Raw genomic sequence first — 121,896 nt, 5'->3', positions numbered from 1 at the left:
TCTAATATTTTGAGGGTATTAAGTAAAGCAGCAATTAATGTTCAAGACTTTCTATGTTCTATTTTCTAAGATGGAAAAAACCAAATTAAATCTTGCTTGCTGGTATTAATCGTAATCTCAACTCATTCCTGGAATTGTGAACTAATTTCTTTGTGTCCTATGTACATCTTAATTTAAGACTCTAGAAGTATCAAGTGTCAGAAATCAAGTGTCAAGTACAAAAAAAAAAAAATTTATTAAATGTGAAAGCAAAACAGGTACAGCTATTTAAATATTTTTTACATAATTATAGATACAACAAAGACAAATAACTTAGCAAAAATTACAAGTTTAAAGAATAGTACTATTTTGAAACAGCCAGCATAGTATCTGAAAATACTCCATTTCAATCATAATTAGTGAATATTATTTCCAGAAAAAGTAATTTGCATTTTCTTGTGAAAAATATGGTTTTTTTAGATGTCTGCCAAGATTGATCAGAAAAGTCCATCTTTCTATAACTAAAAAAGTATAGCCTTATTGAGAACTTTTTTTACCCAATGGCTTTAAAAAACACCAGTGTCTTCCTTTGGGCTTAGGTGAACTCTAAATCTTTACTTCATTTTCAAACTACAGGGCATCAACATATACAAAAACAAATCAGATTGAGAGTTTTGGTTTGATTTTTCTTCATACTGAGCGAAGAACCTTCTCCCTGGCTGGGTGAAAGACCATGGTGTACTGTGATGTCCAATCTACCACACAGGGCTTCACCAAGCCAAAGCAGCTGCACTGAAAGAAATCTGCCAGGTTCTGTGTGAATCCAAGGCTGCCAAGAAAAAAAAAAGAGAACATGTCTTACTATAGTTCCTGTGTAGCTTGACCAACATTCATTCAAACCATAAACACTCACAGAGAATCTATAAGATACAATGTCCTTTGAACATTTTGCACAAATCCAGGGGTAAATCAGATAGTTCCTGGACTTCTGGGACCTTAAAACTGAAGCCTATTTCTGGACCTGAATCTGTATTTTGAGATTTCCTGGCTTCTGCTCGCATCTTAATTGGGTTTTTCATCACCAGTTCATTTTGGATTCCCCACTTAATGGACTGGCCACTGACATTAATAAGTTTCTTTCTTTCTATTCCTACTTCCCTAATTCAGATTTTGATTACCTCAAAGGCCATATAGGCCAGAACAACCACAATCAACAAGATGGGATTTTCCCTAAACCATATAAGTAACTCTCGAAATGACGTCAGTGTCTCAATTCCTTTTAATTCATCTTACACAGTGGAGACTGTTGTCCTCCAAAAACCCTGATATAGTCATAGCCCCTCACCTCCCAATCAAAACTCTTTATAGATACGCCTCTGCCTAGAGGCTCAAATAAATAGTCCTCGTCTTTGTATTCAAGGCCCTATACAATGCATCCCTCAAGTTCTAGCTCCCCTGTTCTAGCTCTTTATAAATCTCCTGCTCCAAGTACTCTGGCTCTATTTTTCCCATGATCATAGCTGTGTGGGCCTGGAACGTACACTGCTGTACACTTAGCTCAGAAACCCCTTTATCCTTTTATGTTCCACCTGTTCTCAAGGCTCAGGCCAATGCTCACATTTCCACTGGAGCTTTCCAGACTATAACGGTCTGAGGCATCATTTCTTCTCTATTAAATTTTGGAAGTACTACTATCTATTCCAGTTACAAGAAATGTTCATTTTTACACATATGCCCTATCTTTTAAGTGCCTTACCCAATCCCTTACACACATCAAAACACACCTGTACATGAGGATGACTGCATTGCTGTTTAAAAGACTGTTTTGCATGAGGATGATGGAGTTGCTGCCTATTAAGGACCAGCACTACTCAGAAGACAACTTCCTGGGAAGAGGGCTGACTATGTGGAACTGATGGGGTGGGAGTGGGGACACATGCTAGAATTTATAGGACCTGGCTCAAAAACTAGTTAGAGTAGTGTCCCCTTACCCTTGGTTTCAGTTACCTGTGGTCAACGGCAGCCCAAAAATATTAAAATGAAAAATTCCAGAAAAAAAACAATTAATAAGCTTTAAATTACATGCCGTTCTGAGGAGCATGATGAAATCTCATGCCATCCAGCTCTGTCTGCCTGGGACATGAATCATCCTTTTGTCTGGTGTTTCCACCCTGTCTACACTACCTGCCTGCTGGGTTATCAGACTGAAATAACATGGTATATATAGAGTTCCGTACTAACTGCAGTTTCGCGCATCCATTGGGGGTCTTAGAACATACCCCTCATGGAGGAAGGGTGACTACTGTAGTGAGTAAAAGTAACTTAGGGGAGGAAAACAAGGAAAATCTTTGGTTTGAGTGAGATTTTGGAAGGTGGACTCAAAGCAGCTCTGAGGTTTTACCTTTAGTTCCTCTAGGTGATGTTGCCATTACTCAGCCAACATGTTCTAATGCTCTCTGTGCCCCTCTATTCATTCAGACACTTCTCTAGGGCTTGGAATGTCCTTCCTCCCTCCCAACGCCACTGTGCCCTGCCCCACATCTCTCAAGGCTCAGCTTCAAATTCCAACTCTATCACAGGCTTCTGTAGTTTAGTGCAGTAAATATTTATTCCTCTGGTTAAGCCACAAAGAAAGGGACTTTATTATCACTGTCAATGTGAAACAGTCATCACAAATTTACACTACTCTCCACTCCCCACTGCTTTAGCCATCTCTTCCCAATGAAGGCAATTTCTCTCCTCTCAAAATACATATTGTAGTCATATCCCAGTCTCTGATCCCCTTTTCTAACAGCCTAACAGTTACGTCTTATACCAAGAGTGTGCTTTAAAATAGACTGCTCATGAGATATGCAGCAAGTGTTCAAATCCTCAGAGAGCTCTGGGTCACCTCTGCAGCACTCCCAGTTTCCAAGACCCTGCCATAAGTGGCAGGGAGATAAGCTTCAAAGCCCGATCTTTCATAAGATGAAGGTCTTCCCATACATACTCTCGTTTTCAACGGAAAACGTCTTTTATACAACCAAATGCTCCAGGGGAAACAAATCGAAACCTGAAAAATTGGCTTCTCCCTGGGACAAGTGGTCACATTCAAAGTAGGGCTAGAAAAATTAATGGTGATAGAAAGCCAGGGTGAAAATTCTGGCAAAGCACACAAGCAAACACTTTCTACAGAGCACCTTGTGGCTGGCTCTCTCAGCCATACACCTAATTATCTCACATTGACTCCATGCCAGCAACAAACAACCCTGTGACCATGTGGCATGACTGGAGAGATTCCCCATCTTGGCAAAACTTCAAAGTCACTTACTATTTGTGCTGTGTCCGGTAAACTAAATCTCAAATTCTTACCACTTTGGGGCTCATGACCTTACCACTCACTCCATTACTAAGGCTTCTCTAAGAAAGGAGGGGGTCAACTGTACTAGATAACAGGTTAGAGAACAGTAGCATGGCCATGGGCAGTGGCACCAGCTTAGGAAACCAGTGACTAGGGATCTTCTACAGGACTCAATGTCCAGAACAGCTCTCACTTACTTGTATGGTGTCTTCCTGAGGGACAACGTCTGTTTCATATGCCTGCTCTGCTTCAGCAGGCTGATTCTCTCATGGGAGGTCAGGCCCAGAAAGGCAATCTGAAAAAGAAGGGTGGAAGGTACATGAAAAATACCATGTTGTAGCTCCATCACTCTCAGCAGTACATCACAGGACATTGGCAAAGATTTAGTAGTCCCCCACAGACAATATCCCCCAGCTTTCTAACCAAGGAACATGGTGATGCAGAGATTCAGCAGCCTTAAACTATACTCTCCTATATAAATCTAGTAACTGGCATTTTGTGTGTGTTTTTTAATTGTCTAAGTTTTTACTAACCTTCAAGAAAGTACTGTACATTGACTTAGAGCTGTGAAATAACTGCTTTATTAATTCAAGCTATGGTGTATGGTCATTTTTAATGTTCAGCACATTCAGTGTGTAACTTTCAGATAAATAAAAATATAAGATCACTATCAGTGCAATTATCTCAACTTGTGTGTTCTTTTTAGTATCTCTTTGAAAAAGGCCAAAGAAAAAGTTAATCAGAAGTAAAGAATGTTTAATTCTATAAATTTGGGGAAGACTGAAAATTAAGGTAACTTAAAAATTCTTAAATCATTAAAAACCATAATTATTCATAGAGTTATCTCATTTAAACCTCAAGTTCCATATCTCTAAAACAGCTCATCATACCATCCTCATGATATCGTTTTAAGGATTTCAGATAATCTGTTTAAAATACCTAACCCAGAGGCTTAGAGAGATGAAGTAACTGATTCAAGGCCACACAGCTTAGAGTGGCAGAGCTGGGACTGACTCCTTTGTCAGTGGGAGAATAAAGCCCATGCTCCTAACCAACAGCCTAGACTCTCAGCTTGACGTGCTATAATCAAAGCCATGACTACCCAGAGCACTCAGGAAATGAACGTTTTCAAAGAACTGGATTGTTTTGTTCATTAAGAATATAGCTTTGCTCTGAATTCTTGCTTTTGAAAATTATCTGAAACTTTTTTACCTTATTGATTTTTTTAAAAAAATAAAGGTTATTATCATTTCACATACTTGTACTTGTTCTAAGATTCCAGAAAAGAAGAAAGGGAATTAGAAATTATATCTTAAAGCATTATAAATACTATATTATAAATGATAACATTAATAATTACAGATGCTAGTATCTATTCTTGCTGCCAGAGTCTATTGATGTGAGTGATAGGAGATTAAGATGAATCCTCAGAAACCTCAGTTTAGTCAATATTATTAACTCAATTTCATGCTTAAATATTTTTTTCTTTTTCTTTTTTCTCTTTTATTTCTTTTTCCCTTCCTTCCTCTTTCTCTTCTTGTTATTATTAGCACTATTATTATTTTGAGATTGGTTACTTCCCCATAAAAGTAGAATACACTTTGCTTCAGTTGAGTAATGCTCTAATTATCTGAGGTTTTACAGTAATTGATTCAGACTGATGACCACCCGATGCCCATTCCACGTGGGTAGGACACAGCAATAATGAGAATTAGGTTAGGCTCATAGTGGATGAAGGCAGGAGGGAAGGGACTAAAGCTTTGGAGAAAGCTGCAGGTGACAACTGCCCTGGAGCTTGAACTTTCAATTGGCCATGGCCTTCTCCAATAATGTAATTACTATGCCCAGTGGTTAGTGATGCATTTTTCATTTCTTTCTACTCTCATCCACTTAAGAACTGCATAGTAATAAGGGTAACAAACAGGGTTGGGAAAACAATCATCTCACGTTTGCATGATACTTTAGTTTATACTATGGTCACATACAACATATAATTTAACAGTACAATGGAAAAAGCCCTTGAATGGGACTGTCAGAAGACCTAAGTTTACAGTTCTGATTTTGCCACATACTGGGTGACCTCGAGCATTTCAATTTACCTTTCTGTACTTCTGTTTATAAAATAAAGAGGTCAGATTAGGTAACTCCAAGGTCCAACTCTAATAATTTATTATGCTAACCTTTAAACCATCTTGTGATTTAATGTAGTAGACAGGCATTATCCTCATTTTACAGACAAAAAACCTGAAATTCAAGTGTGGTTAAATGACATGGCTAGATTCACACAACAAGTGACAGAGGTAAAAACAGACTGTACATCTTCTGATTTTAAATTCAAGTCTATCTCACTACAAGTTTTGGAAATTTTCCTCAAAGCCATTGTAAGAAGAGAAATAAATACCTGAAAGAGTTGATTTAATAATAAAAATGTTGACCATGAGAAATGGAAAGTTGCTAGCATTAAGATGTATAAAACCCAAGGGGAACAGGCCACAATCTGATTGAGGTAAGTCCATAATCCTTCTTCTTTGAATGTTGTGGCACAATGATTAGACCAATCTGTGAATTCACCAAAAAAAAAAAAAAAAAAAAAAATCCCATTATTTAAAAAGGCAATAAACTAGCTATCAGTCTTCAAGAAGATAAAATCACTGCAGTTCTATTTAGGGAGAAGAGAAAGCAAGGCACAGATCATGATTCAACTTTAGGAATTAATCTTCCACATGACAGCTCAAAAACCAAAGATGACAAAATGGTAGCTCGATGTTAAATGAGGTTATGATAACACTGTATAAGAAGTCGACAGTGAAGGAATAAAGCAAAAAAAAAGGTCCATAAAATCTTTACTAAAATCAGCATGCAGCATGAGATGTACCAGCCTGAAGCTAATTATTTGTTTAGAACATTCCCTACCATATTCATGTTTATAGCAACTAAGGGTCTATTACAGGACTGAATATAAACTCTTATTAAGGGTTCAGATGAACAGGCCATTGCTATGGGTGCAAGACATCCAATAAGTACCTAGATGCCATCAGAATACAATCTAATAGCATACAGGGAGCTGGGCAGGGGCATACTTCTGTACTGACACTGTAACTAAACCTGCAAAGGAAGAAAGGCCAGATGAAGGGACTCACAAGACAGATACTCCCGGGAAAAGAATATAGAGCAAGATTCAGATAGTCACAGCTCAGTTTCTCCTCAGGTGTGCCAATTAAAAGAAAGGACTTTACTATGGCCTTTCATATTAACCTCCTAACCCATGTAGCTAGGAGCAGCAGTAAGGAAAAATACACACAGGACACAGTAGAAACAAAGGAACAGATCTTCAGGGTTATATAAAATCCAATGACTTTTACAGGCACCCTGGCCATGCATAAAGTGTGAATTATTTTTAAATGAGAATTCTGTAGATTTGCACCTTGAGGTTTCATAAATGCCTCTGACAATTTGACAAGCAGTTTTAGACATTTTCTTAATATTGCTCTGAAGAACTCCAGCAACAGGAAGAAAATGAGTCCATGACTTTCCTGTCAACTGTCCATTTGAACCCTAAAAATCTACTTTTTTTTTCTTTTGAAGTCTCTGATTTCCAATCTTCTTTCATGAAGATATGCCAGAAGCATTCTAAGAGCAATCATCATAGAGTAGCAATCAAGGTACAAGTTAAAGAAAATTACACTCTCTCTAGAGTTTCTCATTAGGACAGCAAAGAAAGATGCATCCCATGCACCTGATATCAAAAAAAGAATATAATTTCCAACAGTAGGTGGAGAAAACAGCTGTTGAGTGGGAAAGAATGTCTATTTTCTTTCAGCTTACGGATTTCTACTGCTCCCTTCTGGGAATTCTTTTGATAGCACAGCATGATCTCACACTGAAGTTTTCAGAATACTGGTTTTCAGATTTAATATCAAAGATACAATAGCAAGTTGTCATTTACATTATCTTATGCAATGTTACACTTTAATTTGTGCTAATACATTCTTATGAGGTAGCCAATGGCTAACGGTAGGGAACTCATATCATTCCAAGTTAATCGTTTTCATCTTTAGATAGCTCTAACAGTTACATAGTTCTTCCTGACAGTAATCTACAATCTTTCTTTCTGTAACTTATAGGATGCCAACACTTTCGGAGTCACTTACCATCCACCTTGTAACAGACCTTACAAAAGATGAAATAGATGGAGGCTGTACAGAAGTAGCAGCTATTGGGTCACATGAGAAGGAGAGTATAGAGCAGGGCTCTAGGAATACAGTACTCATGGTAAACAAGGGAGGTGGGATGACAGTGAAGCCTCATTACAGAAATGGAGCACAAGTTCATGTTTTTGTCTGTGAAATAATAATAAATGACACAATGCCCTCATTCAGTGAAAATAAATATTGCTGGAATATAAATGGAAAAAAGGTAACAAAATACAGTCAGCTAGTTTATACATTTGTAAGCGAATATAAGGTGGGAATGCTCTTATGAAACAAAATGCAATATGAAAATTGGTTCAGAGCCAGAGAAAAAAGACAAAGAGGAGGGAAGAATCACATGTGTAATAAAAAACTAACTTGGAAAGACTGAATGTGATGGAAAATCGCTTCTGTCCTTATCAATACAGTCTTATGCTGGTCATAGATGCCAAACAAAGGTGACTATTTTTAGTGAAGAGAAAGAAGAGAGGAGAGGCAAGAGTGGTGTAAGCTCTGGCTCCTCTCCCACAGGATCTAGTCCAAGAGACAAGTTGGTCCATGTGCCAACTTACAAAGGTTTTCCAGGAATATGCTTTATTGTCAGGCCTTGAAAGGCAGCTTTCTCAACAAAAACAAGCACTGTCAAAAAAATCTTTTATTTTTTACACCGTAAGACATAATTTAAGAGGTTTTACAAATCTAATGCTGGCCAGGTGCAGTACTTCATGTTTGTAATCCCAGCACTTTGGGAAGCTGAGGCAGGAGAATCACTTGAGGCCTGGAGCTGGCGACCAGCCTGGGCAACACGATGAAGACACCATCTCTACTAAAAATTTAAAAATTAACTGGGTATGGTGACACGCACCTGTAGTCCCAGCTATTTGGGAGGACAAGGCAGGAGGATCACTTGAGCCCAAAAGGTTAAGGCTGCAGTGAGCCATGATCATGCCACTGCATTCCAGTCTGGGCGACAAGGTGAGACTCTGTCCCAAAAACTACATAAATAAAAAAACAACAAAAAAAAACCAAACAAATAAAATTAAATTAACTAAAATAAAAACAGAATGCTCAGGGTTATTGGTGGCTTTTGACAAAAACTGAGCTCATAGATTACAACCTTCTGACTATTAGACCTATTTAAAATGGCAACAGTTCCATTTAGCTACAAAAGCATTGCCTAGTGACCAAAGACACCCAAGGCATCAGGTAGGAAAGGGTCTGACAAGGTAACTGACACCCTTCATGCCTATGGCAGGGCAAAAAATAACTCATTATACATAGATACTAGTTAATAATCTCTAAAAATGAAACCCCAAACAAAACAAAATTTGTAATACTTGTTATTTCTAGGGAGGGAAACTGGGAGGCTGGGGCACAAGTGTACAAAAAATTGTCTTTCAAAAACTAACAAAAATTTTAAACTAAAGAGAGAGAGAGAAAGAAGAAAGAGGAAAAAAGTATACATGTACTGCGGCTTAGGATGCTATGGGGAAAGAAACGTTCTTAACGTCTTTCAGAATTACTCCAGACTTCAGCTCAAGCAACAAACTAGTACTCCACTGGTAAAGTTAAGATTTGACCTAGAACATAACAGGAGGGTGGACAGAAACAGATTAGAAGTGAAGCCTCTGTGTTTAGAGCCCAATTCCCCCAAAGCCTTCAAAATAAATAAACAACAAACAGTTAAAGTCCAAATAAATAAACTACAAGCACTATAGGTTTTTCCAGTAAGGTAAGCTATTTCTAAGGTCTGAAAAACATAATCATGAAATTCTTAAGAGATAGCCAAAATCTTTCTTGTTCAATTGAAATCCTGTCCTTCTTAGTCAACCACCTCAGAACAGCTGGCTGTCACTCCCTATGTGAGACCCTAGATACTCTTTTAAACGGCTACTTAAAGCTTTTTTCTTTCATCAGGGCCGCAGAATAAGTGATCTAATGTTTTCTTCCAAGTTACTATTTCCAACCTTTTAACTGTTAGCATTCCCACCAGTTCTCAGTTTCAACTTGATACTTACCAAATGGCATGTGCTTTCAGAGGTCTGTCCCTTAATTACTGGACAACTAACCCCCAACCTCTCTACCACTGACCTTATTTTTTCTGTTTTATTTACTTATCATCTCCAGCTTTGTACTTGAGCAGCTGACTTTCCCTCTCCACTGGGGAACAAATCTGCACTTGCCTTAAATTAATTTCTATTTTTGACCAATTCTCAAATTTATCATGGTTTTTTTTCTAAAGTACTGAGAACTAACCTGATTTTGCATTTCTTGCAGCTTTCCAATGCTGAAGGAGTCTTACAGGCAGTCACTTTGTTGTTATTAGGGGTATGGTTTATAGTCATCCAGCCAGAATGTGATATAAAAGGATTTATAAGGAAAAGTAGAAATGGGTGTGGGTGTATGTGCTTGTTATACGAAAAATTTACACTTACAGATGAAAGATCCATATATAATCCAGCCACATACTATGGAAAGGAAAAACAAGAAGAATATATAATAGTGATGGTTGCCAAAACCTAAAGAAAGAAAAAAAATTATACTTAATATTTTCATTCTTCTGATTTTCAACATAAGACCTCCTTAACCACTTTCCTGTCAAAAGTCCTCACCAAAGTAAAACAGAAATAAAGCTGTTGCTTTGCTTTTAAGTACCATTAAATCAAACCACACATTTCTGATATGTCACAGTCAACTGTCCATATTAACTGAACTAATATTTATTCATTGCTTACTTAAAAGAAGATACTTTTTTTGGAATAGAATAAAGTTAACTAAGCAAACACTCCTCTAGGCTGGTCTCTCCTGTGATGGAAGGAAGGGAAGTAGGCAGGATTCTGGAAAAATTATACCCTGTTTCTTTCTTCCTTCCATGTAGCATGTTTGTGAAAGTACAACTTTTAGAATAAAGTTAACTAAGCAAACACTGCTCTAGGCTGTCCTATCCTGTGATGGAAGGAAGGAGGTAGGCATGATTCTGGACAAATCATACCCTGTATCTTTCCTCCATTTAATGTGTTTGTAAAAGCACAACCTCTAAATATCAAGGATTGACTTAATCAGGGGAACACAGAAAATGAACCTGAGGAGCAGCAATAAATTTACATGTTGCTACATTTACATGCAAAGAGTAGGACCCACAGTCTGAGATAGTTCTACAAAAGGGAAGAAAGCAGGAAAAGCCTGGCAATTAAGTCTCCTCTTGCACATGCTGCCTTCTCAGTGCTGGAGATAGGAGTGTTACAATGCTAATGACACAAATGCTCCTCAGCTTTCACATCATGGTCTGACATTCTCCTGAAGCAGCAAAACCCGGCAGAAGGAATAACACTCATTGGAATCCGGAGACCTAGGTTTACATATTACTAGTTGTGTCACTGTAAGTTAAGTGTTTTAACTTCTCTGATCTAGCATTTTTACAAGTGATATGGAGATAATACCTTTTCTGTCTACTTCACAGGTCTGTGGCTACCAAACAGGATAATGCATGTGAAAACACTGTATTACTTGCATTGTAATAATGACATATGGGCTCACTGCTATTGGAATATTGGAATACTGAAAATGGAGCCCTTGGATGCCCTTCCACTTTTTCTATGAGTCATAACTAAACATATGCTTAACTTCATACTGGTAACTGAAAAATTAAGTCTTCTCACCTATGCACCGTCCAGTCCACAGGCAGTGTTGATCATATCGAGCCACACAGGAGTTGCACACATGGCAGTGGAGTGACCTTAATGGCTTTCTTATCTAAGTGAGCAATTAAGAGAGACCTAAGCAAAAACAAGCATCTCAAAAGTGGTAACAAATCACAAGCAAAATTTTAACTTTAGGTCACAAAGGCATTGGCAGAAATCCTAAACAGACCATCAATTCACAGAGAGGCTATGGAATGCCTTATTAATATTTACTTCCATATGTCTACTTTGATTAGGACATCACTAAGTGGGATCTGAATTCCAGAGCCTGTTCACACTGGCTAAGCAGAAATGAGGCAGTACCACAGAGCAAAATAAGAACAGAACCAAGGGAAGGAAACCCAAGTTCCATTTTTAGCGCCACTAATAATTTGGGAGAATTTACTTCCTCCCTTGATTCCTCAATTGCAAAATGAGAGGTTTCACTAAGTGGTTTCTAAGGTCATTATGAGCCTCTGACTTGAAGTTAGTTCTAATATATGCTTCATGACAGAGAAAAGCAAATAAAACATATGCTGGATAATTCACAGAGAGATGTAATCGGAGACAACTTCAACAGATTACAAACATCATTCTTCCATATGTTCAGGACAGAAAACTGTTCAGACAGTAATGTAAAATTAGAAATGAGTAAAACAACAGTGTATAAATATACCATGAAGATCTGACAAATGCTTACATGAGCAATGTTATCAAGAATTTGCTTTTGCTATGGAAAAAAATTATATAGAAAAGACTCACAAGACATGACGTACAAAATGTTCTGAAATCCAGACAGCCAGTTTCTGCAAGGGTGATGATATTCTGAAAGACATGAAGTTTGACCTTATTATCACATTTTGTTGGAAAATGTATTATGCACGGTTATGTACCATTCTCACAGCTCTCACTCCAAACTAAGTAGTCAGAAAAGCAATTGGAATACTTGCCATCAAATCATTCTGTGCTTGAAATGATGTGACTCTTCAAGGTTGCATTTTCAACCAACAGCCAATAAATTAGGTTGCATGAAAATTACACCACCCCACTACTCCCACCTATCACCTCATCTCTGTGAATGGCAATCATCTCCCACTTACGATCTGCTAGAGAAAAATAAATATGCACTTATACACACCCATTAAAAAAGAAAAACCCACCAGTATACATCAAAACTAAAAGTTATAAGCACCAAGGGCTGGGTCTTTCAGGAACACTAGCTTTAGGTAACAAAGACAACACTCTCCAACTTCTAAACATTCATGAGCAACAGAAAACATGCCATGTCATCTGACAACTTCACATTTGAAGAAGAGAAGGAGCATCTCCTCAGCCAATAAGCAGAAGGACTCTCCCTGGTCACTGACTAGTTTATTAAGTGGGGAAAAGTAAGCTAAATGACCACTATCAAAATTATAAGGAAGTAGGAGATCATATTCCTAACAGGAATCACATCTGAAAAAGTCTTGGTAGGGTATTACTTTAACAGAAAATAAAAATACACGTTAAAACTTTCATATACATAAATGAAAAAAGTATAACAGTGGAAATCTCATTTTTGCTATATCACCCCACCTGTCATGCAGCCATAACAAAAACTAACACATCTGTATCTGCGACTTTCTAAAGTTTACAAACCCTCCTACTAAAAACATCTGTAATAAAGAAATCTCACCACTTTTTTTTCTTCTTCAGATGCCTTAGTGAAGCCTGGATCAGTTGCCCAAGTCTTATAGAAAAAGTAGAGAAAGGCTATAATGCTGAAAAAGAAACTGAAATAGAAAGGAGGTCCTGCTAAATGTTAAAGCCAAGTTAAGGAATATAACAAACTCGCTTTAAAAAGAATACAATTATGATGTAAGCAAATTTCGTAACTGGCACCTAAGAACCTCACCTTCCCTATGTACACATGACTCCACCCCTAAACCTGTTCCCATTCTATGTTCTAATACTACTGGAATTTGTTCCTACTTGGCTAATAATTAATGCTTCCTTATTAGTTGAAGCTCATACTAAATATTGATAGGAATAGTTACAACATATGAGGAACACCCTGAAAAGTGACAAACACTCAAGACCAAATAAATTTCTCTCTCATGGTGTAATTGTGGCTCTCCTGTGAGTATCTATAAAAAATTCTTCGATCATTTTAACAAAATCATTCAAAGAAACAAACCCTTGATTCAGATATTTCAAATAAAAATATTTCCCCTATATATTAGATACATGTTTGCAGAAATTTCCCACTGTAAGTTTAGTAACCAATCCTTTTATTAGGCTGAGTTAATTTAGAGACAAACTGTTCTCCTTGTGAAATGATTATGTATCACATACTATTGGGGAATTAGGGAAAGTCACATATTATAGATAAATTAAGATAAAAGTGTTTTCACAGATGAATGTTACCTGCTTTGAAATGTTTTTAAGGTGATACAGATTCTCTGTATGAGAAGTAAAATTTTGCTCCAGGGAATGACAAATGAACATGCAGCAGTGAATCAATAAGACCAGAAATAAACCAACTGTCCTTACCCAATTGAAATTAATTACTGACAAAGTAACTGTCTCCACTTTTCAAGATTCTGCCATGCTCTCCTGTGCCAAACTTCAGTGTGGAAAAAGTGACCACAAAATACTCTAAACCCTTTCTATTCAAAGTGTGGTCAAAGGACCTGCAGACACAACTTCACCTGGGAGTTTGTTAGAAAAGCAGAACTTCAGGCCCCACCCTAGACCAACAGAGCCAGACTCTGGGTTTTAACAAGATCCCCAGGGACTTTAACATGCACATTAAAATGTTAAGAAGCCCTGCTCTAACCCACAAAGACAGCAAAACCACATCTGGTTAAGGCAGGCAGGAATACATCTTGTTGGCTTAATTTACCACAGTTCATCTGCAGGTGAGCCTAGCTTTAAGAAAGGGTTGTGTCCAGGGAAGTTGCATAAAATTCAATTTTAACAACATTTACTTAGAATGAATTAAAAGGGACACTATTAAAGGTACATAGGACAAGACCCTTTGTTAAAGAATCACATTATATTTTTTTAGGAAATCCTGATCAACACATGACTCAAAAATACATACGTTCAGTTCTCAAAAATGTTCAGTTTAATAATGCAATGATCCTGCATGCTGAGCTAACCGAAATTTTCAGCTCCTGTTTTGATGAAGTTACAAAACAAATGGCAGGGGAATCACTGGATCCCCATTCTTCAAGTAAAGTGAATTGCACTCTATCACCTGACATAAAAGCTGAACACATTCCTTGCTTCGGTGCCCTTGGCTGTGCGGTTTGCTGACCTAAAATGTCCCCCACTTCCTCTAATTTTCTTCTGAAACTACGCTTTTAGGATGTCCAAGTCCTAAATGCCATCAAAACCTAACTTATATTTTCCCTCCTTCCTTGGAACCTTTTCTGATTCCTTACAGAGAATGATTCTCTCCCTTCCCTGAATTTAGGAATGTTTTCTCTATGGTACTTAGACACTGGACTACAGTTTATAGACACATCAGCCTTCCCAGTAAGATGGTAACTTTTTTTGCAGTTAAGCCTCTCAATTTGGAGCTAAAATTTGCCTTTCTATGATTCCAACCAACTGGTTTTCATTCATTTTATCCTTTAGATCTGCATTATAGCTGTCTTTTAGATCTAACCTACATAAGCTTATCCCTGCATTTGTTTAATACATTTTTACTGAGTGCCCATTCTACGTAGTACATTGGCTTCCAAACGACAGTGAAATTGGAAGACAGTGATCATATTTCCAAGATAAATGGCAACACTGTCCTTGTATATAACAGTTTCCTGGTCATGTTCTTCTGTTCATGCTCCCTTCTGTCATTCTCTCCTTTAAAAGGCTATAATTCAAACCAGAGCAAACACCAGTGCAAAGGACAGAGAGAAGCTGCTTTGCCTTTTGCTTGGACACTCAAATCCTTGTAATACTATGTGAGAATATACTCACTTCCCTGACAGCTGCATCACTAGCCACACTGAACATACAGTCAAGGCTCCTGGTTCCTTTGTACTTGACCAGAAGCTATGCCATAGCTCACCATAACATGCACTTGTACAGCTGATTTTCTGAAACTCAGTATGGGACTAAATGGGTATTTATCCCTCTTAAACTTAACTCAGTTAGTTACAGCCAATATCAGAAACGTAATATTCAGTGATTTGCCATTTCTCTCTTGAGTTTGAATTTTACCCTCAAACTCATCAATAAGGTCCTAGTTTTCTTATACTCAATCCCCCCTCATAAAAGCCAAAGACATTACTTGCTAAACTTACAAAATGTACCAAAAGAATGTGATCATCTGAGAAGCCAACCTAGAATTGCCTTTAAAATTAGTTTCAACGTGTAGCCTTCTGCACAGATTTTATTCATAAGAATAATTAATAATGAAATATTAGGTATATTTATAGAACGCTGATTTTGCAATGGGGACTATGGTGAGCACTTTATAGTAATCCTTGCAGCCACATCATGAGCTTGTTTCTGTTATCTCCAATTTATAGGAAAACTAAGGCTTGGTGAAATTATGTACCTTGCCCCAATGGTACATAGTCTGAAAAAGAGCTAATACTCAAAATCATTTTGTCTTATTCCGTAGTGCCCCACAATGTTTTCCCCTAATAGACCAGTATCTGTGGTAGCAGATGCCCTTATTCAAAGCAGACAGCAGCCTGAGGCAAAGCTAGCCTAAACACAGGGCAGCACCTCAGTTCATTCACAAGGCAGTTCCAACAACATTTAAAATTTGGCTTGAAGAACATTGTTCTGATGGTGAAGTATGCCACCTACTGACTTATTTGCTCTCACAAACAGCAAGTTCATATGGTTGCCTAGAACAAATGGCTTAAGGTTGTACAAGCAAATAAAATATTCCATCTTGTTGATTTCAACATTTTAAGATTCTGTCTAGCTATGGATATCAGTTCTTCTGATGTAACAGCATCTTCACAAATATTGAACAGTTTCTAGTTAAATTCAGCTGAATATTAACTTCTATAAACGAGGTTTTCAAACCACAGTGGAGTTACACTTTTGTTAATTTTGATTCCACAAATTTGAAATAATTCAATATAAAAGCTTTTGTGCAAAAATTGACATGTTTCTCAAATTTAAAAAATTTATCAAAAAACACATTTTCAAAACTGTTTTTTTCCACTGCCATATGGATTGGTAAACAAAAATATCAGCTATCTCTCCTTAGTATCATGTCAATTATCCTAGAATTTATGAGCTGTGGGTCTCCTGCAAGTGATTTTGTTGTATCTTGTACTGTTATTTGATGCACTCATGATTGCTTATAAAATAATGTATTTTTCTATCATGCAATAATATCATTCAAGCCTTCATTAAGTGGTGGTAATAAGGCTACTGCTTAAAAAATTGCCTCCAAATCAGTAATTATGAGACAAAGAAGAGATTAAAAAAATCTTCCAGAAAAAGCCAAATGGCCCCCATAGTATGCTGTGCCATTCATTTAAAGAAATCTGAAAAATATTAGAGAGAATGCTCAAAAATAAAAAGGAACATTAAAGCAAAAACATGCTATAATGGATGTAGACATACATATTTTGAGAAATCATATGCCCATCTCACTTCACATTTCTTCCTATGGAAAAAATATTCTTGAAGTCAGCTTATGCATGTCTCCCATAAACACTCTGTTCTTTCTTTTCAGAAATGCTATTACCAGAAATAGAATGTGGAATTTTAAAGGAATATATTAAAAGGTATATTTCCATCTACAACATTCCTTCTTCTCCTACTCCATAAGCAAAGCAAGGCTATCAGGGCTTCCCAGGGTCCTTGGAAGGGGAAAAGGGAGTCCAGCAAGAGGTGGGAAGATTGAAAATGCCTTCCACCTACCTGGAGTCATAAATGATTAGAGCCCAAGTAACCTCTCTCCCCATTTCTAGGTGACAGGACCTGGCCAACACTAAGAGAACAACATACTCCTACGCTGGACTTGGGCCTAGGCCCTGATCCTCAAGTAATAAACCTATTCCTTGGATGAGTTTGGTTCGTTTCTTTGTTTTTAACTTCAGGCTGCTATTCATTAGTGGGTCATGAAACAAAGGAAATGGAATGAAATAACACCATAGGGCAAAGGATACATTAGGAGTACAGTCTTTGTTTTCCATACACGTTGAGTGGCAAAGTAACTATATTTTCACTGTAGATTGAAAATCATTGCCTTGGATCAGGCGTCTCCAAATTTTTTACACAGGGGGCCAGTTCACTGTCCCTCAGACCATTGGAGGGCCACCACATACTGTGCTCCTCTCACTGACCACCAATGTAAGAGGTGCCACTTCCTGAAGTGCGGCGGGGGGCCAGATAAATGGCCTCAGGGGCCCGCGGGCCATAGTTTGGGGATACCTGCCTTAGATAATACCACTAACACTTACCATTCCTGAGGAAGCCACATTTTCCTCAATATCCCTTTCATACAGTTTGTGCTGGTACTCAGAAAATTTATCAATCAACTGTAACTGCTAACCAAGTTAAAAGAACCATCTGACCTTGAAGGAATCTCAAGACAATCCAACAAATTATGGTATAAGTAAAACAATAAAACATTCTACTGTACCCCTCCTATGAGTAATACATACTAGATATCTACTGTTTCCTTAATGTACTCTGAGATTACTTCTAGAATCAAGTAGATTTTCAACATTAAACATCTCCATCCAGAACCATTAAATAAATGCAAATGTAATTTGCATTCCCTGGACCTTTTCCAATACCTAAATTCCTAGCAATGACATTATTCTTTTTTAAAGGCAAAGTGAGATATGCATCAAAATTGACGCTTAAAGGATATCAGGAAAAAATAAGATGAACCATGTCATAAATATCCAAAAAATGGAACTTAGCAGAAAGGCTGTTGGTAAGTATACAAGGTTCTTATACCCAACCAAGAACCTAAAAGAAAAAGGACAAACATAAGGTATTAGTGAAATAAGGTGTTCGTATGATTTGTATTAATTTTAGTTCTTAATTTCTCTAAATAGTGATAGTAATAATAATAACTGACACAACAGTAATAGCTGCCATGTACTGAGTACTTACTATGTGTCACTTTCCATGTGGTAATAGAGTTATGCAACATCATCCCCCCGTTTTACACGAGAACGCTGAAGCACAACAATGCTCAAGACGTGTATGTTCTAGTTCTTCTAACCAACGTATACAATATTTCATTCACAACAATTTAATATATATTTTCAACGAATATTTTGTAATTCTACTAAGATATATCGTATTTTTAGTTTTCTGGCATAAATTTTAAAATACACTAAAATGCAAAAATTGATAGAGATTCACCTTTACATTTAACAAGCTTTCTTCCAGAGACTAGAATGGTATTTATTAAGTATACAGATGCACACAACCTTAAGCACATTCATCCTATAAGTAGCTTGAGAAATAGACACTTCATGTAAAGATACATAAAGGCTAAAAATGATACTAGTATTCAGAATGCTAACAATCTCACTTGGGTCACAGGCAATTTGAGGATCACATATAACTTATCGAAAATATTGCAGTTTCAAAGAAAAAATCTTTTATACTAAATACTCACTATAGTCATCTTATGAATGAATATAGTTTACCTGAATATATTTTAAAATTTATACCAGGAAAAAATAATGGTTAATAGTAGGTATGAAGGGTTAAAAAAAATTAGCTACCAGGATTATAACCATAATTATGATAGCTCATATATAAGAAGAACTAAACAGTCTAAACCTTAGATGCTCAACATGATGCCAAAATAGGCCCAATGAAGCCCTTGCAACCTCCAGGGTATGATCTGTTGGAGATCTTGCAGCAAAAAATGCATTTGACCTAATTAGGTAATACAATGAACTACTAATTTACAAGCATCTGCTACCACTAAGTGTCTACTCCTGACAGGTGTCAGGTTAACAGCCTGGATCAATAAGCAACTGCCCCTGTAATAAATAATAGAACTTTACAGTTGCTTTCCTCCATGAAATTGGTACCCTACAGAGGAATATGAGAAATAAAGGCAGTTTGAATAAAGTTGCCATAAACATTTGATGCACATTTGAATTGTGTCCATTTTTATAATGTAGGCTTCAACTACAATAAACGAATAACCAAACAAAATCTCAAATGTTCCTATCCTAGGCAGTAAATATTACCAGCCCTTCATTCCTCTCTGAAAAAGGAGTGATGCCTCTGATCCCTGGTGATTTGGCTTAAAATTTATTTAGAGCTCCAGTTAATCCAATTTGTGGAAAATGAATAAATATCTCTAAGTTACAAGTTTTCCAAATAGCAGACTATTTTAGGCATTTTGCTATTTTTCAGAAATTTACGCTTTCACATTACATTTAAATTCTAATTCATTTCCAGCCAACTGTCCTGCTCTGGGGTGATACAGTAGTAAGTTTCCTCTAATACTTCATTTGCTCCTATGACAAAAGCACTGCAGGCTTATGCCAGAGAATGTTGGCAAGCAACAGAAAGACAGAGGAATACTCATGATCATAACCTGCAAAGAGCAACCCTATATTTCCTTTTAGATCCTTTTCTATGGATCATCATCATTACATTTTTCTTTGCATTCAGTGAATGCAAATATTTAACAGCGGAGACAAGTTTCCTGCTTTTATGGGTTTTACATTGCAGGAAAGTGATTAAGTGCTAGAATAAAATAAAACAGGGATGCAGCACAGTCAGTCAGGGATGGCCTCACTAAGTAGGTGACAGCTGAACTGAGGCCTGAATGACATATCCAGCTATGAAAAAATATGATGTCAGAACACTTCAGACAAAGACCCAAGCAAGGGCCAAGGCCCCAGGTGGGAATGAGCCTGATGTGTGAGAAAGAAGGTACAGTGCACTGAGGAGAGGGGGAAGAGAGGAAGTCACTGGGGAGGGAATGAATCACATAATATCCCATAGGCAAGGAGTCTGGATTTTGTTCTGAGTACAAGAAAAAGTTACTAGAGGGCTTTAAGCAGGGAAAAGAAATAACTGATCTGCTTTTTAAAAAGACTCCCTTGATTGCTAAGTGGAGGTGATATCTATGGGGATAAGAGCTGAAGTCAGGAGACCAGTGAGGAGACTTGGTCTTAGGGTGGGAGTTGTGGAGCTGGAAAGAAGCAGGGCAGGGAACACTTGGTAATGGGCTGGATGTGGGAGGTGAGGAGAGGATGACAGCAATCCAAGCATGACACCCATATTCATTTGAGGAACTGGATGTCATTTTCTTGAGAAAGAAAAGAGAAAAGAAGAGATGGGGTATGATATGATTACTGAGTACTATGTGTCAGCTATAGTTGTATGCATTTACATGTGTTAACCGAGAGGCAGGCATTATCACAACAGTTAATCCTCATTTTATAGATGAAGAAATTTAGGCACAGAGAAGTAAAGCAACTTGTTCAAGGTCAGACTATCATGTGGTAAAGCTTAACTTGAATTCAAGCAGTCTGACTCTTAACCATTAAAATATATAGAGAGAGATATATATATATAGATATATGTATATCTATATATATATATAAAATTATGTATAAATATTGTTCTAAAAATGAAACCATACTATATTTACTATTTTATAACCTCCCACAATTTAATTAGGTTGCTTCAACTAAAAATCAGTGACAGCAAAAATGACTGGATCAAAATACATTTAGATTTAGAAAACATTTTTCAAAAATGAGCAAAAATGCTTCAAGATAATTACAAAATCTTGAATAATTATCAAATGGTTATAAAATTCTCCCCATTATTCAAGAAAAATAACAATTAAAACATGACCCAAGATATTTATTTTCCATCAATTGTTTCCACCAAGTTATTAGGTTGAGCAATTTGCTTTCAGCCAAATCATATACTACCAAAGCCCTTTCCTCCCATCCATCCCCAGGATGCTGTTATATGGTGAGTAATATTTGTAGCTTGAAATAATCTGTGACTCCAGCTAACCAACAACAGAAATAAGAAGTAAAATTGAAAACACAATAACCAGCCTTGCAAAGATTAACATACATACCTTGGAAACAAAGATGTCAGAAAAAACAATGTTACTAGAAGACATCCTTTTAAAAGCCAAGAATCTGAATTGAAGTCCAATATGTATCCAACAGCCCACATGGTAATCACAGAAAGCATCAGCAGCAGGAAGAGCTATTAAGAGATTCAGAATTTTAGAACTTTGTGGATTTTACCTCTTAAGTATCTAATAATAGTACAATACAAGAACTACTTCATAAGCATACAATAACAATACAACAGCAGAACTACAGTTTTCCTCCGAAATTGCTGATTGATAAACTTGAGGTTTGAGAGACTGTACATCTTAGAAACAATTTTTAAAAAGCCCTATATTTTATAAAATGTTGCTTAAACATATTTTGTTTTGCTTTTCTTCTTTACAAGAAATAGCGGTCTTTTAGAAAACTGTTAATGAAAACTAAGATTTTCAAAATAACTTCTTGCAAACAAAATTCTATCCTGGAAAGCATAAAGCAAGCTCAGGGGACTGCACAGAAATCAATATACAAGACTCAATAAGGAAACTATAAAGAACTCCAACATGGGCAATGCATCATACCGTCCCTAATACAGAAGGTTAGATGCAATAGGTCTGCAGAAAAGATGAGCTATGTTTGGAGAACGTAGAATTTTAAATGTCTATGGACATCTAGGAGACATACGGCAGGCAGTCAAAAGCAGGTCTAGCATTCCAGAAGACTTGAAATGTATCAGTATGTAGGTGGTAAAGCCATGAGTGAAAAGCATCCCAAAGACTGTGCCAGTAGAAAGGGGGCAGAATCTTAGCCAAAACAAACACTTAAGGGGAAAAAAGCAAAGTCACCAAAAGTAACCAAGAACAACTGACCAGAAAGGCAGGATGAGAACTGGCAGAAACAAAGGCTTCAGGAAATCCAGGGAAGAGAGTTTCAAGAAGAGGGGTGGGTGTTCTTAGCATCAAATGTCACATGGAAATCAAAGATTGAAATATGTCCTCAGGATGCTAATAATTCAGGTTTATTTTGGCAAAGTTAAAAGAATGAAACGTCTATGAAACAACAGTCTGGCTGAATTGAAGCTGGGCCCCATGTCTGTGCAATGCAGTCTTTAATGACAAAATATGAGACCTTGAAAGCAAGCAGGGCTTCTTTTTTTCTTCTTCCATTTTTACTTCTCTAAGCCATATCTAGGAGTGAATAATTTCAAATGGTATTAAATCTTTAAAATGTTTCCAATTCCAGTTGGCATGATGACACAAAATGAGCTAGTTTACATTTTTTAAAATGTAAATTTAGAATATCCTAGCAACATAATCTCATAACAGAGATAAGAATTAAATTTGGATCTTAAAATTCTAAATCCTAGATATAACACTCTTACAGAAAAGCTGCACTATTCATTCAACAAATACTTGAGGGCATATTATATGCAAGGTACTATTCTAGGGACTTGGGGCACATCAATGAATTTAAGATCTTTTTCTCACTTAAATTCTAGGTGGGGAAGATAGACAAATAAATATACTAAGTGAATTTTATAGTATATAAAAACCCGGATCACAAAGGGCTTTATAGGTCATCATGAAGACTTTGCTCTTACTCTGGAAGAAATAAGGAGACATCACAGAAATGTGAACCGATGAGTGACATGACCTGACTTACATTTTAGAAGATTCATCTGCTGAACCAACATGGCATTGGTAGAGTGGTAAGAAGGGGTCAGATTCTGGATATAAACTGAAGGGTGAACTAGTCCACATGTTGTTCTAATGGACTGCATATGTGGTATGACCAAAAAAAAAAAAAAACGGCAAACACCAGAGGAATGCTGGAGTTACCAGCCACTGAGGTGGGGAAGGCTTAGTCAGGGGAAGGGTTGGGATGGTATCAGGAGAAGTTTATTGGACAACAAAGTGGATGAATCAAGTAGGTAATTGGATATATGAGTATGGAAAGGTCTAGATTACAGAGACAAATATGGGAGTTATCAACATATAGATGGCATTTAGCGAATGAATAGACCGCAAAGTTCAAGAACAAAATCCTGGGGTATCCTACCAATAAGAGATGCAGAAGAAGTAGAGCTGGCAAAGGAGAAAGAAACCACTATTTCTTTCACTCCCCACTCCACATGCCTAATGCAAAAGAAGTGTAGCATTCATGATGATCCTCTACATAGAAATATGGTGTCTGTTAATGTAGAATCACTCTGAAAGTATAATGCTAATTATTATTAGTAAGATGATGGTATCATATCTGAAAACACTAGAAACAGTGGAATCAATCCACCATTCCATTTTAATAATTTAAATAGTATTCACTTCAATGACTTAGATTTTGTTAGCCATTCATGAGAACAAGCTGAAGTTTCTATCATTTTCCCTATTCAGTTCATTTTAAAGTTTAGAGGAACAGCACTCAGAATTGCTAAGCTAAAAAAATGAAAAAAATTTGGGTTTCATCTCTCAAAATTCCAGTGTTTTATTTTATGAAGTGACATCATATACCTAAAGTTTGCAACACTGTCATTTTTAAAGTCCTCATGATTCTAACGAAACACTGTAAATGTTACTATTTTCCTTTCAAGAAAAATTTAGTAAAGAAGATCTTTCTAAAAGCTTCTATAAGACTCCTTGCAACAAGGTGTTTTTCCCATTGTATCTCTAAAAATCAAAACCTTTTGCATTTCAATATATTCATTAAATAAGTGTAGAAGTATATAGTAATATTTATTCATAAGGTACCAAGCAATTTTAGAGCATCAAGCTGAGGACCAACAATAAATAGCCAATGAAAATGCCGAATTTCCAAATCTGAGTTAAAGGATGCATAGGAAAGATACACTCAGCAGATATAATGCAGCAAAAAGTCAACTCTTTGGTTTCCTCTGATGCCTTAATAAACGAAACGAAATGAACAAAAAAGTCATTCAATCCCATATGAAAATACCTCGCATTTCTGCAGCCACCTCCAAAGTCTGAACTTTTGGTTGGCTCTCATTTTGGCTTCTGTTTTTAGCATATGAATAATGAGCTGATTTTTGTTTTGTAGAGCCATATCAAGAGGTGTTTCTCCCTTAAAAAAGAGTGGGGTAGAAAGTTTAATAACTTTTTAAATATATTATGAGTGCTAAACGTTTTTTAAACTCACCAGAATCATAGACTCAACACATTATTCCAAGAATAGCCAGCTATTATCATTTATATCTATCTTGGAGTAACTAAAAACAAATATATAGCTTATCTTTAGATTAATTTATCAATCTTCTAACTCAAGACATAATAAACTAAGGGAGATAAATACCTGGCCATACCTTAGCATTCTGGATATCCAGGCTAGAACCAGCTTCCAAAATCTTATCAACTGCATTAACATTTCCTGCTGCAACTGCCCAGTGAAGTGGAGTGTTTTGGTATATTTTATCAACCACATTGAGAGAAGGATTAAACTTTAAAAGAAATCCAGTTGGTTCTGGCCTGTCTCAAAATAATAAAATATCAAGGGGCATTAACACAGATGATGACTTAAGGAGTAAGTGCAAAATATAAATTTTTAAGACAATGGCATCAATTAATCATTCAGTTAAATATTCAGAACTAAGAAACCTCTTTGTACTGAGTTCTATTCTAGGTACTAATAGGAGATTTAAAAAAAGACATCTATTAAATGATGACCTGCTATATAGAAAATTTTAACAATACAGCAGAATAACTGATTTTGTTTTTCAAACTTTTCCTTTCATATTGTTGTTCTATTAGCTAACACTTTTCTTTGAATATAGATTTAACTTTAGCCAATATTAAATCCCATGCTATTTATTCAATTAAAGACTAAACGTATGTTTTAGTTGAGTAGCTAACTTCATACTCTCCATTAAATCAACTATTAAATAAAGCAGGTGTAAATTATATCCTAAAATATTTGTATATCTTAGAAAGTTACAGATTAGAAGACAGAATTCAGTAAAATATTTTCACTTTATCAATACCTTTCCTTCCTTCATGACTACTGAAGAGATTCTTTTAATAAAACAACATTCTACTTTATTTATTCCATCGAGATCTTTATAGAGATTAATACCTGACTTTAGATTTATCAGCAAAGAAGAGAAAATGCTATTTAATAAAATTCTACCTCCAGCCCTACCATTCCATGAACAAAAAGGAAATAGCATTAGAACACAGTTCTTGGAAGAGAAGTCCTAAGCACAAGCAAAATCAGAAATTCAGTACAACATAGATACAAACTGATAAAGCGAAAACTACAGCATGTATTTAGATAAATACCAGAAGTTGAACTATACAGTGGTAATTATGTGTTTATAAAAATACACAGAAAAACTTAAATATGCAAGTACCTGATCTGAACATATAGACTATTTTCAGTTATAATTAATATTTTCAAAGCAGTCAAGAATGATGTCAGAGAATATCAAAATTTAGTATTTTCCAGAAAGCAGATGTATCACTTACATTTCAAATTATGAGAACATTTAAAATTATAGCCATTTTATTAAAGGCAAAGGAAGAAATAAGAAATACAAGTCATGTTAACAAGTATATGTCAAGGTTATCTCACTGTTCCGTAAGAAAATATTTTTCTAATTAGTAGCTTTCAAACTTTTTGCCAAAGCTATCAGAAAAGAGAAAATATATTTCAATGGTGCTTTTGCAATTATAACCTACCTTAAAAGTCCATTATCACAGTCTCAGTGTGGAAAATCTTATCTTCTTCAGAATGTACTATCATTACACATAGACTGATATACTTAAAATCACATACGTAGAAAAGAAATTGTTGGAACCAAGAATCAGATTGAGGCAATTAAATTAAACTCACCCAATTACTTTGTGAGCTGATAACATGAGAGGTGTCTGCCCATTTACATCTGTCATATTCACACTCTATTCAAAAATAAGACAATTCACATAACTGTAAATACACTCAAAAGTCTATTTCTTCTCTTAATAGAAATATGTCTTTAATACATTCAGTACTACCATTGTTTCTATATGAAGGGCTCAAATATCATTTGATAAAAAGAATGTTCTACTCCACTTCCACAGGGTAAAAATGCACAGATTTCTACAAAAGATTTTTAAAGAGAAAATCTGAATATATAAAGTGTTACATGATGTGAACACAAACAGCTAAGGGAAAGAGTAAAATGTTGATAGCTACCATCAAATACAAGAGATGGTAGAGACTTTAAAAGCAATCTAGTTGAGACCTTAGTTGACACATTAATTCATGTTATCATTTCTTTTTTTTTGTTTGTTTGTTTGGTTTTTTTTTGAGACGGAGTTTCGCTCTTGTTACCCAGGCTGGAGTGCAATGGCGCGATCTCGGCTCACCGCAACCTCCGCCTCCTGGGTTCAAGCAATTCTCCTGCCTCAGCCTCCTGAGTAGCTGGGATTACAGGCACACGCCACCATGCCCAGCTAATTTTTTGTATTTTTAGTAGAGACGGGGTTTCACCATGTTGACCAGAATGGTCTCGATCTCTCGACCTCATGATCCACCCGCCTCGGCCTCCCAAAGTGCTGGGATTACAGGCTTGAGCCACCGCGCCCGGCCCACGTTATCATTTCTTACACAAAGCATTCAGTATCTACTCAAAAACTTCCAGGCAATAGTGAACTCCCTATCTTCTGAGGCAACTTGTCTTTCTGGACTTATTAAGTTTTAAGTAGTAAAACATAAAAATTTCTTTTCTATTTTCTGGAATACAGGGGAAAAAAAGGATATCATATCTCCACGAGGATATATTCCTTTTAATGAGACAGGTCTAGGTTTAACATATACAATAATGGTTTCAGCTAAGCCAGTTTCAGCTACTGAAGATTCTTATGGGCCTTGGAGGAACAGAACTTGGGGAGGGGCCCAAAGAGAAGCAGATAGAACTCCTCCTCATATGTTTATATTTTTCCAACAATGAAACATAGGAGATTATAATTCTAATTCAATCAGCTAAGTCTGAGAGAAGGAGCAAAATCATTCCAACAGCATTTGTGCAAGCACATTTTCATGCCATTTACAGGCAAGTCTGCTAATATATAAACTATTTTGCTACCAGAAAACATATTCCAAGCAAGTATAATTGACAATGAAACTGATAATAACCTATAATTTAACCTATGCCACTCAAGGCAAGTCATTTTTCATGAAATTACTTGAGAGAACAATAAGAAACATATAATCAAATTGGCCTCCCATTTGGGCTCAAATAATGAAAGCAAATGACGGGTTAGTGATTTGACTACCATTTTTAGATTCAACTAGGAGAAAAATACAGGCTTTGAAGTCATGTTTTTTAAAAACTCTGCAAATTACTGGCTTTGTAAGAAAAACTATTAACAGCTTACAAGTTTCAGAAACATCTATTACATGTTACTGAGCTAAATGACCTTTCCTTGTCCCTCCAATGAAGCTGAAGAGCAGTATTCAATAGCTAAGTGTACTGAGGCTAATATCTGAATATCTTGATATCCATTAACCTCCACTTTAACAGTAAGGAAAGACTACTACTACTAATTTTCCCAACCTCTTCAGATTATAAAAGCTGGAGTATAAGACACATTTCAGAACATACCTGTCCCTTTGAGATGAGATATGCAATAATAGGCATGTGTTGAAACAATACTGCCAGGTGGATGCTGCTGAATCCCTCTCCATCAATGAGAGTGGGGTCTGCACCATGCTGGAGTAATAATATGACCATAGGTAAATGTCCTTGTCTGCAAACAGAAGACAAAAGGCCATTCTGTAGCATGCAGAAAAAGCATAAAATTGGGGAGAAACTGATATTCCTAAGACATGAGGGATTTTGGTTACATATAAAAAATATTTCCTAATAGTAAGATTTTTGAAACAATGGCAATGGTCCAAATGTTTTTTGCTTAGATGCCCCAAACTTCCAGCTATATGGATAATCATTCTTGAGTGCAAATGATAAGCTTCATAACTTCCCAATCTACCTTAAACCTTACATTACCATGTATAAATAATATTTTTTTATGACATGCTAACAATGGAGACTCTAAGACCACTTAGACGTCACTGCTGTTATTTTAAAATAAAAAAATAAAAAATAGAAATAAAATAAATCATAAGTCAGATATACAGAAATATAATATTCATAAACTATGGGTATACTGTGATTATATTAAGAATTATATATTCACATCTTTTCTTATGCTTGAATATGGTTGATTTTTCATGTAAAGTACTATACCTTAGTAGCCTAAAGGGCATGAGTTAACCCTAGAGCTTCAAAACTCTTGGCTATGGAGAAAAGATTCAACCCCCTGCCTCACATGAGCAATTATTCACTTCAGTTTCAGATTCCTGTCAACCCTACCAACCACTGAAAATGGAGTTTAAATTAAAAAAACAAACTGGTAAGTATTCAAGACTTATTAACTTAGTTTCAATGGCCAATATACATCAGAGAAGAGAGGAGAGTGACCACACAACATAAATGTTCTAAGTTGACCCAAAATTTCTTGTTAATTCTGCAACAACTTTTAAAAGAGTTGACTCATTTTACCCTAAGATGGAGAGATATACTTTACACTTACTCGGAGAGGAAACTCACCTATTTGAAATAAAATTGTAAGTTTCTGAATAGATATCTGTCATAAGCCTGAACTGAGTTTGCAGTTCACTGAACGACTACTTTTCTTTATGTTACTAAGTATGAAAATTATTTATTTTAATTAGAAAAAAGAAATACACATATTTGAGTTTGATAATCATAGTTAAGCCCTAAATTAAATATCAAACACATTCTTTCTGCAAACTCTTTAAAGCTGTAACCTTTTTAAATAAAGGGGAAGAAAAAGAAAAGATAGCCATTCAAATGGTCTATAACTGATTTTCAATATGGCGACCACTAGCCACATGTGGCTATTTAATTTCAGAGTTCAAAGAAACCTTACCGGATGGCCCAGTGAAGAGGAGTTGAATTTAAATCTCCACCCAACTGATCTACAACAGCACCTTTTGAAATATAAAACCTGTTAAAAGCAGACACAAATGAAAATAAGATTTGAAACTTAAGCTTCATATTGAGAAAGAAAATAGTAATTTTTTCTTAGTAATAAATGTGTTGGAAAACAAATTACGATAGTAATACTCCCTAAAACACCCAGAGCTATAGAAATCTGAAAGATTCACATGGCAGAATCCGACAAATCTCTGATGAAACATTCTTAGGATGTAAGTAATTACTCCTGCTGTAATTAGTATTCCATTATAACTTACATATCAAACACATCAGAACTACCCTCTGCATAGTCTAACTACCACAGCACTCTTGAAATGGTTTACATTCAAAAGGTTTAGGATCAGACAGATACTCTTACTTGACTGCAAGGAGAAAGGTAAAATTATGTCACTTGCAACAGTTTAAAATTAGAATTACTATACGGGAATGAATTATAAAAGTAAGTAGTAAAGAATTAACTTAAAATCCTTTTGGCAAAGTTAGACATTTGAGCGTTTTGCTCTGTATTTGGGGGACAGAGATGAGAGGCACTCTATAAGGTGGACAAGACTGATTTTCTTCTATCGTTTATAGGAATTAGTCTCATTACTTCAAAGTTGTACTTCATACATCATATTATCTAAATATAATGCTAGTTTATTTCCACAGAAAAGGAGTTTGCCTGTGAGTATTAATGTGTATTAGAATATTTTAAACTTTGATAAGTTTCTTAAACTTTGAGAATTTTAAATATCTAATCCTATAACCCAAAATATAAACATATTCACATACACATGTACATTTTACATGTTAAGATGTTTTTAAAAAACAATGAGTAGGCAGTAGTGCTTTATGAAGGGGAAATATTTTATACATGGTTCAATACTTGTACTTAAATAAAAAGATAAATGAAGGCAAGGTCTAAAATTATAAACACACTATTAACACACATATATCCCAGCTTACTTTACAAGATCCAGTCTGTTGTTAATAGCAGCCCAATGAAGAAGCGACACATTTTCTTTATCTGGTTGTCTGACATCATATCCTGCTTCTACCAACTCTTTACATCGTTCAAAAATCCCATATCTCAAATAAGAAAAAAAAAGCATAATTGATATCATTAAAATCATTTCATATGTCAAAATTTCTTCATTTTGCTGTATCTTTCATCATTCAAACTGCCTTTCAGTCAACACAGAAATATAATAATTAACAAAGACATGCACAGAGAGGACACAGTATAAAGCCAAACAACAAAGAGGAAACCTGGTTTACTTATTGATCAGATTAATCTCTCTGGAGTTTAACTTTTCTTAAGTAAACCTTAAATTTACATGCCCTCCTTCAATAAGTTTCATTTGATCTCCACTATGGGCCAGAAACACCTGGTGCCGATTCCCGGCAATAATCTTATCCCTGAATCAAACCAAGCCCACGCAAAAATCTCACAATAAGGGATAAAGAATAAGCAAACTTGGAATGGGATAAGTTCAACAACAAAATATGGAAAGGTTATAGGTATAGCAGAGGAACATATGATTAGCCCTTCCTGAAGGAGCTGAAACTCAGCTATATTTTATAAACTGACAAAAGGCATTTCAGGCAGAGGAAGCAGACTTTACAAAAATCAGAAATGTGAAACTACATGGATGTTCAGAGATATAAAAGCAATCGAACATTGCTAAAGCATAAAGCATGAGAGGGAATGATGAGATATGAGGTTAGAAGCAATAGGCAAAGACCACATGGGCCTTCTGTGCTACACTATGAAGTTTAGACTTTATCTATAGTTCAAGGGGAAACCAATAAAGGGTTTTAAAGAGGAAAGCACTTAGACTTTTGAGTTTTAAGAAAGATCACATTGGAGGCAGTAAGGAAGCTGCTTAGAGCAGGGTGAGGACAGAGACTGAAATACCAGTTTAGAGATTATTGCAATAAACACAGGTAAGACACAATGAGAGCCTAAAGTAAGAGAGAAGTAATAAGAATGGAAAAGGATGGGATTGGGAGAAATTTAGCTATTAATCAGTTAAATAGTATAGTGTTAAAAAGGCATTTCATAGAAAAATTATTATAGCGTTAAAAAGAGTTATTTCATAGAGAATAAAGGGGTAAATCATTAGTGATATTCCTTTTTTGTTTTGTTTTGTTTTGTTTTTGAGATGGAGTTTCACTCTGTCACCCAGGCTGGAGTGCAGTGGCGCAATCTCGGCTCACCGCAACCTCTGTCTCCCGGGTTGAAGTGATTCTCCTGCCTCAACCTCCTGAATAGCTGGGATTACAGGCATGTGCCACTACATCTGGCTAATTATTGTATTTTTAGTAGAAATGGGGTTTCGACATTTTGGCCAGGCTGGTCTCAAACTCCTGACCTCAGGTAAACCTGCCTGCCTCAGCCTCCCAAAGTGCTAGGATTACAGATGTGAGCCACCGCACCCAGCCTATTAGCAATATTTCTATGAAGTTTCAACCTACCCTTCAGCACTTTCTTTAAAACTTACTTCCATTTAGAAGTACCTGAAAGTTTCAACAAGCCCTCAAGGATCAAGAGGTTTAATTTGGTTTAATTAATTTTGGTTTAATTCTTATTAAACCAAATAGCAGAATGGTCTGTTTCTCACACTGTAAATTAGAATAACTTCTGCCTTACCAAAATATGCATATGCGAGAGACAGAGACAGAGAGAGAGAGAGAGAGAGAGAGAGAGAGAGAGAGAGAGAGTGTTTTTGGCATTTTTAAAAGAGTAAATTTTTGAAAATGACACACATATATTTATACTTTTCATCTTTTAAATGTCAACTTTAACATTTTACTGGAAAAGAAATATTCCCTTTATTTGAGAAACAATATACATTAAGATTTTGCTGGTTTAGAAAACACACACACACACACACACACACACACACACACACACACACCCTAGTTCTCTTTTGCCCTTCCCAAATACTACCTATAGATCTCCCCACAACCACTTGAGAAGGTCTAGGATCTAAAGAAAACTTTGGGAAAGACATAAAATGCGAATTTTTACTGAGATTCCCTCTAAAAATAGCCTAATTTCTGACATTTATCATAAGGGTTTTATGGGCAACAGGGAAAGATTTAAATGTTTCCATCCTAATTAAAGCAAGTATTTACCTTAAGAATACTATCATTTTTGTATAAATAAAATATAAATAATATCAAATAATATTCACCTAAAATACTGGTTCCCAAGGCCTCTAGAGTTCATATAAATTGCTAATTAGAATACTCAAATAATCATCAATATATTTTTTAATTAAATAGATAATACATTAGCCTACATTAAGGCCAAATAGGCTAATTAATCTCCAAACATCATTGCTTCTAATAGAAATTATATCAGGTTAGTTTGGTAATATTAGTTCCCCTCAGGTTGATTAGATAGGCATGATTTATATTTGATGGGCAATCTGTAGGAAGATTTGTGTTTGATTACTACAAAAATGGATTACTACTTGATGTAGTCTGATGGACAAAATACTCAAAATATGCTCAGTGGCAAGAGGTGTGATAGATGTTAATAATCAACAAGATCCATGAAGGTGAAAATGTCGGAAATAATTGACTTAATGCAAATATCCACATATGGAGATCTTAAGGGGGAACTTTCAAAATGCACTTCACATCCAGTGCAAGCAAAACAACATACTATGTGTTTCAAGTGGTCAGAGAACATATTTCCACCTTACCTTACTGTTTGTCTTCTAGTTAATCCAGCACAACAAGCACATGGACAGTACTCAAGAAATAAATGTTTAAAATATCTATAAATGTGTAAGTCGGTACTTTTCATTCCATCTAACTACTCAGGTTGTAGCATACTTTAAAAGACTTAGGTTTGTGTTGCAAATAAAGAGTTTGGCTTAGTGTCATTTAAAATCATCCATTCATTCAAAGAACATTTACTGGGTACCTCATATAAGAAGGAACTGTGCAAAAGCACTGGAGCTACAAAGATGAAGACATGCTTTTGCCAAGAAGCTGCCTACAATCTAATGGGACAGCCTGGTACGTAAACAGCTCAGGTTCATTGTACTAAGCACGCTGGTGTTGGTATGACAAATATACTTGGTGCTGGTGCGAACTACCATTACAAAGTAAGAGAGGTAAACATATGAAGCGCCATGAACTGCACATACATTACTATTAATTCAAGAGAACATAAGAATAAACCAAAGCATCTGGAAGACTTACTGAGTAGCTTTTACAATGTCACAGTTACTAGAGTCCTCTATAAGAGGAAGAGCTTCTCTTGCATTGGCAAGTTCTTTGTTTTCATGTGCACAGATGCCATATCGACCAAATCCTGGAGGGTGGGGGCCATGGCTGTGATTCCTGCACTGAAAAGTAAGAGTCATTTGACAAAGCATGAGAGAATTAATGTCACATTCAATTACAAAGTGAAGCATTTGCTACTATCAACAATACCTACATTAATAACTTAGATTTTTTTGAGTCTTAGAAGTGTATCCTGAAAATCACTTGAACCCAGGAGGCGGAGGTTGCAGTGAACTGAGATCGCACCACTGCATTCCAGCCTAGGTGACAGTGAGACTCTGTCTCAAAAAAAAAAAAAAGTGTATCCTAAGGAAGATTTTCTTTATGTTAATTCTGTTCACTAGAAAAGATACTATTACAAAAATCCAAATTACATATTTTGTTCATAAAACAAAGGTCATTTAAAAAGGCACAGATGGACCTTTTTACTTGTAGTGGGTAAAGAACCATTTCTACTGACTTGGTAGGAAGTTTGCCAGGCCTCTATGTGGTGGACATACCCTAAGAATATCCCCCAACCCACCAATTAATCAAGTTCTCTTCCTCTTGAACACAGGCAGAACTTGTGACTTGTTTCTAGGCAATGGAATATGGCAAAGGTGATAAGACAATTACTCCCATGATTATGTTAAATAAGACTCAGTCTTAGCCAACTGAAGCAAGAGATTCTTCTGCTGGCCTTGAAAAAAGTAAGCTGCCATGATATGAGAGGGCCTGTGAGAGAGCCACATGGCAAGGAACTACGGGCAGTCTTCAGGAATAAAAGCAGTCCCCACTGACAACCAGTAAGAAAATGAGACTTTGATCATACAACTGCAAGAAACTGAATTCTGCTAATAACCACATGATCTTGAAAGAGGACCCCAAGCTCAGCCTTGATGAGATCCTGAGCAGACAATCCAACTAAGCCATGCCTAGACTCCTGACAAACAAACTACAGGATAATAAATAAGTGTCATGTTGGTGGCCTGGTAGCTCAGTTGGTTAAAGCACAGTGCTAATAATAAGTATGCGTTGTTTTAACCTACTACGTGTGTGGTAATTTGTTATGCAGTAATAGGTAACTAATACAGAAGTGAATGCAGAATTTGGTGAGAGTAAAAAGTATGATTGCCAATGGACTATTCCCATTAGCTGAATCATCAAATGTTACATTCAGATCACCCATCAGAAGCAGCAGCAATTGGCAAGGTAAAAAATTTTTCTTCAAACAATTATCTTAGATTTGTCATTCAAACTAGTTGAGTATTTCTAATCTCAAGCACTGAGCTTAGACCTTAGCAGAGAACCAGCACAGGATTCACTAATATTTTTTAAAAAACAACCACCAAAAAAAAAGCCCACAAAAATCTGAGATCAGTTACCCATTCTGCAGATTATGAATGCATTTTATTTCTCCTTTCCATTACTATGGCCTTTTGGATTCATTATCACCTCTAGGGCAGATGGGCAGGTGATCAACTTAGATTAGTAATTTTGACACTGGTTGACAACTTTGGCAAAATATTTGGTGGACAATCAGGCAGGTAGAGGGGGTTAAAATCTTTAGCACAAATGAGGCTCACTGGATCAATTTAATATTCCCCAAATACTTAGTTTTATTTGAGAAAAGGACTGCTTCAGCTAAAGATGTGGGATGCTCAAAGTTTGTTTCCTAAAAGCACAAATATATCAAATGTACATATTATTTGCATATATTCCAAATACATTTTAAAAAGACTCTACAGTGTGACCCTTATCACTGATATCTTTGACTACACACTTACATAAAAACCAATCTTCTAATCTCATAGACTATTCAGATTTCCAAGTAGAAACAGATTCATATTAAAGTACTCAACTTTAATAAAACATACTACATTGCATTCTCTAAAGAAATGATACCTTAAAGAGAAACCTCCCTGAATCAGTACATCTTTTAAAAATGTATTTATTTATTGGGAGGTGCGTCTTGCTCGGGCTGGAGTGCAGCAGTGTGAGCATAGCTCACTGCAGCCTCCAATTCCTGGGCTCAAGCAATCCTCCTGCCTCAGCCTCCTGAGTAGCTGGTACTAGAGGCACATGCCACCATACTCAGCTAATTTTTTTTTTTTTTTTTTGAGATGGAATCTAGCTCTACCACCCAGGCTGGAACTCAGTGGCATGATCTTGGCTCACTGCAATCCCTGCCTTCTGGGTTCAAGCAATTCTCCTGCCTCAGCCTCTCGAGTAGCTGGGATTACAGGTGCCCACAACCATGCCCAGCTAAGTTTTGTATTTTTAGTAGAGATGGGGTTTCACTATGTTGGCCAGGCTGGTCTCGAACTCCTGACTTCGTGATCCGCCTGCCTTGGCCTCCCAAAGTGCTGGGATTACAAGTGTGAGTCACTGTGCCCAACCTTTAATTTTTTTAACTATACTTTAAGTTCTGGGATACATGTGCAGAATGTGCAGGTTACATAGGTATACATGTGCCACGGTGGTTTGCTGCACCCATCAACCCATCGTCTACATTACGTATTTCTCTTAAGCTATTTCTCCCCTTGCCCCCACCCCCAACAAGCCCCGGTATGTGAGGTTCCCCTCCCTGTGTTCATATGTTCTCATTGTTCAACTCCCAATTATGAGTGAGAACATGTGGTATTTGGTTTTCTGTTCCTGTGTTAGTTTGCTGAAAGTGATAGTTTCCAGCTTCATCCATATCCCTGCAAAGGACATGAACTCATTCTTTTTTATGGCTGCACAGTATTCTGTGTTGCATATGTGCCACATTTTCTTTATCCAGTCTATCATTGATAAGCATGTGAGTTGGTTCCAAGTCTTTGCTATTGTGAATAGTGCTGCAATAAACATATGTGTGTATGTGCCTTTATAATAGAATGATTTATAATTCTTTGGCATACCCAGCTAATTTTTTAGTTTTTATTTTTGTAGAGACAGGGTCTCACTATGTTGCCCAGACTGTCTTGAACTCCTGGCCCCAAGCAATACTCTTGCTTCTGCTTCCCAAAGTGCTAGGATTACAGGTGTAAGCCACCACATCTGACCTGAATTAATGCTTAATAAGCAAATTTAGTTACCTATTTACAATTTTTAAAAAGCTGATTTTTAAATAAATGCATCAGAAATTACATCCTCAAAATAGTCTCCTGGAGAGACTATTAGTTATTCCAATAGCATTACCTTGAATGTTTTCAGAATTTCCTTTCTGAAACTGTCCTCAGAGCCATGTAAAAGAGACTCGTATTTTTAAACTCTGAAAATATTATCATTTATTATATAAAGTATGTAAAACATGTATGTATATATAGGGACTTCTTCTTTTGTAAATAGTAAAGAATAAATACAAAATGAACCTCCATGAAACCATCACTTAAGTCAAGATATAGACTGACCCAGCACCTTAAAAGACTGCCTGAACACGTGCTATTCTCCATCACATCCCCACACTAAAGAAACAGTTTCCTGACTTCAGTTATGTTTTGCTTTCCTTTATAGTTTTATCTCTAATGTATGCAACCCTAAAAAGTACAGTTTGACTTTACATTTTTTAATCTTTATAAAAATGGAACCTATCATATGTATTCATTATCATTTGTTTTGGTTAACATTAGACTTAGAAGCTTCATCCATGTTGTTGTGAAAGCTACAACAGGTTCATTTTCATTGCTGTGTAAACATTCCAACACAGTAACATACAATGATTAATTTCTCTATTTTACTATGGCTGGATATATGAATTGTTCCCAGTTTGGGGCTATTATAAAAAATATATTGCTCTGGGCATTCTCGTACATGTCTCTAGGCGTATATATGTAAACAATTCTCAAAAGCATATATCTAGAAGTGGAACAATTGGCTTTGAAGATATGTTTAACTCATCTTCAAAATGGTTGTAGCAGTTAAACTTCCCCCTGCAGGGAATGAGTGTTTCTGTTGCTCTAATCCTTACCAACACTTGGTATCATCAGACTCAACTTTTGCCAGTCTGATGAATATGTAAACATATCCTGTAGTGATAATAATTTCTATTTCCCTAGAATTGTCAAGTTAGATATTTCTTCATGTTTATTGGCCATTTTGAGTTCTTCTTTTATAAAGTACATGTTTAAGCAATTTGTCCATTTTTGTCCTTATACTGGGTTTCTGTCTTCTTCTTGAATGGTAGCCCTTATACATTCTGGATAGTCTTTGTTGGCCATATGTTAGTTAAAAATGAAGTAGAGCCTTCTACTTCTGTGCATGATGAGATAACAAGGATTGGGCTTAACCTCTGGCTTTCTCGCTATAATAAAGAAATCTAGAAAAGTGAACAAAATATATGAAGTAAACTGTATTCAGACTTTAGACAACGGGAACAGTAAGACTGTGAATGCCAAGATATGAGGAGAAAAAAAAACCAAGGTTAGCCTGACTATCATCCCAGAAATTTTGCAATCATGGGCACCAAGAGGAAAACACTTTTAGAGCCCAGCAGCCTTGCTAAATTGAGGAGATAGAAATTTGAGATCAGAGAGGCTGAGATGGCTGGCAGTTATAGGGACATTTCAAAAAAGAAGTGAGCCAACTAGAAAAAAAAGGGGCTCCAAAAAATCTGCATAGGAGACCCATTGAGTCTTTGCAGAATACTAGCACAAGCAATGTATAGAGTGAAACTTGACAAGGAGAGGCAAAAATGACTGGGAATTTGTAAGCTGAACAATTACTGGAGTTTATACACAGTAGGAAGATGTTCAAACTCTGATCAGCCAAAGCGAAGAGTCTTTGATGATCCCTTGGGTTACTCAGTGGAAATATCAGAGGACCACACCTTAGAAGTGTGGGGTCAAATTGTATCTGGAATAAAGGCTACCCCAAAACCACTCTAGAGAAGCCTAAAATCAGACTTCAAAGGACTCAAACTGAGCAATATTAACTTTACTGCCTGCCAAAACAATATCCAATACTCTTTGAAGAGAGGCAACAAATACCAGATACTCATCAATATGCATTCACAAAGTCCACTATCAAATAAAAACTCACTAAGCATGTCAAGAAGCAAGAAAAATGTGACCCATAGCCAGAATAAAAGAACCAGACCTTGAAACTATAAAGATGACAAAATTAGCTGAAAAAAGACATTAAAACAGTTAAGACAAGTATGTATTAGTATTTAAAATAAAGTATTAACATGAGCAAAGAAATTGAAGATGTGACAAAAGATCTGTTTAGAATATCTGCAGATAAAAATCAATCTCCCTGTAATCCCAGCACTTTGGAAGGCTGAGGCAGGCAGATCGCCTAAGGTAAGGAGTTCAAGACCAGCCTGACCAATATGGTGAAACCCCATCTCTACTAAAAATACAAAAATTAGCTGGGTATGGTGGCGCATACCTGCAATCCCAGCTACTTGGGAGACTGAGGCAGGAGAATCGCTTGAACCCTGGAGGCAGAGGTTTCAGTGAGCCAAGATCATGCCACTGCACTTCAGCCTGGGTGACAGAGTGAGACTGTCACACACACAAAAACTGTAAACTACAAATTACAACAGATGAGACTGACAGCAGATTAAACAGTATAGAAGAAAAGACTATTTACTTTGAAGAAACCACAGTGGAAAGTATACAAGATGCAGCACAGACAGAAAATGGCTGAAGATGTATAACTGGAGTTCCAGAAGAAAAAATTTTTTTAATATTTGAAGAGATAATAGTCAAAAATCTTCCAAATTTGGTAAAAATTATAAACTCACAATAACTAGAAGTTCAACTGATCCCAAGTAGGATAAGCCCCCAAATCCTACACCAAGACATATCATAATCAAATCACTGAAAACCAATAATAAAGAAATAATCTTAACATCGGTCTCAACAAAACAGACTCATATGTTCAAAGAAGCAAAGATAAGAATGCACTAAGACTTCTCATCAGACACAATGCAAGCCAGAAGACAATAGCAAAGTTTTAAAGAGCTTAGCAATGGGATTGCTGGGTCAAATGACACAAGAACAGAAAATCAAACACATGTTCTCACTCATAAGTGGGTGTGGAACAATGAGAACACGTGGACACAGGGAGCGGAACATCACACACCAGGGTCTGTCAGAGGTGGGGGGCTAGAAGAGGGACAGCATAGTGGGGCAGGGGGGTTTGGGGAGGGATAGCATTAGGAGAAATATCTAATAATGTATACGATGGGGTGATGGATGCAGCAAACCACTATGGCACGTGTATACCTATGTAACAAACTTGCATGTACTGCACATGTACCCCAGAACTTAAAGTATAAGAAATAAATTTTTTCAAAAAAGAATTTTTTAAAAAAGAGCTTAGTATGTAGCCTAAGCAGTGTTTACAGGGAATTTTAGATTTAAATGCTTATATTAGGAAAAAAAGAGCCCAGAGTAAATTATCTAAGCTTTCACCTTAATAATCTAGAGAAAGAAAATTACACTTGAAGTAGATACATGGGAAGAATACAAAAATAGAAGGAATTCATGAAGTATAAAACAGAAACAATATAGAAAATCACTGAAGCCAAAATCTGGTTCTCTGGAAAGAATAAATCAATAAAAGTGATAAAACTGTGATCAAATGGATCAAGAAAAATGAAAAGGTATCCATGACAAATATCAGATTTTAAAAAGAGACATCACTACAAAAGCCTACAAATTTTGAAAGGATAATAAAGGAATATTTTGAATAACTCTGTGCCAATAAATGGGCAACTTAAGTGAAATACACAAATGCCTCAAAAGACACACATTATGGATGTTAAAAGTAATAAATAACATAATATCTATTAAATAAATTTGATTCACAATGAAAACCTTTCTCATAAAAAATTCTAGGCCCATATAACTTAACTAGTTAACCCTATCAAATATCTAAGGAAGAAATAATATCAACCTCTTCAGAAAACAGAAGAGAGAATGCTTCCCAGCTCATTTTATGAGGCAGCATCACTCCATACACAAGTAAAGAAAACTACAGGCCCCGTATTCCTCATGAACAGAGATACAAAAATCCTAAACAAAATGTTAGGTAAGATGAATCCAGTAATACATAAAAAAGAGACTATACATCACAACCCAGCTTAAATATTTCAAAATAAATCAATGCAATCTGCCGTAAGATGAATATTCATATTAACAGAATAAAGTGAAAAATAGATATTCATCACAGAATAAAGCATTTGTCAAAATTCTTCATATGAAAATTCTTTGTGTAAAGCGTATGATAAAATTTGATAAAATCTTTCATCACAAGGGAAAGAAGGGAACCTCCTCAATCTGATAAAGAACATTTACAAGAAATCTACAGCTACCATCACACTGAATGGTACAAGACCATTTTTACACCAAGACTGGAAGCAAAGCAAGGATGCCCATTATCACCACTTCTAATTAACACTGTACTAAAGTACCAGACAGCATAATAGAGTAGAAAAAAGAATAAAAATGCATACAGATTAGAAACGAAGTAAATCCATTTTTACTTGCCAAAACATGACCATATGCATAGAAAATCCGAAGGAATCTTTTAAAAATTTTTACCCTAGCATCAAAAATGTAAAATACTTTAAATGCTTTATACTGTACCCTGCAGTTTTTGATGTGTTCAGTGGGAGGGTCACATCAAATATAGCCATGCTTTCATTAACAATGAGGATACATTCTGAGAAACATATCATTAGGCTATTTCATTGTTGTGCAAACATCACAATGTGTACTTACACAAACCTAGACAATATAGCCTATTACAGACTTGGGCTATATGGTGTAAACCATTGCTCTGACCAACATCGTATGTGTGGTCTGACACTGATCAAAACATTATGGGATGCTATGACTGTACCTAGAAAATTGCTATAAATGAACGCTGGATTATTTTATAATCTCATCTTGCTTTTTACCTTAAATAAAGTTACCTACCTTTCACCTACCTTATCATCAAACCTATTTCTGTGAACTTTTCAGTTTAAAAAAGAAAATCACTCTCTAAGGCTAAATACACAATTAAGAATTTAAAAATTGAAGACATTTGATATAATGTGTCAAAGTCAATTCTCTTAAGAGTTCCAAGGAGTTAAAGAATGAAAGTTTCTTAAATTTCATTTTTATAAGACAGTTTTTAAAATTATTTTAGGAATTTTTAATTTTGAAGAAAGTTTTTATAAGACAAGGATCCCTGCTCTCACCACTTCTATTCTATACAGTATTGGCAGTCCTGTCCAGAGCAATCGGGCAAGAGAAATAAAGGGCATCCAAATGGGAAGAAGAGAGGAAGTCAAACTATCCCTGTTCGCAGATGACACGATTCTATATCTAGAAAACCCCATAGTCTTGACCTAAAAGCTCCTTCAGCTGATAAACAACTTCAGCAAAGTTTCAGGATACAAAATCAATGTATAAAAATCACTAGCATTCCTATACAACAACTATCAAGCCGAGAACCAAATCAGGAAGGCAATCCCATTCACAGCTGCCACAGAAAGAATAAAATACCTAGGACTACGGCTAACCAGGGAGGTGAAAGACTTCTAAAATGAGAATTACAAAACACTGCTCAGAAGAAATCAGAGAAGACACAAGCAAAAATGAAAAGACATCCCATGCTCACAGGTAGAAAGACTCAGTATCATGAAAATGGCCAGACTGCCCAAAGCAAATTACAGATTCAATGCTATCCCTATCAAATAACCAAAGACATTCTTCACAGAACTAGGAAAAAGCTATTTTAAAATTTATATGGAACCAAATAAGAGCCTGAAGAGTCAAGGCAATCCTAAGCAAAAAGAACAAAGCTGTAAGAATCACATTACCTGACTTCAAATGATGCTACAGTGCTATAGTAACCAAAACAGCATGATACTAGTACAAAAACAGGCACATAGACTGATGGAATAGAATAGGAAGCCCAGAAACAAGGCCACACACCTATGACTATCAGATCTTTGACAAAGCCAATAAAAACAAGCAATGGGGAAAAGACTCCTTATTCAATAAATGGTGCTGGGATTATTGGCTAGCCATATGCAGAAAATCAAAGCTGGACCCCTTCCTTACACCATACACAAAAATCGACTCAAGATGGGTCAAAGACTTAAATATAAAACCCAAAACTATAAAAACCCTAGGAGAAAACCTAGGACATACCACCCTGAACACAGGAATGGGCAAAAATTTCATAACAAAAACACCAAAAGCAATCATAACAAAACCAAAAATTGGTAAGTGGGATCTAATTAAACTAAAGAACTTCTGCACAGCAAAAGAAACTATCAACAGAGTAAACAGACATCCTACAAAATGGGAGACAATGTTTGCAAACTATGCATCCAACAAAGGTCTAATATCCAGTATCTGCAAAGAACTTAAATTTACAAGAGAAAAACAAACCCCATTAAAAAGTAGGTAAAGAACATGAACAGACGCTTTTCAAAAGAAGACATAAATGCAGCCACCAAGCACATGAAAAAAAAGCTTAACATCACCGATCATTAGAGAAATGCTAATCAAAACCACAATGAGATACCATTTCACACTAGTCAGAATGCTATTACTAAAAAGTCAAAATATAAGAGATGCTGGCAAGGTTACAGAGACAAAGGAATGCTTATACACTGTTGGTGGGAGTGTAAATTAGTTCAACCATTGCGGAAAGCAGTATGACAATTCCTCAAAGAGCTAAAAGCAAGAACTACCAGCAATTCAACCCAGCAATCCCATTACTGGGTATATACCCAGAGGACTATGAATCATTTTACCATAAAGACACATGTATGTGAATGTTCACTGTAGCATTATTCACAATAGCAAAGACATGGAATCAACCTAAATGTCCATCACTGACAAACTGGGTAAAGAAAATGTAGTACATATACACCATGCATTACTATATGGCCACAAAAAAGTATGAGATTGTGTCTTTTGCAGAAACACGAATGGAGCTGGAGGCTATTATCCTTAGGAAACTAATGCAGAAACAGAAAACCAAATACGGCATGTTCTCACTTGTAAGTGGGAGCTAAACGATGACAACTCATGAACATAAAGAAGGGAACAACAGGCTGGGTGTGGTGGCTCATGCCTACAATCCCAGCACTTTGGTAAGCCAAGACAGGTGGATCACTTGATGTCAGGAGTTCAAAAACAGCCTGGTCAATACAGTGATACCCCATCACAAAAAAAAAAAAAAAAAAAAAAAAAATTAGCCAGTGATGGTTTGTGTCTGCAGTCCCAGTTACTTGGAAGGCTGAGGCAGAAGAATTGCTTGAATCTGGGAGGCAGAGGTTGCAGTGAGCCAAGATCACACCACTGCACTCCAGCCAGGGTGACAGAGCAAGACTCCGTATCAAAAAAAAAAAGGGAAAAACAGACACTGGAGTATACTTGAGAGTGGAGGGGGGAGGAGGAAGAGGAGCAGAAAAAATAACTTGCGGGTACTAGGTTTAATACCTGGGTAATGAAATAATCTATATAACAAACCTCCATGACATAAGTTTGCCTATATAACAAACCCTCACATGTACCCCCAAACCTAAAAAAAAGTTTTTAAAAGAAAGTTTTAAAATTTTCAGTTTTACTTAAATGAGTCTATAACCCCTCAAGGGGTTATACTGAAGGGGTACTGTTTTAAAAAGTTAATTTACAGTAAAATTAACTTTGGTATATAGCTCTATGAATTTTAACACATGTATGGAATCATGTAACCATCACCATCATCCTTTTAGTCACACCCTCCTGTAACCCCAACCAACTCCTGGCAACCACCGATCTATTCTTTGTCATTAATTCTGTCTTTCCCAGAATGTCATACAACGGAATCATACAGTACACAACCTTTTAGGAGGGGCTTCTTTCACTCAGCACAATGGTGTTGCATGTTATCAATAATTCCTTTTTACTGTTGTATAGTATCCTACTATATGGGTGCATCCCAGTTAATCTATCCAAACAATCTGCGTGAGTTGTTTTCCAGCTTTTGACGATTATAAATAGAGCTGCTAAAAATATTCATGGACAAACTTGTGTGAATTTGCTTTCATTTCTCCAAGAGTAAGACTGCTTGGCCATATGTTAGCTATATTTAAATTTATGAGAAACTGCTAAACTGTTTTCCAGATTGGTTATACTACCTTGCATTGCCACTAACAACTATGAGAGTTACAATTGTTCTGCACTCTCACTGGCATGGGGATTGTGAGTCTAATAGATGTATAAGGGCATCTTAGCGCAGTCTTAATTTACATATCCTTAACTGCTAATGAAGTTGATCATCTTTTCATGTGCTTTTTTGCCATCTGTATATCTTCTCTGGCGAAGTGTCCAAGTCTTTTGTCCATTTTTATTTGAGCTGTTTGTTTCCTGTTAAGTTTTGAGAGTTCTTTATATTACACATTCTAGATACAAGTCTTTTGTCAAATACGTGATTTGCAGATATTTTCTCCTGGTCTGTAGCTTATCCTCCCATCTCTTAAAAGTCTGTTTCATAGAGCAGAAGTTTGTAATTTTAAAAAAATCCAATTTACCAATTTGTTATTTTATGGATTGTACTTTTGGTGTCACATCTAAAAACTACTGTCTTGGGGTCACAATTCCTCTGTTCGGAGAAGAAAGTTCTCCCTCAGCGTTTCTGGTGTCCGTGCTGCCAGGAAATCCCTTTGTGGCTCCTTGAGCCTTAACTAGATAGCTTCTCATGAAGCACTTGCTGTCTGCACTGATGCTTATTTCCAGGGATCAAGACAAGCTGGGGGCAAACCAGAGAGAGAAAAGGTAAATCAGCTACTGATTTGGTGGTTTTTAAATTGCAATCTTTTTCTTCTTCAGTCCACCTGCTTTTCTGAGTAGGTAAATTCTGATTTATCTGGTACAAAAATCAATTACCCCCCAACACACAGAACCACACACAGCTAAAAATAAACATGTAATAGTTAGATTAAAATGTAAATAAAAACAGTAGGATTCTTTTCATGAAGAAGGCAAAGGGTCCAGGAGAAGAGCTGAAATATACTCAAAATTTCTAGAATGACAATAAGTAAGAGATGTAATAAAAAGTACAGCTAAGATTGACCAAAAAAATCAGTGTATTTTTATCTAAAATAAATTTTTACGAGAATTTTAAAACTATAGAATGACACATCTTAATTTTAAAGATCTAGCAATACAGAAGTGAATACGGGATTAACAATCTGGACTCTTTCCAATACCGTACCACCAGAGAAAACCATTATAACAGTTGGGTGCATCCTCCCTCATTATGTATACATATTTTAAGTATATAATATTGTGCTGTATACATACATATACACATATTTTTAATCATTTTCTTATACTTACTGAACAAAGAATAGGATCACATTATATACATTATTCCTCAACTTGCTTTTCTCACCTAACAATATAGTATGTGCAGTCCTACAGTTCAGTAATATTTGACTATTATTCCATTGTATACAGATCTAGCATAATTCATTCAACAATTCCCCTTCAGTTAGAGACACAGGTTGATTTCAGCCTTTCATGTCTATAAACAATCCAATCAACACATTGTGCATTCTAATTCTATTATAAGATTGATTCCCCAAAGTAGGACTATTGAGTCAAAAAATGTGCATTTAAATGACCAAATACTCTCCCCAATTCACAGTCCCAACAGCAAAGTATATATGTGTTCTTTCTCCCTACAAACTTTCCCAGAACTGGATATTATCAATCTTTTTACAACCTTGACAATCTGATTGCTAAAAAATGGCATCCTGTTTTTCATTTGTACTCCCCTAGCTGCTGATGAGTCTGAGTGTTTTGCATTGTTGTTGTTAGGTATATTGGCTCTCCATATTTTCTCTTTTGTGGATTGCTTTTCATAGTCTACTTGTATTTCTAGTGAATTGCACATACCTGTTTCTCTTCATAGGTTAGAAAGATCAACACTTTATTGTTTGTTGTTTTGTTTTTGAGATGGAGTATTACTCTGTCGCCCAGGCTGGAGTGCAGTGGCACCATCAAAGCTCACTAAAGTCCAATTTCCTGGGCTTAAGTGCTCCTCCCACCTGACCCATCCTAGAAGCTAGGACTACAGGCAAATGCCACCACACACCCTGCTGATTTTTTTATTTTTCTATAGACAGATCTCGTTATGCTGCCCAGACTGGTCTTCCTGACCTCAAGTTATCCTTTCACCTTGGCCTCCCAAAGCACTGGAGTTACAGGCTTGAGCCACCACACCCGGCCCTGACTCTTGGTTTATGTACAGATTTTTCATCACAGAAAACTGACTCATTCAATAGATACAGATTTGTGGCTTCTTATACTGTGTTAAGGCATTAAGGACATCAGCTTTATTTGTCATGTATAAAGTTGAAGAGGTTTACATATTTCAATATGAAGAATATCATAATTAAGAGCATTAGTTTAGTCAACAATTACTGTATATTTATGATGTACAATTATGCTAACGGCATAGAAGACATGGGTGTCTATTCTCCAGGAATTTAAGTCTAATAAGGGAGATATGTCAGAGACAAAGAAAAATAATAATAGAAGGCAATATGTGATTATATATGATTAAATGGTAAGAAGAAACTAGAAAACAGGAGATATTTTCTGTTCATGTCATGATTGTTTACCCAAATCCAGATCAAAGTAAAACCTAAAAATGACTATTTGTCTTCACAGCCTCTGTTTGAAGTCAATCATCTACAAAGTAAGGAAAGTGCACTCAAGGCCATACATGTAGTAACCCACTACATAATATGAGAAAATGTTAAAGTTTCTATTATAATAACTTTTCATCTTTTTACTTAAAAACGAAAAATAAAATTTACAAATTCGAGTTTTTAAAGCTTTACCAATTTTATCTTTTCTTGTTAGCATACCCCTGCTGGCAGGAAAGTTTTACTAACTTTTAACCACAGCAGTCTCATTTATCGGTATGTTATCAGGTCACTCCTTATACTCTCTTTACAAGGTAACCTGGGGGTAAAGAAAGCTTCCACAGCCAGAGAGTTGACAGTAGTACCTTCAACATATTACAATATTCATTAGATTTATTTTCAAATTATATTGCCAAATTTTAATTAAATTACCTCTCCCAAAATGAGCAAGTAACTTATGCTGATTTTCTGCAAAGAACCTATGAATTGAGGTAATAATAATAAGCACAAGCAAATAAGAAAAAAGCAGTTTAGGAATTCCAGCAAACACATGAAGTATAAACAAAGATGATCTAATCCAATCTGACATGTCAGTACCCTCTCTGAAAAAATTCAAAATTGTCAAAAGGCTAAATTGAAGCAGACTTATAACCTCTATCTTTAATTCATATCTTGCCATGAGCACATACTGAGCTATGAGTTAATGAATATAATTTAGAAATATGTTGTCAAATCTTACAATAACATGACCCATGACAATTATGAAATTGGAGACCAGCTCCTATCCCCATGTTCAAACAGAAGAGTGATGAAATATTTATTTTCAGTGTGAAGTTTTCTGTAAAGCAAGGTCAGGAAAAGAGGGCAAGGACATGGCAGAGAAGACAGGTAACCCTCAGTCTCAAAAGATAGGGAAGAAGACACATTGAGTCCCTGCTTCCACAGTATTCTCTCAGTCTAATCTCTCCTGCTTGCATTGATGACACGGGCCAAACCACCAGATTCCTAGTACTGCCACATTGGCTGTATGTTAGTGGTGAATCATCTACTCTATTTTTGGCTCATTTCTACATTTGTAAAATGAAAGGGACAGATCAATATACCCATAAAGCTCCTTCTAGGTCTCATGTTGCATGGTCCTAAGCGGAGCTGTTACAATAGTCACTACTGACTTGTGCACTGGTAAAGACTTTACTGTATGTACACACATGCTATATGGATAAAGATGCTTAACTGCTACATGGTTGCCTATAGTATTAAGGTAACAGAAGAGAAGCAAATTCTCATGATGCCAGCCAACTCGCAAGAGTTTTCATTAATCATTCATTCAGGAAAATAAAAGGAACACCTATACAAATCACAGAAGTAGATAATCAGGGATAAAAGATGAATAAGACACAATTCCTTCCAGAATTTATTCATTCTAGAAATTTACTGAATGCCTACTATGTGCTGGGCACTATAATAGACACGGCAATATGGCAACGAACAACAGACAAGGTCCCTGGTTTTCAAGGAATTTATATTCTGGTTAGGGACATAGTCCCTTCCTCATTTCCTGAACAGAATAAAATACAGACAACTCCTCAGACCTTGAACTAAAGAATGGGTGAACTCCAAGAGGCAGCAAACAGTCAAACAAGATCATATCAAGACTGGATCACCTGAGAAGCAATGAAAATGCACTCATCAGGAGCCCTGACACCTGGGCTCTGCTAACGTGCTATAAATCTTTGGAAAATAAGTTATTATTTTTTAGTCTTGAATTCATGGAAAATGTTAAAGGGTTACACTAGATAAATGGTTCTCGAAACTTCCTAATGTTGTGGCCCTTTTTTGAAAATTTTACCAAAACTAAGTCCTCTCTACTTAAGAGAATGCACAACTGCACATACAAACTAACTTTTCAAGATGTTCACTAATTTCAAGGTGTTCACTATTGCCCTGAAGCTTATCCCATATGCCAGTTTAAGAATCTCTGAACTAGGTAATTCACTGAAAAGCCTTCCAGCTCCAAGTTTTCTATGATTCTATTCCATTTTACTTCCTCTAGTCTTCCTAGGATTCCAGTCTACAACTGCCTCAAGGTAACATGTTTTGTTGTTGCTGTTGTTGCTGAAGATACACAAGGAAAAAAAATTTTTAAGGGGGAAACCAAGAAAAAGACATACAGCTAGCTGACTGTCCTCCACAGAAGAGCAAAGCGTAACAAGATATGAAAATTATCTAATAGACATAGGGATAAATTATCTAACAGACATAGGGATATATTTTTACAACATAGCCTCAAAATTATTTGCTACTTCTCCATCAAGAGGTAAAGTTCTGTGTCCCTTCCGCTTGACTCTGAGCTCTGTGACTACCCCACTAATATATTTCAGAAGTGATGCTGTGTCAGTTTGCAGGCCCAGGCTTAAGAAACTAGCAGCTACTTCTTCTTGGCTCTTCCATTAGATGTTCACTAATGGAACTCAGCCTCCATACTGTCCAATGCCCAGGTCACATGTAAGTATCTCTACTGAAAGTCAACTGCCAGATATAAGTGAAGATACTCGTAGATACTGGCCCCAGCTATCAAGTCACCTCCAGTTTATGAGTCTTTGCAGCTGAGGCTCTAGACATGGTGGAACAGAAACAAACAAACCCTGCTGCAGTCTGTCCAAGTCCCTGACACACAGAGTCCACAAGCATGACAAAGGCTGTTTTATACCACTATGTTTTGGGGTGGTTTCTTACACCACAATAGGTAACTAGGGCATCTTTAAGCTCTGAGGGACCATGTAATACTTCTCACACAGAGATGTCATGAATGAGATTATTTTTCTAAATTGTATATTGTTAAAGTTACAGTGGGCATTAATTTAAGCCAAAACCAAGATCTAGAAAACCACACTCAAACTCCGATCTCACTATCCTGTCAGATTATCAAATAAAAAGAGAGTGAAGAGAAACAGCAAGTGAGAGATAGAAAGATGTGACAGTCATTAAAAGTTCTCATGTCATTAAAGTTCCCATTAACAGAAGTACCAGAGTTTAGTTTCCAAGTTCATTCATTGGACAAGTATTTACAGAGCACTCACCAGTGCTAGGCATTGTTCTAGATGCCAGGCACACAGCAGTGAACGTAACAGATAAAAATCACTGCCCTTATAGCAGTAACATTCAGTGGAGGGGAAAGAAACAATAAACAAGACATTTAACGAACCAATAAGTACGTTAAATGGTGTTAAATGCCGAGGAGAAATCTAAAGCAAGGAAGGAGTCCAGGTAGTGTTGCTGGTAGTGCCAATGATGGAAAAGGTGTGCAATTTTATGGGGGTCACAGAAGGCCACAAAGAGGTGACATTTGTGTCAAAACTTCTAGGTGGGGGAATAAGCCAACTGAGCACACAAGGAAAGAGCATTCCAGGTAGAGCAAATAGTAAGTACAAAGACGTTGAGGCTGGTGTGGCTGGGGATGACTGAGAAAGCAAAAAAGTAGTAAAAGATGAGGTGAGAAAGGAAACTGGAGACCTGATCATACAGGCAAATCCTGATAAATCCTCCAACAGCACTGATCTTGGAATAAAAAGAACCAGGCTGATGTCTGTAATCCTAGAACTTTGGGAGGCCAAGGCGGACAGATTACTTGAGGTCACGAGTTCAAAACCAGCATGGCCAACATGGTGAAACCCCGTCTATACTAAAAATACAAAAAAATTAGCCAGGCATGGTGGTGGGCACCTGTAATCCCAGCTACTCAGGAGGCTGAGTCAAGAGAAAGAATTGTTTGAACTTGGGAGGCAGAGGTTGCAGCAAGCAGAGGTTGTGCCACTGCACTCCAGCTGGATGACAGAGCAAGACTCCATCTCAAAAAAAAAAAAAATTCAATGAGAGCAGTAATGTTTTGGTCTGTTTTGTACACTAATTTGTTATCAGCACCTAAAGGTGCCTACCAGATATTCAAAACACGTTTGCTGAATAAACGACTGAAGTCTTGGCTCTATCACTTAGAGCAGCTATTTGACTTACAGCAAGTGATTCCAGTTTTCTGAGCCTCTGTTCTCATCTTTAAGATCAGAATAATCATGTCTCCCTGCCTCATAGGATTATAGTAAGAATAAAAAATGGGGAAGTATTTTGCAAACTGCAAAGCAGTATCTATAGGTACGGTCTTCACATTACTATCGAAAAAGTTAACAAGAGCAGTTATTATTAACAATGACAATTATCTCTCTCTTTCCCTACTAAATTCAACCACTGAATCATTCTCTCCCTCTCTGTGGGCCATGGAACTGGGACAAGGCTAATCTTCCCTTCAGCACGAGGGAGTGAACTTTAAGCACTTGAAGGCTTTTGTAAATGAGTGCCAGTAATTAAGACATAATAGTTACTCCAACCAACTTTTCTTTGAGCCTCTCTGAGAAAAAGAATGAGGCGCAGATTCCATGTGAAGATTCAGCACCCTTTAGTAAAATCCAGTCTGCCAGAGAACTATTTTCTTTTCTGTCAAAATGCAAAAACAATCAATAAGAACACCTTGACATTTCCCCAGACATCTTGTTCCTCACTTAAACCTACAAAAGACTCTGCTGAAAGAAGGTAAAGGGGGAGCATGAGGCACTCCCCTGACTAGAAAAACGTTTTTAGAGATCTACTAATCCAATCATCCCAAACTGAGAATCTACCACCTAACTCGGTTCCAACTGAAGACAGCTTCAGTGTTGCATAGGGGGATAACATCTTCTTAAGGATGTTTCAATTCCGGAATAAAATAATGCAAATGAAGGCATCTGGCATGTGCTAGGCACTCACTAAAACTGGCTGAATCTGGAAATTCTGCATTTATTCAATAAACGTTAAGAGAACGTCTACAACATGCCAGTCAGTACTCTAGGCATTAGGAAAGGGCCACAAGCGAAAATCTCGTTCTCTTGGAGCCAACATCTACCTCCTGCAACTTCCCCGACAGGTCCGCTTCGCTTCTTTGGAACTCCGTCTGGCTTTTATATAACCCCTCCTTCACAGAACATCGTCCTTTGAGATTTTGCAGATGGCTATGGTGTGCCTCCCCTCTCCACGCCTCTTTCCTCCATCCTAAACAAGCAGCCTTACTTCTTTTAAGGAGTAAGCAAGGATGCGGGGAATAAGAGCGAAAACTGGACTGGGTGGGGTGAAGGCGGGTACCAGGGCGTCAGGGGTGAAAAAGAAATCACCAGACCCGCTCCGACTCCACCAACGTCAAGACGCGCGGGTCCGACTCAGGGGTGTCATCCGACACCTCTCTCGGGAAGGGCCTCCCTGCCCTCCCCAGGCCCACAGAGGTCCCCGCCGGGCTCCGGGTAACCGGCCCCAGGGGGCGCCCTGCCCAGGGGTGGAGGCTGAATGGGCCGGCTCTGGCCCTCACCCTTCAGTCCTCGCCTTTTCTTCCCGGGCACCTCAAAGAGAATTTCCAGCATCGTTCTTGGCGTTTCCGGGCTACCGCTTCCCAGACCCAGGCCCCGCCGCCCCCGAAAACCCCTCACCGAGCGGCCTCACCCACACCGTCCTTCTCTCCACAGCGGTATCCGCTCTCCCGGCCCCCCAAGCAGCCACTGCCCGGTCGCACTCACCTGAGAGCCCAGCCCCGGCCCCTCCATCTCCCCACGCACCCACGGCGACCGAGGCTACTAGCAAGAGGCGACTACCGCCAGCCGGCCAGCCCGCCAGCCCGCCTTGAGCCTCCTCTTCTCCCACTTCCTGCTGGCGCCCTCACCTCCGCCGCTGCGGTCCCCGCTCGTGCCCTGAGCCGTCAATCGGTCCCGGACAACCAATCACAGCCCTCCCTCGGCTAGGGGCGGGACTTTCCCGCCTCCAGGGAAGCCCGCTGTGAACAGCTCGCCCGAGGCTCCACCCACGGCCCGCCCTTGCCATTCGTTCCCCCAGCCCCAGCCCAGGACCTAGCGCCCCTGCGCCGAGTGCCAAGGGGCCCAGATGTGTGTCCAAGGTCAGGATCACACTGTTATTCCAACATCAACCACCATCTATTCAGAGCAAATCTGAACTTGGCTACCTAATTGCTAGATGACCTTGTGAAAGTCTCTTATTTTACCTCAATTTTTTCGTCTGCGAAAGGAGGAAAATAAGGGTACCTACTTTGTGGAATTATCAGGAGGATTAAATAAGAAAACTCATGTAAAGCCCCTTAGCCAATGCGTCGCATATAAAAAGGAATCAATAGATGTTAGCTATTTAAATCTTTTCCACTCCATTCGTGTGATCCTGGGCAAGTCTCCTCTACTGGCTGGGGTTCTGTTTCCTCATACAAAACAAAACATGAGCTCTACAGCGCAGGCTAGACGGGGAGTGGGCGAGAGCCTCCCACTTGAACCGCATCTCCCTCCTGTCCCCCACGACCCTTTGTGGAGGGCACTGGAAGAGCTGGCATTTAACCCCTGTCCAGCTTGAAAGTCTATGAAGCAAGCATTAAGGATGGCTCCTTCCCTTGGGGCACTCCAGTGGGGCAGTGGGAATCTCCTACCTCAGCCCCCAGAAAACACTGGAGTTTTTCTAGCCCAGCACTTAACACAGTTCTTTGTGATGATTCCTTAGACTATCCGTTCCCAAGTGGAACCAGATTGAGACCTTTAGAAGCTAATTTAAAAGCGATCTGAAAACATTAAGACTCCTTTATTTTATAAAAATAATATTAAATCATAAAATAAGTATCTAGAAATCCAACAAAGTGCTGGGTTTGCCTATTTAAAAAATACTGCTATGATACAATAACATCATAGTAACATCGTAGATGTATTATTATTACTTTAGTGTCTGGGTCCTTTGGGCACATCAGCCCTGGCTTGTCCCCAAAAGCCCAAGCCCTTTGAGGACAGGAACCATGTCAGATCCACCTCTGAATTCCCAGTATCTAACACAGCACTGGGACATGGAAAATGCTCAGCACAATTTTAATGAATGGATGGGTGGGTGGATGTACAGGTGTGTCATCAATGCAAGGACAAATGGAATGACAAATAGAAGTGCAAGCAACTTCCACCGAGAGCCAGAGGAAAAGCAATTAATTCCGACAGGTTAGGATGAGGCATTGGGTGAGGATTTACAGAGTTAAGAACATTTGGGTTTGGTCATTTTGCTGAACTAATCAGAGTTTTCTTTACTCATCACCTATGTGTTGGCACCTATGTGTTGGCATACTACGTGTTGGCACTGTGCTATAGTGTTTTCATACATTATGTCTCTTCCATGAGGTGGGCGTTATTTTCCCCATCTCCTGGGAGGAGAAAGTGAGGTTCAGACTATTCCACAAACCCCAAGTCACTCAGCAAGTAAGTAGTAAAGAGAGTATTCAAAATCAGGTTTCCTACTACAACTGTTTTGGCTGAAGTAGTTCGGTTCTTTCATTTTCAAAGACTAATTTAGAAGATGTTGTTGAACTCGAGGGAGGCTTAAAATCTGTTTCAATGCTTTTGCACTGATATCCTAACACATTGGAAGATTTTGAAGCAACTAAATCCGAACACCCCACTCCTTAGCCAGGCTCCTGGCTTCCCTCTGCTCATGTTTTATGCTCGCAGTGAGCTATTTCAGATCAAGCATATCCATATCTAATGGCTATATGAAACCAAACCCAGTGACAACCTCTAAGTGCCACCATTACCTCTCATCTTTGAAAACAGCTTTGCTGGTAGACACACCCCACTAATATAGTATGATGGTAGAAGCAGGCTCCTGGAGCCGACTGCCTGAGCCGGAATCCCAGCTCCAGCACTTAGTACCTGCATGCCTGTGGGCAAGTTACGAAGTCACTTGTGCTTCAGTTTCCTCCTCTGTAAAAATGAGATAATGACAGTACAGTATTTACTTCACAGTGCTGTCAAGAGAATTAAATGAGCTAATGTATTTAAAGTACTTAGAGGAAGGTCTGGTACATACTAGGCACTATGTATAGGTTAGCTATTATCACCATTGCCATCGTCATCCTCAGGAGTGGCTGTTGGGGTGGGCACTGACTATACCAGATGGGTGCTGTCATGCCAAGGGCCAAGGATAGAGATTCAGCAGGCCTGACTTCTAATTCAAGATTTGCCATCACTTCCTGTGTGAATTAGTCTCCTAGCACTGCCATAACAAAGTACCGCAGACTGAGTGGCTTAAACAAAAGAAATTTGTTCCACAGTTCTGGAGACTGAAAGTCTGAGATTAAGGTGTTGACAGGGTTGGTTTTTTCTGAGGCTGCTCTTCTTGGCTTGTAGCTGGCCATCTTCTCCCCGTGTCTTCACATGGGCTCCTCCTTTGGGTATAGCCATACTTCAACTTCCTCTTTTTATAAGGACACCAGTTATATTGGATATGAGCCCACCCCGATGACTCATTTTAAACTATTACCTCTTTAAAGACTCTATTTCCAAATAAAGTTACATTCCGAGGTACTAACGGTTAGGACTTCAGCATATGAATTTAAGGGGGACAAAATTCAGCTCATAACACTGTAAGCCCTTGGGCAAATCACTCCCCCTCTCTAATGACAGTTTATTTGTTTGTAAAATAGAGCTGAGAACGGAGGCTGGAAACACTAACCTCTACAGCTCCTCTCATCTCTGATCATGTCATTTCAGAGCTAAGACTAAGCTCTACCTTTCCAGTCCCCCCAGCACTTTTAGGTCTCTTAGGTGACACTATTTCCCTCATTCTACAAACATATATTGAGTTCCTGCTGTGGACCAGGCACCATTTAGCACTGGGGATCCAGTATTGAGCAAAACAGAGAAAACTGTTTTGTGGCTTCCTGGGGCTTACTCTACTGTCTAGCAGTAAGAGACAGACTTTAACAAACGGGCTCACAAATACTTACTTTTTATAGTCAGCCTTGTAGTTCTTAAGTAGATCCTCTTTCCTCCACTCGGCCACCTCTTTCCTTCACTCAGCTGCTGGTGCACATTCATTTTTCCCCATCATGTTTTCCACAAGGTCCGGCACATGGTAAAGGCTAAAAAGAAGTGTTGTTTAAATAAATGAAAAAACAAATGAGTCCAATTGAAAAAAATGGTTTATAAGCTGACATTAAAGGTAGCTCAACTCCATAAATCATTCTAAGATGTGCTGATTTCACAATGTTTAACCACTATTGGACTTAAAAAATTCCATATTAAGGTTTGTTAATCCTCATTGCCACAATATGAGCAGGAACTGACTTTGTTCTGATTAAACTTTTGAGTCCGACCTCGCTTCTTCCATACCCATGGAAAGAACAGGGGTGGTTTTTGAACCAGGGACTTGTGGGTGTAACCATTTTGATGGCGACAACAAAATACCCTTTGGAATGTCCAAAAACCCCACACATCTGTCAGCAAAGGGCTTCTCACAAACACCATGTAGGAAATCCTGATGCTCTGTGGTACCAAGCCAGAGGGGCTGGGTTGGGTGAGTGCTTGCTAGCCTTCGGGCAGTGAATGTTTGTTGAGCTCTGAACGTACACCAAGTACAGGCTAAACAATATGAGTAAAGTGGTGGACAGCCCAGCCTCTGCTCTTCTGGAGTTCAGTCTGAGGCAGACAAATACTGACAGAGATAGATAATTAGATAAAAAGAAATAAGAGATGATGGCAAGTGCTTAAAAGGAAAAGTGCCAAGGATATAATACAAGGAACTCACTTTAGCCTGGGGGAATAGGTGGGATAGAGTCCTCTCCAGAAAGTCATAAAACCAGCTCAAAGGACTTTCCCAACTTCATTCATCCATGGAGAAACTGAGGGTCAGGGAGGGAAAATGACTTGAACAATGCACCCTCCAAAGTAGCGGTGAAGATAGGGCTAGGACAACATTTTTTATTTTTTTTATGACGAAGTCTCACTCTGTTGCCCAGGCTGGAGTGCAGTGGAGCAGTCTCAGCTCACTGCAACCTCCGTCTCCTGGGTTCAGGTGATTCTCCTGCATCAGCCTCCCAAGTAGCTGGGACTACAGGCACATGCCACCGTGCCCAGCTAATTTTTGTATTTTTAGTAGAGATGGGGTTTCACCGTGTTGGGCAGGATGGTCTCAATCTCTTGACCTTGTGATCCACCCTCCTCAGTCTACCAAAGTGCTGGGATTACAGGCATGAGTCACCATGCCTGACCTTAGGACAACTCTTCTAACCCCCTATGGATTTCTTGCCAGCCCTTGGGCAGCCTCAGCTTTCTAACTGTAACCCAACTCACAGATGCTCAGGGATGGGGATTGGAAGATGAATGGGGATTACTTAAGAGTCTTGCTCAATCTTTTGTCTTCTACTCATGAAAAAGCTTCAACAATGAAAAGTTAAAAAATCATTTTACATACAGATCACCAAAATCTAGTAATGAGATATTTCAAGAACTGTAGTTACTATCTGGGTTAGGAGACCATGGTATGCATTTTATATTTTACTTGCCAGATTAACCAGATTTATATGTTTTGTGTGTGTGTGTGTGTGTGTGTGTGTGTGTGTGTGCACGTGCATATGTGTGTATGCAAGAAAGGTGGAGAGAGGGAGAAAGTGAAGCAGGAAGTATTTCTACTACTTTCAGTAGTTAGTATTTTGAGTCTTAGTCATCTCCTTGCAGTGATATATTTAAATATCTATGGAAATTTTTTATGGATATTTCCAAATTGTGACAGCAACACTCAGAACTGGGCAATAAATCTACCTCGATTCTGATACAGATGTGGCAAGACTCCCTTCTCCACCTTCTGTACTCCTCTGCCATAGTTGTGTATTTATTGGTTTTTTACCCATCTCCCCATAGTCTCTGTGCTCATAGCAGACACTTCTCCAGAAATGCCTCCCTGGACTCCTAAGCCAGGTTAGGATGCCCTGTTAGGTGCCCCCATAGCACTTTGAAATGCTGCTATTGCAGCACCTGTGGGACATTATTACTTTGCCGCATTCAGGTTGAAAACATGTATCTTCTCTTCATACCATAAGCCATGAGCACAGACCCTGGGCCTGTCTCAGACACAGATGCATTGCCAGTGCGTAGCATGGTACGTGGCCCATGGGAGCTGCTCAATATTGGATTGTGGAATGAGTAAACAACCATATGTCATTCATTTTTATTTGTATTCCTAGCACCTAGCACAGTTCCTAACACAGCCTAAGTGCTCAAAAATGTTGATTTGCATTAAAGAATCTCATTTCTGTCTCTATACAGTTTGCAAAAACACTTTTACCTCCACTGAGATTGAGATGTATAACAGCCTTGTGAAGTAGTCAGAACAGGGATTAGCATCCCACTTTGTAGACATGGCTCAGGAAGCTTAAGCAATTGACTGAGAGTATCAGGCCACAGAATACTGAAGAGCTAAGGCCAATAACATTCAATGACAAGGGCGGTGATGTTTCCTTGCCAATATTGCTACTGACGAAAATTGAGTTCAGAGCCCAGGAACTAGCCACAGGTTCAGGGCCTTTCAAAACTTCATCCAGCTACCTTTTCAAAGATATTTTCAAATACACCCACTTGGGGAAATCAAGGTGAGTCATGAGTTTTAGAGGCTCACTTTCTGCATTGTCCTAGAAAAAGACTGTACCATTTGGAGCTTCCATGTTCTCATCTATAAAATGGGAAGAGTAATAATACCCACTTCGTAGAGGATTCAATAAAACAATTAAATGAAAAAAAAATGTATATGATATGCAGTACAGTAAGTGCTCTACAAATGTTGGCTGTTATAAAGGCAGTTGAGAAAAACTGAAATCTTAGGGAAGACTTGGCCTTAACATTGATCCTCATGATCAATGTAATCCAGAGCCTAGCTCTGAAATATTCATGACTTTACAGGAAATATAATGACCAAGAGTCTACTGGCCAAAATTTATTTCTAGTTTCGACCAGTGACATTAAATGAATAATTGTTCTTCCATCACCAGCCTGCCCTACACACTAAATTATTTGTGCTCATGAGAAAAGCTGCATTCCCCTCAGCTCTGCTTTCACAGGAGAACAAGCGCTGGTTTAGTGTCTCGTTGACTGCTGCTCTAATTATAGTGACAGAGTGGTGTCCATGGTGATGGACCAAGCCAGCTGGCTGTGTTGCAAGTTGTTCAAGGTACAGAAGGTGGCACCATCTGAGGCCAAATTGGTTACCTTTCGTCTTAGTTTCTAAATAATTCTGCATTGTGCTTTTTATAAATGCTGAAACATGACAAAATCAGGATTTCCCAAGCTGAAGGCGCTGGGGCCATTCCCAAGGCTATTGAGTCACCGATGTATCTGACTTCAGAACGTGTGGATTGTCATAAGCAAGGGCAATAGGCATGGTGGCAGGAGAGGTAGAACAATGAATAAAATGATAGAGTGGAATTCTGTAGGAAAAGGAAGAGGAGGAGGATTGGATGTTACCTCTTGTACAAAATGTCCTGTTATCCCCAGGGCTGTGGTGACTGATATTCTCTACACCCCCACAGCATTCTGGCATGGAGCTTGTCTTGCTATATTGTAACTGCCTATTTACTCCTCTGCCTCTGCCTCCAGCTTGTCTGTGAGCTAAGGGTTCTGTCTGCTCATCATTGCATCCCCAGAAACTAGTATAGAACATACACAGGTAGGCACTTTATCAGTGCTTGTTGGGTGAGGGGTAAAAATTGTCAGGAAACTCATTCTTAGGACATGGTTGGGTAGGGACAGGGAAGGAAGCTCTAAGGAGGCTAATCAGGGCAATAACTGCTCCTAATTTCAGTTAGTCCTATGACTCATTTTCAAATTTCACACATCCTGCCCCACACAGAGTTGGTTCAGGAGCAGGATCGACCACCAGTCACCCTTTCTGTGGGGAGCTGGGGGAGCAAGGGTGATGCTCATGGCACAGGTGCTGACACCAGCCATATCAGAAACTCAAATGTCTTGAGGCTGTGGGGGCCACACCTGACCCCAACAGGAAGAGCTCTCAGGCTGACATGTCCCCAGGATGGGGCAGATTAGAAAAAAGGTTCGAGACACAGTGTCACTAGGGACCTGGATCCAGAGCACCAGAGGCCAGGCCCCCAGCTGCGATCAGAGCTCGGCCACATCACAGACCCCCAGAAGGCCTGCAGCAAGAACCCGCCTTTCCCTGGCTCAGATTCATTCTCCACCAGCCTGATGGGAAGTCACACGTGGAGAAAGAGCTGTGCGAGCAGTGAAGGGAGCACTGGACCAGGCATCGGGAGGCCCAGCTTTCAAGTCTTTACATAGACATGACCAGCTGCCTGACCTCTGGCAAGACAGGGAATCTCTCTGGGTCTTGGTTTCCTCACCTGCAAAATGGAAATTGGGACACAGTAGCTCCTCATATGCCACAGATAAGAAAGAAAGCAGTCCTCAGTGCCAAGGCCAGGTTAGTTTGATCTCAGTTCCAAACATCTATGGGCACTTAGAGCAGATGATCCTACTAGACACTTGGACAGAGAGAAACAGTCCTGTGTCTCTCCCTTAGCACAAAGCCTGGGTGTTAGACCCATGAGCGGGGTAGAGGGAGACAGAAGGAAATGTCTGCAAGATGCCTCTCAGAGCATGGGCACTCTGCCCTCTCATCAGCCCTTCACCTCATGCCCCATACGGGTCCTTTCTTTCATGCAATTCACTTAGAGTCTGAGGCAGAATATTAAAATCAGTAAAAATATTTTCAAACAAGTAGAGTCATCTTAATTGAATAAAAAATGGAGCATTTTTAAAAGATAAACATAAAACTAAAAACTCTGGAAAAGTCTGAGGCAGATTAAAATGCTTAAAGATGCATAAAAATGTGCAAAATGGCCCTATGGTATAGTCATATCATCAACACGTTTTGTTTCGTTGTGTTTTATTTCCAACCAATGTATCATTTTGGCTTAATTTTTTTTCTTTGAGACAGGGTCTCACTCTGTTGCCCAGACTGGAGTGCAGTGGCATGGTCTCAGCTCACTGCAGCCTTGACCTCCTGGGTTCAAGTGATCCTCCAGCCTCAGCCTCCTGAGTAATTGGGATTACAGGCATGTGCCACCATGTCTGGCTAATTTTTCAACTTTTTGTGGAGATGAGATCGCACCGTGTTGCCCAGGCTGGTCTTGAACTCCTGGGCTCAAGCAATCCTCCCACATCAGCCTCCCAAAGTGTTGGGATTATAGGTGTGAACCACTGTAACTTAAGCTGGGCTTAAGAAAAAAAATGATCATTTACCATCTAGAATCAATCCAGAATCTTGAGTCAGACTTGCAAGGATTCTAACTTCAGGAAATGGGGTGAGCAGAAAGCAAAGAGTAATTTCATAGTTGTAGGAACTTGAGAAATTTTCTACTCAATATGCTTCCTGAGTCAGAGTTCTCTCACTCCCACGTCCCTTAAAAGCTGTTGTCACTGTATCCTCGAATACCCACAGTGGCAGCACACTTACTACCTCCTATCATACTGGTTATACTGAATGGAACTATACATCGCTGTTATGTTCATAGTCGGTCCTTTTTTCTTTCTTATGGGGCCACAAAAATTCCAGTGAATTCTCTCTTCTACATCACACCCCATTAGATACTTGAATGAATAATGGTACCCCTAAGTGTGTTGTCCTCCTGGTTAAACATCCCCAGTTCTTTCAATCACCCCTCCATTGGTGTGGAAACAAAGTGGAGGAAATGCTGCTGTTCTGGGAGCCAGACAGAGCCAGCTTTCTATCCCAGCTCTTGCCAAGTAGCCTTGGCTAAGTCACACAATCTTTCTGCAATTCTACTACTATTTTGTAAGGCTGTTAAGAAGACTAAATGAGAAAATGCATGTAAAGCATATGGGATGGTGTCTGCCTTAGAGTGGGTGTTTTGTATGATGATATGTGCCAGTATTAGTATGGGACCAGAGACAACTTATTTGCCGTCACTTCAGAATAATTCTACATGGAAAAAAAAATGAATGGGGTTGAGATATTTGGGAATAAAAAGAAAGCTGAGGTTGGGTAAGAGAGCTTGACAAAGAGGGACTTAAAGTCAAAAAGAGAAGAGAGCTCATAGGAGGCCAAGATTCTATATGGTGAGAATGAGAATGCCAACTTCATGGTGATTGGCATTATGAGGAACAAATAGTTTCATGTATGTGAAAGGACTCTGTAGAATAAATGCTCCCCGCTGCTCCCAGAACACCTGGTGCTTTAGCACATGATATTAGGATAATTTTTTAATCTATTTCCCCCTAAGATTTTAAGTTCACTGTGGTGGGAAAATTTCTTTTTTGTCTGCCCGTTTTCCACTGGGGAAGTACCTCTCCCTTATCCCTAGTGGTTCAAATGGGACTGTCAATTTCAGTACCCTGCCTGCTATGAACTATAGGGCGGAGTCCCTGAGCCAGACCTGACCAATCAAGGTATACCATCATTGTATCCAGGGAGATTGTCAGGGTGGGGTAGCAGGAAGCATGTGGCCAAAACAGGACCAGTTAGAGCCCTTTCATATAACTTGATCTATTGATGCTGTAAAAGCCAAGGATTTTTCTTTTAAACTATGAATTCTAAGAATATAATCTTGGGACTAAATTATGTTTATTCAACAAGTATTTATTGAGGTCCTAAATATCAATCAGCGTTCACAGGGTCCAGTCATGAGAATATATACCTCTCTAGGTATTTTAAACAGAGGGAATTTAACATAAGAAAGTGCTTACACAGTTTTGGAAGGGATCAGAGAACAAAAAGTAATTTTAAATGGACCCAGAGCATAGTAACTGCTAAAAGAAGCTTCCATTCCTAAGGCTGTGGGAACAAAAGATTAGAGGTGCTTTTCCAAGATCCAGAACCCAGGAGAAGGGGAGGCCTGGGCTAATGCTGTGACCAAAGGAGGCTGGTACAGAGACCATGGTAGGCACTGTGTGTGCTGATTGGAGAGCTGCTTAGGCTCTGAGGAAGTAGCTCCATTGGTAGGTGCTAGAAGTGCCCAAAACACCTGTTGCTCTCTGTGCCTGTTGGAAGATAGCTAACAGAAGTCGGAAGCAGAAAAAGAGCCTCTTCTCTCTTCCTCCTGTCTTCCAATTCCACCAGTGCCTTATTAGGCTTATAAAGAGCCTCACTGGCTTTCCATCTGAAAGCTGGTTGGCAAGAGAATCTAGGGAATGTAATTCCAGTGTCCAAGCCTCCTTAAAACCCATAGCAGAACAAAGCAGTGGAAATGAAATTTGAGAGCAATCAGGCAAAAGACAGCCCCATGTGCAATGTGCTTCTTATTCTAGAGACTGGAGGAACAGTAGTAAGCAAGACAGACAAAAATCCACTCTCCAACTTGCTTCTAGAGGGAATAAGAGAAAATATAAAAGCAAGCCTAGGCCAAGCATGGTGGCTCATGCCTGTAATCCCAGCACTTTTGAGAGGCTGAGGCAGGCAGATCATGAGATCAGGAGTCTGAGACCAGACTGGTCAACATGGTGAAAACCCGTCTCTACTAAAAATACAAAAATAAGGAAAATGGGGAGTTGGGGAGAGATAGTATGGGGAGAAATGCCAGATATAGGTGAGGGAGAGGAAGGCAGCAAATCACATTGCCATGTCTGTACCTATGCAACAATCTTGCATGTTCTTCACATGTACCCCAAAACCTAAAAGGCAATAAAAAAATAATAAAATCAAATAATTTCTCCCGAAGGGGAGGAAAACAAAACAAAAAAATACAAAAATAAGTTGGGCATGCTGGCGGGCACCTGTAATCCCAGCTACTCGAGAGGCTGAGGCAGAAGAGTCGTCTGAACCTGGGAGGCAGAGGTTGTAGTGAGCCGAGATTGCACCATTGCACTCCATCCTGGGTGACAAGGTGAGACTACAACTCAAAAAAAAAAAAAAAAAAATGCAAGCCTATAGGCAAGCAAGGTATAAACAAGGATACCAGGCACCACTTGTCTCAGTGCAGGTGCCCTAGAAGCTGAGCACCGGATGAGGATTATTATGCAAGTGTCTTATTAAGGACGTGCAAAGCAGGTGAGCTTCATACATCTGCCCTAGTCAGTTCCAGGGGCAGGTTATACACATACTTTGACTATTGGGAATGTCTTTTTTATGTTTTTTGAAGGCTACAGTATTTTAATTCCAGGGGATCAGAGATACTCCTGGAAGAAATAACAGGAATAAAGTATGATTCTTTCATTATCCATTGACAAATTAGAAGGAATTTCTTTAATTAGAAAACTGGATTTGGGTCTTGAGAGTCACAGGGCTTGGCTTAAGGACTTAGCAGTGTGATTTTAGTTTCCATGTTGGCTAACTCATCATGTGACCTTAAAAAAAAGTCCCCACCTTCTTTGAACTTTACCTCTTGGGTATACCAGAGAGCTAGCCAGGGTAGTAACTAGTTCTACCCAATCCAGTTCTCCCACTTACACCCCACATCCCTGCCCTGGTAAATGGCACTTCCTCTAGAAGCTTCCCCAATCCCTCCAAGAAGTCATGCACTTCCTTCTCTGTCACCCCTTAGAGTTCTGCATGCTCCTTTATTACATTATTGCATTTTTCCGTAACGAACTCTTTACCTTGTAGGTGGCCAACCATGGCAGTTTTCCTGAAAATGAGAAGTATCCTGGGACACCAAACTTTCTTTTTTTTTTTTTTTTTTTCTGAGACAGAGTCTCACTCTGGCACCTGGGCTGGAGCGCAGTGGCAGCAAATTTTTTTGTATTTTTAGTAGAGACAGAGTTTCTCCGTGTTGGCCAGGCTGATCACAAACTCCTAAGCTCAGGCAATCCACCAGCCTCAGCCTCCCAAAGTGCTAGGATTACAGCGTGAGCCACCACGCCCAGCTAGAACACTGGACTTTCAATGCTAACACTGAAACGAGATGATCATCCTATTTTTCTTTGTCCCCCAATGAGAGACAAAAATATGAGATCTTGTCCTACTCAATCTGATGTTTGTTCTTGCACAGTTCTTACATGAAGCATATGCTTCACTGTGTTTGGAGTTGTTGCAGGGGTAGAGGGGTCAATAAATATCTTCTTTTCTCTACCCAAGTTCAGAACCCATTAGGATATACACCCACAAAACCCAATTGTTGATTTGATTACATGAGATCCTTCCTAAGCACTTGCTCTGTACGCACCTGACAGGGACTTCATCAGCTATACTTACCCCAGGACTTGCCAGAACCACGTTGAACAAGTAGCCATCATTGTTTTCAGGACTTTGCAGTTACTGAAATGTTACCCAGTCTCAAAATACCCACCCACATGTTGGATACAATACTGCACTTACTTAGGATTGAGGAGTTTGATCATGTTGAGGTTGAGGCAGTAATGATGGTGTGTGATGCTTCAGCTCAAGTGAGGTTCCTTTAGGGTTTCTGTATATAAAGACAACCGTGATTTGAAGTTATGTTAGACCACAGAAGACTTGGTTCAACCAAAAGACTATTGACGTCCTGCTCATTTCCAGATGTCCTGGTGCCCCAATTCAACTTGAACCTTGCTTCCCATGGGTAATGGGTATAGTCTAATAAACCAGATAAATACATGCTAAATGGCACTTTTTTCTTATCCAGCCAAGTGTAAAGTGGCTAGATTCTTAATTCCATGCAATAAACACCTGTTATAGATTAACTTGATTAAGTAAGGACACAAGGAAGGCTGGAGATAAGGCCCATGCTCGCTCTGACAAGGTGAGTGTGTGTGTGTGTGTGTGTGTGTGTGTGTGTGTGTGTGTGTGTTGAGGGGTGTCCTAGGGGGTAGCATGGTGAATGGGAAGAGGCATGGGCCCAGGAGTAAAGTTTCTACCACACACTAATTCATTACACACAGCTGAACTGAGGTTCTCTTGAGCCTCAGGCTCTTCATTTGTGAAGTGAGGTGGGGAGGAGTTGGGTTAAACGCATTTTAAAATCTCTTCTAGTTCAAATACAGCACCAAGAACTACTGGCTATCAAGCATGTCTAGATGGGTAAAAATCTTCACTGAAGCTCTTCTGACAGTGATTTTTTTTTCTGACAGCTCTATGTCTTCTGTGACTTCTTGCAACAGGTGTTTTCTACTAACATGTGTGTAGAATATTTTTTTCAAGTGGCTCAGTGATTCACAATCTAATATTTGCATTGTGATTATCTTTAACAGCCATCTCCTGAATCCTCAGATATTGACATTCCAAACCTCTCCAAAGCCACATTTCACAGCTCCCCCAACATCCATCCATCCATGAATAAGATTTCATTATTAAAAATGCCATTTTTCATAATGGATTTTCTTTTCTAACTCAGGCTCCATAGGCAATGAGCTGAGATTACATGATTTATTGCTTTCAGATTGCTGGCCCTGGACTGTTCTGCCTGTGTACTAATTTTATGGCACATTGAATTTCTGCTTCTTTACCAGCTTCTTCCCAGAGGAAGAAAACTGCAGCTCTGACACCTTCAAAATGAAAACAAGCAAATGAACAAACAAAAAACCTCCTCCAGGATGTGGAGGCAAAGTCTTTCTCTTAGAACGAAAGGCTCACATTTGTTCACAATGCTGTTATTCTATCCATGGGCTTAAAAATGGACTGAAGAAAGCACTGGACAAATAACTGTACTGGTAGGACATGGAGCAAATAGATTGATTCTTAATTAGTACTCAGGTAGAGTAAATGTCCTCATGTAGCAAACATCTAAGCACATTCTTAGTAAGCATTAGTTTCTACCTAAAACATACTGACTCATAATAGAGGTTTTTCTTATTGTTAATTGAATATATATTGACATATATACTATTTGTTATGTAATGTGTGATACAGTTTAGATATTTGTCCCCACCCAAATCTCATGTTGAACTGTAATCCCCAGTGCTGGAGATGGGGCCTGGTGGAAGGTGTTTAGGTCATCAGAGCAGATCCTTCATGACTTGATGTTGTCTTCATAGTGGTGAGCGACTTTTCATAAGACCTAGTTATTTACAAGTGTGTGCACACCACCCCACACTCTCTTGCTTGCTTCTGTTTGTGCAGTGTGCCTGGTCCCCCTTTGCCCTGTGTCATGACTGTAAGCTTCCTGAGAAGCTGAGCAAATGCCAGCACCGTGCTTCCTGTATAGCCTGCAGATAAGCCTATTAAACCTCTTTTCTTTGTAAATTACTCAGTCTTGAGTATTTCTTTGCAGCAATGAAAGAACAGCTTAATATGGCATGTGTGTGTATGAGAATGTGTTTTACAGAACTCAGAAGGATTGTGAAAAGATGGAAAATTAATATTTACTGAGTATATTAGTTTCTTGTGGCTGCTGTAACAAATGACCACAAAATTGGTAACTTGAAACAACAGAAATATATTCTTTTACGGTTCTGGAGTCTAGAAGTCGGGTATCAGTAGCACATGGCCAAGATCAAGGTGTCAGCAGGGTTGCGCACCCGCCAAAAGCTCTGGGGGAACTCTGTTCCTTGTCTTTTCCAACTTTTAGTTAGTAGCTGTCAGTATTCCTTAGCTTATGGATGCATCTCCAAATCTCTCTGCTCCATCTTCAAATCAAGTCAGCTTCTCTGTGTGTTAAATTCCTCTCTGCCTCCCTCTTCTATGTATACACTTGATTGTGTTTAGGACCCACTTGGATAATCCAGGCTGATCTCCCCACCTCAAGACTCTTAATTTAATCACATCCGCAAAGACTCATCCCCTTTCTTTGGCCATATTAAAGCAATGCTCACAGATTCCAGGATTAGAAAACATACGTATTTCGGAGGGCCATTTTTCATTCCATCACACTGAGCATTTATTCTGTGCCATTTCCTTACCTTGATCTACATACCTTTGCCTCCTCCCACAAGCCTTCTGTGAGGAACATGAAGTGAGAAAAAGACCTTGGGCAGAGAATCAGAAAACCTGAGTCCCTTAACTTGCCAGCATGCATGCCATTATCCTCCTTTTCTGTATCCGAGGAAGACATTGCTAATTGACCACAGCGCTAGCTTTTGCTAAACCCCTGGACTTGATCCCAGAATCCTTAATATACCGTTTCAGAAAGTAATTGTGAATTTAAGCCTATTTGACATCTTTATCATGAACTGTCGGTCTCATTTGTAAACAGGAATAGTTCATGCACATGTAGCTCTTAGGGACAGTGTAAGGATCAAATGCCATAATGGATGGAAAACATTTTATGAATCCTAAAGCAGATGACTAAAAAAGAAATTATGTTCCCAACAGGGATTCGTAGAGAGACTGTCTGGGAGGTCTCTGCTTAGAAAGTTAGGGGGCTTCTATTGCAAGGAGATTGTAAAGGTCAGGTTGAAGGTGGTGAGCGAGCCTAGGTCTGAACTTTATCAAGTTTGTCCAGCCCACCTTATTTTGTTGTTGTTGTTGTTGTTGTTGTTGTTGTTGCTGCTGCTGCTGTTTTTCTGTTTTGTTTAGTTTTAGGCTTTTAGCAGCCTGAAGCCATAGTTTTTTTGTTTGTCTCTAATGATAAGCAGAAAAGAGGAATGAGGAAGGGACTTCAGTGGCTCAACCAGAAACAGAAACTAAGAACACATGATGGTATTTTCTCCCTTGGACAACCCTGCTAGATGATAATTCTTTCCTTTATTCACCCAATAAAATAACATAAGCAAACACAGTGTAAACATTCAGTAAGGATAGCTTAAAAATCACCTCACTAAGCATGTGAATTGTCACTAGTGTCTTGCCTTGCTCATAACAGCCATCTAGTGTGTGTCAGCTTGATGTCAGGGCTATACACTTGCTAGGCATCCAGGCACTCTCAACTCTGCCTGTTCAATTTTGTATTGATCCTTGGAGGGTTATTGAAAACACACTCTTCTAGGAAGTCTTCCCTGATAGGAAGTGCATTTCCCCAACTGTAAGCCCCAGTGCACTTTACATATGCATTTCAAATGCATGTGCAGGCACAGGGGCAACTTAGGATAGGAACAGAGACAACTCCATCCCTGTCTCCACAGATATTTTATGGACTCTTGCCCAAAAGACTCTAAGTGAATACTGTAAATTCCCCTCCCAGATTTCAAAGTGCCTCCTCTTTTCCTTCCTGCCTTTGAAGTCAGAAGACACCCTCAATATTTTGGTGCCTGAAATGACTCTTGCTTGGCTGCTTTTACTGGGATCTTGTTCCAGGCTTGCTTCTGCTACAAACCGGCTGTATGATCTTGACATGCTTGAAACTCAGCTTCCTTCTCTGTGAAACGGGAAGGGAGTAGCACACTTGCCCCTCTGCCTCTCAGAGTTGTAGGCAATGATCAAAAAACACAGGCTTTGTTGCACACGGATTAGTTCAAATCCCAGCTAATTCACATGCCAGCTGTGTGACCTTGGAAAAGCTGATCTATCTCACTGAGCCATTTTTTTTTTTCACTTGAAAAATAAGAATGCTAATACCTGCTTTCTAGGACTATTTGTAGGGATAATACATGTATAATGTTTAGCATAGTATCTCACATCTAATAAGTGCTCAGGGTAACAAGAGTTGTTATTTTAAGGGAATTGCTTTTGTTGAAAGAGATGGTATTGTCAAACTGGACGCACACCTAGGCAGGACAGAGGGGGCTGGGACCAGACAGGGAGCCCAGCAGTATGTATAAAAGTTGGTCTATGGAGGAAGGAGTGTTTGCAGGCTGGAGTTCAAGATCAGGTAGGTTGTGTTGAAATGATCATAATGATAACAATCAACATACGTAACAGAATTGTCCTAGGCATTTGCACACACAAACTTATTGAACCCCTCAAACTTATTTAAGCAATCCTATTAGTCAGGTATTATTATCTTCCTTTTACAGATGAGGAAAAGAGGCTCAGAGAGGTCAAATGACTTGCCCAAGGTCACATAAAAGATCAGGGCTTCGAACCCTGGTCTGTCTGTTGTCGTAACTCTAGCTCTTAAGTGCAAGGTAAAAATGGCATGTATAACATTCCTAGAACCATGCTGGGTACAGACCAGGTGTTCAACACTTGTTCTTTACCTGCCACTGGTGGAAGGTAAAGAGTATGACTGGTACAATGCTGGGGCAAAGCCACATTCTAACTTCGTGGGAGAACCTTGGAGAAGTGGATGTTCCATAGGATCAGTGACAGTGAACATGTTAAAAATATGACCTTTTGAGTAAGGGGTGAAATATAAAGCGAAGCCATTCCAGTTTATCTGGAATTAGCTAGTAAAACCTTGTTGAGAATAAACACCTCCAGGTGTCCCATTTTCTGAGAAGCCAACCATTCCCTACTCCTGCAGGATTGATTGAGAGGGACCAGGCAAGCAGAACCAGCATCATCTCTTATCCTACCATCACTACCCCAGATAAACACAAGATAAGAGGAAGCTTGGGATTGAGGATGGGGTTGGCTTTTAGAGAGTGCAATGTTTGAAAAGAGAGGTTAGATTCTTTGCTCATCTCCCCATGGGGAAGTGAACAAGGCTTTTGGTTGGGTCACCCTTCTGCAGTGAAGGGAGGGATACCCCATGTATTGGTTGAGCATGCATTTGGATGCAAGTTACAAAAAGTATGGCCTGAAGTGTTTGAGCTGGTATTGCTGTGTTGGCTCACGTTGGGCATGCTCAACTACCCCATCAGGGGTGCAGGTTTGTTATTTTTGTTCTGCCATCCATGTGTTGGTTCTCATGGGAGAGGCAAAGCCTTGGATACTTGGGCTTCTGCTCCTGTTTCCTACATACACTTCTTCTGTTTCACTGATCAAAACTGGGTCATTTGCCTCTGCTTTGACCAATCCCAGGAAGCCTGGGATTGAGAGTGGGGTTGGCTTTTGGAGAGTGCAATGTTTGAAAAGAGACTTTAGACTTCTTGCTCATCTCCCCCTGGGGAAGTGCACAAAGCTCTTGACTGGGTCATCCTTCCACAGTGAACGGAGGGAGACCCTATGTATTGTATCGTGACAAAGGGCACGAGGGTACCATGATCAGCTTTGATCAATCAAGAGTCATCCTCTAGAGACGGGGTAAGGAACTATCTCATGAGTGACATGGAGTCTCCAGACACTATGGTAATTGAAGAAAGGGAGATGGAAAAGATATTGGGCAGGCAATGGACGGTATCTTCCCCACCTCAAGAGAATCAATGGAAATATTTTATGTCTACAAAATAGGGGAGACTGACATCCTATTCCTTGACTGGACTCTTAATAGGTCTCAGACTTGCTTGCCTACTCTAGTGCTACCACATTTGGAAAAAGGATACTGAAGACAGGTGGGGAAGGCCAGGCCAGTGCAGGAAGCACTCCCTCAAATTCCAGATTTTTGAGAGATCAGGAAGATGAATTGCACTGATGCACAAGTTTCTAAGGGATAAGGACCAAAGAGGATAGATAAGATTGGAAGTTGTGTGCTTACTGGAGCCCATCACTGATGCAGCAAAAAAACAACTGGCATTCAGAGAATGTAGTGTGAATTGAGACTGCATGATCAAAGAAATTATCATTTGTGGGGGAAGACGCACTTTTGAGAGGCTCTACCCTTTGATTAACACCTCTGCGTCTTGGTCATGCTTTCATACGGTGTGCATCAGTGCTTTTTATCACAGTTTTAATCACCATCTTGTCAACATTGTACCTTCATATGAGGGAACAATTCTGTCCATTTCCCTCACCTTCTACCTCAGTCTCCAGCTGTGTTTCTAGACCCAACTGATAGGAAAATTTGAGCAATGTGGTTATCAAGAGCAAGGCAGAAACCCAAATTGTAATAGCAAGCAAGGACTTGTTGTTAGGAACTAGACAAAACCCAGGTTGTAAGAATGAAATCCAAGGTCAGCTTCTTCCCCACATTAAGGCAGCAATTCCATGCTGAGGATCAGGCTAGAACATGTATAGCTATAATGTGAGGCCAACTGAGATAAATGCTCTAACAGAGGATAACTCTATTTTATAGATGAAGAAACTGAGGCTCCAAGAAGTTAAATGACTTGCCTGAGGTTATTTATATATAAATGACAGAGCCATCCATCACAAGCAGGTCTCTTCAGGTCTCATCCTTGACCCTCTCTGCCACACCATGCTGCACTGAGATTCCAGGAAACAAAGAGGTAGTCTCACTCCACCCCTTCCCCACTTCCAGTATTTTCTGTCTCTAATGGGTTTACCATTTAAGTAACACTGTCCAGCCCATTTAGCACCTCTGTTGGGGGGAGGCTCACCTTACCCTCCAAACCTTTTCCTCTGGAGAGTTCTTATTTCTCACCAGGAAGCTGGCAAGGAGGGCAAAAGTCACAGGGTAAGCAGGAAAATTTGGGGGTTCAGTTACTGGAGGTATGTAAACTGGGACACATTTTCTGAGGGAATTGGTAGCAATGTGCAACAAAAATCTTAAAAACATGAATGACTTTTTTGTTTGTTTGTTTGAGACAGGGTCTTGCGCTGTCTCCCAGGCTGAAATGCAGTGACACAATCTCGGCCCACTGCAACCTCTGCCTCCTGAGTTCAAGTGATTCTCCTGCCTCAGCATCCCAAGTAGCTGGGTTACAGGCATGCACCTAGATAATTTTTGTATTTTTAGTAGAGACGGGGTTTTCACCATGTTGGCCAGGCTGGTCTCAAACTCCTGATCTCAAGTGATCCACTCAGCTCAGCCTCCCAAAGTGTTGAGATCATAGATGTCAGCCACTGAGCCTGGCCATAACGTGAATAACTTTTAATGCAGCAACTCCACTACTAGACATGTATCCTGAGGAAATAATCCAACATGTATATAAAAATACAAACAAGCACAAATCAAAACAAAAAGTCTAACAGATCTTAGATGGAGACTAGGTAAAGATGCCACATTCGTAAAATGGAATATATGAAATCATTCAATATGATTTCATGTATTCCATTTTACGAATGTGATTATGTCAGTTATAGTTATGGTTATGTCAATAACAAACAAAAATGGGCTACACGTAATATACAATCCTATCTTTTGTAAATAAATTATTTTGTGTGTATATGTATTTATATACAGTGTGAACTCTCCTAATTGACCCCCAACCACTTAGGTGACTCACCAGTTGAGTTGACCTTCTCCCTCCCATCTGGAAAGCCTCATGCTTAGGCCCATGGAAGGCTCTGGAGGGAAAGCTGTGAGCTTTCGCACCCACCAACTTTTGCTCCCAGTAAGGAGCTCGTGTACTTAGCAGGAATCAGTTGTATAGTTCTCTATGAAGTTTTCCTTATGCCAATTTACTTGCTACTGTAATTCCATAGTTAAATATTATATACACTGAAAAAAGGAGATAAGACCCAAAAAAGCTATTGAAAAAACCAAGTTGAATGTTTCGAAGAACTAAACTCAATAGCTATTGTCTTGTGGGTAGGTAAGGTGGCTAAAAATCAAAGGTTCCCTTCTCAGAATGCTTCACAAATGTTAAGTTCTCTTTCTTATTTGAAGAAGCCAAAACAAGAACTTGAAAATAAAATGTTTGATATCTTTGTAGGAAATACAAAGGTGAACTCCCTTCAGCCGACTGACAGTCTATATTAAAGAGTATATTAAAACATCGACATATTTTAAATTGAAATACAGGTATTGATCGACTTACGACCTATGCAACTTACAACCATTCGACTTTACGACCACAATCGCTAGCCACGACTGCTCCGCGTCTGGCAGCACAAACGTTGCCCATCTGGGCATACGACAGTGCGGACCAGCTTCTGGCAGCACTACCATCTCCACGTGCACCATTTCAACTGTACATATAGCCCACTCAACTTACGACCAAATCGTGTTACGACCATTCCACTGTCTCTACCGTGGCCGTAAGTCGAGCACTGCCTGTAAAAGATTTAAAGTATGCATATATTTTATTATTATCATCATTTCTTACTTAAGCTAACTTTTTGCCTAACCTGCTAAATATTGGTCTCTATACGTACAAATACAACATAGTTCTGGAAAAGGGAAAGATACAGTGATGTATCTGGAAGGAGATAGTGAGACTCTGGTTGATTTTTACTCTCTTTTCTTTATCTTTATAGGCTTTAAAAAGTAAGTGTGTCTATTACTTTCATAATCAGAAAACACCAAGCCATTGCCACTTGAGGAGGGAGAGCAGAAAGAGGAACTTCAGGATTAAAGGAATGGTGTGCTGATGCTTTAAGGGTGCTCTGGGGAGGGCCTGTCTGTCTTTCTCTGATGACTGGCATTGTTTGGGTTATTTTGTTACACATCCTAATAGTGATCATGAGTTTGGCTCCTTGGTTCCACCCCATCCTGAGGGTCAGGTGACGTCTGCACATAGACATTGCAACACACTGAATTACTACAGGAAAAGGGTACAGGACTGGAGCAGGTTAACTCTCCAGGGAGGAGAAATAGATACCTCCCAGTTGATAGCACAAGCTGCAGGGACCATGAGTCAGACCACAACGAGGGTACGAAACAAAGAGGAACACTTCTGAGTACCTCTAATGACTCTCATTCCACAGAGGGTGGAACGAGATGCCAAGGTCTTTATGTTTTACAAATATAATTTTCTTTTCATGGAAACTTTAAAATAAGTATTCATCTTGACTTAACAATAGAAATATTTGTTGTAAACCAACTTTTAACTACAACAAATAATTCTAAAATTTTAATAAAGCTGTCCAAAGTCTTATGTAAAGAAACAAATGGAAACAAAAATAAGGGTTTTGTTATTGATTTTTTGGAAACAGGGTCTTGCCATGTTGCCCAGGCCGGACTCAAACTCCCAGGCAAAAAACATGTTCCTGCTTCAGCCTACCACGTAGCTGGGGCTACAGGCTCATGCCACGGTGCCTGGCCAAAAATCACTTCTTGTTCCAACGCCTTTCCCTGATACCTTCTGCTTCAATGACAAAAAAGGCTGGGACAATCTGATAGAAAAGAAACAAAAATGAAACAAAAACTATGATAGGGTCAAAATCCTGGTCTTAGAAAAAGGATTACTAATTCCTCTCCATTCTGGGGACATGGAGTTAGCAGGGGCTCAAAGGGAACATGGGGAGGAGGGCTATAGGGCCACATGGCACTTCATTCTAGAGGTAGCTTTGGCTTTGTACAGATTTGAATTCAACTTCATCACTTACCAGTGTGTGATTTTTGACAAGCTACTTCACTTTTCCGAGCTAGACTGTAAATATAAAAAAGGTGGTAGGTCAATTTTTCTTTAATTTTGTATTCCTAGGCATAGCACTTGGTATACAGAAGGCACTCAATAAATGCACTGAATAAATGAATACACTTAAGAAACCTAGCACAAGTTAAATATATAATAAATAAGAGCTTCCTTCACCACCTCCATCCCAGTCTACTTTTTAAAGGTTTTAAAATAATTTTATCCTCACAGGAAATTATAAAAACAGTATAGAGAAGTCCCATGGATCCGTCACCCTACTACCTGCAATGATGACATCTTACACACCTGTAATGCATCACTGATCGATTGGCACAATGCAGTTTCACTAGCTGCTGCATGCACTCATGTGGTTTGTATATCTGCACGTGTATAGATTGGTAGAACCACCACCATAGTCAAGACGCAGAACCATGAAGGATCTCTCTGGTGCTGCCCCTTTACAGTCACAGCCCTCTTCCCATTCCCACACCCCTGGCAACCCCTTATGTCTTTTCCATGTCTATCATTTTGTCATTTTGAGACTATCTTATAAATGAAATCTTTTTAATACCTAATTTTTTGATATTGGCTTTTTTCACTCAGCACAATACTGTTAGGATCCATCCAACTTGTTTCATCGTATCAATAATTCATTCCTTTTTTGCTTCTGGGTACCATTCCATGGTATGGATGTACCACAGTTTGTTTAACCTTCACCCACTGGAGGATGCTTGGGTCGTTTCCAGTTTTTGGTTATTACAAATAGAGCAGCTATGAAGATTTGCATACAGGTTTTCGTGTGGACATAAAAGCTCAGGATTTTGATTGATGGGTTTTCCTGCAAAACCAGAATTATGTTTTCACCAAGCTATTAGTACATATATATTTAACATTTAAAGAAATTGCCAGACAGATTTCCAGAGTGATTGTACCATTTCACATGCCTACCAAAAGCATATGCAAGATCCAGTTTCTGCATTCTTGCCAGCATTTGTTTTATTAATATTTTTAATTTTGGCCATTTTGATAGATGCGTAACATCATCGCTAGTTTTCCATAAAAACTAGTAATGTTGAACACCTTTCATGTTTATTTTGCTATCTGTATACAGTGGCTGCCGCTATATACAGAAAAACTATAGCCATCTTTTAGTGAAGTGTCCAAGTCTTCCGTTTATTTTTCGATTAAATTATTTGTTGAGTTTAGAGAATTATTTCTTCCGAAAACAAGTCCTTTGTCAGATACGTAATTTGCAAATATTTTCTCTCAGTTGGTACTTTTCATTTCATTCTCTTAACTGACTCACAGAGCAAGGTTTTTAGAAGTTCAATGAATTCATTTTTTTTCTTTTTGAATTGTTCCTTTAGCACCATGTCTAAGAATTCTTTTCCTAACATTAAATCACAAACATTTCACCTATGTTCTCCTCTAAAGGTTTTATGGTTTCACATTTTACATTTAGATATGTGACCTGTTTTGAGTTCATATACAAAGTGTGAAGGGTAGGTAAACGTGTATTTTGTTGGCTCTTGATGTTCTATTCACTGTTTCTGCCAAGTGAGGTAGCACCAGTTTCTATAGGAATTACAGAAGTAAGATAACACACAGGGAGGCAGGATGTCTGTCCAGCCCCTTGCAGGAAATCGATTACCCCAACATGTGTATCTAGAATGAGCTTCATGCTATGGAAATCCAACATTTCACCAGTGAGTCCTTCTTCTATAATCATATTGTGCAACCAAACACTGATCATACTGGATCCTCGAGGAAACTCCTACTGCCTCTTGCATCATAGTCTGGAGAGAATCTCTGTTTGAAGCAGGAAGTGAACATGGGAAATTCCTGTTATACATGGCAACATATCATTTAAGGTAGGAAAAGGTGTGTCTTACAGCCTCAGAGACCCCGAGGTGGAAGGGCCCAAAGCAGGAGTCACTTATACAGCCTCTCTGCAAAGAAGAACAATCTTTAATTCAACAAATATATCTATTGAGTAGTTACTGTGTGTCAGAAACTAGGCAACGAAGATGAGACTGAACAAAACAGACATGGTCCCTGCCCTCTAGTGGGAGAGGAGGGGTGGAGAACGGTAATAATATAGGCACATACAATACTGTATGCCAAAAGCTAGTAATAGGTTGCTGAGGGAACAAACATACCACAGGGGCACATAACCCAGACTTGAGGAATCCAGGAAGGCTTCCCAGAAGAAGTGACACTGAACTGAAGACCTAATAGATAAATAGCAAAGAGCTAAGTGGAGTGGAGTGGGTGGGGTGGGGTAGTAGTAAGAAAATCGCCTTTCAGGCAGGGAGAAACAGCATATGCAGGCTCAGAGGTGAGTGTGAGCATGGTGGACATGGGATCTAGAGTCTCCAGTACTGCTGGTGTGTAAGGTGCAAGGGAAAAGGGCACAGGCTAGGCTAGCCTGGTCAGGCCATGAAGAATGCTGAAAGTCACTGTAAGAAATTCATCTACTTCCTAAGGACATCCAAAATCCACTGGAGGCTTCGAGCAGGCATATAACTGATCCAGGTTTGTATTTCAGAAATCTCATCCTGGAAGCGTAGAGGCAGATTGGTGGGATTCTAAATGGCAGATGATTGGTGGGATTCTAGGTGGCAGATGATTGGTGGGATTCTAGGTGGCAGATGATTGGTGGGATTCTAGGTGGCAGATGATTGGTGGGATTCTAGGTGGCAGATGATTGGTGGGATTCTAGGTGGCAGATGATTGGTGGGATTCTAGGTGGCAGATGATTGGTGGGATTCTAGGTGGCAGATGATTGGTGGGATTCTAGGTGGCAGATGATTGGTGGGATTCTAGGTGGCAGATGATTGGTGGAATTCTAGGTGGCAGATGATTGGTGGAATTCTAGGTGGCAGGCTGAAGCACTGGTTAGACTGTTGGAGACTGTTGCCAGCGCTGACAGAACCAGAATGGGGGCTATGGTGGTGGAACATGTTTGGTGCATTTACACTGGGGTAGAATCTGAGGCTTAAGGAGGAAGATGGCTTTGAGAAATGGAGGGAGAAAATCATGCAGAGAAACAGAATTGAGGGCTGTGTTGTAGGAACAGTTGTGGTTGGAACCTTCACTTGGCCAGCATTCCTTCCTTCTTGTTACTCTTCCAGGTTTGACAGTTCTGTGGAGCAGAACTCTGTTTCCTGTAACTTTGCTGCCTTGGTCCAACTTTGGACCTGAGAGACCACATAAAACTGGTCCACTTCTGCTTGTCCAGGCAGAGTTCAATAGTCTTAAAGATATGGATCACCTTGTCTAAGACATTAAAGGATTTTCTCTTCTCTCAAGCTTTCTTTTGTTCAACTCATTAACTCCAAGTTCCTATACCTACTTCCTGTTTAGCATGACTTCCTTCTCCCTCCTCTTTCTGATACCCCTTCTACCTCCTACTTTTAATTTAATTATGTGGTATCCAAACTGAATAGAGTCTAGTCAGCCAGAGAACAATAATCATCCTTCTTGGAGCCTGGAAATTCTATCTCTGGCATCCACACATACTTTTGCTCTTGTTAGGGAACCTACCTTCCTTCCCTGAATGTTTTAGCCAACCAACATCCCCCACGGTCCCCTGGGAAATGAAGATAGGCCTGATCCCAGAGTCTTAGCTGGGGAAACAGGTTTAACAAGGCTCTCCCTGACTCACCCTCCCAACAGCAGGCGAGCTGGGTCTGGAAGCAGGTAACCAAGCAGGAAATGGGGTTTCTGTCTTTTCCCCTCCAGTGAGAAGGCACTAGAAACTGTTCACTGACCACTGTTGGATGTGTGGCTTGAAGGGGCAGGTTCAGAGGTGGGACACTGGCTCTATCTTCAATAAGTGTGCAGCCTTGTTGAGAGAGAGGATATAGAAAGGATGGTCACAGAAAGCCCTTTCCAAAGGAAATGAGAACATGGCAAGGCCTTGAAGGACAGGAGGAATATCAACTGGTGAGAAGGATGGAGATGGTGCACCAGGATGGAAAAGGAAAGCTTCACGGGTCACAATGTCTAAGGTGGAGCTGGGAAAAGAAAAAAAGACACTGTGGTCAGAGAAGAGACTCTATACATGAGCACTGAGAGAAAATGCTGCAAAGGTAGACTGAAATCATATTGGGACACCAGCTTTGGAGGCTGCACTGTCCTATAGGCTGGGAGCCACCAAGAGCTCTTAAACCAGAGACAAGGATTGAAGTGATAGATGGCTTGGTTTTTGGGTCTAGTGAAGCTAGGTAGATGAAGTCTACACTCTACACCCTGATCCAGAGCTTCCATAATGTCTAGGTGTCAGAGGCGTTTGAACTAGAGTGACTCTATGTTGAATAGGAGCTGCGTAAAATAAGGTTGAGACCTACTGGGCTGTACTTCTAGGAGGTTAAGGCATTCATAGTCACAGGATGACGTAGCAGAAAAGCACAGTATACAGCTCATAAAGACCTTGCTGAAAAAAGAGGTTGCAGTAAAGAAGCCAGCCAAAACTCACCAAAACAAAGATGGTGATCAAAGTGGCCTCTGGTTTTCCTCACTACTCGTTATATGCTAATTATAATACATTAGCATGCTAAAAGACACTGCCACCAGCGCCATGACAGTTTACAAATGCCCTAGCAACGCCAGAAAGTTACCCTGTAAGGTCTAAAAATGGGAGAACCCTCAGATCCGGGAATTAAAATTGATGTGAGTCACCTAACTTCCTAACTTTAGGGCCTTGGTCTTCTTGCCCAAATTAAGTGTTGAGTGAGTATTTTTTCGCTTCCTTTTTTTTTTTTTTTTTTTTTTTTGAGACGGAGTTTTGCTCTTGCTACCCAGGCTGGAGTGCAATGGCACGATCTTGGCTCACCACAACCTCCGCCCCCTGGGTTCAGGCAATTCTCCTGCCTCAGCCTCCTGAGTAGCTGGGATCACAGGCACGTGCCACCATGCCCAGCTAATTTTTTGTATTTTTAGTAGAAACGGGGTTTCACCTCGTTGACCAGGATGGTCTCGATCTCTTGACCTCGTGATCCACCCGCCTCGGCCTCCCAAAGTGCTGGGATTACAGGCTTGAGCCACCGTGCCCGGCCGCTTCCTTTTGATTAAAAAAAAAAAAGGTGGGGGGGTGCCAATTCTGGAATCTCTACCACATGACCTCCTGCTGGAGTATTTGGAGGAAGACACAGGTCTGATGATGGGTCTTTGGTCACAGAAAGAACTCAGTGAAATGTATTTGTAGTTCAAAGCAAACTCCACATACTTTTTTGCACCCCAATACCTTCTTATTTCACTAGAAAAGTAATAATTGGCCATTCTCTGAAGAATTTATTTGAAGAGACTTCAGGTCTTTTCTTAATTACTACTAACCCTTTGTAGGCCCACAGGCAACTGATGCCCTCTCTCTGTGCCTCAGTTGGATTAGAGATCTCTGCATCCCTTTAAGCTCCCATTTCTGCATTTCTTTGAATCTATGAAGTGACTGTTCCAGCATATAGCATCACATGGTATTGGGATGAATTTAGCTGTCTCTATCAATAGACAATAAGCTCACTGAAGTCAAGAATGATGTGTGATTCACTCTAACTTTCCAGTTCCTGGCACAACTCCTCATGCTCAATTAAGAATGGATTGGACATATCTATCAATAGATGACAGGGTCTCTGGAAGAGACTTAAAACAAATTATCCAAGGAAGCAAATAGAGATGTCATCAGAAGCAAAGCCCAAGGCAAAGAAAGAGAATCAGGGTAACTTCCTCTCAAGGGGGATTGATCAACATCTGAAATAATACAAAGGCAACAAGAAAATTTAAGGTTGAAAAAAGACAAAAATGGCTGGGCGCCATGGCTCACACCTGTAATCCCAGCATTTTGAGAGGCTGAGGTGGGTGGATCACTTGAGGCCAGGAGTTCGAGACCAGCCTGGCCAACATGGTGAAAGCCTGTTTCTACTGAGAATATAAAATATAGCTGGGCCTTGGTGGCATATACTTGTAATTCTAGCTACTTGGGAAGCTGAGTTAGGAGAATCGCTTAAACCAGGAGGTGGAAGTTGCAGTGAGCCGAGATCGTGCACAGATCTCACAAGATGGGCAACAGAATGGGACTCTGACCCCTGAGAGAAAGGAAGCTACCAAAACTTAAGGAACAGGTAGATCATAAGGAAGTGGACAACAGGCAAAAGTGACTATTTCAAAAAATTGGTGGAAAAAATGAGAAAAACGAGAATGATAAGAAGGTAATTGGATACATGGCAAAATCAAAAGAATTATTGTTTATCAATTTGTTTGCTTTAAGGGGAGACATGTATGCTTATCACAGTACTGTTCACAATAGCAAAGACATGGAATCAACCCAGATGCCCATGAATGGTGGATTGGATAAAGAAAATTTGGTACACACACACCTGAAATACTATGCAGCCATAAAGAAGAATAACGTCATATACTTTGTGGCAACATGAATGGAGCTGGAGCTCATTATCCTAAGGGAATGATCACAGGAAGAGAAATGATCATAAGTTGGCTGTGCCTTCAGTCTTATTTATGTCCTCCTCAGGATAATGTTTTTAATTCTTGGAGGTGCTGAGAGAATGCAATAAAGTAAAGGATATTTAAAAACACACATGTTCTCACTTACAAGTAAGAGCTAAACATTGGGTACACATAAGGACAAATATGGGACCAGTAGACACTGGGGATTCCTAAAGGGGGAAGGGAGAAAGATAAGGATGAAAAACTACCTATCGGGCATCGTGTTTGCTACTTGGGCTGTGAGATCACTAGAGGCCCAAACCTCAGCATCATGCAATGTACATATGTAACAGACCTGCACATGTACCCCAAATGGAAAATTTAAATAAATAAAATAAAGTAAAAAAGAAGAGAAGGAGACGTAAAACATTTGTTAACCAAGAGGAAAGATTGAAGAAGAAAAAGGCTGACAATTTTATAGAGGGAGAGAGGAGGCAACTGATGCATTTATGTCCTGGAGGAGTCAGGAGAGAAAGGGACCAAGAGCACAGATTTTTTCCCCCTCATCTCTGCCACCTATAAATCTGGCAGGCAGATCAGTGAGTGCCGTAGAGGAAATCCAAACATTAGAATGAAGTTTGGAAGGGTGACTCCTGAGGTTCCATCTTACCAGTCCTGTGACTGTGGTGTTCATGCATCCTTATTATGCCAGGTGGTTCACAAGCAGGTAACAGCAATGTCAAGAACATCTTTGAAAGACAGTCTAATGCCTGAAGCTTACCCTACCGCATTTCCAAAGAGGAAGTGAGCCCTTTGAGATGTACTCCACCTGTCTGGGAATGTGGTCCAAGGATGGAGAGTGGCATAGTAGGAAAAACACCAGGTTGGAAGTCAGGAGTTCAGATCTAGTCTCTCCTTGTAATCCTTTCTGTGCACTTGGCCATATGCCTTCTTCTCTGGCAGTTGCAATTTTCCTTGGAAACACAGGAGTTTCAAATAGGTGACTGGTTTGTTTCTACATGCACTGACTGGAGTGTTACAGTCATTCTGAAAGAGTTAGTCCTCATCTCTGTGGTTCATGGACAGCTCTGTGCCTAATGTGGCCACTGAGGTGCAAAGAGCAAACCGGGTGGTAACTCCTCCTTGGCAATTCTGACTCATGTCACTAGGCAGTTCACAGTATTGGCATCACCTCCAACAGGAAAACCCACATGTTTGTCAGTGATATTCCAGACCCTGTCGTTTGGGCTGTGGCATCAGCATGACCAAATCATGTTTGACAAAGGAAAGCTCATGCCTGGCTGTGTACTGACGACACTCATGAGATTCAGTATTGCCTTAGGGGACTGATTTCCTGACTGAGTTCCAAGTTCTGAGTGTATAACTTGGTTTGCCCTTTGTCGACCAATTTCCACATAGGATTAAAGGCAGGTAGACGCATCTTTGCCGTTAAATAAATCATGATAAATTAGCTATTCATTAATTCATTAAAAATGTGCATTGAGCAACTTCTACATACATTAAGTGTGTATGAGATGGATGGATGAATAATGGATGAATAAATGGAAGGATGGATAAGGGGAAGGATATTTAGTAAATGGATGGATGAGTAGAATGAAGGGGTGAGTGGATGAAAGATGAATACACAGATGGATGGATGGATGGATGATGAATGGGTAAAATCATCAGGAGGGAGCTTGACAAAGAACTAAGAGACCCAGGATCTGGTCTGCAACATCATTTATCAGCTAAGCATATGAGCAAAGATTTTCCAGTTACAAGTGACAGAAAATTAAAATAGCCAACAGGGAAATAAAAAAGAAATCTATTGACTAATACATCTGAAAAATTATGAGTTTATAAATGTCTCTCTTGGCTCTGGTTTCTTTCATGTTAGAGTCATCCTTGTATAGTCTTTCCCTATCCAGTGGCCAGATTTACCACCAGCAGCTCCAGCCTTACATTCTAGCTTTGCAACCTCCAAAGGAGTGTCTTTCCCCAAGAGTTCTAGAAAAAGTTCTTGAGAGGGTTCTCATTGGCCCAGCTTGGGTCATTTGCTCATCCCTGAACAAATCCTGTGATGTAAAGGGTTCAGTTCTCTGACTTGCCGGGTCTGTCCTGGACCCACCCACAAAGTCCAGAGGCGAGATCTTGTGCAATGAAAAGCATGGACTCAGAGTGAAGACAAGGTGGCACTCGCAGAAGAGAACAGAATGGATGCTGGGCAGGCAAAAACCTTGAAGTCCTCTTGCTGGGTAACTACAAGGCAGTTCCTTTGCCACTTGGAATCTCTCTGCTCCCTGCCATGGCTGTCTTCACTGCATAGATTTTCTGTGATGTGAAAGCTCTTGGACAATGTCGGGATCATGCTTTTCATTTGTCCCTTATCCAGCACCCATCTGTGGCTCCTCTTCCTTCTCCAAGCCTTCCCCAGCATTTGCCCTCCAGACTCCTTCCTTTTCTGACTTATGCACTTAACTTCTCAGGTCAGGCAACCTGACAACTAATCATTAGTGTATCTAGAGCAGAAACAGTGCCCAGGCCTTTGTCAGGCCCAACAAGAAATACTGCAATGAATAAGACCCGCTCTCTCCACACAGGGAACTCCCAGTTTAGTCAGAGACAAATATCCTTCTTGCATTGTGCCCTAACCGCTTTCTGTGAGTCTAATCTCCAAAACAAAACTACTGGCTCCTCAGGGGCAAGGCCAGGATGCATTTTTCTCTCTGTCACCCACATCCCTCTAGGCCATTTTATCCTAAGAGCACCAACAAGGGAACTAGGGCCCTTAGCGCCCCCATCAGTGAAATAGTTGAAAGTCCTATCCCACTGGTCCCAAGCTTCCTGCTAAAGGACCCAGTATCCAGGACAGTCTTCCTCTTTGCTACCTCACAGCACCTGCCCTGCCTTCCACACCACGTCACCTGGGGCCCTCAGTTGCCGCATCATTGGGACGTAGTTTTCCTTCATTGGGACCTGGACTTCCATCTTTGGCTTCTGAAGTCACTGGAGCTGTGTGACCCTGGCTGTCCCTTGCATCTAGACATCTCCAAGCTGAGGAAGGAAAGGCTCCTCCTCTGGCTGTTTCAGACTATCTTGCAAGGACAGAAATAGGGTGGCAGCTTCATGATCCCTTCCTTCAGCCAACAAATATTTTCTGAACACTCACCCTCCTGTGCCCAGCTAGCGTGCTGGGGAAATAATGGTTAGGAGGTAGGCAGAGTCCTGTCTTCCAGGAACTCACAGACCAGCTGAGAAGACTGTTGACTCCTCATCCAACCCAAGGGAAGCTTCTCAGACTCCATAGTGACACCTTCTACTCACTCACTGGAACAAGAATGGTAAGAACTTAGTAACATTACCTTAGGTCCTCGATAGAGGGGACATGGGAGTGAAGGAGAGGAGTGACCCGCATAATGAGCTATTCAAAATGATCTCTCGATGTCATTTGTCAGTCGGGTTCCTGGACTTAGCATATGTGCCCAGATTTACTCTTTCTCTACCTACTGCTAGGAAAGTATTGGGGCAACCATGGACCATATGCTGGGCATCTTAGCCTTGGTTTCAGCCATTCATTTAAGGCAGCCTATTAAGGCTCTCTGGGTAGGTTCCTGTGGCCTTTGCTGCTTACACCAATGTGCCCAAATCTGCAGTCTTGCTTCACTTATATCCTTCTCATTGTGTAGCACAGGTCTGGATGCTGGTGACTGCTCAAAGGACAGCTGATGATGACTAAGTCTAAAGTGAAATAAAGCCAATGATCCAATGGAATTGAACTGCAACAAACAGAATGACCCTCTCTTAAGCACTTACAGACAGAAGTTGATTTTTTTTTAAGTCAGGGTCTTTTTCTGTTCCCCAGGCTGCAGTACAGTGGCATCATCATGGCTCACGACAGCCTCCAACTCCTGGACTCAAGTGATCCTTCCACCTCAGCCTCCCAAGTAGCTGGGACTATAGGCACATGCCACCATATCTGACTAGTTTTTTGTTTTCATTTTTGTTTTGTAGAGATGGGGGTCTCACTATGTCCTAGGCAGCATCTCTACAAAACAAAAACAAAACAGGGGTTCAAGTTGATGGCACAAACTCCTGGGCTCAAGTCATCCTCCTGCCTCAGCCTCCCAAAGTGTTGAGATTACAGGTGTGAGCCACCATGCCCGGCAGAAGTTGATTTTTTAAAAAGGAGGAACATTTCCTGACCCATCTGCTCCAACTAAGTATCCCATGAACGCCTTCCAAAGGTGAGCATTTCTCTGGCACACTTCTGCTCTTCTCTCCTTTAAATTCAGAGGTAAAATTACTCCCAAGATCTCAGTCTCTTTTTCTCTCCCTGCCACATCTTCTTTCTGACATTAAAATCAGTCTCTGCCTTTCATATCTACACAGGGAGGAGGTGGGGCTCAGCTAATGAACATTTGAGAAGTCCTTTGAGATCTTGGATGAAAGGTACCTTATAAAATACAATTAAAAATAATATGAGTAATTACTAGCTGAGCTAGTCCCTGTAGGATAATTAGAGAGTTTTCCTCTGGCAGATTCTAATTTCATGCAGAAACGCATGAGTTCAAAAGGCAAAACCGATTTGAAATTTCAGGGGCCACTGATATGCTTCCTCTGTTCTAGCATCATGTCCCTGAGTCTTTTCTAAAATCTGAGGACTTTCTTAGCAGGCCAGAGCTGGAAAGGATCTTTGAGATGATCTTTCCAACCTCTTTGGATTACAGATGAAGCCACAAAGGCCTAGAGACCTGCTGTGCTCAAAGCTGCAGAGCACGTGTGGGAGAGCCACAGCTCAGGTCCAGTCCCTAGACACCCAATTCAGGGGTTCCTGTTACTACTCCTAATTTATAATGTACTCTGTCCAGATCTCTGCATACTGCACGTAGAGTCCTGAAAGAACAAGAGTCACACAGAGCTGAACTGAAAACTCAGCTCGGACAGAGATGAAAGCAAAGTAGCTGGCAAGTAAGCCTCAGTTTCCCCATGTGTGTAATAGGAAAAATAACACCTGCCTCACAGGGTTGTCGTGAGGAGTCAATGAGTAATGCCACGAAGCACCTGGCACAGGGCACATGTTCAGTCAAAGCTGCTGGAATGAATAGAGTCTTTGCAGTCCTAGGGCTTGACGTACAGTCCTTGTTTTGCATAGTTATCTACAGCACAATCTGCATTTATGAGGCAAGTACGTGCCGCACGCTATGCTAAGCTCTCCAGTACTTTATGTCATTTAGTCATCACCACATCCCCTCAAGATCAGCTGTGTGAAGTTGAGCTTCAGGTTGGTTGCCTAACTTGTCCAAGGCCACAGCTGAAAAGGAGGCAGAATTGGCCCTTTGGTCTCAGCCACCACGCAACACTGTCTTCACTCGTGAGAAGAGGAGCGCACATTGTCCTAACCACGGTGGAGCCCTCAAAGGCTTTTCTGCTGGGATACAGGAAAGGAGTCATGGAGAGAGATAGGGAATAGTTGTAGCCTAAGATGATCCACTGAAGCATTTTTGTTTCCAGTTATGAAAATTAAACTGTTCTCCTGCATAAGCTTTACCTATTCTGAGGAGGCTGCATTGATGAAAGTAATTAATTGATCTTCTCTGAGGAGAGAATGAAGAAATCTGGATTCAGGTCCTGGATCTGCTCCTTAGAAACCATGTGCCTTGCTTGAGTCCCTCAACCTTCCATCTCCCCAAGTCTTGCGTTCCTCATCTATGTAATGCCTTATCCTTCACATGGAGTCTTCAGAGGCTCAAATGGGAGTCACATGGAAGTGCTCTGTCAGTTGCAACTTCTGTACAAATGGGAATCATTACCTGTACCATTCATAGTTTAGAAGATTTTCAGCCTGAAAACGGAGGTAGCCGGAAGCCCCAGGCTGGGCTACAAACCATCACGCTTCGCAGGCTGGGGCAAAACAGATCACTTGTCTTCGAAGGACAGTTCAGAACATTTACAGCTCTGAGCTCAAATTATTTGGTTGGAAGAGGCCATTTTAGGGGAACAGCCCTTTGAAATGTAATTGTAAATTAATGGGTTTCACTTGTTTCAGGTTTCAAATTTGTTTCTGGGCTGAGACCCAAGATTGGAACCTGATGTGTCACATTCTTTTATTCTGTGTGTTTAGAAGAAAACAGGCCCCTGTGAAAGGCCGCTGGGTGAGGCTGGCAAAAGAGGAAGGAGCTGATCCAAGAGCGGTTAATCACTCCCCAGTGATTTCCTCATCAACCGAGTCTTTCCCAAGGACTCCCTAGAAACTCGAATAACCAGGAACGTATTCTTCTGAATACCCTGTTTAAAGTGGATGGCTGAGTCATCCTCCCCAGGAATGTCCAGGGTGACCAAGAGAATCACAGTGCCTAAGGCTATTGGATCCTAAAGAAACTCAGAAGTTGCTCTCTGCAGCCACTCCAGGGAAAGGTTTCCCTGGACCTTCTGAAGAAATGGTCATCTCACACCCTCAGCGATGGGGAACTCACTCCCTCTCATTGTCAGACACTTGCTGGAAGCTGCTCCAGATCTCCAGCCTCAATTTATCTCGGTGCAATTCTCACTCACTGCTCAAGGGTCTGACATGTGGAGCTGCAGGGCCATGAAGAGCCCTCTCCACCACCACTGGTAATGCATCAACCCTGAGACAATCCTTCCCAAGACTAAGTCCTCCATGTTAAAGGGATGGACATAACTGAAAATACACAGCTTGAGGCATCAGAAGGCTTGAAGTCAAATCTTAGCTTAACAGCTCATGAGCTGTGTGACTTTGGGAAATTTACTTAACATCTCTGATCCTTAGTGTACTTATCTTTAAAACAAACATCTTTGGGGATTGTTGTGAGGACCTAACATACAAAGGAAGAGTAACCTAAGGCCAGAAGCGAAGTCAGACCGAAGTGAATACGTGGGAAAAAACTATCACATACTCTGGGGAATTCCGTAGACCTGTTACACACAGAACTTTACTAGGAATGGAGGGGTGACTCTGCTCTAATCCTTGTATCTATACAGTGCAGGGAGTCAAATTGGAGAGCCCTCTGCGTAAAGCCAGGACTCAGAATGAGCTATTCTCTCCAAGAAAAAGGATGATTGATGAAAAATGAAACAAAGCCTAAAACCTGCACAGTATAACTAAGCAAGGAAAAGCATCTGTGTCAACCTTGATTTAGGGTAGTTGGGGGAGAAAATAGTGCCTTGAGATTTCAGTGCTACTGGCTGACAACTGCATAATTGGGAGTCTGAAATGACACTAATTTACACATGGTCTCAAAACCCTCAAGAAGATCAGTTGAATTTAAGTGGAACTTGAAAAACAAAAAAATAATAAAGTGGACTCTGGTCTGTTATCAGTATGTCCCGATGCCTGACAGAAGCAACCAGAAACCTTTCCTGCACGAATGCACCCTCAAGCCAAGCCTTACAGAATTATCATACGATTCCAAAAATTAGGGACTCACAATCAAAATGGCATGTGCAAGGAAACAGATGGCCATGAGTCAGTGGCAGCAGGAACAGCAAATCATAGAACCAGACCCACAAAGACTTCAGATACTGGGATAAATACAGACCATAGAACAATTATGTTTAATATGTTTAAAGAAACATAAGAAAGAATAAAAAATGAGTCAAGAACAAGAGAATATAAAAATGACCAGGCAGATTTGAAAATAATCAAAGTGCCTACTAATGATGAATACATATCTCAAGCTTCCTCTGTGAAAGTCAACACACTTTCTATTAGACAAAAATTTAGAAAATGTCCAGTCCACTCACAGTTATTAAATGCATCCTGTGCCAGCAGCAGGAAACAGTCATAAATATTCTTCCAGAATCATCCTTTTACCCAACCCATTCCTTCTTGTGCTACTTTTCCTAGCTCTGGGATTCCCCAGATTTCTTTCCCAGCTCCAGGCACCAACTACTGGCCTTCTTCCTCATCTCGGTGATACATTCAGACACTCCTCAGCTCCCCTTTCAACTTCACCTTTCATGGGGCATCTTCACTGCATGTATGAGGGGTTCTCACATATGACTGTGCGAGCAGCAGTTACTATAAACATGCCACGTGCCACCACCATCATCTGCATGCTTCTTTTCAAAATCCCTTTTACGTCTATGGGAGTACGGTCATCCTCACAAATGCAGAAGCCAGGCTCACAGAGTTATAGCCATTCAGCTAGAAATCGACAGAGCCAAGATTCAAAAGAAGACTCACACCCACATCTTCTGGCATGGCCCAGTGCTCTTTCCACTAATTCAAGCTACCTCCAATTAGAGCAATGATTAATAAGCAACCAGCACTGTCTGTTCTTTATTATTACCTATGTTAAATCCTCACCTGTCTTCATCAAATTGAACTGAAACCTCAGAGTTACCCAGTTGGTTGAGAAATCTTTGCGTCACTGCCAAGTGCAGTCTTAGGATCAAGGAAATGTTAATTTACGTCCTAACTGTTTGGGGATCCCTGGCTACAGTGAGTGAAGACAAAAGGACAGGTTCTTTCGGGCAAAAGTTAGCCTAAGCATAGCACAGGACGGAGAGGTACTATCGGGGCACAGAGTCCCTATGATTCTTCCCCTGTCTCAGGGTAACAGCTGAAGTTCCACAGAAAAACATGTTTTAAACTCTCAAACAAAACATTAAAAACCTAAAAAACATGAGAGCATGTGTACCCAGCCAGGTAAAGTGTGCAATGTGAATCTAGTTTCTGTTCATTTTACTCCTGGGGAGATATTCTAGACAAAAACGGAAACGGAATTTTGTGGGCGCCCTCTTGTGGGGAGGCCTAGCACTGCAGGGCCTCCCCCACCCACGGACTCAGAGTTGCTGAAATGAGACAAACAAGGGGCCGCCTCCCATGGAATTCACATTCTAGTGTAAGCAAATGGGAAAAACCCCAAGCAGATAAATGAACAAGATCTTTCCAGATCCTGAAAGTAAAGAAGATAAAACCGGGTAATGTAATAGAATGAGTAGAGGAGGATATGGGTCAGGGTACAGGTGTGTCAAAGAAAGGCCAGCTGGGGCAAGGGAGAGGAGATGGCTGAGCTGAGCCCCAAGTATCGAGAAGTTACCAACCACGGGAAGGTCAGGGCAACCATCCCAGGCAGTGCCAAGGCCTCGAGGTAGGAATGAGTTCAGGGTGTCAGGCAGAGAGAAGCCAGTGTGGCAAGCGGCAAAAGCAAAGAGAAGTATTCCAGTGAGTGAGGATGGGGGCGAGGCATCTCTGGGAGCATGCATTTCATCCAAGTGGGAAAACAGAGTCTGTTTCACACTTTCAGGATACTTGATTCTCACCCCTGCACCTGCCTCCCACAGCCAGTTATTCAGCAAATCCAGTCGGCTCTGCCTCAGTCCGTCCACTTCCCTCATCTCCACGGCCAACCCAGCCCCAGTCATCACCCTCTTCTGCAACAGTTTCCTGGTGGATCTCCTTGCCCCTTGCAAGGCATTCTCCTCTCCGCAGAAAAGTGATGTTTCATGGAAATGAAAATTTAGGGCTGGGCATGGTGGCTCATGCCTGTAATCCCAGCATTTTGGGAGGCTGAGGTGGGTGGATCACCTCAGGTCAAGAGTTCAAGACCAACCTGGCCAACATGGAGAAACCCCGTCTACTAAAAATACAAAAATTGGTTGGGCGTGGTGGCACATACCTGTAATCCTAGCAACTCAGGAGACTGAGGCAGGAGAATTGCTTGAACCCAGAAGGCGGAGTTTGTGGTGAGCTGAGATTGCGCCATTGCACTCCAGCCTAGGTAACAAGAGCAAGACATCATCTCAAAAGAAAAAAAAAAGGAAAATCAGGTGGTGTCTCATCCTTGCTTAGAACTCTTTAATGGCTTTGCACTTAGAATAAACCTACTCTTAGGTCTGACTTCTCCCTCCCTCCCTCCCTCTGCTCCAGCTGTAGTAAACTCTAATCTCTTTCCTGCCTCAGTACATTTGTACTCACAGTTCCCGATACCAGGAACGCTTTTTCCTTGGTTCTTGACAAATCTGGTTGTTGTTGTTGTTGTTGTGTTTTTTTTTTTTTTTTGAGACGGAGTTTCGCTCTTGTTACCCAGGCTGGAGTGCAATGGCGCGATCTTGGCTCACCGCAACCTCCGCCTCCTGGGTTCAGGCAATTCTCCTGCCTCAGCCTCCTGAGTAGCTGGGATTACAGGCACGCACCACCATGCCCAGCTATATTTTTTGTATTTTTAGTAGAGACGGGGTTTCACCATGTTGACCAAGATGGTCTCGATCTCTTGACCTTGTGATCCACCCGCCTCGGCCTCCCAAAGTGCTGGGATTACAGGCTTGAGCCACCGCGCCCGGCCCTGTTTTTTTTTTTTTTTTCATCATCCTGGACTCAGCTTAAACTTCTCAGGGAATCCTCCATTGACCACGCTATCCAAAGGAGCCCCCAAGTGAGTCTCTATCACCTTGTCTTACTGATTTTCTTCATGGCAGCTATGATAATGTTTAATTACTCCATTTATTCATTATTTTCTTGCTTCCCTTCTTTTTTCATACTGGATCTAAGGTCCATGAGGGCAGGGAACATTACTCTTTTTCACCGCTGCATCCTCAGTATCTGCAGAGCTCCTGGCATTTGCATGATATTTGAGGAATGAATGAATAAGCCCTAGGAGGTGGAAGCCAAGATGGAATCTAGGAATCATCTACCCCAATAGCCCTCAAATTCTGTTTTTAGCACAGAAGCTGTGTAGAATGGAATCTTACGCAGAACCTAAGAATGAAGCAAGAATGAGCCCTGCCCTCCTGGCTGTCTCTGACACCAAGATCTCCCACTGAGCCAACGATGCCGGCAGCTCTTGAGAAACACCTCCCAGGTGGCTGAGTCCTCATGAATTTCCCCTCAGCCCATGTGTCTCCGGCTTCCTCTGTTCTACAAACGAGAAGAGAGGCAGAATGGAAAACAACATTTTAAACTGTCATCAGCAATTTAGAGAAGGGGTAGAGTTAAGTGTATTAGAGAAAATTTTCACGAGGGAATGTATTTGGGGACACTCCTGGGGCGTGAGTGAGCACTGTGGTTTCTACTTGAGAGCACCTATGTGGGCTTCGGCACATTTGGGAGAATTTCTGGAAGCCCTGTGTGCCCTGAGGAGGGAGCAGAGACCAATCACTCTCCTGCCACCCTTTTCGTTCCCCAGAACATTGATGTGCCCCCTTCAGATGCCAGGCAGCACAACTCAGTGGGCACAAAAAGAGGGTGAGTCGGCAGGGGCCTGGTGTCCAGGTGTCCCAGGAAGGTCCCTAGCTGTGCTCACTTCATTTATGCCCCAGTTCAGATGCTCTCAACTTACCTTTTTACCTTGGCCATTGCTGTGGCAACCAACTGTATGCAATTGGAGCCTGACAGCAGTCCAGAATGTCTCTTGATTTCTAATGGGTACTTATCAGCTGTGTGACCTTGGGAAAGTTGCATAACCTCTCTGAATTTCATCATCTGAAAAAGGGGGATGATAATGATACCACTTCATATGATCGTACCAAAGAGTAAATGAGTTAATAAACGTAAAGTGCCTGGCGCAAAACAAGGGCTATCAAAAAGATGAACATTGTTATAATAACTATTATCATTGTTGTTACTCTAGCGAGGGCTGAGCACCGAAAAAGGGAGATGGGACTTCCTAGCTCTAAGTCTCCTAAGTTGGAGCCTGACTTGCCATGGACAGAAGTTGACTTCAGTCCTCAGGCCTGTGGGGTGGGGGCAGAAGGACAGAAGCTACCATTTATTGAAGGCACAGAATCGAAGAATTCTCAACTTACCTTATGGAGAAGACACTCTGGGTATCAAAGCGGTGTCATTTGTCTGGGGCAACAGCCAAGGTTCATTGCCTCACGCCAAGGAAATCGAGGACAGGGACACACACAAGGAGGGAGTTTAAGAGCAGAGGTTTAATAGGCAAAAGAAGGAGAGAAGAGAAGAACTCTTTCCTGCAGAGAGAGGGGCTCTAGAGTGGGTCTTCGGGTGCCCTGGTGAAATGCACGGGGCGGGGGGGAGGGGGCGCGTTATAGACGAGCTTGAGGAGGCAGTGTCTGATTTACATAGAACACAAGAGATTGGTGGAACCAGGTGTGTCATTTGCATAGCACGCAGAGAAGTTGGCCATCCCACTCTAATCTTTTATTATGCAGATGGTATTCTACCCGGCTGGCACCATGCTGCCTGCTTTTTACTGCACAAAAGGGAAGAGGGACCCTCCATGTTGAATATACCTTGCCTCCAGACATCCCTTTTCTAGTGGCGCAGCTGCCAGTATTTACCTATGCAAGCTTTTTAGCTTGCTTATCTATGCTTGCAGCTTGATTTTTCACAGTGCTTTTTGTTAGAAAAGAAATTATTTAGGGGCTGCTTTCTACTAAAAGGAAACCTTCCAAAGACTCTCTTACCCTCACTATCTGCCTAAATCATTTCTTTCTAGCTCCTGTATCACTATCACCTTTTTAGAGATGAGGAAACCAAGGCTTAAAGGGGTTACAGGAGTCGCCTGAGGTCGCGTAGCCTGGAGGGTCTGAACCAGGGTTCCCCCTAGGCCCCAGTGAGTGTGGGTCTGGTCCCTGTCACCACCCTGGGAAAAGAAGAAAAGGGAAGGGCATATCCCTGTGGTTCCCAGAATATCCTGGGGAAGAAGGAAACCGCACAGGTGTGCCTCTCATCCCTGCGGGGAGAATGCTGCCGGCAATATCCCATCAGGGCTCTGAGGGAAAGGTGGGGCTCTGGGCACTGCTTCCCTGACATACATCCCCAGACTGGGCTCTGGGAGAGGTAGGTGGGGATGGGAATCTTGGGAAAAGCACAAGACCAGGAGTCAGGAGCTGAATTTCAGACCTCGCCCAGTGGGCCAGTTCCAGCACCTAAAACAAGGCCTATCAAGTAACCAAGAGTGTTCAATCTTTATGGAAGAAACTGATGAGTTAATCAATGAATGAATAACACAGGCCCTGCTCTCAGGGACTTTTCGGCCTAGAGGAGAAAAGGAGAGAGGTGCAGCGTAGCACGTGCTTGGTCAAGCATATGTACACAGCACAGTGGAAACAGAGTTCAGATGAGGGACGCGCCCTAGGAGATGGAGTACACCCCAAAAGGGGAGCCTTCTGGGGCCTAACAGGTATAGGGGACTCCAGAAGGCAGAGAGGAGGGAGGAGAGCAGAGCACAGAGGCCTGCAGAGCACGGGCTTGGAGGCCGAGAGATGTGAGAGGCGGCTCACACTGCTGCAGTCCTTATATTCTGGAACACATCCTGCTCTGACAAGCCCTTCCCTTCACTCCCAAGCAAAGCCTGGGGCCAGCCCAGCCTCCAGGGAGTCACCCTCAGCCTCCTGAGCTATGGGCCTTCATTGGACCCAAGTCTATGCCCAGAGCTCCACCCTCGGCCCTTCTCCGCGGCCGCCCAACCTCCTCCGTGGGGTTAGACACACCCTGCCCACCCCTGGCAGCCGGTGCCCATAGCCTCTCCCTGGCCCGCCCTAGCCAAACACTAGCAGAGGGAAGCCCAGGAAAACCAGATGGGCAGGTCTTGCCAGGTGGCAGCCAGGCCTGAAAGAAGCTGGGGAGAAGAGGGTGACATGGAGGTCGCTGGGGCTCCCTGAAAATCAGAGAGACATGGAGATCAGTTGCTGTTACTGAGACCTAATGGGCAGCAAGTCTTACTCTTTTGTTTCTCAGTAAATGAGAGAATTATACCAGAGGTAATGACCCTTTTCATCTCTATAGGGCTTTCCAGTCTCCAGCCCATGTTCCCACTCTAATAGAGAAGCAGGAACAGAATTGAACCTGGGGCATCCCTCCCTCCATCGCGAAGCAGCAGGTGCAAGCACCGTGGTCTTCACCCAGTGCCTCCATCTGCTGTCCCCAGGCTACTGCCGTGCCCCAAAGCCTAATGTGGCAGATGTGTGCTGAGCAGTTTCAGACCCTGCTGGCCTTGGGGACTGGGATTTTAGAAGCAAGCTTCAGAGACCCTGTGGAAGACCAGGAAATAATAAAGATGGTGCTGACGATGACAGAGCGGACGTTCTGACGTCACAGGGCTTTAAGCATGTGCTAAGCACGCACATGTGCACCTTGAATACCTCACAACAACCATCTCACTGATGAGGAAGCCGAGGATTGACGAGTGAGGTTAAGCAATGTGACAGTAAGATTAAATTAGTAATCCTAACTAGGATTCGTAGACTTAGTAGATCCAGCATTTCAGTGGTTGATTGAATAGACACTCACAGGAGCTGCTGTATGTGCTGCTATCCACGAATGCTCAGGTTGCATAAATTACATGGGTCCTCTTCGCTGTTCTGCTTTAAATTGTGGTGGATAATCTTGGCTACTCGGGAGGCTGAGGTGGGAGAATGGCTTGAGCCCAGGAGTCTGGGGATGTCAGCTATGATCCTGCCACTGCATTTCACCCTGGGTGCAGAAGGAAACTTTGTCAAAATAGAAAAGAAGGAAGGGAGGGAGGGAGGGAGGGAGAAACGAAAAGAAAAGAAAAAAATGGAGGTGGGTGAGTAGACAGTGGGTAGACCTGTTCCCAAACTTCACAGGGCATTTGTCTCACTTGGATTTCCTCTCCCCTCTCTGTCCTCACTCTCCTTCCCCATTCCCTCTTGCACACATGCACATGCACCACGCACAAATACCTGTCTGCTTGAGATCCCGGATTTTCTCCAGCGACAGCGTTGACCTGAGCCCTCTGCTGGCCAGTCAACGGCTACCTGATACTAGCAAAGCAATGATCGTAGACTACCACCTAGTGGCGTAACGTGGTAATGTTACATTTCTTTTCTATCCCTTAATCTGATGTGATGTTAAATATTTCAGTAACCAGAAGCCAAAATGCTAAGAGCTTGCTTTTTGTGCTTCTGTCTTCAGAATGCCTCAAAGAATTCATCACTAAAGTATATAACAGTAAGATACTGACAAAGTTGAAGCTCTAAATTTAACTTGAAACTTGGCAGTGAAATTTGAACTAGAATAACAGGTACTATTTATCAAGCATCTGTAAGCTGGGTATTGTACCCATTGTTTCACATTGTTTAATTTACAGTTTAATTTGCTACTTCTATGAGGCATATCTTATACTTATTTAACAGATTTCCAAGTATGGGCTCTGAGAGGTAAAATGGCTTATCAATATCAAGCAGTTATTCTGCAGAAGACTCAGGACTAACCAATACCTTCATTTATGAAGCATGCAAAAGTTAACCAAATGATCCTCAAAACACCCTTGGAGAACTACAGGGTTAGCCCTATCTTAGGAATGTGGAATTGAGATCCAGGAAAGTTAAGGAACTTCTTAAAGATCACACAATGAGGGTTGCAAACAGTGAAGTGTCAGGCTTCACTCCCCAGGAAGTGGAATCTTGGCTGTGCTGCATCTTGCTCCCCAGGGCCAAGACAGCAGTTGTGTTCTGCCATTTTAGGGTCCTTGCTGCCATTGTACCTGGCATCACAGAGTCTAAAATACAATCCCACCAACCCCAGCATCTAGAGTCACCATTATATCATTTGTCATTCCCTGACGCCTGAGTTGCCATCAAGCCCTGTTGGCTCAGGTTCCTGAAGTGCAGCCATATTCTACCCCCTGGGTCCAAACCTCCAGATCACTCTTCTCTTGAGTCACACTAGTTTTTTCCCCCAGCCCCCAGAAGTAGAATTGCAGCTACAACCCAGCCCCCTGAGCCCAAACTGCTAATGGGTGCCTCAGAGTCCCAGATCAAGGCTCTCTGAACAATGTACATCCAACCCTAAACACAGAGAGCAAACCTGCACCACAGGACCCAGGTGCCACAGTGTTTGTGATACCCTGAACCTAGGACCTGAGCCCCACAAATGCTCTAAGCACCTTCACCTGGAACCTAGTGCCACTGCAGCTGCCTGTAGACCATGTCAGATCTGCCACCAGGAAGGATTCTCTCAGCTAAGTCTCCACACTGTGGGGGAAATAAGAATAAGAGGACCCCCAAAAGCCCTCACCATGAAGACTTTAACAACCTCCATCACTACTGCCACTGCCACAAACTTCTACAACTTAAGCCGTTGAGGCACCCACAGTTATTACCAACAGGGAACACAGCTGAGGAAGCTGCATAGAGATTATATCACTCAACTTACCTGAAAACAGAGTTGCCCTTACCTACCAGCATGCTAAGAGCAAACGGCAGGTGAAAATCTTTCTCTACAAAGAGCATTCTAGAAAGTTTGGAAAAGGTAAATATTCCGCCAGATGCACAGATACAAGAACATCATGCAGAGATAGAAGAAAGATAAACAAGCAAGGAAATACGACACCACTAAAAGAACACAGTAACTCTCTAGCAAAAAAAAAAAAAAAAAGAAAAAGAAACCCACTAAAAATGAAATTCTAAAAATTCTGGAAAAGGAGTTCAAAATAATGATTTTAAGGAAACTCAATGAGATACAAAAAATACACATAGACAATTTAACAAAATCAGGAAAACAATTCATGATATGAATGAGAAATTTAACATAGAGGTAGATATTATTTTAAAAAATTAAACCCTGAAGCTGAGGAATTCAATGAATAAAATAAATAATACAATAGAGAGATTGAACAGTAGACCTGATAGAGCAGAAGAAAAGAATCTCTAAATTTAAAGATAGATCATTTGAAATTATCCAGACAGATTTTTTTTTAAAAAGAATAAAAAATAGCAAAGAAAGCCTCTAAGAGTTATGGGACACCACTAAGTGAACATATATATTCATAGTATCATGCTGGAAACACTGGATATCTACATGCAGAAGAATAAAACCGGATACCTCTCTCTCTCTTTCTCTATCTCTCTCTACCTCTTCTTTCTCTCTCTCTCTCTCTCTCTCTCTCTCTCTCTCTCTCTTTCTCTCTCTCTCTCTCTCTCTCTCTCTCTCTCTCTCTCTCTCCTGAGATGGAGTTTCACTCTTTTTGCCAGGCTGGAGTACAATGGTGTGATCTGGGCTCACTGCAACCTCCGCCTCCCAGGTTCAAGCGATTCTCCTTCCTCAGCCTCCTGAGTAGTTGAGATTACAGGCATGCACTACCATGTCCAACTAATTTTGTGGTTTTAGTAGAGACAGGGTTTCACCGTGTTGGTCAGGCTGATCTCAAACTCCTGACCTCATGATCCGCCCACCTCGTCCTCCCAAAGTGCTGAGATTACAGGCATGAGCCACCGCGCCTGGCCAATCCCTATCTCTTACATATAAAAGTTCAACTTTGAATAAGTCGATGACTTAAATGTAAGACCTGAAACTACGAAAATATTGGAAGAAAACAAACCATTGCATCAGGACACTGATGTGGGCAAAGACTGTGAACAGGATGTCAAAAGCACATGGATCAAAAGCAAAAATAGACAAATAGGATTGTATCAAGCTAAAAAAGTTCCTGCACAGTGAGGGAAACAATCATCAGAGTGAAGAGACAACTAGCAGAATGGGAGAAAATATTTGCAAACTATTCGACAAGAGATTACTATCTGGACTATACAAGGAACTCAAACAACTCAAAAGCAAAAACCAACCAAACAAAAACCCCACCAGCAATCCAATTTTAAAATGCTCAAATGAGCTAAATTGGCGTCTCTTAAAAGAATACGTAGAAATAGACAACCAATATGTGAAACAAATGCTCAAAATCACGAATCATCAGGGAAATGCAAATCAAAACAATAATGAGATATTATCTTAATATAGGTGGAATGATTGTTATCAAAAAGACAAAAAAAATACATGCTGATGGGGATGCAGAGAAAGGGAACTCTTACACGCAGCTGGTGGGAAAGCAAATTAGTGCAGCCGTTATGGAAAATAGTATGGCACTTTCTCAGAAAGCTACGAATTGAACTACCACGTGATCCAGCAATCCCACTACTGGATATATATCCGAAGAGAAGGAAATGTCTTGACGGGATGTCTGCACTCCCATGCTTATTGCAGCAGTATTCACAATAGCCAAGATATGGATTCGACCTGTGTTCATCAACAGAGGAATGGATAAAGGCAATGTGGTACATGTACACAATGAGGTGCTATTCAGCCTCACAAAAAAAGAATGAATCTTGTCATTTGCAGCAACATGGATGAGTCTGGAGGACTTTATGTTAAGTGGAATAATTCAGGCACAGAAGGACAGATACCACATGTTCTCACACATGTGAAAGCTAAAAAATTTGATCTCATAGAAGTAGAAAGTAGAATAGAGGTTACTAGAAGCTTGGAAGGATAGAGAGAGGTATAGCCTAATTTTGGTTAACAGATACAAAATTACAGCTAGATAGGAGGAATAAGTTCTAGAGTTCTATGACATTGCAGAGTGATTATAATTAATGACAATTTACTGTATATTTTTAAATTGCTAGAAGAGTATATTTCGAATAGCCTCAACATAAAGAAATGATAAATGTTTGTGGTGATGGACATATTAATGAACCCAGTCTGATCATTATACATTGTATACATAAATTGTAATCCATAAATATGTATAATTATTATGAGTTTGTTAAAAATAATAACAAAAACAAAAAGAAGGTTAAGTGTCAAATTTTATATTTGAATTATGAGCATCGTTTACTGAAAGTGTGACCTTCAGGTGATCACATTACTATTTGTTTCTGGTGGACAGCTAACCACCTCTGACACAATAACATTTTTTTCTTGACTTCATTTAATAAAAAGTTCCTCCTTTACCCACTTATCTTCCTTCATAGCTCTATTATGCAAAGTTTGGTATCTGAGTGGATCTGTTTCTGGGCTCTCCTCTAATCTACTGACAAATTTGTCCTTTAGTCTGTACCATATGGTCTTAAAACTATAGCTTCATAATAGAGTGTAGGTATTTCTCCTTATGCTCTTTTATCAGAATCATATTATCTCTATTGGTGTTTCTTTTTAAATTTAAAAATCAGCCTGCCAGAATTGCCTGAACCCAGGAGGCGGAGGTTGTGGCGAGCTGAGATCACGCCATTGCACTCCAGCCTGGGTAACAAGAGCAAAACTCCGTTTAAAAAAAAAAAAAATCAGCCTGCCAAAATTTCATGTAAATCCTGTTGAGACTTTCATTGGTGTTGCATTAAATATTCAATTAAAAAATTGTAGAAAATTTATCTTTACAATGTTAAACTTTTCTTTTCATAAACATATATTATTCCTTCATTTGTTTAGGCATTTTTAATATAATTCAAAAAATTTTAAATTATTTTTAAAGTTGTATATATATAATTTTAGATTTATTCTTAAGTACATTTTAAATATTATAAATGGTACCTTTTTAAATTGTTTTAATACTCTATATGAATATAGAAAGTGCAATTAACTTTTTATAACAAATCAATTAACTTAATCTTATAGCCATATATTAACAAATACTTTATCTCTGTTTTGGTATTTGCTTGATTAATCTTTTTTATTCCTTTACTTCTAATCCTTTTGTAACCTTCTATTTTAAATTAATATCTTATAAACAGCATATAGTTGGGATTTTAAACCTAGCCCATTGAGCTCTCTCTTTTTTCTTTTTTGTACACAGTTTTATTTTACTTTCTTTGAGCTCTTTCTTTTAAATGGTGAGTTTGCTTCATCTCATTTTACTGAGGTTTTTCCATATTTGACTAATTTCAAGCATTTCACTTTTTATTTTAATTTTCAGTGTTTTTAAAAATGTTTTTTCCCTTTTTCTTCTCTTACTGGAGGAGAAGCTGAAAGTAATATCTACGTCTTCCCCTCAACAATACGGTAACTTTAGCGTACTCTAATATGTCTTAGTCTTTCCTCTCCTCATCTGCATATTAACTCTGTCTAGGATTTGTTTCAGTATTATTACTAATATATCATACTTTCTCTTTGCCTTGGTCTTCAGTATTTTTTAAGATCACTTCACATGTCACAACATCAACTTTTCAAAGTGTACAGTTCAGTAGTTTTCAGTGTAGTCACAAGGTTCTATAACCATCATCACTATCCAGAGGATGTATATAATTCCAGACATTCTCACCATCCCAAACAGAACCTGTATCTGTTAGTAGTCACTCCCAGTTTCTGTGATTCACCAAACCCTGGGAAACAGTAATCTGCTTTCTGTCTCTGTGGATTAGCCTATATTGGACAGTTTGTAGAAATGAAATAATACAGTATGTGGCTTGTAGTGTCTGGCTTCTTTCGCCTACCATGTTCCCAAGATTCACCCTTGTTGCAGCATGTATCAAGGCTTCATTCCTTTTTATGGCTGAAGATTATCCCATTGTATGACTACATTACATTTTGATTAATCATTCATGTGTTCATGAGCACACGCATTGCTTCTGTCTTTGAGCTACTATGAATAAAGTTACTGTGAACATTCATGTACAAATTTTTGTGTAAACATGTTTTCACTTCTTTTGGGTATATACTACTAAGTATGTAGTACTATGTGCTCCTGTCCTAAATCATTTATATACATTAAATTATTAATACTCACAGCAAACCTATAAACTAATAATGTTATCCCCATTTTACAGATGAGGAAACAAACACAGCAGAGTTATAAAATTTGGCTAAGGTCCCATAGGAGAAATGCCAAGTAGCCTGCTCTTGTGTTCTTCATGGTTATGTAATATTTTAAGAGACTATAGCATTACATTGTCCAAAAAATATTAAATGATGATAATTTTAAAATTTAGGAAACTCCATAAATCCCAAACATGATTTAAAAAAGAGGCACTAGATACATTTTGGTGAGAATGTGCCATAGCAGGGGAAAATAAAAGCTCTTACAGGAAAAAAAAGGCAGATCACCAGAAGCGAATGGCAACTTGACTGATGGCCACAACAGTAACACTGACAGTCAGAAGGTGGAGCTTCAATGTGCTGGAAGAAAGTAACTACCAGCCTACCATGCCATGCCTGGAAAAACCATCCTTAGAAGATGAGGGTGAAACAACGACATTTCAGACAGATAAAAGGAGGCATTTACCATGCAGAGACTCTCACAAAAGGAACTCCTGAAGAATGTGTTTTGAGAAATGGAAGATATGAGATGTAAAATAGGAGGATGAGCAAAAGCATTGGTGATTATGTGGATAAATCTGAATGAACATGGACTATTTAAAACAATAATAGGTGTTTCATTTGTTGGAGGAAAACAGAATCAAAATAAAATAATAGAGCACGGTAGGTTAGATGGTAACAGAGGTTAAAGCTTTGTAAGGTCCTGGTATTGCTCATGAGGAGAGCAGATTTCTGGGGACAAGCACATGGTTTGCCCACTGCACCAAAGTTTAATACAAGAAAATCCTGAGTCTCAGAACTCTCCTCAATCAACACACCTTCCCTCGGTGACCTCGCCCAGCTGCTCTGGAATGCAATGGGGAACAATCTTGTGTGGTGCTCATTGTTGTGTCTTCATTGCCTGCAATGGTACCTGGCATCATAGGAAAATAAAAAACAGTGTTGAATGAATGAATAGTTTCTTCTAATTGTTTTAAATGCTTCATAATTGTTACTTATAGCTCAATTTGGCTGCAGCATAGGCACATGAAAGGAAGTCATAGGAGATAAGGCTGAAAATCTTGGTTGGCTCTAGATGATCTAAAAATAATCTAGTTAGTACATATCATGATGTAGAGGGAGAAACGTGATAGATAGTGCATGTGGTGTGCTAAGTCCCCTAGATTTTATAAGGAGACTCAATATATCCAGTTGTTAACACTGATAAATCAAAAATTAAAATGTTATTTTACTACACAAAGCTTTTTATTAAAAAAAGAATGGAAACTGTATGTGGTGGTTGCTTTTGGGGAATGAGACTTAAGAGACTTTACATTTCGTTTTATGCACCTTAGTGTCAGTTGAAATAAACCCAACTTTAAAAGATTAAGTAAGCCAGTGCCTTGAATGCCAAGCAGAACAGGGCAGACTGTCCTTAACTATGAAAACTTAACATTGCTTGATCGGTCTTCTTCCTGCAGAGGCGCATTGTGGGTAATGAAAGACTTCAGGATGGTGATTCCTTGCAGGGAGTGGGGCCGGAGAGGGTAGGGGAGAAAAAAGATGAAGTGATTGGAGTCAGGGCAAATGCTGAGAAACATCTCATGTGGTTTCATGTGCCATCCTTTTATTTGCCAGCACCCTCTGCACAGGAAATCACAGGGCTGTTGAGCATCTTGATAAGCTTCACTCAGTCATCAGGTTTCACTCCAGCTCCTGCAGGCATCTCCCCATCCTCAGCTGTTTGGCAGTCCCAGGAGAAAGCACTTCCTTCTCAACTCACCAACTCCAGTAGAAAGAATGGTGTTAAGGTAAGAGTTTGTTCAAGAACTGTCTTCTTTCAAAGGCAATTTTGGTTTTTACCTTAGTCCGCATCCTGATGAATTAATCAGGAGAAGAAGACAGGAAGCTCCTACGAGGGGAGCTTTGGATGCTGGCAGCTTAGCTGGTGGGAGATCTGAATGAGGTCAAGCAGGTTCATTTCACTTCTGTTCTATCTACCTATATTCTCCCTTCTCTTCAACCATTCAAATCTACAACTATGGAGAGAAAGATTTTGCTAATTTTAATTTAGGAGGAGGGTAGAGTGAAGGCATTGCTTCTCTAAGATAAGTTATTAGTAATAACCTCAGGTTGCACTGATTTTATTTTTGTTCAAAAGGTTTCTTTCTTCATGTCTGTTATTGTCCCAGCAGAAAACACAGATCACACACTCTAAAGGCATAGTTAAGAAGAGTTTAATGAAGAGACTGTTTACAAAGATGTGACCAGGGATTAAGGGAATATCTGAAGAATAAGGAAGTCCTCAAGGCACGTGATAGTGGGAGGCTGTTACCATTGCTGAGTGTGAAGGGATAAGGAGAAAGAGAAGTTCTGAGAACTCAGAATGTGCTGTAGCGGTAGCTGAAACTGTAACTGTAGCTGTGGCTACAAGAAAGGGCCACCAGACAGGGCTATGTTGTTAGGTAGAATAGCACTGCCACTGCCAACTCACAGCCCTTCAAGGAACAGGGAGAGAGCCAGGAAATTTTTTTAAAACCACCCTCCAATCTGCGATCAATGTGCACCCTTTGGAGTCAGAGTAAAAGGTATAGCCCCTTGATGAGCCACAGAGATGTCTTCTCCCAGAATGCAAAGGTGAGTAGAGAATGGTGGACCTGAGATCTTAATGGCAAACAGGAAAAGTCCATTTCTTCCTATAGCCTCTTCGCAGTTTGTATTTCCTGGGACGTTCTCTATTAATGTGCTTGAATCAGTTTCTCATTCTATCACCTCCCAGTTTTTTTGATGGTTTGCCCTTCCCATATAGTGTCACTTCTTTGGACTAGTCTCTCACTATCATCATAAAGACCTTGAGAATGGAATGTGGTTGGGGAAAAAAGGGATGCGTGCACAGGTATAAGTAATTTAAGTTTATGATTTTGGCTCCTCTAAAAAGAAACGTTGTGGTAGTGACAATCAAAAAGAATGTTTATTAGACTTGGGCTGTTGACTCCAAGATATCAAACATCAAGCCTCCTTCCAGTTTCTATCTTCCCATCCCTAAAGAGGTACCCTCACCCTCGTGGTCCTACTGGGCTCCCAAACACATCAGCATTCCAACCTGGGAGAAGAGAAAGAAAGAAGGAGTACAGAAGCAGCTGGTCATATAACTTTCTCTCACCTTCCGTGACCATTACATATGGTCGTGTGGTGCCATCAGCATAAAAGGAAGCCGAGGAATGGGCCTTTTTCTGATCTAAGACTCAGAATTATTATGTGTGAGAAAAGGAGAATGACTTGTGGGGCAACCAGCAGTCTATAGGTCCTGATTCTTTTTTAGCATCTGTGCTCATGTGGAGGTTTTTCTCAAGACTGCCTCGTAGGCATGGAACAGACATAAACCCAGGACAGGGCTGCAGGAGACTGGAGCTGGTATTGGACCTGCTTTTCACCATGTGATTCAGGAAACTCTTCTGTACCTTTTAAGTCTGTCTTTCTTCCTTTGTTAAACGAGCATATTACAATAGATGACCTCCAAGGGACATGTGTTGGAGGCTGAGGATATAACAGTGAACAACCACAACAAAAATGACGCAGGTCTCAGCATCACAAAATGTTGAGTTTAATGAGGGAGATAAAAGAAAAAAACAGACATACACTTAAAAATCCAGCTGCGAACTGTGTTCAGTGCCATGAATAAAAAGGCCAACCTGCCCTGAGGGAGGACATCAGAAGTGGTTTTCCTCCATATCCTCATCAGGCCGGCCAGGACTACAGGAACTAAGGTAGAATGTGATGGATGCATTCAACTTTTGATGCCCATTCTGCATCCCCTCAGAGGTCACATTCTCTTTCCACTTGTAGGCCTCCAACCCATGAGAGTTTTCTGCAGAGTGGAGTGATTGACAGCTGTTTTTCTGAAGCAAGAAAGAGCTCTTGCATTCAGTTGCTTATTCTCAGTTGGCTTCTATTCACATCTCTTCTCTTGGGTTGACTTCTCTTCCTTCCTGTTTCTTAAACTTGCTTACTCCAGGCTTGAAAACAACCTCAATTTTGACCTTCCATTTTGGATTTGATATGAGCATTACTTGCTGACTTTCTCCTTCCTTCGCGTGTAGTTGGCACTGAACGCTTGCAATGGGGCTGCAAGGCTGGCTAAGAGCAAGCACTCTGACACAGTCCTGTGAGTTCAAACACAGGCCCTCCTCCACTTGTTTGTGAGACCTGGAGCATATTACTCAATATATTTGTGCTTTCATCTCCTTATCTGTAAAACGTGACTAATAATAGCACTGACCTCACTGGGTTCTGAAGAGGATTTAGAATGGCTATACCTGAGGAGCCCTCAGCCAGCTGCTGCTGTCCGCCCCACTGTCAGTCAGTGCTCGTTCCCAAGTGGAATCACATAAGCACCTGCCTTTTCCCCCAAAGCCCTACACAGTGCAGACGTGGTTCCTTTTTTCCACTTTCCCACTCCTTTCCCCAAACAGTCCTTTCGCAAATGCTTTAATTCATAGAGCAAACTCAAAATCATCTGGGGGAAAGGATGGGTCCCCTTTAGATGTATTCATACCTCAATGCCCTCTAGTCACCGCTAGACTAGACACTCTCAATTGCCACTTCTCTCTTCTTTTCCCAGATTGCCCCGTTTTCCTCCAAAATGCAGAGAAATTCAGATAAACCCTGAATCCTCATCCTAAACTGGAAGTTTAAACTCTTCGGGTGCTGAGCAAAAGCCGTATACTAGCTCTTCCTGGGTGGAAGATATGACCGTGGCCATTATTCACTATCTGTGCAGGCAGAAGCAATCCCTTCAAATACACCAGAGCTTTCCCAGAAGGAAACATGAGGAATGACGTTTTCTTCATTTCTTTACATGTGTGTTTTTTAGTGACTAATTTCATTTTAAAATGTTGGTGTTCCATTTAGCCCAAATTTTCAACTACTCTTGGTTCCCCATGCATGCATTCATTCTTTCATTTATTCATTCATTCATATGTGGTATAAATTTCTTGACTCTCCACTATGCCCTTACATTGAGCTAGGCACTGAAGACACAGAAATAGATAAGAGAAAAATTCTTATGTTTTCATAAAATGGACCCACTGAGCCATTTCTAGCCTGACAGGCCTGGCCATCCTCAGAACTATAGCAAGAAGTCATATTCCCTTTATGACCCTAAATCACGATTTCCATTCTAACTGTTGATGGAACCCCCTCAGTCATTAAGGGTGGTCATGGGTCATGGCCTGGGTCGTTTCTTCCGGCCTCTGAGTGGAAATCTGTATGCCAGGATAAAAAGAATGCTGAACTCAGATCTCTGTCTCTTGCTGACCCACATATTCTCCCTAGACTTTTCTCCTCCTGCTCCAGGAGACATGACATGGCCTAGGACAGTGAGTGAGGATGTTTGGGTCTTAGAATATTCCCATGTCAGTGGAGAATTTATGCTATAGTAGAAAGAACCCAGGATTAAGAGTTAGCAAGAAATGAGTTTGAATCCAGGTGCTTGGACTCCCTGGCCTTTAATAAATGACTTAATCTCTTCAAACCTCTGTTTCCTCTCATAAGACAAGGCAGTATTTCCCACATAATAGGCTGGTCATGAGAATCAGTGAACACGCAGCAGGTGCTCAAGTCTTGTTTTTGTTCCCAGGGGCACCAGTGGAGGATTTTTGAGCACGGATCCAACCATCCCGGCCTGGGGAACCGAAAATACAGCAATGAATGGGGGTGACCAAGCCCTTCCCCTGCTTTGTGGCAAGGAGATCCCGATCCTGGTCTGGCTGATCCTCTTCATTAGCCTGGTCGGGCTGGTAGGAAATGCGGTTGTGCTCTGGTTCCTGGGCTTCCGCATGCGGAGGAACGCCTTCTCCATCTATGTCCTCAGCCTGGCCGGGGCTGACTTCCTCTGCCTCTGCTTCCAGATTATAGAGTGCCTGGAGTACCTCACTAACTTCTACTATTCCATCTACATCTATTTCCCTAGATTCCTCACCACTATGATAACCTGCACCTACCTTGCAGGCCTGAACATACTGAGTGCCATCAGCACAGAGCGCTGCCTGTCTGTCCTGTGTCCCATCTGGTACCGCTGCCGCCGCCCCAGACACCTGTCAACAGTCATGTGTGCCCTGCTCTGGGCCCTATCCCTGCTGCTGAGCATCCTGGAAGGGAAGTTCTGTGGCTTCTTGTTTAGTGATGGTGACTTTGGTTGGTGTCAGACATTTGATTTCATCACTGCAGCGTGGCTGATGTTTTTATTTGTGGTTCTCTGCGGGTCCAGCCTGGTCCTGCTGGTCAGAATCCTCTGTGGATCCCGGAAGATGACGCTGACCAGGCTGTACGTGACCATCCTGCTCACAGTGCTCATCTTCCTCCTCTGTGGCCTGCCCTTCGGCATTCAGTGGTTCCTAATCTTATGGGTCTTGAAGAATTTTGATGTCCTTTCATGTCATATTCATCCAGTTTCCATTGTCCTGTCCTCTATTAACAGCAGTGCCAATCCCATCATTTACTTCTTCGTGGGCTCCTTTAGGCAGCAGTGGCGGCTGCGGCAGCCGACCCTCAAGCTGGCTCTCCAGAGGGCTCTGCAGGACACCGCTGAGGTGGATCACAGTGAAGGAAGCTTCCGCCAGGACACCCTGGAGATGTCAGGAAGCAGTCTGGCATAGAGATGAACAGCCTCTGCTTCCATCAGCCAGCTACTGTTGTTCACCCCAGAGTGAGTCAGTGATCCTTTCCAAGTGGAATTCACATAAGCATCTGCCTTTTTCCCCAAAGCCCCCCAAAGACATATGCGTCTTTGAGAGGCAACTTTGCCCTTGCCTGTCTGATTTGCTAAACCATCTCAGCTCTGATCTTAAAACAATTAGAATAGTCCTTGTGAGGATGAAGTGAGACAGTGCCTATGAAACAAACTGGGTGCAGTGCCTCTGGACCCGCCTTACTCACAGGCTTCCATCACATCCCCATGAGAGCTTTGCCAACTCTGGGGTCCAGGACTGTTCTCACTTTTAATGAATCCCACCTTTCGCAGGAGGCTGAAAGCAGTGCAGAAAAGGTCTACATTTCTTTGATCACACTGCACCTGATAGGGACTCAAAAAATGTTATGCTTTTAATAAGTTTCTTTTTCTCTTCCATATAATTCCTGTCTCAATAAAATTAGAAGAATTAAATTTAAATCTAGCTCCAACAGAGTAGCCATCTTTCACTTTAGCAGGCCTCAGAATATCCCTCTAGCTTAATAGATCTTTGTTGAATAAAAGGCTTAATGAATGAATAAACTGGTTAATTTTTAAGTTAAACCTCTGAAAAGTCTCCATTTACTATATTTGAGTCACGCCTAAATTTATTGTTTTGACTACTTTTGAATTTTGCAAACATGAAATTAAGCTTTGTAATTAGCTAAATCAATGTCACCGCATAAAGTTTGAGGTAGACTGTCTTCCTGTGGTTTTCTTTCACACGCCATCCATTAAAATCCCAACTACATGCCTTCTCATTCCTTCCCCTTTGCCTTTGCCCTAATCCTTCCTCTCTGGGGGCTCTCTAATTTGCCCTGGAAGGTTTCCAATGGTCTTACTAGACTCTGTGTTCTTGGAGGACAGGCTCTATGTTAGATTTACCTTTTATTCCAAAGAGCTCAGAGCATTCATTTTATTAATTAAATTGCACATGTTTTAAAAAGTTATGTGTTGCACAAAACAAAATACTAATTGAAAATGCTACATCTTCCAATAATTTTTTTATTATTCTTAATTGAGGTTTAAGAAAATGACATGCACAGATCATAATGTACAGTTTAATGAGTTTTGTTAAATGAATACACCTATGTGACTCAAACTTTATTCAAGACATAAAATATTTTCATCATCTCTGAAAGTTTGCCTGTGCTCTTCCCCATCATTCCTCCTGCCCCCAGAAGCAACCATTGTTTCTATTTCAATCAACAAATATTAGTTTTGCCTGACCTTTAACTGTACCTTTTCAGAATCATAATATGTGTATATTTTGTTTCCAGCTCTTGACTCAACATAATATTTCGAAGATTTATCCATGTCATTGCATTGCATATGTCAGTATTTGTTCCTTTCATACAGCTAGTACTATTTAATTGTGTGAGTGTACTATGGTTTAACTATTTTCATATTGACAGATATATGTGTTGTGTATTATGAATTTTTTGGCTATTATAAATAAAGCTGCTGTGAACATTCTTATTCAAGTCTTTTCGTAGATACATGTTTTCATTTCTCCTATACAGACAACCGGGAATGAAACTGCGGGATCGTGGAAAGATGTACGCTTAACTCTATAAGAAATTACCAACCTATTTTCTAAAATGGTTGTACCATTTCAGATTCTGACCAGCAATGTACGAGAGTTCCAGTTGCTCCACATGCTCCCAACAAACATGGTATTGCCAGTCTTTGAATTTTAGTCATTGTAACGAGTGTTAAGTGTTAACTCATTACGTTTTCATTTGCATTTCCACAATGACTTATTAAATTGAACACCTTTTTATGTGCTTTTTGACTACTTTTTTTTTGCAGTGTTTGCTTAAGTTTTGCCCATTTTTATTAAGTATTTGTCCTTTTCATTAAGTATTTGTCTTTTTCATTGTAAATTTGTATACATTTTTCCATATGCTGAATGATTCCTTTGGTAGTTACGTATATTATATTTGTCCACTTTATGGTTTGCCTATTCATTTTTATGTATTTATTTTTAATTAACAATTACATATATTTATGGGGCACAATGTGATATTTTAATCAATGTATACCTTGTAGAAAGACTAAATCAAGCTAATTAAGAAATCCATCCCTTACCAACTTATTCGTGTTTGCATAATGCAAATGTTAAAAATCTATTCTTTAAACCAAACACTGCATGTTCTCACTTACAAGTGGGAGCTGAACAATGAGAACACATGAACATAGGGAGGGGAAGAACATACACTGGGGCCTGTCAGCATGGGGTGAGGGGAGGAAGAGCATTAGGAAAACTAGCTAATGCATGCTGGGCTTAATACCTAGGTGATGTTTGGTAGGTGGAGTAAACCACCATGACACACATTTACCAGTATAACAAACCTGCACATCCTGCACATGTACCCAGAACTTAAAATACAAACAAAAATAAATTTTAAAATCTATTCTTTGTTTGTTTGTTTTGAGACAGAGTCTCACTCTGTCACTCAGGTTGGAATGCAGTGGCACCATCTTGGCTCACTGCAACTTCTGCCTGCTGGGTTCAAGCAATTCTCATGCTTCAGCCTCCCAAGTAGCTGGGATTGCAGGTATGCATCACCATGCCTGGCTAATTTTTTTTTCTTTTTTTTTTTTTTTTTTGTTTGTTTTAGTAAAGTTGAGGTTTCACCATGTTGACCCAGCTGGTCTTGAACTCTTGGCCTCAAGTGATCGACCTGCCTTAGCCTCCCAAAGTACTTGGATTACAGGTATAAGCCACCACGCATGGACAAATCTCTTCTTAAAAAAAAAAAAAAGAAAAAACTTTTATTTTAAGTTCGGGGGTACATGTGAAGGTTTGTGACATGAGTAAATTCATGTCATGGGGGTCTATTGTACAGATTATCTCATCACCAAGCTATTAAGCTCAGTACTCAATAGCTATCCCTTTTGCTCCTTTTCCTCCTTCTGCCCAATGCCCTCAAGTAGATCCCAGTGTCTGTTGTCCTTTTCTTTGTGTTGTGAGTTCTATATGCGTATATAATACATTAATATATAATAAAATTATTAATATATAATCATAATTAATAAAACAGTTTAACATAATATCTAATAAAAGAACTGAGGCAAATTGTTGGTTCTGGAGACTAGGATTCACTAAGACTTTCACCTTTTGAATGAATTAACAACATTTGCAATGACCTAAATGAGCTTTAAGACTATTATCCTAAGTGAAGTAACTCAGGAATGGAAAACCAATTATTACATGTTCTCTCTGATATGTGGGAGCTGGGCTATGAGGACGCAAAAGCATAAGAATGATGGACTCTGGGGACTTGTGGGGAAGAGTGGGAGGGTGAAATGGATAAAACAGAACAAATATGGTGCAGTGTATATTGCTCGGGTAATGAGTGCACCAGGATCTCACAAATCACTGTTAAAGAACTTACTCATGTAACCAAATACCACCTGTACCCCAATAACTTATGGAAAGATAAACCAAAAGACGTTCACCTTTTATTTGACACATATCTGTGTCAATTGGAAAGAAAATGAAAACCAGCATAGAGAGACTTCCTCTTTCCTGCTGCCAGATTATAGATTCCCTGCTGAAACTCATCAGCTCCCTCCACCCCATCTCCATCTCCATCCCCTATATATCACTATGATAACCTGTTTCTACATTATAAGTCTATGCATGCTCAGTGCCATTAGCACCAAGGCACTATAGTCGGTACTGTGGTGCATCTGGTATACTGCTGCCACCACCTGAGACAGAAGCCAGCTGTCATATCTGTCATCTTGGTCCTGTCCCTGCTGCTAAACATCCTTGAAAGGAAATATTGTAGCTTCTTTTTGGACACTCTAATTTCATTGGGTGTCAGGCACTTTATTTCATTACCATGTAGCTGATATTCTTATTCTCTCTGGGTCCAGCCTGTCCCTCCGGGTCAGACTCTGGCTGCAGGCTCTATGTGACAACCTGCTTCTGGTCCTAGTCTTCCACTTCTGCAATCTACCTGCTGGTATTCAATTGTGTCGGGTTATGGGTTCAAATTGACTACAATTTGTTCTTTTGCCTTGATTGCATTGTTTATCTTGACCTGCTAGCAGCTGCACAAACCCTATTATTTGCTTTCTTTGTTGGTTCCTTTAGGCAGTATCAGTATAGGAAGACGCTCAAGCTGTTTCTCCAGAGGGCTCTGCAGGACACTGCTAAGGTAGATGAAAGTGGAGGCAGACTCATTCAGGAAACCTTAAAGCTGTCAGGAGGCAGACTGAGGCAGTGAGGAAAAGCCTCTACCTTGGTCCGTCAGATGTGACTTCGACAGTAAACTAAACGCAGCCCTGCCAGACTTGACAATTACCTGCTCTTCTCTCAGCCTCATGCTCCCAAAGTGCCTCAGTTATTCTTCAGTGTCTTCAAATAGATACATTTAACATGGCTTTTCTAGTCTTTCTCACATAAATCATTAGTCCCAAAGTAGAATATCTGTATCTCTCTCTATGATACAAAGAAAGTTCTTATATTATCTTCTCTGGATCTTTTCTTATTCAACACTTTTTACTTTTTCCAGTCTACTTAAATTTTAATTATTTTGGATACATAATTGTTGCACATATATATGGGGTATATGTGTTATTTTAATATAAACATACAATATGCTATGATCAAACAGGGTAATTGGGGCATCCATCACCTCAAGCATTTAACTTTTTGTGTTAGGAACATTCCAATTCCACTCAATTATTTTGAAAAATACAATAAAATTTTGTTAACTGTAGTCACCCTACTGTGCTACCAAACACGAGATCTTACTGTTTCTACCATATATTTATTCCCATTAACCATCCCCTCTTCATCCCCCACTCCCCACTACCCCTCCCAGCCTCTGGTAATCATCAATCTACTCCCTCTCCCACCCTGCTGCCTCCTGCTGCCACTGATAGCATGCTCATGTCCCAGATGGATCCCCACTTCATGTTGTCCCTGTGAGGCATGCAGCCCTCTTCTCTCTGGGATCTGGAAGTAAGAAATGACCTCTGTTATTGTATGCATTTCGCTGAGTCACCTCCTCTGTCTCACTAACCAATACACTTGAACCTAACTTCTTTCCTGGTCAGGACTGTCCTAGAAAGTGGTTATCGTGGAAAAAATAAACTGGACACAAATAGTACAAAAGCCACAAGGGTGTCTGCTAGTACAGACAAGTTTGCTGTGAGAGGAACACCTGGGTGTGGGTCAGACATTTAGACATTAGGCCCTCGGCCAGGATAAAGGAGCATTACTTGAACGGCGTGCTAAACAACCATGACCACATTCTCTGAGCCCCATTAAGGCAGGACTAGAGTTGCCACTCTTTTCAGAGTTTTCAAGGCTAGGTTAAAAAGAAAAAAAAAATACAATATCAGGTTTTCTGACTCCAGATTTGATATTCTTCCAGGTCCAGTACTCTGTTGACTCTGTATCCTATACGTACACCCTTGACTTCCAAATGCTGTAGTAGAGCTTGGCTATAGGTGAGGGCTTCCTACAAGAGGGAAGAAGCAGAAAGACGGTGTTTGCCGCCCATGCGGTATGCATGGTGTTTTAATGCGATGTCACCAGTTCAAACTAAGAACGATTGTGAGTCAGCCCCGGGAATCTAACATCAATTGCACAGCTGTGGCTGAAGATATCCATCATGAAGAATCCTGTAATGCAAGGCCAAAATGAGAGAGGGAATATGGCTCATTTTATAGTAAATACAACATTTTTCTCCTTCCGTAAAAATTTAACTCAATCCTTTTATACCCTGATATAGATGATTTCTTGAGAGTTGGGTAACCAATCTTAAAATAAGAATTTTTAAAAAAATTTTTAAGGTAAGATTTTTAAAATAAATTAGAAACTTTATTTTAAAATTCTACATGTCATACAGCACCACTTTTGAAATATATTTCTGATAATATCTTCATATTTAGATTAAATTGGATTGTTAACTTCAAGTTACCAAAATTGGATTAACTTCCAGTATCTTCTTCTTTAGATAAAATTAATTGGATTGTTACCTTCCATTATTCTGATGGGCAGAATAATGCCCATCAATTTCAGAATCTTTGAAGATCCACAGAGAGAGAAGCAAAGCAAGGGTAGAGCATTAGTTGTATCTGTAGTTTTATTTATTCATTTTTAAAGAGAAATTGGTGACAAATATGACACATTCATATATATGCCTGATTTTTAGGGTGGGTTTGTGAATGTTTATTATATATTTTCTGGCCTAAGTACCCAGTTTATAGACTTCTCCAGCATCGCCCTGTCCTTATTCTTGATGACTCCAATGTCCTTGCAGATGGCAATCCATCCTAACTATTCCACCTCCTAAACATCTCCTTCCTTTAATCTTGTCACCCACCCCATTCTAACCATCCAGCCTTAGATCATGCAATCACTGACAATGATATCACCTCCACAATCTCGTTTTCAAATCTGCACTGCCTGCCCCTCACCTCTCATCTGTGTAACTTATTTTCCTTAACGCCTCAACTCTTTCACACCGTCTCCCCCTCCAGTATCTTTATCCAACATGACTCATTGACCACGGATTCCTCACTGTCACCATTGCTAAGTTTATATTTCACAACCTATTTTTGTAATCATCGCCTTGCACATACCCTCCACCTCCTTGCCACACTCTCCTCTGCCAACTTGCCAGACAAAACTTCATCTGGCTAAATCCATCTCTCACTCCCTCCATGCTTGTTCCTAGAGAGCTGAGTGTGACTAGTATGTGTGTTAACTTCTTTACATCTCACAAGGGGAGTCAATTTATCTAGTTGTTAACACAGATAAATGTTAAATTGAGTAATAAAAATTTACTGTTCACAACTATATTCATAATTAATGAAAGATTTAAGAACAAAAACTCTAACGAGATGTTGCTTCTAGAGAACAGGATTTAGGAAGATTTTGACCTTGTATTTGGTGGTTTTTGTGTGTGTCCCTGTTCAAATCTCATGTTAAATTGGAATCCCCAGTGTTGGAGGAGGGATCTGGCGGGCAGTGATTGGATCATGGGAGTAGATTTTCCCTTTGGAGTTGTTCTCTTGATGGTGAGTTATCACAAGATCTGGTTGTTTAAAAGTATGTAGCACCTAGCCCTCCTCTCTTCCTCTTGCTCTGGTCGTTAAGAAGTGTCTGCCTCCCCTTCTGCCATTATTGAAAGTGTCCTGAAGCTTTCTCAATCATGCTTCCTGTACAGCCTGAGGAACTGTAAACCAATGAAACCGCTTTTCTTTACAAATTACTTCCCTCCGGTAGTTCTGTATAGCAGTGCAAGAATGGACTAATACAATGTCTGTGCTAAATGCTGTTAATAACCCAGATTTAGCCTTAGTCCCTGTTCCAAAAAGAGCAGTGCAGACTCCATTTGAAAATTAATATGAATGTGTGATCTAACTTATGTAGGAGCTAGCCAAAGAAAGATAGTCATCTCTCTTTTACCTACCATTGAACTCAAGCCAAAAAATCTGCAGGTATTGCTCAAAAATGCTTCAAGGTGAACTAGTAATCCAAGGACATTTGGAACAAAGGATTATGGGTCAAGACATGCAATAAATTGCCTAAGATCAGGAGGAAAAGCTGAGGGGACATTTCTTGGGAAATTAAGACATTCAAAAGCACTCAGGTTAACAGAGAAATTTCAAAAGTCATGTGCATGTTCAGGGCAAGATTCATGCTCAGAAAACATCTGAGAAGACCATAAGCTTTCACTTCCATCTGAATCCATAGGCTCAGTGTGAGTCTTGTTAAAGGTTGAAGGAGAAGCAACACAGAAGCAATCTGCAAAAACGAGAAGAGGTGTTCGTTTCGCAGGGTGGGTTGCAGGAGACATTGCTTTCTTTTGTTCCTGTTCTGTTGGTTCTTTTAAACCTCCTACATTCAAGGAAATCTCTGTCATTTAAGATTAGCTGAAATACAAGCTAAAGGAACAGCAAGACTATTTATTTTCGCCGGGTCTATATTCTTTGTGTGTGTTCACTGAACTGCATTCTTTCAGTGAACACACACAGGAATATAGTCTATGCAAAAATAAACGTAATCACTGAACAAATGAACTACTATGTTCTTCAAAATAAAGAAGCCCAGTAAACCATAAGAAGGGAAGACATATTTTTCTCAATTACCACAATTATTCAAATGCCCAAATTTCAACATTTGGTAACCATTAGAATAATAGTTAATTCAGGCAAGAAAAATCAATGCATGCTTAAACTAGTGGGTTAAAATGGGGGTGAGGAATGAAATTTATTAGTCTCACCTAAAATTTAATTAATTTATTAAATTAATAATAAATGAAATTTATTATTATAGTCTCAAAGTGCTTCCTCACAAAAGTCCTACTACTTACAAAGTAGGGGCAGAGGGAAGTAACAATAGTGGAGAAACATGGCAGACACCATTTTGATCAAGTGATGAAGTTAATGCCACCAATGATGGGACAAAGTCACATCATGTAGCATGCAATGAGAACACAGTATCATTTTTGTGGTATTCTAGCCAAAATGTATAACCTGGGTCTAATCTTGAGGAAATATTGGACAAAATCAAATTGAAGAACATTCTACAAAATGGCTGGTCTACAATTTTCAACAAAATATCAAGGACATGAAAATTAAAGAAAAGCTGATGAGCTGCTGCAAATGGAAGACCACAGGGACATGGAAAGTGAATGCAACATGTGATTCTGGACTAGATCTTGAAGTTATAAAGGATATTCTTGAAATCTGAATGGAGTTTCTGAGGGAAAGGTGTACAAGATTTCTTAGCAGTATTGTAACTTTTCTGTAACTTTGAAATTGTTTCAAAACAAAAACGTTTAAAATAATCTACATTTTATTTTTGAGAAAGAAAAGCTAAGTCCACTTAAGGAAGGGCCCTGAAATACCACTGTGCATATAATAATGATTCTTCTAGTCCTTCCCCGAAGAGATCTATTGCCAGTATTTTGGTAACTATAGTGCCAGCATTTGGAAAAAGGAGAATACCTAGATCTAATGAGGGCTGTTATTTCTCATCTGAGTTGACACAGAAACCGAGGGACACAAAGCACCATCATCGCCCCCTGTTAGTGAAGTGTCACATGGAATCAAGAAGCAAATGGAGTCTTGCACCAGGTCTATTTGAGCCCACGGGTCCACAAATCAACTAGTGGTCATCCTCCATTTCTGAAATATATCATTGGTATGGACTTACTTAACAGTCAGCAAAAGCTTCATATTGGTTCCTTAACCCATGAAATGAAAACTACCATAGTGTGAAAGATTAAGTGGAAGCCCCTGAAATTATACCCTCTTCTGGTAAAAATAGTAAATTTTTTTAAAAATGCATTCCAGGAGTATTGACTGAAATTGGTACTACCCCAACAATTTAAATGTTACACCAGTGTTTGTCTCAATGGCGTGCTATTTCATTTTGCTGATCTGACCCTTGTAAAAGGCAAATGGATATTGCAGATGACAGTAGTCTACTGACAACTACGAAATTGTAGTAACAACCACAGCTGCTGTGTCATGTCTGGCATCTTTGCTAAAACATAGCAACATGACCTTGGGTATATGATATTGCTTTTGATCTGGCAAATGCATTACTTAAAAATACATCAGGAAGGAGGTTCAGAAGCAGTTTGCTTCAGTTTACTTTTACTTTAAGGTTTTCTTCAAAGTCAAAGACAAGCAGTTGTACCTTGTATCCTATACCACCAGGAAAAAAATTCAAGGTTTGGTCAGTCTCTTTGGAGTTTGAAGGCAGAATGTTCACACTGGAAGTTACTGAGATGACGCATTTATTGAGTGATGTACAACGATGCCAGTTTTGAGGGGAACCTGAAGGAAGAAAACACCCTGTAGCAGGTTTAGTCTGCAGTACTTTTGCTTAAACAACTCTGTCACTTAAGCCGTATGACCCAAACATCCCATGGTACTAGAAGCATCTGGGGTAGAAAAAGAAAATATATGGAGCACTCATAAATGGCTGGCAGGAATGCAAAATGGTGCAACCACTGTGGAAACGTTTGCCAGTTCCTCAAAGCAGCAAACACAGAGTTACCATATGACACAGCAATTTCACCCCTAAGCAGATACCCAAGAGAACTATCTGAAATATGAAAATACATGTCTAAACAAAAACTTGTGCAGAAACCTTCATAGCAGCATTATCCATAATAGACAAAACTGGAAGCATACTAAATGTATATCACCTAATGAATGGATAAACAAAATGTGTGTAAAACAATGAGGTATTAATACATGCTACAACATAAATAAATCTTGAGAGCATTTTGCTCAGTGAAAGATGCCAGACACCACATATTACATATCCCAATTATATGAAATGCCCAGAGTAGACATATCCACAGGGACAGAAGGTAAATTAGTGGTTGCCTGGGGCTGAGTCAGAATAAGGGGAAGAGGAGCAGGAATTGGAAATAATTGCTAAAGGGTAAAAAGTTTCTTTTGAGAATGATGAAAATGTTCTAAAATTAAACTGTGATGATATTTACACAACTCCATGAATATCCCAAAAACCATGGAACTGTACTCTTCATATCACACATTAATGGCCACTACAGAGCATCCACTGCAGAAGAGGCAGGAAACAGTCACATGAATAGAATCCAGTAGATGTCAACTAGATGCTGTTGTTGCCCCCTCCCCCAGAGATTCCCTTTTTCCAGTTTGGTACGCTTATTCCGAGATGCCAACTGAATTCCTGCTAACAGCTTATGTTTGCAACTTCACCATTGAACTTTCCTTGGGTGATTGGAGAGACTTCACATTACTCACAACCCAGGCTGCCTCGAGCTAATGACTTACCACTATGTGGAGTATACAGAAGCCCAGCTCCCTGACTCAAGCTGGACAAATCTACAGTGAGGTCCATACCAGAGCCTCCTGCAGGAGCCAGCTGAAGCTAGACTTTTCTGAAACCATATTCTTGCCCAGTTTTTGTCCCTTTCCCTGACCTCCTTTCTCCATTCCTTTATAGGCCCTCCCAAGGGCACTCCTTAATAAGTCACATGCACACGAATCCTCACTTTGGTATCTGCTTCCTGAGAATCTGACCTGAAATTACAAAAGTGATGTCAATGTTGACACTGACACAAAGTTTAAGTGAAATTTAAATTGAAGTAATAAACATTTGAAAGTCATCCTCTAGACCAGTGGTTCCCAGATCTACCTGTGACTGAAATCACACAGCAGTTTTTGAGTACCGTTTCCCAGATCCTATCTTAGATCTCCTTAACCAAAACTCCAGAAGTGTGACTTACAAGGCTCTTTTTTTTTTTTTTTTTTTTTTTCAAGTTCTGGTATTTCTGATGATCAAGGCTTTGGAATCCATTGATTTAAACAAGTAAGTCACATTGGCTTAAATATACTTAAATATACTTCTTTTTTAAAAAAACAAACATTGCGCCGGGCGCGGTGGCTCAAGCCTGTAATCCCAGCACTTTGGGAGGCCGAGGCGGGTGGATCACGAGGTTGAGAAATCAAGACCATCCTGGTCAACATGGTGAAACCCCGTCTCTACTAAAAAATACAAAAAACTAGCTGGGCGTGGTGGCGCGTGCCTGTAATCCCAGCTACTCAGGAGGCTGAGGCAGGAGAATTGCCTGAGCCCAGGAGGCGGAGGTTGCGGTGAGCCGAGATCGCGCCATTGCACTCCAGCCTGGGTAACAAGGGCGAAACTCCGTCTCAAAAAAAAAAAAAAACAAAAAACATTTTATTTTATTAATATTTAGCAGCTGAATCACTGTGATGAACTTGTAGATATGCAAAAATAAATTTTGAGGTTCCTGCCAATGTTACAAGTCTATGATTCAGTTATCTATTCACCACAAATCAGCATTTCTTAACTGAAACAATTGATCTTCATTGTAAGCCAATCTCAGAATAATGATTAATTACAAATATAATTTAATGTGGTTTTTTCCTGAAATTCTAACATAAAGTTTTCTGCTTATGGTACATCTTTAGTTGATTACATTTTATAGAATGGCACTAATTATTTTTAGTACGAAAGATATATGTGTTACCTCATTAGTCAGAATAGTATACTGTAGCAAAAACCAACACCAAAATCTCAGTGACTTAACACAGTAAATGTTTATTTCCTCTTCGTACAAAGTACATAGCATGTCTGGGAACCTCTCCAGCTGTCCCTCAGCTCCACTGCTTAGCAGTGCAGGCAGCTTCTATCTTGAGGTATATCCATCTCAACATGAGGCTTTGAGTCCACTGTTTCTAGAAATACTTGCACTGGGAATTAAATGCTTTGGCCCTGAGGCAAATTTGATTACTTCTATTTATCACACAGGCCACAGCCTGGTGACAAGAATGAGTCATATTACACTTCCTCCTTGCTCCAAAAGTACAAGAGCAAGGAAGGGCAATTCTACTGTATGCCCAGAATGAAAGGATGACTGCACACTGGGGAGACTAGCAATGTCAACAGTTATTAAATACGATGTGGAAGATTCACGAAAGTAGAAAAAAGATAAATGTATATACACATGCACACACACACGTCACCACTGCTGTTAGTATTTGGTTTATTTCCTTTGAATCATTGAAAATACAAGTTCTTTTGAATAATGTTTATTTCTTTCTTTTTCGGTTATGCCTTCTCACTGTAGAACATTTTTAAATACATCAGTGTATACAAAAGAAAATTAACTATCCTTGCAATCTCACCTCCAAAAGGTAACCACATATAATTTTCAATCAAAAGTGGAATAACACTGTTTACACTTACATGTATAATGCTTATTCTCCTTATAATATTTATAAGATCAATTTTTAATTCAAATTTGCTAATGACCATTAATTGTGATTTCATGCAAGTCACTTCCCTCTGAGTCTAAGTTACTCCATCTCTAAAAGAAAGATATAGAAGATATTATCTCTAAGATGTCTTCCTGGAGATTTATGAATATACAGCACCTGATTCCTGTACTTGTTCCTCTCCCACTATCCTCTCTTTCACAAGCTACTCTCAGAACCTTTTGGACCTTGGAAATACAGACTTTGAATCAACTTCTCCTGACCCCGACTCCACTTTCAGGACCCAGAACAGCTCCCAGTGGTTGGGTTTCTACCTGTCAAGGTACTGTCGAGAGGCCCCTATTGCTTTCACTGTGATGTGTAAATATCCTTAGGTCCCTGAATCCCTGGCCAAAATCACTGTGGGGGTCCCAGGACCTGGCTTACTTGGATTC

General features: G+C 40.0%; 2 protein-coding genes across 2 annotated transcripts; one reads left to right on the top strand and one right to left on the bottom strand.

The window, feature by feature from the left end:
- Nucleotides 1-211: 211 nt before the first annotated feature.
- ZDHHC13 (zDHHC palmitoyltransferase 13) lies at nucleotides 212-52,865 on the bottom strand. Its single transcript, XM_003919907.4, has 17 exons — nucleotides 52,716-52,865; nucleotides 33,426-33,571; nucleotides 30,171-30,293; nucleotides 29,158-29,235; nucleotides 27,810-27,954; nucleotides 26,057-26,121; nucleotides 24,531-24,693; nucleotides 24,167-24,292; nucleotides 21,238-21,371; nucleotides 18,028-18,128; nucleotides 12,865-12,989; nucleotides 11,952-12,014; nucleotides 11,169-11,262; nucleotides 9,945-10,028; nucleotides 5,721-5,878; nucleotides 3,517-3,614; nucleotides 212-808 (listed from the first exon to the last, which is right to left on the bottom strand). The coding sequence occupies exons 1-17, from the start codon at nucleotides 52,740-52,742 to the stop codon at nucleotides 670-672; spliced, it is 1,869 nt and encodes a 622-aa protein (XP_003919956.1). The 5' UTR covers nucleotides 52,743-52,865; the 3' UTR covers nucleotides 212-669.
- A 37,665-nt stretch (nucleotides 52,866-90,530) lies between these two features.
- LOC101052922 (mas-related G-protein coupled receptor member X2) lies at nucleotides 90,531-108,614 on the top strand. Its single transcript, XM_074401930.1, has 6 exons — nucleotides 90,531-90,616; nucleotides 90,810-90,961; nucleotides 93,095-93,204; nucleotides 103,440-103,769; nucleotides 106,059-106,123; nucleotides 107,597-108,614. The coding sequence occupies exons 1-6, from the start codon at nucleotides 90,531-90,533 to the stop codon at nucleotides 108,612-108,614; spliced, it is 1,761 nt and encodes a 586-aa protein (XP_074258031.1).
- The last annotated feature ends 13,282 nt before the right edge of the window (nucleotides 108,615-121,896 follow it).

The sequence above is a fragment of the Saimiri boliviensis genome, chromosome 6, assembly GCF_048565385.1.
Source record: "Saimiri boliviensis isolate mSaiBol1 chromosome 6, mSaiBol1.pri, whole genome shotgun sequence".
Lineage (NCBI taxonomy): Eukaryota > Metazoa > Chordata > Mammalia > Primates > Cebidae > Saimiri > Saimiri boliviensis.
Note: the sequence above shows the minus strand (reverse complement) of the source record. Positions and strands in the feature narration are given on the sequence as shown.

Excerpts from the sequence above, each read along its gene's own strand:
- ZDHHC13 (XM_003919907.4), bottom strand. The coding sequence starts at position 52,742 with ATGGAGGGGCCGGGGCTGGGCTCTCAG. Across the intron at positions 24,694-26,056 it reads TCAGCTCACAAAGTAATTGG|GCCAGAACCAACTGGATTTC; the intron begins GTGAGTTTAATT and ends ATTTTGAGACAG. Across the intron at positions 12,990-18,027 it reads GTTCATCTTATTTTTTCCTG|ATTTAGCAGGACCTCCTTTC; the intron begins ATATCCTTTAAG and ends CTTGGCTTTAAC.
- LOC101052922 (XM_074401930.1), top strand. The coding sequence starts at position 90,531 with ATGGCTGAGCTGAGCCCCAAGTATCGAGAAGTTACCAACCACGGGAAG. Across the intron at positions 90,617-90,809 it reads GGCAGTGCCAAGGCCTCGAG|CCAGTTATTCAGCAAATCCA; the intron begins GTAGGAATGAGT and ends TGCCTCCCACAG. Across the intron at positions 103,770-106,058 it reads GTAGAAAGAATGGTGTTAAG|TTGGCACTGAACGCTTGCAA; the intron begins GTAAGAGTTTGT and ends CTTCGCGTGTAG.